The sequence below is a fragment of the Vicia villosa genome, linkage group LG4 (assembly GCF_029867415.1).
Source record: "Vicia villosa cultivar HV-30 ecotype Madison, WI linkage group LG4, Vvil1.0, whole genome shotgun sequence".
Classification (NCBI taxonomy): domain Eukaryota; kingdom Viridiplantae; phylum Streptophyta; class Magnoliopsida; order Fabales; family Fabaceae; genus Vicia; species Vicia villosa.
Window position 1 is genome coordinate 7,790,227 of NC_081183.1, and position 144,179 is coordinate 7,934,405.

The following is a 144,179-nucleotide window of genomic DNA, read 5'->3' on the forward strand; positions in this document are numbered from 1 at the left end:
GAATCTCTGCTATTTTGTTTATTCATTTTTAAAGATGAAGTTCCGACTATTAAATTATTAGAAAAAAAATATTAAATTCTGTTAGGTGCTAACAATTAATTTTTGTTAGGGCAGTCTATATAAAATTTTACTCTGATTTTAAATGAGACCTCTGCAAATAAACGATGAGATTGATTCTCTTAGATTAGTTAGTCGCAAGACCGTCTATCCATATCAATGCTAATTTAATATCAAATTTAGTGGTGCTAATTGGATTTTACTTTTGTAAAGTGTGTAATCTTTCTTCTAATCTCTCAAATGGGTGGATGAGTCATGACATGAGTCATTCTTTGTGTTGTGGCCCCCTACACTTTGTTGCCATCTTTTTTTTTTTTTTTATCTCTCTAGTGTCTTTACTTTATGTTCTAAATTCTAATTTATTTACCTTATATTAATCTAATCTTCTATTCCTTCTATTTTTGTGCCATACTTAGAAAGATCTTTTTCTTTTTTCTCAATATGGGGTGTTCAATGATTCCTTGTTCCTTTTTTGTTCTTCTTTGTAAAGTTTGTTGTAACATGTGAAGTTTTGTAGTTGTTGAGTGTACACATGTTTGTTTGTTTGTTATATGTTATTGTCTTCTATATAATGAAATGAAACTTCATCATTTTTAATCCCACCATTTGGATCCCCTTGATTGGTTAAAGATTCTCAAGGGATTTTCATCTAGAATATATAAATAGAATCTTGCAAGTGATTGTTGTATTCATGATTTGATTGAATATTTTGGTATCTAGGTTTAAGAGCTTTTTTTTGTCAATATAGAAAAAGAGAACTTTTTGAATGGTTTTCTAGATACCCTTTTTTGAGAGAGTTTTGGATCAATATAGATATGTTTCCTATTCTCTAGCATTTAGTGTTATTGGTTATAGTGGAAAAGATATGAAGAATATTCTTAAGAAGTTTCAGATAATGTCTAAGAAATCAGAAAATGAACAAGGGTTTTCTTCATTAGAGGGAAACAAGTCCAATCATGGTTCAATTTCATCTTCTAGGAAGCTTAGTAGGAAGAGTCATAGTTCTGCATCTTTGAGCCAAGGAAAGGTTGAGAGGATGGAACCATCTGAGGCAGTGAGAAATGTTGATTTGAGTGTTGTTTCGGATTCGGGTAGGCGCGATTCTGGTTGTCGAGAAAAGGCTTCCACGGATCCGGAAGTAGAGGAAGAGTATCAATTGAAGCTGGCTTTAGAGATGAGTGCTAAGGAGGATCCTGAGGCTGTGCAGATTGAAGCTGTTAAGCAGATTAGTTTGGGGTCTTGTGATCCGGATAATACACCGGCGGAAATTGTGGCATACAGATATTGGGTGAGTCTCTTTGTTCATTTTAAGCATATTGACACCAAACACGATAGTAACACGTCAACACTCGTAGTAATTTAAGTAGATAGTGTAATAATTGAATGTAAACTATAGGTATTGGTCGTGCCAATGTTAGACTCTGACATGTGTCAGACATCAGACACAACTTCATCTTAGATCAGTGCTATAATTATGGTTTTCTATAGATTGAAGTGATTAGGACTTAGGATTCATTGGATTGCTGTGATTTATGATTTGGATCGTTTTAGGTGACCATTATAGCGGATGGTTTTGAAACAAAGTGAACCTATTCTCATAGTTTCTCGGTTTACTTGACTCTAATTTGTCCTACATATATAAAACTGTCTAACTTATCTCATATCGTAGATTTATCCGTTCTTCACAGAATTACAATGCTCTTGGTTATGACGACAAAGTCATGGATGGATTCTACGATCTGTATGGGATATTAACCGAGTCAAACGCAGCAAGAATGCCTTCCCTTATAGATCTTCAAGGAAGACCGATCTCAGGTAATGTCACATGGGAAGCTGTCTTAGTCAATAGGGCTGCTGATTCTAATTTGTTGAAACTTGAGCAGAAAGCACTCGAGCTGACCGTCGAATCGAGATGTGGTTCTGAAGTAGTTATAGATACGAATTTGGCTCACAAGCTTGCAGTATTTGTGGCTGATTATATGGGTGGACCAGTCGGAAATCCTGAAAGCATGTCAAAAGCATGGAGAAGTCTTAGTTATAGTCTGAAAACAACTCTTGGTAGCATGGTTTTGCCACTTGGTTCTTTGACTATTGGTTTAGCTCGGCATCGCGCGTTGTTATTTAAGGTAATTAGTCCGCAATTGTTAAATCATATCAAAAGAAAGACTGGAACAACTATTACCGGTAGTAATGCAATGAAATTTACCACGTTATCATAAATGCAGGTTCTAGCTGATAGATTGAGTATCTCGTCGCGGTTGGTGAAAGGACAGCAATATACAGGTTCTGATGATGTGGCAATAAACTTCGTCAAGATTGATGGAAGGTAAACTGATCTTGAAGTTTTGATCGTGGTAAATAGCGGTTTGTTCAAGTTCAGCTACCCAACAACAGTACTATAGTGCCGCTATTTGATAACATTTTGTACTAAATAGCATATCGCGGAGCTATAGTGCTTTGTTTAAATTCCGCTACGTTATAGCGCTATAAGACACGTTTTAATATAAATTTCAGGGAGTATATTGTTGATCTAATGGCAGACCCTGGAACTCTTATTCCATCTGACGCTACTGGATCGCATATTGAGTATGATGCATCCTTTTTTGAGGCAAGCCCTTCATCAAGAGACCTCGATTCGTCTCGTGTAGCATCATCTAGCAGTGGAGTTGGAAGTTCATCTGAAGAAACTTCGGATGTTGGAATGTCGGGCAGAGGAAACAGATCAAAACATCACCATGTTAAGAAGGTTAATTCATATGTGCATTCAAGATCATCTTCTTGGAGTGAAGGGATCGGTTCCTCTGCCGTAAACCGAATGAAAGCCAGAAACGTTTCGCAATTTATGATCGATACTACCAAGGAAAATCCTCACTTGGCTAAAAAACTTCACGATGTTTTACTCGAAAGTGGTATTGTTCCTCCTCCAAATTTATTTTCTGACATTTATCACGAAGAATCTGTTTTCTCAACGAAAGTAAAAGAACATAAACAAGAAAGTGAACATCGAGAAATGGAATTCGATGATAGTCTCGGTCCTGCTAGATTTAAGCTTGTAGAAGGTTTAGGAACCAATCTTCCTCTTCATACAAAAGAAGATGTTGGAAAATTTATACCAAGTCAGGTAAAATACGGGAAAAAGATGCCAGCTGCTGCAGCGGCAGCCGCAGCAGCCGCAGTTGTTGCATCTTCTATGGTAGTTGCTGTGGCAAGGTCAAACACCGACTCCAACATCGAGCTTTCAGTCTCAGCAGCTGCTACTGCTGCAGCTGTAGTAGCAGCTACTGCTGCAGTTAACAAGTATGAGCCGAGCAATCGAAGTGACGCGGATACCGAAAGTTCTGGAACGAATTTGGGAAGATCTGGAAGCTCAGTTGTTAGTAATGACAGTACGAAATCTGATTGTTCTTTAGACGAAGTTGCTGAGTATGAAATTCCGTGGGAGGAAATCACACTCGGTGAACGTATTGGACTTGGTATTAACTTTACTTTTTTCTATAAGATTTTTTTAACATTCTTTTCTTTGACGGTGCTATTTGTTTGGTTTTACACTTGAAGACTTGATTGCGTTTGGGTGGCACACATTTGTCATGCAGGATCTTATGGAGAGGTGTATCGCGGAGAATGGCGAGGAACTGTAAGTTTCTTATATTTTTGAACATCGTCAATTGTATTACAAATGCTTATACAAGTATATAAGCTCAAATAAGCTCATTCCAAACATGTTATAAAGAGGTTTCTATAATGTAGATTATTACATTCAATTCATAATTTGATCTTTGATTTGTAGGAAGTTGCTGTAAAGAGGTTTCTAAATCAAGATATATCTGGTGAAGCACTTGAAGAATTCATTAGTGAGGTACTAGTCACATTTTCTTCCTAATAGAGGCCTAAATTTAGTTTCAATGTATTAGATTAGAGCAATTATTTGTGGTTTTCGGTAAGTTCATCTTTACGGTTCATTCTACTAACAATAAATTTAACCTATACTAAGCTCTTATTTAACCTATGATATTATTTATATGCCAGAAAACTTATGGTATTAAATTGCAAATAGGTCAGAATAATGAAAAGATTGAGGCATCCAAATGTGGTTCTCTTCATGGGAGCTGTAATCCGACCTCCCAATCTTTCGATTGTTACTGAATTTCTACCTAGGTAACTTGAAATTCTTCGTTTCCAGAAATTTCATACATGGATTTGTTTTGTTTTTCACTTTTTATTCTTGAATTGATGAGATGTGCATCATGTTATGCAGAGGAAGCTTGTATAGATTAATTCATCGGCCAAACAATCAATTAGATGAACGAAAGCGTTTGAGAATGGCCCTTGATACCGTAAGATTCTATTGTCTTTCAATGTAATGTTTTAAGAAAATTATTGCTATAACTGCTGAATATTCAGGCTCGAGGAATGAACTATTTGCACAACTGCAGTCCAGTGATAGTACATCGCGATTTGAAGTCTCCGAATCTTCTTGTTGATAAAAATTGGGTTGTAAAGGTAAATTAATCGTATAAACATGTTCTTTATTAGTATGAGAAATGCTATGTATTGACATGAATCATGATGATGGCTTTTATTTTATCTGTTGAGTAGGTGTGTGATTTTGGCTTATCACGTATGAAGCATAGTACATTCCTTTCTTCCAGATCAACTGCAGGCACGGTAAGTTATCGTAAATCTCTGTCCATTTTGACTCGTTTATTCTTCCATCGTCTTGGTTTCTCGGTTCTTCATGCTATTCTTTATATCATCTAAATCATTCTATATATGCACCGTGCATCGGTGAACAAAAGCTTACTTCATTTGGTATATTATGTTTTAGGCCGAGTGGATGGCTCCCGAAATGTTGAGAAATGAACCGTCAAATGAAAAGTAAGACCCGTTGGTGCTCGTTGACTTTGCCGCTTTTTAAAATTTTCTTGGTTTTGTGATGCTAACGAGCGATGATGCATTATCCAGGTGTGATGTCTATAGCTTTGGGGTCATATTATGGGAGCTATCTACTTTGCAGCAACCTTGGAGAGGTATGAATTCCATGCAAGTTGTTGGTGCCGTGGGTTTCCAATACCGCCGTCTTGACATTCCAGACGACATGGATCCTGCCATTGCCGATATTATCAGAAAATGCTGGCAGACGTGAGTATACTTTGCAATCATAACGTTCCATATGAATGTCTTCATTGAGATCAGCATGGACGAAAACGTTCTTAATATCAATGTTTTAAAAACCGATACAAGTCATAGTTCAATTGCTTTAAAACTGTTTGAACCGGGACAAAATCACGTTTGAACAGCTCAAATAACCGAACTGTAAATAGTGCCACTTCATGGTTCGATCGGCTTTTCTGTCTGATTCGGTAAAACAGTTGCTAACATGGTATTTTATGTATTGTTGATTAGATTCTATTCTTTTGTACTGCAGAGATCCTAAAGAAAGACCTACATTTGCTGAGATATTGGCAGCTCTAAAGCCGTTACAGAAGCCAAACGTCGGTTCTCAAGTGCCTCGACCGACTGTGTCCGGCAGGCACAGAAAAGATCAATCATCTGCTGCAGAAAGATAGGAAACAACCATACAATGATACAACTAACTAAATCTTTGTTAATTTTGCTAATAAAAAAATGGAGAACTTTGCTGTACAGTACTTTATAAAATGAAAAAATGTGAGTGCTTTTCTTTGTTTTTTTCAGTCCACTTTTTGTTGCTTTTCTTTTCCTTTTTCTTTCTTTATTTACTATGTTTTGTTGTAATCAATTCTAAATTTTGATGTCTATAATTTACTTGTGAAATTTTGTAGATGTAACTTGAACAATTATAGTATAAAAACCAACATTTACATTTTAACTTCAATTCATCCCTTACAAAATTGCCATAAGCTTCATGTATTATAGAAAAGCCAAAAGTAAATTTTAGAATGTAGATCGAGCTTCACTCCACTCTACAAAACCGGTTTGTAAGGTGACGATTATCTCTGGACATGAATATAAATGGTGAGTGATCTGATAGTAGAAATCTAATATCAGGTGGTCCAATGGATTTTAAACGAGACTCTGATATCATCTTAGAATGTGAATCGAGACTAACTCAATTCTACAAATGTGGATTGAGCCTAACTCAATTCTATAAAATCGACTTGTAAGGTGAAGATTGTCCCTGCTTATAAACATATATTTAGAAAATACAATAGTAACCATCAATATATAACAATCTAAGTAATATATTTACAGAATATAGAAAAATAATGATCCAAATTCTCATCTTGAACAACAATTGACTTGTTTAGTAGCAGAAACTTCATCAGCTATATGAATTTCCTTCCCATTATGAAGATTCAACTTTGGCACATTCATTTTATCTTCCAAACTTTTTTGGCTTATGATATCATGTATTATAGTAATCATTTGTAAAAATGCTTCCTCAACATTCAAATTTTGTAAAGCAGAGGTTTCCATGAAACATAAACCTTCTTTTTCTGCAAGCATTTTTCCTTCTTCTTCCTCAACTTCCCTTGAATGACTCAAATCGGATTTATTCGCTACTAGAATTATCACCATGTCTTCATTTCCGAATTCTCTTAGCTCATGTAACCATTTTTTTATGTTGACAAATGTTGATAATCTTGTTATGTCATAAACTAGCATTGCTCCCAATGCTCCTCTATAGTATGAGCTTGTGATAGCTCTAAACCTACGATAAAGTATAGGATCAATATTAAATAGTTGTGAATCGTCTGCCTGTTATTTCTGTATAATTTTATTAATCGTCTAAAAAAAGGTGGCAGCGTAACTTATAACTTGTTAATCGTCTGTCTGCTATTTTTGTATAATCTTGTTATATAAAACTATTTCAATATTAAATAACATGGGAAGTAGAAATACTATAGATACCTAACATGAAGATTATTGTTGAGAGATATTGATATTATAGTAAGGTTTGGTGAGTTTGGAGAGATGGAAAGAAGATAGAGTTATTGATTGTGGGGTTGGTGACCAAAACCATGTTAATGTCACATGGTTTTCTTCGACCTATTCATTGTCAACATGTTTTTTTTGTTGTTACTACTATGCTATGCACATTCATTTTCATTTTTGTTTTCTTGTGCATGCCCAATCCTTGTCCTAGACCCACCTCACCCAACCTTATAAATCTATAACTTCCCAATCTCACCCATTACACCATCCTTATATCCTTAGTAAAATTTTAAGGTTTTATTGTTATAATTTTTTTAATATTAAAAATATATTAATCATAAACATCTATTTATCATGTTATATAAAAACATTCTTTCAATTTTTTTTTTTATGTATTATTAATTCTAATCAAAACAATGAACATTTGTTTCAAAAGAATTAGTCTTTTAAGTAGGTGAAGTAATTCAGTTGACACTTGTTAATTGTGTTAAAAGAACGGTTAGTCCAAAGTTTAAATCCTGACAGTCGTATTTATTTGAAATCAATAGATCTTAAGATAGAACAGAGTTTAAAAAGATCACACCAAACATTAAAGAAATAGTGAACATTTGTTCTAGTCAAAACTATAAACAAATATAACCTTATAATTCTATTCATGATAATGATAAAGCTATAATCATCAAGGTCCCACTTAAAATTATTATAGTTTATGCTTTCACTTTCACCCCACACATACACATAAACTATACTTTTGAAGATGTATAATAAAAGTTGTTGTACATTGTCTAAAATTTGTTAAATCGGAATCAAATAAAATCTAATAAAATATTAAAAATTTTGTTTTTATTAAACTATTGTTAAATTTACCTCATTATTTTATTATGATTTACCAAAGTTTGCCTACACATGCCTTCAAAGGCTATGTGGATTGCCCTGATTTTTACTTACCTTTTGCATTTTAAGTTTTTAACTTTATAAATTTTCCAATTCAAGATATCATTATCAATGTCACGCTCATGCATGAGTTGTAGTAAGTTGGAAAAAACGTTATAATATTTTTTTTTTAAATAAAAACATTTTTGTCCGTTCTTTGTTCTTGTTTGATTTATTATTTACAAAAGCAAACAACAACAAAAGTTAGTTAAAAAAAAAGGTGGGACCAATATTTGTAAATTGTGTGGAACTAGATAAGGGATGAAAAAATTAACAATAATAAAGTCAATTAAAGCATAGTTGATTTAATTTCTTCTTAACTAAGCAAACCAAATATGAACACAAACTTTGAATATTAAATATTGAATATTGAATATTGAAAATATGATATTGGAGAATTTGAACTTAGATTATGGAAAATTTGGTTAATTAACCATTGAACCTTAGCCAACAAGATCATGAAGACAAAAAAGAACAAAACAATTGAAAGAAACATGTTACCTCTCTTGACCAGCAGTGTCCCATATTTGTGCTTTGATGAGTTTATCTCTAACCTTGATGTTCTTGTAACCAAATTCAACACCTATGGTTGGCTTTGAATCAATTCTAAATTCATCTTTTGTAAACCTTGAAATTAGATTCGATTTCCCAACTCCAGAATCTCCTATTACTACTGCTTTGAAAAGATAATCACACTCTTCATCAAACACATCAATACCCATAATATATAATCAAGAGATGAGAAAGAAAAACACTTGAAATCAAATGATGTTTTTGTTTGTTTGTTTGTTTATAAAGTGAGGGAGGGATATATAGGGAGAAAGTAAAGAGAAGGTGCATGGTTATTGGTTATCATCATATTTATATTTATATTTAGATATATATATATATATATATATATATATATATATATATATATATATATATATATATATATATATATATATATATATATATATATAAGTGAGATATTAGATAATTGATTAAGCAAGAGGGCACTATCAAAGTTATTGAATGTGGCACTACTAGTACTAGCTTTACACCCATACTGTTCTGAATAATAAATAGAATGGCCTAAAAGGTTGGTTCCTCTTATAATTGATATTAATTATTCACGTACAAATGTTATTTCTATAATATAATATAATTGATATTATAAAATCAAATTAATTTATACTTAATTTTCTTTTTTGAATAACAACATAATATATTGAGTAGGATTAAGGTCTAAGTCGGCAAGATATATATATATATATATATATATATATATATATATATATATATATATATATATATATATATATATATATATATATAACTTTAGGATTAGATTATATATACTTAGAATTTTTCCATCACATATGTTGATTAAAGCCTTCTAATTTCTTTTCTTTTTCTTTTAAACTTATCCTTTTCAAATCCTAAAATTCAGATTTTTGAATTTTATGACATGGACTTGTAATTTTTAAAAAAAATAAACATTTAGACATTGAGAATTTTTTTAGATTAACGAGTTGAATATAAACATAGTCTTAAATAGAACATTACGGCAAAATTGGATACATATAACTGATTCTAAGAGATGGCATAAAGCTAAGTTGTTTGCATCAACTCTTATTCAGAAACTAAAACCAGTCATATAACTGCCTGTACTGAATTCCTTGGCTGTTTTCACAATCAATTAGATCAATAAACAAAAGTTCACATCATCATCTCGAATGCACTTACCAAAGCCTACCCGATTTCGAGCAGAAGCAAGCGATGTGTCTATATTGCGTTTAAACTGTGAAGGGGCAGGTGGCTTCTTCCGGGGCAGGGCACCAGATCAACCCTACCTGAACTGATAGCCCGCGGCTGCTGCATAATCGGAGCAGAATTCCATTTTGTAGGAGGCTGGAATGCACACCTAATTATTTTATTTTGCATTTCTGTTTGGTCTTCCTAGATGCGCAAATTTTTATTCTTCCATATGCTTGATATCATAACTGCAAACAAAGAAGCTCGGTCCGAACCAAAACCGTGCAACACAAAAAATTACTTTATACAATTCAATGTCATACATATTCAACAAGACTGCCAATTTGTCCTACAGACCACATTCACACCAGCACTCAATGCTCCTTACACGGCAAATTATAACTAACAACATCTTGTTCCACACATTGTTTTATCATAACAGCTAAAACACTTATAGCCCCTTTCACATCTCCTTCCTTAAATAAACCATCAATCAGCGGATTAAAACTTAAAAGTCCGAACATTCGGGCTGTTATTCTTCAACAACATTTCATCTAACAAACCAACTGCTTCTTTCAATCGACCAACAAAGCAAAGGCCGTATATCAAAGTACTAAAAGTGACAAACATCAGGAGAAATTCTCTAGACAATCATTTCAGAATATAAATCTAAGGCTTCCTTCACAAGCATAACTTTCATCAGACTATTAATGATTGTGTTGTACATTACCACATTCGGCTTAACCAAGAACCCTTCTTCGATCTTTTTCAAAACCTGCAAAGCAGCTTTTGTTTCTCCTATTCTACATAACCCGTTAATCAACGTAGCGTAACTAACGTGATCTAGTCGAAACCCCTTCGCTATAATGTCGCTGTGAAAGTGAAGTGGTTTGTTAACCTTACCATTAAGACAGAGTCCTTTGATGAGTGTAGTCATTGGGAGTGAGTGTGAGAGTGTAATCGAAGAAGGAACGAGTTGGGAGATGGGACAGGGAAGGCGTTCCTTAATCTCAATACTGACATTGTTGTTTTTGGTTTTGTGGCAAAGGAAGTTTCGATTTTGATTCTTGAACTGGAAAGATAGAGGTAACAATAGAGAAGACAATAGGCATTTGGGTGTTTTTCTAAACAAAATGGATATAGGAGTATATATGAACAAGAGGAAAATATTAAATTTATACTAAATTACATACCAAAATGCATGAGCTTTCATACGAGGCTGTAGCATTGATATCATATTGACAAAATAAAATTATCACTGATAACATAAAATCGGTAATACATAAGAAATTTTAACTTAGATCAAACATTATATTTTAATATTCGGATGGACATTGCTTTTTGGTAATATCATCGACTGATCTCAAAACAGCCACATTCAGCTCGATCAAAACTTTTGATTCTGAACGGAATTTTTTTTTCTACATAGCCCTTAAATCAACGTCCGTCTTCAGCTCATATTGCCGAACTCAATCTTTCATTCTTTGTCAACGGATGGCAAGCGGTACTCGACCTTCACAATTTTGCGATTTTTGCCATATGGTAGGAGCTCTTGCGGTGTGTATTTCAGATCTTCAAGAGGGGGTGTACTCAGTGATCTTAAATTCTCTTGGGGAGTCACATCGTTAAGGTGAACATTTACAACATGTCAAATGATATTCATTCTAGTGAAATGTGTTTTGGTATGAAATAGTAAGACAAGTGTCATATATTTATAATAGTTGTGGACTAATATATACCTCGGAAATTTTATCTTGTACCAGGAGACGTTTCAGAAATGCATCTCCGGTAACACCCTTTATTTTGAAGATGTATCTCTGAAACCTTCCATGACAGAACAGAAACAGAACATGTAATCAATGCTGGATTTTTTTTTTACAAACATCAAAATGTATATATTAAACATCATAACACATTAATACAATGTTACTTACAACAAATTTAGAAATACACACTAAAATAAATTAAAAGACTTTTGTTTATTGGTGGTACTCCCTTTTGACTTTTGTTTATTTGTTTATCTCAATCTTGTTCAATTTGGTGAACTCTTGTATCCTTTCAACAAAATGATTCAGTAAAGTCTCAGTTTTGGTTGTTGAATGAGCTGTCCACTCCGCTGATGTAAGTGGTATATGGTATCCCGATTTCAAATAAACTTGAACAAAATTCCATGAATTTGAAACCCAACCAACACATATATAATATGATCATTTGGATTTGGAGGTGATGTAGTGCATATTGGGAAAAAGGTTTCTGAGAAATGGTATCTTACAAGATCAATATACGATATATCATACGCACTTGCTATGAGATGTTCCGTTTCATGGAAGCTCATCCATTTATCCTTCGGTGCAAGTCAATTGATGTAAGGAACATGAGAGTGATCATTTTTTCAAAATTTTATTTATTCTCGTATAGTTATGTGTATGATTCTTTATTGCCCCTCAACTCTTGGATAAGTTGATGACGAACAAGTGCGTGATCCTCTTCTCCTGTACCGAGCAATAGAAATAACTCAAAAAACCGTAGTTACCGTCACCCTTGACATTGATGATTTGTTCAAAGTATTTGTGCATACAAACCGACATCTCCTAAATAAATGAGATTTTTTATGGAGGCGATGAAGGAGGTGGTTAGCTTATGCGAGCTCTTTTGAAAATATTTCTTTGAGATATCGGAGTTGGTGAATTGGAAAAAGTTTGTCAACATGTTCAAAATGTGAAGGAGACTGCATCGTTGAATTCTCACTCGGTGTATGTTTGACATTCTTAGGTGCTCCTTTTGTTTTTATCGATTGAGAGGGTGGTTTCAAGTCTGTGGTATTCGGATATGCAATCTTCCTCAATTGCTTTTTGATGTGGAGTTTCATATTGTCATCGGATTTCAAAAATCTATCTTGAATCACTTCCAATTCGGTCAAGATGAAGATATTCGATTGATCCTATTTCATGACACCATCATCATAAAAAATGAACCTTTTCCAATGAGTATAAACTTCATCCATTTGTATCGGGCTATCAAGTTTCACGTTTTGGATATAACACAGGAAAATGGGAGATCCTAGGTTTTCACAAGTGTGCAACCATACTTTGAGCAATTGGAACCTACATTTTCAGCTTTTTTGCCTTTGTAAAAAATATGATTCATAGTTGCTCGAGATATGTTGCCTACCAACAAAATACAAAGTGTTGTCTTTGAACCTGTGTTTCAACAATGTGATGGTACGACCAAATGATGTTTGTATCTCATTATGCTGGTATTGGATCATTTGGTTCACAGAATCCCAATCTGTACACAAATCATCATTACTATTTCCCAACCAATTCTTCAAAGTAGTAAAGGCAAAGTCAACTCGGTTTGTTGTTGTATTTCTAAGGTGTCTAACTTGGTCGGTCCAAACACATACAATGTTCTCCTTAACTGGTCCAAAATTGTACTTTCAACATATTTCAATAAATCTGAATATTTCTCACACACCTTTTTGAATTGTATAACAACATCGTTATATAACTCAGTTGTAGAATAATCTGACATATAAAGGTGACAGATTCTCAAATTCTCGCTTCAATTGTTCGGAGATATATATCCTAATAACTCACTGGAACGCGTAAAAAATTTTATCGCATACTCCGTGACATAGATATATCTCCGAAATAAAAAATTTCTTTTGCTATAGGGTGACAGTGTCTTTGTGCGTGCTGTGTAACATAGTTGGTGCATTCGGAAATTTATTTCTAGAAACTGAGAGGCATGTTATTTTTCATCACATAGAATTCACTAAGAAATTCTCTTATTAATTGGGTCTCATCTCTAATTTAGATTGGGTTTTTATACAAGGAGGGGTTTCCTTCATTCAGATTTGATTATAGGCTTCAGTTAATGTTTACCCAAAAAAATGGTAAACAAGCGCTAGTTTCCTTTTTAAAGGTTACTTTTGCGGAATCAACTAGAATACTCCAGGACTAATTGCTTTATTTTGTTATATTATGTGTATCTGGTTTGTATTAAATGCAACAGTAACTTTAAAATAAAAGTAAACACTGAAATTAAAGGCTTTAAAGTAAATCAAAGCAATAAAAAAGCAGTAAATGTGCACTGAAAGATGAGATATAACGTAAAATGATTGCATTAATTAAACTGGTACGCATACGTACATTCCAAAGTTGCACTCTTTACTCATTTTTACACAGAGATTTGAGTTTACTTGTGTTTATGTAGAAAATGCGGACCCTTAACTATTCCTATGTAACTTGCTTAAATAGTAAAAATAAAATAACTACTACTAACGGTCGACTGGTTATCAGTCAACACGTGTCTTCGACATGCAAGATCTTCAATTGTGAGACCTCTACGCGTCCTGTAAGAACTGCCAGAAAACTGCCTCTTAACTTCTAATACTTCTCGACTTCCACTTCAGTTTCTGCAGCCATATTCTTAAGTCTTCGCATACTTCTGATCGAACGCTGAAGCCTCTGATAATCTTTCTAGTCGAACAGCTTCGACTACTAAGCATTACTTAGTCGAACCACTTCGACCCAAATGGCAATGTAGATATTTAATTGAGGCCCAATTACCAATTTAGGGCCTTTTTACCAAATTGAGGCCCAATTACCAGTTTTGAACCCCAGTTGCCCATTTATTGGTAAGTCGAAATCCTAGGGTAACAAATTGCCCCCCAAGCGACTTCTTTCGACTGACTTCAGGAAAGAGAAAAGATGGCGTTTCAGTTCTTTCTTGGGTTTCGACTTTTGTTAATTCCCATTACGCCATGATTACATTTCATTTTCCCAGGCACTAATTATTACCTAAACACTAGGTTAGTGGGCTATAACTGCTCCCACTTTCTGAATCCAGTTTTCAAAGCGTTTCTTTGACATGACTTTTGATTTTACAACTTCTTTTTTTTTCACGATTTCTAGTGACGTCACCACCAGCTTATATATATGTACAGCTTCTTTCTCCTTTTTCTTTCTTTCTCCTCGTTCTACTTCTCTTCTCAAACGTTTCAGAAAGAACCATCTCTTTTCCTCTAATCTTTACCCATTTTCTTCTTCTCCTTTTATACACAACAATGGCAGCTACGACCACCAATACCACTGTGTACGATACGGGTGCGAACCCTTTAGGGTTCATTATGTCTCGTGAGGAAGAAGAACAAGGCTTAGATTTCATTCCTCAACCCAACCTTACTGAGGCCAAAGCCATCATTTGGCAAAACCAGATGTTAATCCCTTTTCAGATTACTGATAAATTAATGGCTTTTTCAGGGCCATTACCAGACCACCGTTACCACCCAGAGCAAACCATTGGTTTCTTTCCTTGCTTCCAAACCACCATGCCTGTAGCTTTCGACAAACCACGTGTCCTCGATTTGAAGTTTATGGATCCTTCGCTTAGGGTTTTCCGTTCGACTCCAGCTCTTGGCAACAAGGAATACTTGGCTTGGCTTAACAAAGTTCAAGCGAAGAAACAACAAAGATGGGAGGAATTGGGCATCTTCGACGTCATACAATTATCCCGGACTGGTCATAGAGTTTGTCCTCCCATGCTACTTGCTTCGATCTTCTTCTGGGAAGGTTCGACTAACACCTTCCACCTTCCTTGTGGAATGATGACTCCCACTCTCTTCGACGTGGCTGCCATCACAGGGCTTTCGCCATTGGGTGAAATCTTCGACCCAACTCTTCCCACAAAAATGAATTTCAATTTCACCAACGCTACCATCACCAAGTATATGCAAGATCATTATGACAAGTCGACAGAAGAAGTCTCTGACGAAGAGCATGTTGCCTTCCTCACCTACTGGCTCTCATATTATCTGTTTTGTCCAGGATCAGTTCAGATTGCTAAAGCTTACATACCTTTGGCTATTCAGTTTCATGAAGGTCGAAAGGTCTCTTTAGGTAAGCTGCTCCTAGCTTATCTCTATCATACCTTAGGTATAGCATCTTTAAGGATCAAACGCCTGCATGAGACTCCAAAACAACTCTCTCTGTCGGGACCTTATTGGCTCTTACAACACTGGTTGAATGCCACCTTCGAGTCACATATAGGTTATACTGTTTCCAGATCCATTTTAGAGGTCATGTATGACCGGAGGGTCGAAGGCATCAAGCTTGCCTTTCAAACTCCTCAAGATGAGTCTAACAAACCCAACCTCCTTAAATATGTGAGGTTGTTTTCTGAATGTAAAACATTTATTGCTTCCATGGCCCCTTTCTCCAATTGATGCTTTGGGCCAACTTGGTTCAAAGCTATTTTTCCTGGGAATACTCCTACTCTTCGAGCTCAATTAAATGCTATTTGGGCTGCCTTTCTAACCCCAACACTACTTTCTCATCGTATTGAGTCGACTGGTAAGTGCTATGGGTTTGTGGGTTATCAACCAAACTTGGTCTCACGACAATTTGGTTTGAGCCAGATGCTGCCCAAAAGCTTATATTCCCATGATGGTGATATTTGTTACTCTGGTCGACCGTTCACAGCCCGTCAACACCTCGACTGCTTGAAGTTTCATAACAAACAATCCTTGGAACATCCCACTTTCACTTTCCAAAACTCCTATTTTACAACCAAAGAATTCAATGAATGGTGGTCTGAATATTATCAACTATTTGATGGGGACTCTTTCGTTAAGAAGCTGAACACTGCATTCGACGTACTGGAGAATCAACTTACTATAAGTAAGTTTTTTATGTTTACTTTCGTTTTCTTTACTACCAATGGCACTATTCTAATCTCAATTTTAGACCTTTCAGGACCTGATCCTACCAATCAAAACGAAGCTTCTACTCCTAAGCCAAGTCGAAAGCGCCCCATCACGTCGAGCAACACCACCATCAAGAAAAACAAAACTGTTAGAAAGGTACTTAACTTGATCTTTAATCTTGTCAAATCTACCTTAACATTCATTAATTGTTATTCCTCCTTTTCAGTTGGTAGTTCCTACTGAATCAGAAGAAACCACATCTCCACCAAATCAGGAAAGTGAGATCTTTTCACGACCCCCGCCTCTGACTCCACCAAAAAGACGAAAAGTTGTAAAGGACATTCCCAAAGTGGTTGTCAAACCTCAAACAGCTCCAACAATTTCTTCATCTCAAATTCTTACTGAGGTAGCTTAGCATTTTTCTCCCACATATCTCTTTCAATATCTCTGTTTTCTAACATGTTTCTTGAATAGAGTGCACCAACTGTCGACCACACTCAGGAGAAAGTTGTCGAAGTTGCTGAGAAAACTGCTGAAGCCACTCCTGACTCCAATCCTTTTAGCCCTCAAAGGACTGACGCTTTTGGAAGCAACACTGATTCGGCTAACACTCCAGGTCGAAGTCGAACAGATCCTCAGGACAAACCCATCGTCGAACAATCATCTGCCATAAAAAATACTGAAGATGTTCCTCGACCAGAACCCAATGCAGCTTCTCAGTCAAGACCACATTCTATTGCTGATGATACTAATTCCAACAGTTCTCTTAGTCAGGAAGAAATTCTGGACTTGAAGAAGACTAATCCTGTGGAGGCTCTCTTTCGACTTCAAAGAATTTGGTCGAGCGTTTGATGCCAATTTCTTGGCTTTTTCCCCACATGCTTCTTTATCAAATTTATAATCACTTTATTAGCAACCTCGACCTGACCATTAGCCTGAGCATAATACGGAGTGGATGTTAGCAATTTAAATCCTGTCTCTGCTGCAAAAGCTTGCATCTTTCGACCAACAAAAATTGATCCTTGATCAGTAGTAATAGTTTCTGGAATCCCATATCTGTAGATAATGTGTTTTTGTATGAAACTGATCACTGCTTCTTGATCAGCATTAACTAGTGGGATTGCCTCTATCCATTTAGTAAAATAATCTATTCCTACTAAAATGAATCTTTGTTGCTTAGAAGATGCAGGTTTGATTTCTCCTATTAAATCCAAAGCCCATCCTCTAAAAGGCCAAGGTTTGACAATGGCATGCAATTCACTGGCTGGAACATGTTGAATGCCTGAAAATTTCTGGCATTCTTGGCATCCTCTTGCATATTCAATACAATCTTTTATCATTGTTGGCCAATATAAACCTTGTCTAAACAACAACCACTTCATCTTATGGCCTGATTGATGAGCTCCACAAACACCACTATGAACTTCTGACACAGCCAAATATGCTTCAGCTTCACTTAGGCATTTCAACAATACACCCTCGGCTGTTTTCTTGTATAAATCATTTCCTAATATCACATAGTTTAGAGCTCTATATTTAATCTTTCGATCAGTTCCTCCGACTGGATTATTTAGGTATTGGACCAATGGGTTTCTCCAATCAGCATCAGTCATATTGTCGATGGCAAAAATTTCCAAGGCATACAAATCTTTACTTTCAACTTTACTTTCAACATTATCACCTACCCCCTCAAATTTTGACGTCGACAATTGACCTAACTTGTCTAATACTTCATGGGTTTATTTATTCTTGATCTCGACCATATCTTCTAACTTGTCTTTAGAAACTCTATACCCAGAAGCAATTTGTGCCAATTCATTGGCAATGCAATTGTTAGATCTTGGTACATGCAAGATCTCAACATGTTCGAATTTTTCTAATAAGCGTATCACAATTGCATAATACATTATTAGATTTTCTTTGATGCATTTATACTCTTTTTTGATTTGTCGAATTATTAGCTCAGAATCACCTCGAATCTCAACTCGTTTTGCCCCTAAATCTATTAGGGCCTTCAAACCAGTTATCAAGGCTTCATATTCGACCTCATTGTTAGAGCATACTTCTTTCATTTTATAATGGAACTTTGTTGGAAGTCCTTTGGGAGAAATAATCAAGACTCCAATGCCTGATCCATTTTTGTGACTAGAACCGTCAAAAAACAGTTTCCAGTTAGTTCGTTCGACTTGATTTATAGACAATTCGACTAATCCATGGTCGACTATAAAATCAGCCACAACTTGTCCTTTCATAGCTTTTAAAGGGACATATGTCAAGGAAAATTCAGTTAGCGCTAAGGCCCACTTACCAATTCGACTATGCAAAATTGGTTTAGACAACATATGTTTAATAATATCAAAATGAGAAGACACATACACATCAACAGGCTTTATATATTGCTTAAGTTTATTACATGAGAAGTACAAGCATAAGCATAATTTTTCAATATCATTATACCTAGTTTCAGCATCTACTAGGGTTCGACTTAGATAATATATGGCTCTTTCGACGCCATTATCATCTTCTTGGGCCAACATACTCCCAATTGTCGAGCCTGGTGCGGCTATGTATAACTTCATACTTTTTGTCCTATTGGGGGGTAACAAAATAGGAGGCTTAATTAAATAAGCTTTTATTTGGTCGAATGCCTGTTGATGTTCTTGTTCCCATTTGAATTGATCTTGGTTCTTGAGTTTCACAAGTGGCGAAAATATCTTCGTTTTGCCACTTAGATTTGAGATGAATCTCCTCAAGAAATTAATCTTCCCCAACAATGACTGGAGTTGTTTCTTTGTTTATGGCGCCTTTAGCTCCAAGATTGCTTTCGTCTTATTTTGGTTTATCTCAATGCCTTTTTTGTGAACCACGAAGCCTAGGAAATCCCCTCGCAGTTCAAATAAACTTGCTTTTCAGCAATCTCTCAATTTCTATTTTGATTTTTTCCATAACCTCTGGCGCAAATCTTCTAGGAAGCTTCTTGATAGGTTTCTTCCCTGGGTTTAGTGGTAGTCGATGTTCCACCACATGTCGACTTAAACCAGGCATTTCATTGTAATCCCATGCAAAACAATCTTTGTATTCTTTCAAAAGTCGAATCAACTTGGTCTTTAGGTCACTTGTAAGCCTTGTACTTACATAAGTAGGCCTTTTAATGACTCCATCACCTAAGTCAATTTCCTCAAGAGGATCTTGAGCTTGCATCCTTTTTACCGATCCTGATGGATCCATTTCGAAACCTAAAGGTTCTTCATCGTATATCCCGTCAAGTCGTTCGACTTGGTGATCGACTTCTTGATCGTTTTCATTTTTTACTATCATGGCCTCAATCGTCATATTTTTCTCTAGTTCGGCTTCTAAAGCCGCTTTTTCTTTGTTTTCGGCCAAATAGGCCGTTATTTGAGCCAGGTATTCTGACTCAGTGGTCATCGTCTTTGATTGTTGTCCTCTGCTCTGGAGGACTTTCATGGTTCAATGGTTCATTAGGATCTTCTTTATTCCAAATGAAACCATAATTTGGGTCTAAGTTCAGATACTTAGACACACTTTCATCAGAAGGATATACATCTTCTGCTTTGTAGCAAGGAGCTACATTTGCCAAATGTTGGTCGAAGTGTCTGCGACCACTTTCAGTTTTGTAATAACTTTGGTCAGCTTCAATAATCTCCACTATACCATCTGACCTCCAAATGGCCACACGCTGATGTAAGGTGGAAGGAACTGCCCCAATACCATGGATCCATTCTCGACCCAACAGCAGTTTAAAATTTTCCTGCGATGCAATCACCATGAAGACGATTGACCTGACAGACGAACCAACAACTAGTTTTACTTGAATTACTCCAAGTATTCCACTTGTCTTGCCCTCATAATTCGACAGTACCATATTATGGGGTCTTAAGTCTTTATCAGACTTTCCCACTTTCTGAAGTGAAGAATAGGGCATTAAGTTTACAGCAGCCCCACCATCGACAAACACTTTGTTTATTGGAACACCATCCACTTTCGCCCTTATGAATAAAGGCTTCAAATGATACATCATTCCTCAACCTGGCCTCTCAAACACAGCCTTTTGCTCTTCTACTACCCCTTTTCCCATTACATAGTAACAGACAGGTGTTTCTTCCACATTCTCGTCAGGAAGAAAATCGTCTTCGTTCTCAGATACCTCAGATACTCTGTCGAACTCTGCTGGAAGTACAGAGACAATTCCACAGTCGATTAGCAACTCATCTGACTCTATGTCAAAGTTGTCGTCAACCTCTTCGTCCGACAGTGGAGAATATTCAGGCTCTTTCCCTGTATTGAGAGCCGGGGCATCATCATCAACTAGTTCTTTGATGAGTTTCTTTCCTAGGATCATCCCAGCAGCTAATCTTTCATTTGCTATTTTAGCCTATTCTTCAGTCAACTTCCTGTGAAAAGGTTTTGACTGATAGTGAGAAAATCCTGCCTGCACCATTTTCGAACCTTCTTGTCCATTCTAGTGGCTTCTTTGGTAACGTCTCCACTGCGTTCGAGTCATGGGGTTCTTTCCTTTGTAGTTTGGAGATATGTAATCTTTTCTTTTAGATCCACTATCAGTCCAAGAACGTTCAGCATTGGTTCCATCGCCTTGAATTTGCCATTTTGGGTGTTTACCTCTGAAGTTAATGGGTTTCACCCATTTGTCTTCAGGGACATCCGTCTTAGGACGGAAAGTCCTTGGTTTTTCAAACATCTTCTTGTATTCTCCATCCCTTCGACCACTGTTTTCTCCTGTATACATGAATTGACGATTCTTGCCTCGACGAGGGTCGAACCTCACTTTGTTTGCAGCATCGACGTTGAAAACAGCATCACACCTTGGGCATAATCCAACTTGAGAGTTGTTATTGTGGCATCTCTCAAGGAATTTCAAAAGACTCTCTTTTGGTTCAGGATAAACCATGTTCAAAACTTTGCCATCAGTAGCGCCGTTTTGCTTTCTAACGAAACCATCAGTAGTCTCGACCATCATCACATCAGCAAGCTCAGTATAGTGAGCCTCTTCGACTTGCAAAGGATCAGTATCAACTTGCATTGATGACTTTGGCTTTTCTCCAAACTGTAACCTTCCTTCTTTCAAAGCTTTTTGCACTAAATCCCTGAAAAGGACACATTGAGAAGTTTTATGACCCAAGAAATTATGAAATTTACAAAATCCTCTTTTTTTCTTTTGTTCAAGAGGAGGATTTTTAAGTCCCGGGGGTACTATGATTTGCCCATCAGAAACCAACAAATCAAATATTTCATCACATTTTGTTATATCAAATGAATACGTTTTACTAGAAAATTTTTCATTCTTACTTTCAACCAGATTTTTATCTTTTGAAGGTTTAAGCAATTTACAGATATATGGTGGTCCTGGCTTTAATTCAGCCACGTTGACCTCTCCCTCTTCGTATTCACTGTCGCTATTAGAGTCGAACTCACTTGTAGTAACATAAGCTATTTTTTCTTTCTTATGATATTTACTAGCTCTGGCTTTTTCAGCTTTTAGCCTTTCGACCTGGCGTACTCTATCTGCCAGTTGTGCCATGTCTCTCAAATGTTGGGTGTCTAATTTCTTCCTTATGGAATAATCTAACCCACCTGCAGCCATTTCGACTAACTCATGTTCAGGAATTTGTGTAAAACATCTAGCTTTCAGTAACCTAAAACGGTTTAGATAGTCATCGACTGGTTCTGTACCCTTTCGCCTAACTCCAGCCAATTCTTTCAAGCTGATCTTCGACTGTCCCATATAAAATTGTTCATGAAACAATCGTTCTAATTGGTTCCATGAGAACAAAGATTGGGGAGATAAGGTCGTGAACCAAGTAAATGCGTTTTTCGTTAAAGAACTTGGAAAATACTTCATCTTTAGATTTTCATTATTTGCTATTTCTCCAGCCTCTGTCTGGAACCTAGCAATATGTTCGACCGTCGACTCGCCAGTCTCACCAGCAAATTTGGTGAATTTTGGGACTTTCCACCCCCTAGGCAATTCTGTCTGCCTTACATATTCTGACAGCGGGGAAACGAAATTTGGTCTATGCAAACCAACATTTATTCCATTCTGAACTAAAATTTGTTCAACTACATTAGAGATATTATTGTGTCCAATATTGACATCTTGCTGGATGTTCCTAAGAACCTGGTCAGCATCTTGATGCCTTTGTACTATTCTAGGGATCTCTTGCTCAATTTGATCTCCTTGTCCTATAGGTTCGACCCCTCTCACATTCGACCCTTGAGTAGTCGAAAGGTTTGGTTGTGGGGACGCTCCAAAGAAATCTGCAATTCTAGCCATTTGTCCCGCCAATATTTCATAGCTTTGATTCGTGTTATTTATCATGGGAGTAAAAACAGTTCCCATTTGTTGAGTAAGGGCATTCACCATTTCATGATTACTTTCGTCCATTTGTTGTCGAATTGACAACATTGACGTAGTACTTAAAGATGGTAAAACCTGGTGATTATATCCTATGCCTATAGGTCGACCCCCTGGATTTGATGTGCTTGTAGCCATTATGCTGTCAGAATATAATGAAGGATTTGTGTGCAAACCTTGCATCATAGACGTGGGCATTCCAAACTGAGGGTTAAAACCTGGTGGAGGTATCATTCCATGAAACGGCGGTCGTAATGGATTCAACAGTGACCGTACATTCGTTGGTGATGATACCATTATTGCTGCCGTCGATCCACCAGTATTTGTTGTTCCCACTGGGGATGAATCTGCGGCATTTTGTGGTGTTGCTCCGGTTAGAACACCTCCTTGATTTCCAGAAAGATCAGAATTATTTGTATTAACTTCAGCCATGTTAGTTAATTTCCGACCACTTCTTAATATCATACATAACTATTATACTAACAAATATAAAACAAACAGCAATTGACGGGTCCCACCATGTGTGCCAATTTGTTTACCCAAAAAAATGATAAACAAGCGCTAGTTTCCTTTTTAAAGGTTACTTTTGCGGAATCAACTAGAATACTCCAGGACTAATTGCTTTATTTTGTTATATTATGTGTATCTGGTTTGTATTAAATGCAACAGTAACTTTAAAATAAAAGTAAACACTGAAATTAAAGGCTTTAAAGTAAATCAAAGCAATAAAAAAGCAGTAAATGTGCACTGAAAGATGAGATATAACGTAAAATGATTGCATTAATTAAACTGGTACGCATACGCACATTCCAAAGTTGCACTCGTTACTCATTTTTGCACAGAGATTTGAGTTTACTTGTGTTTATGTAGAAAATGCGGACCCTTAACTATTCCTATGGAACTTGCTTAAATAGTAAAAATAAAATAACTACTACTAACGGTCGACTGGTTATCAGTCAACACGTGTCTTCGACATGCAAGATCTTCAATTGTGAGACCTCCACGCGTCCTGTAAGAACTGCCAGAAAACTGCCTCTTAACTTCTAATACTTCTCGACTTCCACTTCAGTTTCTGCAGCCATATTCTTAAGTCTTCGCATACTTCTGATCGAACGCTGAAGCCTCTGATAATCTTTCTAGTCGAACAGCTTCGACTACTAAGCATTACTTAGTCGAACCACTTCGACCCAAATGGCAATGTAGATATTTAATTGAGGCCCAATTACCAATTTAGGGCCTTTTTACCAAATTGAGGCCCAATTACCAATTTTGAGCCCCAGTTGCCCATTTATTGGTAAGTCGAAATCCTAGGGTAACAGTTACATGTCTAGCAAGAGAATGGATCAGTACATTGTTCTCTCTTTTGGTAAATCTAAAACAAATGTTTCTCAACCGGTTCTTTCTATAATTTATAAGCTTTCCTTGGATTCAATGCTTTCCATTAAAATGTGACCTTTTTAGTTTTAGAAAATGATTATGAAATCCACTAGCCTTTCTTCGCTAAGCTTGCATCAATATTACATCTTATCCAATTGATAGTCTCTGAGCTTCTTATTGCTTCTATATTATCAACTAGGTTAGGGTTTTTGGATGTGTTTTTTATCAATTTAGCTTGCATGTTACCTATTTTCAGTTTTGTGTGCTTAATTGTTGATCTACTGTGAATAAGGAGTTATTTTGTCTTGTGGTTGGCTTTTCTCTGTTTTTCTTTAGTGACAAAAGGATGCATGTTGTGGTTATTGGTACTCCCGTCATTGGGATGCAAGTTGGATCTTTAGTGTAGACATTCTCTCCATTTTCGAATATATTTTTGTATTGATATCTCTAATCATTATTCTCGCTATTTTTGATGACTTCTTCTACAGGTAGTCAACAAATGTGGTTGAAGATGCGCTAAGAGAATGAAATACAACAATGAAATAATAAGAGAACGTCAAAAATATTTTAAAGAAAGAAACGAGTGTGTGGATATATCAAAGGCTTGTTGCCTAAGATTATACAACATTCTCGTGAAAGATGTTTACAAACTTAGAATAATTCATCAATGTTCACTTGAAGCATGCAATGCAATAATAATTAGAGGTGTTTCAGGCCGATTTGGCGCAGTTTTGATAAAATTCGTTGCCCAACTCGATTAAAAATTTACGAATTTGTTTGAATTGATCGAGTATATTAAAAAAAGTGTAGAAGTATTTGAATAAAATTACCTATGATAAATAATTTTCCATAATACAATAAAAAAATTATAATATTATTAGTGTTCAATTATAAACACTAGCCTAACAATTTTTCTATAATAAACTTAAAATATTTTACACAAAAAAAACATCTAACATTAAATATTTAATATGCAATTAATGCTTGAGATAGTATAGTAATATAGGTGATTTTGAGCCTTATGTTAAGTTACCATAGTAAATTAACAATTTTTAAATAACAAATTAAAATCAAATTAAATTAGCATATAACATGTCTACAAATGACGCTTAGTTGTTTTCTTTTAGAAATTGAATGATTGATATTAGTTTCTAATGATAATGATTATATAAGTCATGAGATTAATTATTATTTGGTCTGTGATTAATTTATTAGCCTACTTAAAAAGCCTATACCACATGAACATATGTAAATTAAGAATTCAATTAATGTTTAAATAGACTAGAGAATCAAAAGTACAATGAGATTAAATGTTTGATGTCATTAACTTATTTGAGCTTACCTAATAACATTAATTTTATGAGATAATTTGTTTGAAAGAACTTATGAAAACACCTTATAACATTATTCTTAGGATTTCTTTCAACTTATTTCCGTGAGTTCTTCAAGATAACTAAGTTTCACTTTTGTATTTTGATATAAAGTATAAAATATAACATAAAAAATAAATCCATCTATGTTTATTAAGATAGGCCGGCTTGATAGACTTATAAAAAAACTTTGGTCTTTTTCTATTTAAGAAAAAAACTTTGGCCTGTGTAAACTAGGCCATAGGCCCATGTTAGCTAGTCTGGCCTATTCTCACCCCAATGGAAGGCGAATTGATTTTGAAAAATATCCGAACAAAAAAAGTCAATTTTCAAATTAAAGTGGACTAGAAGTACTTTTAGAACTTGTAGAAGTCAATCCAAACATGCACTTAATCATCTTAAAATTTAATATTCTGTAGTTGATTATTTGTGTAATTTATGAATGAATAAAAAAAAATTAATGAAATTTACTCAAAATTATTTTACTTAATAGTGTTAAATAATTTTAAGAGTAAAATAGTAAATATACTTTAAATTAAAAGGGTGTTTAACTTAAAAGAAAAAGGGTGATGTAAAATATTCTTACACTATTGAGACATGCACCTAATTAAAACATAATTTAATTTAGCCCCTAATTAAAAATTTAAAACATAATTTAATATTTGAAATACTGTTATGACATGAAATTATAAAAACTATAAAGTTTCAGAGCAATTCGCTCATTATTTATTTATGTTAAAAAAAAAAAGTACAGTGGAAGCTTTTACCGAATACACCGAAACTTCTAACCATGACGAAGACTTCGAAACTTTTAACGTCTAATTAACAGAGTCGTTAACGGCGCGGCTCTTCGCCGTCATCATCTGCTTGAACTCATCGAAGTCAACACTTCCGTCACCGTCAGAATCAACGGACTTGATCATCTCCCTGCACTCCTCCACTGAACACTTCATCCCGAGGCGGTCCAGCGCCAGATGAAGCTCCTCAGTCGAGATAAGTCCGTTTTTGTCGCGATCGTACAGATCGAAAGCATCGCGAAGCGCTGAACCGCCGCCGCCGTCAGAAGTGTCGGAGCGGCAGACCGCGGAGAATTCCGATAGGTTGATGGAACCGTGGTGATCGGTGCTTATATCTTCCATCACGCGGCGGAGTTCTTCCTCCTGTGGCACGTCGGATCTGAGTGTTCGGAGAACGGTTTCGAGTTCGTTGGCGGAGATCTTGCCGTCGCGGTTGGCGTCGAAACCGTTGAAGACTTTTTTGAGTTCGTCGGTGTCTTCGGGGATTGGAGAGGGGGTCGGAGTTTGGTTCTGGTTTGGGTTTAGGTTCGGGTTTGGCTCGGATTCTACTGGAACGTGTTCATTCGTTGCCATTGTTTGAAGTTTATTCGGTTTGGAGAAGAATGGGTAAATTGAGTTTGTTAGTTTGGTTTGGATTGGTTTTGTTTTTGAAATTGGGTAATATGAATTATTGAGTTTAAAAAGAAAAAGAAAAAAAGAAAAAGAATTAAAGGATTATTCTAGTCCTTACAAAATGCATGACATTGAATATTGATTAAGCGTGTTGGTTACAAAATGCAAGGGGCACTTTTTCTTTTTGAAAATGCAAAGAGAATATGGTGCTTCTTGTTGTATTGTATGTGTGAAGGTCCACTTAGATATTTAATTATATTTGGTTACTGTTGGTTTATTTATATTGTATTTTTGGATTTTTAATTTGTTTTGGCTAGTTGTATTGATTGTGTTTTGGACTTTCTTCTATTTATTTTGATGGCAATGTGTTTTGAATTTTCAAATTGTAGTTGTCGGTACAATTATTTTTTTTTGAGTTTGTTAGTATTATTGGGTATTTTGGATAAATTGATGTAACAAATAATGATGATGATGTTAGATGGAGTATGACACATATTATAGGTAAGTCGGTCAGATATTTAATTAGTCTTTTATTTAATCAGGAAACTTATATTTTATTAATAAAAATGTGTTCAACACAGTGTAATAATTTTATTATTAACTAAAAATTAGTTAGAGATGTGAAATCTTATATAAATTATGAACAATTTTATTTGTTTATCTTTGAATAATATTTATTAAATGTTATTAAGAAATTATTTGTTTGTTTATTGATTTAATGAATCTAATGTTTTTTATTTTATACAATTCTAAACATATATAAAAATTGATAGTTTATTTAAAATGTTATTATTTATAGTATACTAAATTGTACTTATTGAAGAGTAATTCATATTCAGAAGATGAGCATCAGAAGTTTTGATGCGGGTTGATCTTCTGAAGGTTACTCAGAAGATAGTATTGACCAGAAATTCTACCTTCTGGGTCCTGTTAGCTTAGCTATTTAGTTAGTAAGGGTACTTTAGTATTTCTTAGTACTGTACGGTTTGTACCTTAAACTTGTTCACTAAGTTTAGTCTATTAGGGTTTATGTGGCAAGATTTTCTTTTGTATAAATAGTCTTGTAGTAGCTATCATTTAACAACACACAAGTAATAGAATACATCAGTAACATTTATTTTCTCATTCTTTTGCGCTGTAATTCCTTTTGTTTATTCTTTTTGCTATCATCTTTCATTCTTGTGCACCAACAATTGGTATCTAGAGCTCCGGTTCCAAACACAGGGAAACACGAGTGAACGTGAGTTTGTGTGACTATGTGATTGATTTTGTTTCTGGGAAATAAAGTTGTGTTGAATCACATTTTTCTTGGTTGTTTGTGGGTTTGGGAAAGACTGTGTGAGTGTGAGTGAAATTTATTTTTCTGCACAAGTTTGAAGATGAGTGGAAGCAACTTGATTACCAAACTTCCAGTTCTTGATCGTAAAAACTGGAATAGATGGATGATTCCAATGCGTGTATTATTTGGTGCTCAAGATGTTCTAGATCTTGTCACTGAAGGATATGTTCCGGTTGCAGCGGATGCAACGGAAGAACAAAGAGAAACACATAGAGAAACGAGGAAGAGAGATAAAAAGGCGTTGTTCTTCATCCATCAGTGTGTGGATGTGAATGTGTTTGAGAAGATTGTTGATTCTATGACGTCAAAGGAGGCGTGGGATATACTGGTCAGATGTTGCGGTGGTGACGTATCAGTGAAGAAGGTGAAGCTTCAATCCTTGAGAAAGCAATATGAGAATTTCAACATGAAGAACAATGAGAAAGTTTCTGAGTATATCTCTAGAGTGATTTTGATCACTAATGAGATGAAGGCTTGTGGAGAAACCCTTTCTGAACAAGTAATCATAGAGAAGATATTGAGGTCACTTACTCCTCAATTTGATTATATTATTGTATCTATTGAACATTCTAAAGATATGGAAACCATGAGAATAGAAGAGTTGCAAAGTAGTCTAGAAGCACAAGAGTTGCGTCTAACTGAGAGAACTTTTGAGAGAGAAGTTGAACAAGCTCTGAAGGCTTCTTTTGTCAAGAAGGACCAGAAGCATAGACGTGGTGATAGATTCCAGAAGGAAGCCTCAACTTCTGATGAGAAGAAATATCAGAAGGGAAAGGAGAAGAAGAAAGTTCAATGTTACTGTTGCAAACAGTTTGGCCATTTTGCTAGAGACTGTTTGGAAAACAAAGAAAGGAAATCAGAAGAAGCAAATATAGCTAGAGGTGATTCAGATGATGAACCTATGCTATTGATGGCTTTAGAGTCTGATGAAAGATATTTGTCAGAGTGGTGGTATATGGACACTGGGTGTTCAAATTACTTGACTGGAAACAAACAATGGCTGATAGACTTTGACTCTGAAAGGAGGACAAAGATCAGATGTGCTGATGACAAGTACCTTTATGCAGAAGGTATGAGAAATGTCAAAGTCAAGGTGAATAATGGAAAGACTGTTCTGATCAAGGATGTTTGGTATGTTCCTGGAATCAGAAGCAATCTGATGAGTGTAGGTTAACTCATTGAGAAAGGTTTCTCAGTTGTTATGAAGAACAATCTCCTGAAGTTGTATGATTCCAATCAGAAGTTGATTATGCAATCTGAACAAGGAAGCAACAGAACATTCAAGGTGAATGTAGAAACAGCTGAAACAGAGTGTCTGAGTGCTGAAGGCTAAGAAGGTGATAGTAAGCTGTGGCGCAAGAGGTTGGGGCACTTGAACTATAGAAGCCTGGGGCATCTAAGTTCTAAGAAGCTTGTACATGGCATTCCAAAGATTGTGAAGCCTGAGAAGTCATGTGAGGTATGCATGAAAGGCAAACAACCCAATTGCCATTTGTATCAGAAGTTGCTCCAAGAGCAAAGCATGCTCTGGGAGTAGTGCACTCTGATGTGTGTGGACCATTTCCAGAACCTTCACTTGGAGGTCACATGTCAAGAGAAAAACAACGAAACATTTCAATGATGAAACTATATTTAATGCTCATGTTCTTCATTACGCTTTGGCAAAACCAAAGCAATGCATGCCCACCGATGCATGGCAGTCATTCTGAAGGCTGACCACGACTAATCAAAGACTCCATTAACATTCAGAGTGGCCAATGAGTCTTGAGGGAAACTATTTTGAGTCGGCCAAAGACCCAATAAAATAAGGCCCATTCATCTCATCTATTTGATTGAACCTAAAGTATAAATATAGTTACATGGAGTTTTTAAATCCACAATCTCTTATCTCCACTTTCACTATGATTATTTTGAACCCTAAACTGACTTGAACGTTGAAGTGTTAGCCATACAGACACCCCCTCTTTGGTCCACCATACCGGAGATTAGCAACGCCGGTTCAAAATTAATGTCCGAGATTCAAAAATCATCAAAATTACAACCTTTTATCTAAAATGTCACATCACTGAATTGCTTAGAAAGTTCCACTCCCTCATAGTTTTCATAATTTTCTCTTTTTCTTATTCCATCATGATATAAGAAAAAATATCTTGTTGAATAAGTCGACCTCTTAAATTGATTAATGACATAAATAACATAGTATCTGTAACGACCGTTTTTCTTTAATTATTTATTTATGTGAATTAATTGTGAATTATGTGTTAATTATATGTTTAATTGATTTTATGTTGTTTTATTTGGGAATTGTTAGTAAATAATATAAGATAGTAAGTGTTGTTGATTATTGGGCCTAAATTGGTATTAGTAAGTGAGGGGTGTTAGTTAGAGCCCATTAGTAATTTAAGATAGTATGGGTTTAACTAAAACAAGGGTTTTAGAGGAAATAGAAATTAGAAGTTCATTTTGGGGTTTTTGGTGAAAGAAGAGAAGAGTAGAGTGAAGAGAAAGAGGGGAATCTCAATATTGAAGCTAGAGTTGTCTTCAATCCAAACCTAAGGTAAGGGTGGAATTCTTTCATGCTAAAGGGATGTATGATGATGTTTTGGGTGAGATTTAATTGTATGTTGCATCCATAGAAGTTGTGTGTAGAGATGTTAGGGTCTATGAACAAATGCTTGATTTGATGATTTAAAATGTGCTTAATTGATGTTTGATGATGTTATGATGTTATAAGACCCATAATATGTGTTGTATTTATGTTTATACCATGTATTTTGTGGTTGTTTGTGATGTTTGATGTTTTCCAACTTGATTGGGTTGAGTTTAGGGGTTTTGGGATGGGTTTCGTATGCTGTTTTCTGTGTTTGGGGTTTTCTGAAAATCGCCAGTTCGCGCCGCGAACCCTTGTGCGCGCCGCGAACCCCTTGGCAGAAACTTTGGAAGTTCTGGTTCACTCAATTCGCGCCGCGAACCCTTGTTGGCGCCGCGAACTGCTTGGCAGAAACTTGGGAACTTTTGATTCACTCAGTTCGCGCCGCGAGCCCTGTTGGCGCCGCGAACCCTGTTTTGCAGAACTTTTTCTAAACTTTGAAATGTTGTTTCTTTTGAACCGTAACTCCTTTTTAAGTGCCGTTTGAACCTACGTGAAGCCCTAATTGATGTCTTGCCGTATAATATGCTTTGTATAACTTTGGAAACTCTTGGAATCTCCTTGAATTGGATTTTGTTGACATTGGATATCCAGAATTGATTATGTCGTTTAAGTTGATTATGTCGTATACGTAGATTATGCTGTTTGAGTCGATTATGTCGTTAAGTGTGATTGCGAATGTGCATCATTGAGTCACATTCATTGCATTGTTTGAGACGTCCCTAGTGGCAAATGTTTGAGACGGCCCTTATGGCAAATGTTTGAGACGGCCCAATGGCAATTGTTTGAGACGGGAGTTTTACTCCAATGGTACCACATGCATTTGCATTGTTCGAGTTGCATAAGTAAAGTCGTATGATGAGTCGTATTTGAATATTTGCGTGTGCATAACATGAGTGTTATCTTGTGTCAATTTGATGGTTGTTTCGTTGAGCCTATGTGACAAATGACTATGTATGCCTTAATTGAGATTGATATCATTGTTATCGGTAAGATGTTGAATGATGTGAATAGTAGTAAGTGATATATGTTGAGAAGTGGTGACCGATGATTATTTCTCCGCTTTGAATATTATCATACGCTTCTTTATAATGATTGATATCTCACCCTTTCTGTTTGAATGTTGCCCTCCGTTGGTAACGTGCAGGTAATGACGCGGAGTAATCGTGTACCTATAGCTCGAGTCGGTGTGTGTCAATGCTTTGATACGTAGCACTCGGTGAACGTTGGAATACTTGTTTATGTTTTGGCTTCTTGTGTTTATCCTTGTTGAAATTTGTCCTTATGTTATGCTAAGACTTGATAGATGTATTGCGCCGTGTTTGGCCATGATATTATGAGTTGTATTGTTGTTGACATATGATTTTCCGCTGCGATGCAAGTACTTGATTGGCTGAAAATGATTAATGATTTCGATATTGTTCTCCTACATGTGTGTTATGTATCTAAGTAATCGAGTATGATATACATATGTGATTTTGTTGTTTAAAATGTGACGCTCCGAATCGTTATGTTCTAATTGCTTGAAATTTTGTACTCTGATATTCCTCTTTATTGCGGGGTAGATTTGGGGTGTTACATTAGTGGTATCAGAGCAGGTCGATCTTGTCCGGCCTTGTGTCGTGTCGTAGTGTAGTCTAACAAGCTTATATTGTTGTTTGTGCTGATTGCTTTTGTGTTGTGGTGAAGACTTGTGATGGCTGGGAGGAATGATGCTGCAATAGCTGCTGCTTTGGAAGCAATGGCTCAAGCTTTGGAGAACCAACCGAATGGTGGAGAGAGTGCTGCTTCTCGGAGTTTGGCTACCTTCCAAAGAGAGAACCCTCCTGTGTTTAAGGGAACTTATGATCCTGATGGCGCATTGACATGGCTTAAGGAGATTGAGAGGACTTTTCCGTGTCATGGATTGCACTCCTGAACAGAAGGTTCAATATGGGACTCATATGCTAGCAGTTGAGGAGGATGATTGGTGGCTAGAGACCAGTAGGAGATTGGAAGCGAGTGGTGAAGAGATCTCTTGGATTGTGTTTCGCATGGAGTTCTTAAGGAAGTACTTTCCTGAAGATGTCCGTGGCAAGAAGGAAATTGAATTCCTTGAGCTAAGTCAAGGGAAAAAAAATCTGTTGTGGAGTATGCTGCTAAGTTTGGTGAGTTGGCAAAGTTTTTCCAACACTATGATGGGCCGAATGGTGAGTTTTCCAAGTGCATTAAGTTTTAGAATGGGTTGCGTCCGGAGATTAAGAAAGCAATTAGTTACCAGAAGATTCGTATCTTTGCTGATTTGGTTGATTGTTGTCGGATCTATGAAGAGGATAACAATGCTCATTATCGTGTGATAAGTGAGAAGATGGGAAAGGGTTATCAAGTTCGTGGTAAGCCTTATGAAGCTTCGAGTGGAAAGGGCAAGCAGAAAGCGGTTGAGGGTAAGAGAACTAGTGGAGGAGATGCTCCTGCTGGTATTGTGTGCTTCAAGTGTGGCAAGGTTGGTCACAAGAGCACGTCGTGTAATGTTGATGCTAGAAGATGCTACCGTTGTGGGAAGTTTGGTCATGCATCGTTCGATTGTACGCATAAGGATATGGTGTGTTTTGACTATGGTGAAGAAGGCCATATTGGAAGCAAGTGTCAGAAGCCCAAGAAGGAACAATCTAGTGGGAAGGTGTTCGCCTTGTCGGGAACTCAGACCACTAGTGAGGATTCACTCATCAGAGGTACATGTTTCATTAATAGCATTCCTTTGATTACCATTATTGATATCGGTGCTGCGCATTGCTTTATATCTGCTGATTGTGTTGATAGATTGGGTCTGGTGTTATCTGCTATGAATGGAGAAATGGTTGTCGATACTCCGGCTAAGGAATCGGTGACTACTTCTCTTGTGTGTCTTAAGTGTCCCATGTCAATTTTCGACAGAGACTTTCTTGTTGATTTTGTTTGCTTTCCGTTGAGAGGTTTGGATGTGATTTTGGGGATGAACTAGTTAGGGCATAACCATGTTCACATTAATTGTTTTGATAAGTATGTGAGGTTTTCTTCTCCTGAAGAGGAAGGCTTAGAGTTGTTATCGGCCAGACAGTTTCGTTTGTTGATGAAAGAAGATGTTCAAGTGTTCGCGTTGGTTGCTTCGATGTCTGTTGAGAATCAGGCTGTAATAGAAAGGTTGAAGGTAGTATGTGAATTTCCTGAAGTTTTCCCTGGTGAAATTCCTGATGTACCGCCTGAGAGAGAAGTTGAGTTCTCCATTGATCTTGTACCTGGTACTAGACCTGTGTCTATGGCACCGTACAAGATGTCTGCTTTAGAATTGTCTGGATTGAAGAAGCAGTTGGAAGAATTGCTTGAGAAGAGGTTTGTGAGACCTAGTGTGTCGCCGTGGGGAGCTCCAGTGTTGTTGGTTAAGAAGAAAGATGGAAGTATAAGACTTTGTATTGATTATCGTCAGTTGAATAAGGTGACAATCAAGAACAAGTATCCACTTCCAAGAATTGATGACTTGATGGACCAATTGGTTGGTGCTCGTGTGTTTAGCAAGATTGATCTGAGGTCGGGTTACCATCAGATTAAAGTGAAAGATGAGGACATACTGTCGCTACCGCGAAAATTAACAGAGTCGCCACTAACATATTTATCCTGAAAAGGAAGGGAATGCCAGCAAACCACAAAACAAAACAACGGTCTCACGACCAGAGAAAAAGGGTAAGGGAGTCGGTTACGCGAGGGAAAGGTATTATCACCCCTCGCGCCCATCGTACTCGATGGTATCCACGCCTGTGTCTAAATCTATGGGTGTGTAACAAATCTACGCTAATCTGGACTAAAATGAATGCAAAACGTAGGGAAAAGAAAGGATTAAACTCGCACGGGCCCTACCCCGCTGCCTACGTATCCGTTTTGCGGAATCAGAGGTACCGTAGCTCGGCTAACTAGTTTCTGTTTGTTTTGTATTTTTTAGGTGAACAGGTTACATTCACACTCCGCTGCTCGACCTTTGGAGACTTATGCTGGGAATGGAGCAGAAATAACAAGCTCTTAAGAAAAGAAAATGAAAGAGTGTGGTTTGTGTTTTAAAAGATGCATGAGGAAGACCTAAGCTAAGGGGGAAAGCTTGCTACCTAATGTTATCATACAAAGGGTACAAGTCTAAGCTAAGCTAACAACCTACGAGAAAAAGGGGAAGCACACAATAATATCACACAAACGAGCGTCCACTCGTAAAGCAAACAAAACAACGGTACTGGCCGAGTGGTAGAAAAGCGGTCCCGCCATAGCCAAGGGGAGCAACTCAACCCAAGTCAACCAAGCATTAGACCTCGTGAAAATGATCGGGCCATAGACAAGAGGGTGGACCCCTCTCTGCAACCAAGCCGTCACGGATCGTAAAGGAAAACGGTGCGTGCGTACACCGAGCATCAACGTCGAGCGACGCGAGCTATAGGAAAGGCGGGGGTCCGGCTACATGAACCCTTTTCCTGACATACTCGATAACAAGATCTTGTGCAGGTTCAGAAGCAAGCAACGCGTAGCGTGCGCATACTGAACAGACTCGATGAGACTAGGCGGGGGTTGATTGCTAACCCTTTCCGCATGCCTTCCATAAGGACTTAACGGAGTGCCATATAGGACTTATTACACCGTGACTCCCTGCCGCAAAGCACAAATATAAACACACCAACAAAAACAGAGCCTCTTTCGAGGGCTTGGCCAGATGCATGTCTAGGTCCTACTTCTCATGTTATAGGATGATGCAGAAAGCGGTAAAGTACAGAAAGACGTAAAAGGGAATAGGGAACGTTACCAAACGGATAGCAAATCCGCAATGAGCTAGCACGCGTAAGCAGAGAAGTCCGAAGTACTTCGCGTAAGCCACTATCAAGCACAGCGAGTCAGAAAGCGTCGTCGTGAAAGCCATCATCAAGCAAAGTTACAAGCGACATGTAGCACGCGTCGAGCATAACCACACGAGCAACCTGCAAGAGAACACAAGCCAGACAATACAGGAATATACATCTCAATGAACGAGAGATCAAGTGACTGGCATCGGAAGTAGGTTCGTGTCCCACAAATAAAGTGGAACACGACGCAAATCAATCGCACCGGAAGCGAATTCGTGTCCCACAAATAAAGTGGAACACGAAGCAAATCGAATAGCAATCAAAGGCTCTCTCGAAGTACCTCGCACATCTCAACAACCAAATCAGCAATAACAAGGAGGCACGCACCGACCATAGAAAATAAGAGAAATTAAATTCTAAATGAATTCTAAAAGAAAAGCTAGCAAGATTAAATTGTTTTTTTATGACATTTTCAACTAAAAGTAATAGAACAAAACTATGTAACAAAAGCATTTAAAATCTAACAAAGAAATATTACATATTTTTTATTATCTCTTATCATGTTAAGAAACTAACAAAATATTTTTTTTATGGAAATTTTATCGACAAAAAGCTATCAAAATCGAAATGATTAAATTCTAAAATCTAACGAAAATATACTTTTCATGTGATTTTATGTCTCTAAAAGAAATCTAGAAAGAAAGTACTAAAAAGCAAATTAAATCTAAAAACAAAACATGGACACAGGAGGGTGTATTGCTGGAAAATATGGTGCAGGGAATGTTTGGGGCACAGGGCCCATGTTGCTGGCCCAGAGTTGTTTTTCTGTGAATCAAACAAAGGAGAGGTGTGATTGGGCTCGGTGGAGGTGCTATGAACATCAATTTCGTATGGGCCCAAGGTTGCCTGAATCCAATGGTTTTTCTTTTGTTCTGTTCAAATTCCAATACTCAGATTAACAACTAACTCCTATTATTCACATTAATCAGATTTTATTATGAATTCAAACATCAGGTTTACACTAATTCTCAATTAATCTCTGCTAATTATCAATTAGTTAAAAATGAAATAGAAAGGGATTAGGTTACACTGAAAGTGATTGGAATGCCTTCTTCTCCCTCTCACGAACACGAACGGCGGCGGGGAATCCATCGTCCTCTGAATCATCTCTCCGGTGTGGCGCCGTTACCGCTCCTTGTTCTCACTCTCTCGATCTCATCGGTCGGAGTTCCTCCGACGTGCCTTCAGTGACGACCGTCGAACAAGATACGCAAAGGATCTTCAACGAATTCCAGGTAACAATCAAGCGTCAAGTTCTAAAATCCGGTGAATCTCTTACTCCATTTTTCCTTCTAATCTCTGAATTTTGATGTGATGCTGCTGTTGTTGTTGTTGTTTACAGCGATGGAGATCATTGTTTGACAATTAACGAGGATATGAAGTGAAAATGAAGACGAGAGTTGCGATGCGAAGAATTGGTATTGACGATGATTGGCGAAGAATGAAAGTTGCCGGCGATGTTGATGTGTTGTCTGCGGAGTTTCAGGGATGAGGATTGTTGCGATGTTGAAGGTGATGAAGATGTATGTTCGGTGTTGATGATGATAAAGCCGCGGTAGCGTGATGATGGAGCTGAAGAAGCGATTGTTGCAACAAGGTGATTGAAGAAGATGAAGATGCAAGGATTGTCGTGAAAGTGAAGAATCGATGATGGTGAGTGTAACACCCTGGATTTCCGCTTACCCCGCAGGGATTCCGGCCTACCAAGCAAGTCACCAGCTTAATCAATAATCCCCCCTAGGTCCGCTTATCGGCTGCCCAGGAAATATTGTTTAGGGGGGATTATTGATTAAGCTGGTGACATGCTTGGTAGGCCGGAATCCCTGCGGGGTAAGCGGAAATCCAGGGTGTTACATTAAAAGGCGCCTTTTTAATGTAACACCCTGGATTTCCGCTTACCCCGCAGGGCTTCCGGCCTACCAAGCATGTCACCAGCTTAATCAATAATCCCCCCTAGGTCCGCTTATCGGCTGCCCAGGAAATATTGTTTTTGCCTCCCGCAGGAATCGAACCACGTACCTAGGGGTTAAGTACGTATTCATAGCAATTCCTGCTACCACTTGAGCTACTAGCTCAATTGGTAGCAGGAATTGCTATGAATATGTACTTAAACCCTAGGTACATGGTTCGATTCCTGCGGGAGGCAAAAACAATATTTCCTGGGCAGCCGATAAGCGGACCTAGGGGGGATTATTGATTAAGCTGGTGACATGCTTGGTAGGCCGGAATCCCTGCGGGGTAAGCGGAAATCCAGGGTGTTACAGTGAGGTCAATTGAAGGTCGAAGAATGGAGAGAATTTGAAGATTGTTGTGAAGCTTTTTGTGAATTTTCTGTGAATTGAAGGATGAAGATGGAGGCTCCAAAGTTTGTTACAGTTCAGTTAAAGGTTTGTTATCTTTCTATCTTTTTTCAGTTCTGAGTTTCTTTTTGCGATTTCTCTCTCAAACAATGGAGAATTTTCGTTATGCTCTCTGCAGAATCCATGGAGAAAGAGAGAGAGTTCGAGATTGTATAAAGAAGATGGAGATTTTGGTGGTTGACGAAGAACCGAGAGCGAGAGCCTTTTTTTTCTGTTATGAAGTTGTTCTTTGTTCTCTTCAATTTCTGTTACAGGTTTAGGAGATCATGATTTTGTGAGATAGATGAAGAATATCCCTGAAGAGGTGGAGATTGAATCAGTTGTTATGAGGATCCCCTTTTTTCTTCTGCAGAATTCTGGTTTTATGTTAATTATTGCAGGTTATCATGTTGAGTTTGGATATCGATGCAGGGCGATTCAAATGGTGTGGGCCTTGTAAATGTAATTTGAAGACAAAGTTGACCTTTTTGTAAATTGTAATGGTAATGGATACTTTGAATGGATGTAATCTTTTTGTATGTTTTTTTTTGGTAATGGATATGTAATATGTAATATGGTGTAATGGATATTTGTAATGAATTTGAACCTTGAGACTTGCATATCAAAACATGTGAAAGAACCTTTCATTTTTAACAAGTTTAAACAAACTCTTAGACAAATCATGAGCTTAAGAACTTGAATCCAATCAATTAATCTCGAACATAAATTTGAATCCGGAATTCTTTGAATTTTCACATCCGAATCATCTTATCTTGCACCAATTGTAATCTATGTCTTCAAACTCAAGCAACGAGCATACATGATATCCCCATAGATGTGCGTAAGCATAAGAATAAACAACTTGATTCATAACCCCAAAGGATACCTTGAAACATAGTCCTTAGCTTGTAATTCTAAAGGAGACTCTTTAAAATATTTTCCTTCAATTTTCGAACGACGAAATAAACGTCTTTTATAACTTATAACACAGAGAAAGAGGGCAAATTTTGGGGTGCAACACATGCAGAAGACGGCTTTCAGAACACGTTATGGACATTATGAGTATTCCGTGATGCCCTTTGGTGTTACTAATGCACCTGGAGTATTTATGGAGTACATGAACCGCATTTTCCATGAGTATCTGGATTGTTTCGTGGTGGTGTTCATTGACGACATTTTGATTTACTCTTAATCAGAATCAGATCATGCTGAGCATTTGAAGTTGGAATTGCAAGTCTTGAAAGAGAAGAAATTGTATGCTAAGTTGTCCAAGTGTGAGTTTTGGTTGAAAGAGGTTAGTTTTCTGGGGCATGTCATCTCGAGTGATGGTATTGCCGTGGATCCGTCTAAAGTTGATGCCGTGTTAAGATGGGAAACTCCTAAGTCGGCTATCGAGGTTCGGAGCTTTTTGGGATTAGCCGGTTATTATAGAAGGTTCATTGAAGGTTTCTCTAAGTTAGCCCTTCCGTTGACTAAGTTGACTTGTAAGGGTAAGGCTTTCGTGTGGGATGTTTCGTGTGAAGAGAGCTTTGTTGAGTTGAAAAAAAGGTTGACGTCGACACAGATTTTGATATTGCCTAATCCGGAAGAATCGTTCGTGGTCTATTGTGATGCTTCTAAGATGGGTTTAGGAGGTGTGCTCATGCAAAATGGTAAAGTTGTTGCTTATGCATCGAGACAGTTGAGAGTTCATGAGAAGAACTACCCTACACATGATTTAGAACTTGCTGCTGTAGTGTTAGTGTTGAAGATTTGGAGGCATTATCTTTATGGTTCTAGATTTGAAGTCTTTAGCGACCATAAGAGCTTAAAGTATTTGTTTGATCAGAAGGAATTGAATATGAGACAACGAAGGTGGTTAGAACTGTTGAAAGATTATGATTTCAGTTTGAATTATCATCCAGGAAAGGCTAATGTTGTTGCGGATGCTTTGAGTCGCAAGACTTTGCATATGTCGGTAATGATGGTTAAGGAGTTAGAATTACTTGAGCAATTTCGAAATATGAGTTTGGTATGTGAAGTGACCCCTAAGAGTGTTCGATTGGGTATGTTGAAGATTAACAATGATTTTCTGGATAGTGTCAGAGAAGCCCAGAAGTTGGATGTGAAATTGGTTGATTCGATGATTGGAGTCGATCAAGATGAGAATGGTGATTTCAAGTTAGATGTGCACGGTATGTTGAGGTTCCGTGATCGGATTTGTATTCTTGATGATGTGGATTTGAAAAGATCTATTCTTGAGGAAGGTCATAGGAGTAATCTGAGTATTCATCCCGGAGCTACGAAGATGTACCAAGATTTGAAGAATTTGTTTTGGTGGCCTGGAATGAAGCGTGACATAGCTCAGTTTGTGTATGCATGTTTGACTTGTCAGAAGTCGAAGGTTGAACATCAGAAGCCTGCTGGTTTAATGCAACCGTTAGAAGTTCCTGAATGGAAATGGGATAGTATTTCCATGGATTTTGTGACAAGTTTGCCGAATACCGTGAGAGGACATGATTCGATTTGGGTGATTGTTGATAGGCTTACGAAGTCGGCTCATTTCATACCTATTAACATCACTTATCCGGTTTCGAAGTTGGCGAAAATTTATGTCCGTGTGATTGTGAAGTTGCATGGAGTTCCTTTGTGTATTGTTTCGGATAGAGATCCGAGGTTCACTTCAGATTTTTGGAAGAGTTTGCAAGAGGCGTTGGGTTCTAAGTTGAGGTTGAGTTCGGCGTATCATCCACAGACCGATGGTCAAACGGAGAGAACGATTCAATCTTTGGAGGATTTGTTGAGATCTTGTGTTCTTGAGCAGGGAGGTACGTGGGATACTTATCTTCCATTGATCGAGTTCACATACAACAATAGTTACCATTCGAGTATTGGGATGGCACCTTTTGAGGCGTTGTATGGTCGGAGATGTAGGACTATGTTGTGTTGGCATGAATCGGGTGAGAGTGTAGTACTTGGACCGGAGATTGTTCGAGAAACTACCGAGAAGGTTAAGTTGATCCGTGATAAGATGAAGGCTTCTCAGAGTAGGCAGAAGAGTTACCATGATAAGAGGAGGAAGGATTTGAAATTCCAAGCTGGTGATCATGTATTTTTAAGAGTTACGCCAACGACTGGTGTGGGAAGAGCCTTGAAGTCGAAGAAGCTAACTCCTCGTTTTAGCGGACCATATCAGATTTCCGAGAGAGTTGGTAATGTGGCGTATAGAGTGGCCTTACCGCCTAATCTTTCGAATTTGCATGACGTGTTTCATGTGTCGCAACTTCGAAAGTATGTTTCGGATCCTTCGCATGTGATTCATATGGACGATGTGCAAGTGCGGGATAATCTCACGGTGGAGACTATGCCTATAAGGATTGAGGATCGCGAGACGAAGACGCTTAGAGGCAAAGAGATTGCTTTGGTGAAGGTCGTTTGGTTGGGTGCTACCGGTGAAAGTATGACGTGGGAATTGGAAAGCAAGATGCGTGAGTCGTATCCTGAGTTATTCGATTGAGGTAATTTTCGAGGAAGAAAATATTCTAAATGGGGGAGAGTTGTAACGACCGTTTTTCTTTAATTATTTATTTATGTGAATTAATTGTGAATTATGTGTTAATTATATGTTTAATTGATTTTATGTTGTTTTATTTGAGAATTGTTAGTAAATAATATAAGATAGTAAGTGTTGTTGATTATTGGGCCTAAATTGGTATTAGTAAGTGAGGGTTGTTAGTTAGAGCCCATTAGTAATTTAAGATAGTAAGGGTTTAACTAAAACAAGGGTTTTAGAGGAAATAGAAATTAGAAGTTCATTTTGGGGTTTTTGGTGAAAGAAGAGAAGAGTAGAGTGAAGAGGAAGAGGGGAATCTCAATATTGAAGCTAGAGTTGTCTTCAATCTAAACCTAAGGTAAGGGTGGGATTCTTTCATGCTAAAGGGATGTATGATGATGTTTTGGGTGGGATTTAATTGTATGTTGCATCCATGGAAGTTGTGTGTAGAGATGTTAGGGTCTATGAACAAATGCTTGATTTGATGATTTGAAATGTGTTTAATTGATGTTTGATGATGTTATGATGTTATAAGACCCATAATATGTGTTGTATTTGTGTTTATACCATGTATTCTGTGGTTGTTCGTGATGTTTGATGTTTTCCAACTTGATTGGGTTGAGTTTAGGGGTTTTGGGATGGGTTTCGTATGCTGTTTTCTGTGTTTGGGGTTTTCTGAAAATCGCCAGTTCGCGCCGCGAACCCTTGTGCGCGCCGCGAACCCCTTGGCAGAAACTTTGGAAGTTCTGGTTCACTCAGTTTGCGTCGCGAACCCTTGTTGGCGCCGCGAACTGCTTGGCAGAAACTTGGGAACTTTTGATTCACTCAGTTCGCGCCGCGAGCCCTGTTGGCGCCGCGAACCCTGTTTTGCAGAACTTTTTCTAAACTTTGAAATGCTGTATCTTTTGAACCGTAACTCCTTTTTAAGCGCCGTTTGAACCTACGTGAAGCCCTAATTGATGTCTTGCCGTAGAATATGCTTTGTATAACTTTGGAAACTCTTGGAATCTCCTTGAATTGGATTTTGTTGACATTGGATATCCAGAATTGATTATGTCGTTTAAGTTGATTATGTCGTATACGTAGATTATGTTGTTTTAGTCGATTATGTCGTTAAGTGTGATTGCGAATGTGCATCATTGAGTCACATTCATTGCATTGTTTGAGACGGCCCTAGTGGCAAATGTTTGAGACGACCCTTGTGGCGAATGTTTGAGATGGCCCAATGGCAATTGTTTGAGACAGGAGTTTTACTCCAATGGTACCACATGCATTTGCATTGTTCGAGTTGCATAATTAAAGTCGTATGATGAGTCGTATTTGAATATTTGCGTGTGCATAACATGAGTGTTATCTTGTGTCGATTTGATGGTTGTTTCGTTGAGCCTATGTGACAAATGACTATGTATGCCTTAATTGAGATTGATATCATTGTTGTCGGTAAGATGTTGAATGATGTGAATAGTAGTAAGTGATATATGTTGAGAAGTGGTGACCGATGTATGATTATTTCTCCGCTTTGAATATTATCATACGCTTCTTTATAATGATTGATATCTCACCCTTTCTGTTTGAATGTTGCCCTCCGTTGGTAACGTGCAGGTAATGACGCGGAGTAGTCGTGTACCTATAGCTCGAGTCGGTGTGTGTCAATGCTTTGATACGTAGCACTCGGGGAACGTTGGAATACTTGTTTATGTTTTGGCTTCTTGTGTTTATCCTTGTTGAACTTTGTCCTTATGTTATGCTAAGACTTGATAGATGTATTGTGCCGTGTTTGGCCATGATATTATGAGTTGTATTGTTGTTGACATATGATTTTCCGCTGCGATGCAAGTACTTGATTGGCTGAAAATGATTAATGATTTCGATATTGTTCTCCTACATGTGTGTTATGTATCTAAGTAATCGAGCATGATATACATATGTGATTCTGTTGTTTAAAATGTGACGCTCCGAATCGTTATGTTCTAATTGCTTGAAATTTTGTACTCTGATATTCCTTTTTATTGCGGGTAGATTTGGAGTGTTACAGTATCCACTATTAGTTGCATAAATATTTTGTCTTGGAAAAAAATTACATTTCAAACTATAGAGAAGTAATTTGTGGAACATAATAAAATAAATAAATCATTTTTTAAATTATTAAACTATTTTTGTTTTTTCAAAACTAAACAAGAATATTGAAATAAACATGATTATTAATAAGAAAATTGAATTGCGCACACAGAGGAAAACCCCAAAGTCTCGTTCATTCACTACAAGATTTTGGGTACACTGAAGCTAAACCTTTTTCATTGCGGCAAAAACACAAACACAACAATGTCATTTTCTGTATCCAGGTTAAGGCACACTCTCTCCGTTCCCTCTCTCAATGTTCTCCCAATCTCCACTTTCCTTCTCCGATTATACTCTCAGCCTTTACCTTCCTTCATCTCCAACGTCGACGACGCCATTTCCTCCTTCAATCGCATCCTCTACGCCAACCCTACACCACCCATTTTCGAATTCGGTAAGATTCTATCTTCCCTCGTTAAAATGAACCATATCCATACTGCTATTTCATTTTCACAACAAATGGAACTCAGAGGAATTCAACCCAACATTGTTACTTTAAGCATCTTGATTAACTGTTTCTGCCACCTCCGTCAACTCAATTTTGCGTTTTCTGTATTGGGGAAAATTCTCAAGCTAGGTTATGAACCTAATACTGTAACATTGACTACTCTTATGAAAGGGCTTTGTCTTAATGGGGAGGTGAAGAAAGCTTTGTGCTTTTGTGATGATGTTATAGCTAAGGGGTTTCAGTTGAATGAGTTTAGTTATGGGACTTTGATTGACGGGTTGTGTAAAGCGGGTGAGACGAAAGCTGCGTTGTTGTTGCTTAGAATGCTCGAAGAGCAATTGGTTAGGCCGAGCGTGGTAATGTACACGACACTTATTGATAGTCTGTGTAAAAATATGCTTGTTTTAGATGCATATGGTTTGTATTCTGAAATGGTGGAAAAGGGTGTTTTTCCTAATGTTGTCACTTATAGTACTTTGATATATGGTTTTTGTATTGTGGGTCGATTGAAAGATGCGATTGGTTTGTTCAATGAAATGATATTGAAAAATATTAACCCAGATGTTTATACGTTTAATATATTGATTGATGGTTTGTGTAAGGAAAGAGAGATGAGAAAAGCTAGAAATGTGTTGGGTGTGATGGTAAAGAATGGAGTGAAAGCTAATGTTGTTACGTATAGCTCTTTAATGGATGGGTATTTTCTAGTCAATGAAGTCAACAAGGCCAAAGATGTATTTGACGCCATGACGAGATGGCGAGTGGCTCCTAATCTTCATAGTTATAATATTATGATTGATGGATTATGTAAGCATAAAATGGTGGATGATGCTGCGAAGATGTTTACAGAAATGCATTCCCGAAATATGATTCCTAATACGGTGACGTACAATTCTCTTATTTATGGATTTTGCAAATCTGGGAGAATCTCAGATGTTTTGGATCTTATTGATGAGATGCGCGATAGAGGTCAACCAGCTAATGTGATTACATACACCTCTTTAATAGATGCTTTGTGCAAAAATCATAATCTTGACAAGGCAATTGAATTATTTACGGTATTTAAGGATCGGGGTATCGAGGCTGATGTGTATACATATACAGTGCTAATTGACGGATTGTGCAAAGGGGGAAGACTTAAAAATGCACTAGAGGTTTTTAGGATACTTCTAATTAAAGGTTATCATCTAGATGTCTTGACATATACTGTTATGCTCAGCGGCCTTTGTAAAGAGGGCATGTTTGATGAAGTATTGGCTTTGCTTTCAAAAATGGAAGAAAATGGTTGCATTCCTGATGCCGTAACTTATGAAATAGTTATTCGTGCTCTATTCGAAAAAGGAAAGATAGATATGGCAGAGAAACTTCTTACCGAAATGGTTGCTAGAGGTCTATTATAAGAGTAAAACAAGGTGAGATACTATCTAGTTACAAATCAAGTTATTTGAATTATCATTAGTACCATAATATCTTTATTTCCTTTTACTGCCACACATAAAAACGAAGATGGACTACACAGTAGGCTAACTTTCAATTTAATTTTTATAACTGTTAGATATTGTCAGGTTCATATTGTTATTGAAAGAATAGCAGTGGTAAATTTTTCTTCTGTTTTTTCTAGTCTTGACGTATTGCAACTACGGTCTGTTGATATCAGCTCCTGTTGGGATTTTGTAAGTCTGCTAATATTCAGTTAGTTAGACTGTTACTGTCATAGGCAGCTATAAGTAATAACACCATAATAGAATAATAATAATAATAATAACATTTCTCAACAGATGTTAAGCTGATACCTCATCCATACCCCTTAGAATATAATCAAATATGGACATCGATTCATTCTCCGTTTGCAGGATCATTCATGCTTTAATTTGATCATTTGTTATTATTGTTGGGGTCCTGGTCATAATATTCTTTTCAGTTTTCACGCAGTTTGGATACTCGCCTCTTTTGATGTTACCGTCTAGTGCGGGGTGTTACTTGAGATCCTCAGGTCAAATTAACTAAGAGCTGCAAAAAGTTACCATGGACTGTTTTTTAAAGTTTTTTTGCTTTATCTAGTGGTGAGCATCATCCCATCTTCATGATTTTTCTTTTTTATTGCAGATTTTGCTATTCTGATGTCTTGAGATCACAACAATTTTGTTCACATGTTCTTGAGTCTGGTCCTCTCCAATTGTAAAGTTTAATAAACTTCCAGATTTATTAACTTGTAGCCTCAATATGATTGTCCTCCTACCACTTGTATATAAAACTAATGCTGTTCATCAGCTGTTCATCATAGTTCTCCATAGTTGTTGGCCTCACCCTTTGTGTTGAGGTGCTGATTACTTTATAACATGAAACAATTGTTTCCGTAGTTGGGATGTCTGAAGCAAGTTTGTCTGTAGATACGCAAATGTGTAATTAATATGAATTTTTTTCTTATGAAGTTCATTTGCACGAGTTCTATTTAACGGCTTTCTTCTATTGTATTATTTGATTGCAAAAGCAGCCAAGGAATTCAGTCAGACAGCTATATAGCTTTTGTAAAACCCCAAATGATGTTTTAAGTAAAAGCCAATTTCTTATACTTTATGTGTGGGATTTCAAAACTAGACCAAACTTTTTGTCTAACTGATCAAGTTGTCTAATCTAATTTTTTTCCGACAGATGTCCAAGAGCATTGGCATTAAGATAATTGTTTCTCATTGGTTGTTTGTATTATATTCCTTGGCCTGTTTCTGAATTAAACGGTCAGTGGTAGTGCTATTGTATCAGCCAGTCATAATCAAAATCCTGTTCTCTTTACTCTTCCATCCCTTTTTCTTTGCATTTTAGTTGCAGCTCTCAGTTTCTCTGGCTGCAATATTTAAGTACCTACCATGACTGAGTCCTTGGTAATGGAAGTAAAATTAAACTAGAAGTACGCAGGAACTGTCTATGAATAACAGTTGAACTGTTATGTTAACTTATATAAATTAATGAGGTTAGTCAATCGTAAGCACATTTTTAAAATATGTTCTAATGTTTTTATCAATAAGTTATTAAATATGAGTAGAGACTCCTACTTTAGGTTACGACTTGAAGTTGGACTCCTTACGAACAATCATAACTACCAATAATACAATTTCTTCAAATACTGAAAGCTTTGAACTATAGTTGTTCGAGCCTATTAATTTATAACACGAGCACAGAATTTTGTACAATGCTTTTCTCATTTACTTATGCTTCCAAATTTGGAGATTCTACTTCACATTGTAAATTTGATGACAGATTTGCTACTTGAAATATTGACACGGACAAAGCAAATTGTAGCCATGTTGATCATTGAGAAATGAAAGCATTGGCAGCTCCAATGGGAAGGAAAGCAGCAGTTCAGATTAAGATAGCAGGTCCCGGAGTGCAGTTTATGCCTGTCCATCTCAACATTTCATCAAGGTTAGTTGTTCCTCTATCATCTGAGTACTTGCTTCTTGCTCCATAAGATTTTACTTCCTGTTGAGTTTCTTGAAATCACGTGGCAATGTGCAAGCCTTTTAAACGACTTAGTCACATAATACCTCATTGAGAGTTACAAAAGTGTTTGCAATCACTTAAGTTTTGCAAAAATAATTATACTTTTTTTCTCTGAAAGTACGCTACAAAAAGTAAATGATCTGTTTTAAATAAATCGATTCAAATTCTGTCAATATTTTTTTTTTTTTAAATTTAAACTCATTTTTAGTGTATAATGATAATCCATTTTATGTACTAAATCAGCCTTACTTTATTTTTGGTTGAAGCTGATGAAAGTTCTTATTTTCGTACTTAATTATCTAGCTATAATTTTTAAGCGTTGTATTAAATTAGAAAGATCTGATTTACCACTCTTGAATCTGTCATCTTTTTCACTAATTCCCCATTCTAAGGTATTGTCGTGATTTTTTTGTGGTGTCTACTTATGCTAACCACCGTCACATATTGTTCTAATCTCTACTACAGCTAGAGTAATGATCCAGGACTGCTTTTATTGAGAGAAAACTAGAGAAGAAAAACATGATGGGAAGAAATTAGTTCTAGACTCCTTATTTTATAGATTCTGGTAGTATATTAATACTCTTGATCACATATATATTTGTTAAGTCCTTCTATTAATTTCTCCTTTTATAAATAATGTTACAAAAATTGGAAAAAGTGAGATGCTCTGTAACATGAGTTGTCAACTTCATGTCTTCTTCTACTTGTGGCAAGGTGTGAAACCTAATGCTCTTGATCATATATTTCTTTCTCTTCCATATTGTTGTCGGTTGACAATATAAAAGATAGCTCAAGTGTATGTCTTTTTCTTCCATATTTTGTCGGTTGCAACTCCTGATTTTCATTGTGGTTCATCACTTCATAGGTAGAAAACCTTACGGTGTATTGTCGTCAGGAAGACATTGAATACCTTGATGTCGTGTTAGACTGTGGCCACATACTTTTTTCTAAAATTATAGTGCTATATTTTACTTATGTATTGTATCCGATGAGAAAAATAAATATATTTTAATGTACTATGAGGTGATGTTTTCCAGTATTAATTGCTTTTTTCACTTTCTGACAGATGCTTACACCTTGGGTGGTTGGTTCCTCTTTCAGTTGTTAAGATCTGCTCTGTGATCTGTTCCATCTAGAGTTGTGGAGAAGGGATGCAGCATGGTTTGGAAATAAAAATTTGGTCATGTGAATTCTATTAAGCTTTAATGGAATATTCAATAGGGCCGGATTTTGGAGTACAATGGCTTCCAATGTGACAAACCCGATGTTGTCAAATATTGGCCATGGCAACTGAAGTTGTTATTTTCTTTTGAAGCATATTCACACACAAATCTAGAGCTTCCTTTCTGAGCTGGCACTTCCCTGTCCTGCTTCACTATCAAGTGGTGTGATCCATAACTTCCCCCAGTTGAGCCCGAACCAATATCATTGAAGGATTCACTGTCCATGACTACAACTCCCTGCTATACAATCTAAAGATCGAAGAAGTTAGAGAATAGATGATTTTACAGATTCAGTGATTAAATTGATGTATTTAACAATTAACTTCTCATTGATGAGAAAATAAATAATTTAAAATTTTGAAATTCAGTCAATATAGTGATGTATTTTGACACTGGTGAGTTTGTTTGGATGAGAAAATTTAATATTGAGAAAATTTTAAGATAGAATGTTTTTCATCTTATTCTATCACTTTCTTTTAATTGTTTGTACTCTCCGAATTAGAAATACCTATTCTATTTTTTGAATTCTATTCTATCATAAAATGCTCAAATAATATAATGATTTTTTTTATTTTGCTCCTCTTTTCCATTCTATTCCGCTCGTTTAATCATATCCAATCATAGATTAAGAAATATTAAAACTAATTATTTGACACATTATTATACTATTACTTTGAGTGGAGTGGAGAAAGGATCTTCCCCAAAACTTATTCATGAATGAATCCATAAGTGATTTACGACAAAATTGTTACATTAAAACACAATAAAGTCAATTTTGAGGATAAAGTACACTCTCTCCCTCTTTCAACTTGTTTCTTCTTTGATTGTGATTTAATTCTACCCGCAAGCTCACAACATTGTTGATTATTTTGTTTCCTTATTCAATCGTATGCTCAATATGAATCCTACTCCTCCCATCTTCAAATTTGGGATCATAATGGTTTCAAAGACTTTAGTTTCTTGTTTTTAGCATTTGACCTTCTTTCTTACCACAACCTTCTAATTTCATTATTTGATTTACTTCAATTTTTTTCTTTTTTTTTATGACGTTGATGATAATTTTACTTTATTCTTTATATCATTATGAAAACCACAGTCAAATTAGTTATCTGCACAATATATATATATATATATATATATATATATATATATCATAATTCTTGATGAACAACTTGTCATCCACTAAATAGACATATGTCACAATAAGAAGTCTTAGTTTGTCTTTCGAGTTGTTTTAAATGGTCGCATTTCTACTCTTTCATAATCTCCATAAGTTAGTTGTGAATATGCATTGTGTCTAATATTTTACACACCTATCAATTGAGGTGAATTAACATGAGATTTCACATAAATTGTTATTAATAATCATTTATCTCTTACTTAATTCCTATGTTTCACAATGAGTGTCGTTTTAGCAAATAAAATTTATTTTAAAATTATTGTCAGTCTCATTTTTAATATAATAACGATTGCTATATTTTCAATCATATTATTTAATTATCACTATGTAAACTACTTTCAATACATTTATAAAATTAATTTAATAAAACTTCAATATTTTATTACAATATTATTACATTTCTTCAATTATGTGAAAAAACCTTAAACCACCTATTAGAAACAGATGCATGCATGCAGTATTTAAACAAAAACCAGTGCCATTAAAATTTCGCCATAATTATCTCTCTTCCAATTTGAAGAAGCAATGTCTTTGTTGAGATCAAGGTACGCTCTCTCTCTTCCTTCTGCCAACTTGTTTCTTGTTCGATTCTTCTCTCACAATCACAATCTTGTTTCTGTTGACGATGCTGTTTCCTCATTCAATCGCATGCTTAACATGAACCCTAACCCACCCGTATTTGAATTTAACAAGATATTAGGTTCCCTTGTTAAGATCCAACATTACAAAACTGCGATTTCCCTTTATCAACAAATGCAACTTAGAGGAATTCCAACAGACATTGTTAATTTGAACATCTTGATTAACTGTTTCTGCCACCTTCATCAACTCAATTTTGCATTTTCTGTATTCGCCAACATCCTCAAGCTAGGTTTTCACCCTGATACAATAACTATTAATACACTTATCAGAGGTCTCTGTAACAGCGGCAAGATTAACAAAGCACTTCATTTTCACGATGACGTTAGAGCGAACGGGTTTCAACTTGATCATTTTAGCTATGGGACGTTGATCGGTGGTTTATGTAAAATAGGAGAAACAAAAGTTGCTTTGCAGGTTCTTAAAAAGATTGAAGGGTCCTTAGTTAAGCCTGACGTGGTAATGTACAACACAATCATTGATAGTTTGGGAAAGGATAAACTTGTCAAAGATGCTTTTGATTTATATTCTGAAATGATTGTCAAAGGAATTTCTCCTGATATTATCACTTATAGTACTTTAGTGAATAGCCTTTGCATTGTCGGTCAATTGAAAGAAGCAGTTGGTTTGTTAAATGAAATGTCGTTGAAAAATATCAGCCCCAATGTTCGTACTTTCAATACATTGATTGATGGTTTTTGTAAGGAAGGGGAGGTGGAAAAAGCTAGAAGTGTGTCGGCTGTTATGATAAAACAAGGCGTGAAACCTAATGTTATTACTTATACTACTTTGATGGATGGATACTTCTTGGTTAAAAAAGTGAACAAGGCTAAACACATATTCAACTCTTTTGTTCGAAGAGGAGTGAAACCTAATACTCATAGTTACACAGTCATGATAAATGGATTATGTAAGAGTAGAATGGTGGATGAAGCTGTGAATCTCTTCAAAGAAATGCATTTGAAAAACATGGCTCCTGATACTATAACATACAGTTCCCTTATTGATGGAATTTGTAAATCGGGGAGAATCTCAGATGTTTGGGATCTCATAGATGAGATGCATGACAGAGGCCAACCTGCTAATGTGATCACTTATAATTCTTTATTGGATGCTTTGTGCAAAAACCATAAGGTTGACGAGGCAATTGCATTATTAACGAAGATCAAAGACCAAGGGATTCATCCGGACAAGTATACATACACTGTACTTGTTGATGGACTATGCAAAAATGGAAGACTTAAGGATGCAGAGAAGGTTTTTCACGAGCTTCTGATTAAGGGTTATCATTTAGATGCTAAAATGTACAATGTGATGGTTAATGGACACTGTAAAGAGCGCTTGTTTGATGAAGCATTTTCCTTAATGTCGCTAATGGAAGACAACAATTGCACACCTAATTTTGTAACTTACGAAATTCTTGTTCGTGCTTTGTTTGAAAATGGAAAGAATGATAAAGCGGTGAAAGTTCTTCATGAAATGATTGCTAAAGGTCTACTACAACATTAAAACTAGGGGAGATGTTTTTGTTATTTTGAATTTTAAAACAGCCATCAAATTCTCCAGATCACCGGAACCTCTAATCAAAGGCGTGTCCAGTGTCTGACACCAACACACGTGGTTACATTCAAATTATTTATATTAGTCTATTAATATTCAGTAAGTCAGACAATTAGTGTTATACCATTCTTGCCAATTATGATCACAGTTGCTTGTTGGATGTATGAATGAATCCTTGGCCTGTTTCTGAAACTATTGGTATGCCTGTATTTGGTTTAACAGTATCATTATTTAAGGTTTACTAGTGATAGGTTTTGCTTTGAAATTTTATGAGTATAGGTAGATTTGCTTTGAAATAAACAAGCTTCATGTATACATGGTATGGATGCAGTAATACTGAATTCCATTCTATCTATATCTCAAACTCAAATTAGTTTTATGACTTCTGGTAGTGCTGTTCTACAATGGTTTCTAAATAATTTATCGCCTAAGAAAAATACTTGGTACAACTTTAGTTCTTGTTCTAATTTTGGAACTTATTCTATTATTCTGTTTACGAGTCTTGTACTTATTAAAGTGACTCCTAGAAGCTAATGATTTGTCTGTGCATGCTTGTTATAAAAAAAATGTGATTTCTTCAAAACTGTTGCATGATTGGCATTTCAGGTTGTAGTTTTGTGTTATCTTATTAAGCTGTGCGGTTGATGTTGATCAGTGAATTGGTACAAGCAACAATTTAGACTTTTTGAGGAGCATTTATGACAAAGGTTGTTGCTAGAATTCATAATATGTAGATACTCCTCAAGTGTAACAACTTCCTGGATTGATGTATTATACAACTTTTTAGAAGAGTGCTTATTCAATGTATCATTGCAACAATTATAAATACAAGTTGTGTGATCTAATTAACCATATATGGATGCAATCTTATGACACTTTTTTAGCATATATATATATATATATGAGCGTGTAATCTGAATGAATAAACAAATTATCCCTTCACAAACTCTCACAAACAAACACACACCGCAACGGTTAAGTGATATTTTCAAAGGTGAAGAAGCTATTAGCTTAGCATTAAAGAAAAGTATGAGAAAGAAAATTGGACACAAGATGCATCTGTAACAAATAATTTTACAATCAAAAAACACAATCATGACCTCAACAAAATTAAGCCTGGTGGTATTTTTTAATCAGTTTCGTCTCCTCCAAATATGCTCTTCATCCTCATTGTTTGGTTGTTCTTTATGCTGTTTAATATTGCACTTCAAGCATTACATGTTTCTCGCATAATTGTAGAAATCGCTCCTACAAAAAGCAATACATAAGAACAGTAATTAACAGTTTTAGCAACAAAATAATTAAAGAGTCACAAAGGATCTATAAACTATTGCGATAGCATAGTGATAGAAATGATAACATTAGCAAGTAGAATTCTGATATATACAATGATAATGATGATAACCTACATGAAATGAAGTAAAAATAAAGGGAAAATAGGTTATTAAAGGGAATGAGATCATAATCAAAATCATAACATATATGATCGCCACAAAACCAACCCCCCAAGAACCAAAATTGCATCCCTACAACAAAAGATGGCAATAGAATTGCACACACCAGTTGGATATGGAGCCTGAACCATGTCTATAAACCGATCATTAAGATTGTTTAGAAGAGTGTATTACAATCATTTCCCTATAGTAAAATATTTACATTATATTAGATTATCTAATTCAATTGTTAATATAGTCACACAATCATATGGATGAGTTGGGGTATTATATGAGTCTGTCCATAGATAGCCCTTTCCGAGCCCCCATAGCTATTGCTGATAACTATTTAAGTATTCGGGGCATTATATGACTTTACTCAGTCACTCCGCCATGCAATACTAGCCGGAGAAAAAAATAAATGCAAAAAGAGAAAAACAATTCAGAATCATAAGAGAACTTACTTGATTAGGGAAGAAATGAAGGATCAAAGGTGAGTTCACGACAACAACAATAAACAGGAAGCAAGAAGAGACTTAGCACTCTAAGGCAAAACGGAGTGAAGGGGAAAGCAAAATAAGCAATTGCCTTCCCCCTTGTCTTATTTATAGGTCAAAATTCCTGCGCGGGAAAACGTGACACCGCTTGGGGTCGTTATGACAATTACTCATACGCCTAGGTCTAATTATGACACATTTAATAGTCTTGAAGGGACGAATCATTGTCTCTTCAAGTCCCATCAATTCTCCATCTTCCTAAATGTCGGGTACCCATAGTCGATCACAAACGACAAACTTTCGTATTTTCTCACGAGCACATCCTCGGAGAATTGTTTGAGGCGAATGCACGAGCAGAGATATAACTCGCGAGCAGACCTAGATGCTCAGCCTGAGCACAAGCAGAATTGTCACCTGCAAAATTCGTCTCCTAGATGTGGTATACAATACCTCCAACAATGAGCTTGTGCGTATTCAGACCCTTGTGAAACGGTCTACCAGAAGACACTAGAAACTTTTTCTAGTTCTATTCTCAAATCCTGTTTCTACCTCTTCACTCGTTCTTACTTGAGCTTAAGAGTGTCTGAAGATACACCCCTCCCCCGTTGATTGTCCCGGTCCACGACGTGTTACCGGCTACTGCTAAGATCAATTCCTTATATCATTATCAAAACCACAAACAAATTAGTTACCTGCACAATACATAAAACCACATTATTTATTATTGATGTTGTCTCATATCAGACTGCCCCAAATCTTAATGAGCAACTCACCATTTACTAAGTAGACATATATCACGATAAGAAGCCTTAGTTTCTCTTTTGTCTACATTTTAAATTGTTCCATTTTTGCTCCTCCATAATCTTTAAAAGTGTGTTGTGGATATACATTGTCTCTAATATTTTACACACCTGTCAATTAAGTTGAACTAACGAGGCATTCTACCTAAATAAGTTATGTCAATTAAGTTATGCCAATCCACATAGTACTTCATAATTTGGCTATTTTTGTCTCTAGAAATAGGAGTAACTTGGTGTCGCATTTTAAGGCACGAAATTTAGTCCCCTCTTTGCCTCTCTCCCAAGTTGAAGAAGCAATGTCATTGTTGAGGTCAAGGTACGCTCTCTCTCTTCCTTCTGCCAATTTGTTTCTTGTTCGATTCTTCTCTCACAATCACAATCTTGTTTCTGTTGACGATGCTGTTTCCTCATTCAATCGCATCCTCTATATGAACCCTAACCCACCCATCTTTGAATTCAACAAGATATTGGGTTCCCTTGTTAAAATCAAACATTACTCAACTGCTATTTCCCTTTTTCAACAATTGCAACTTCGACGAATTCCAACCGACATTGTTAATTTGAGCATCTTGATTAACTGTTACTGCCACCTTCATCAACTCAATTTTGCATTTTCTGTATTCGCCAACATCCTCAAGCTAGGTTATCACCCTGATACAATAACTATTAATACACTTATCAGAGGTCTCTGTAACAGCGGCAAGATTAATGAAGCACTTCACTTTCACGACAACATTATAGCGAAGGGGTTTCGACTTGATCAAGTTAGTTACGGGACGTTGATTAAAGGGTTATGTCAAATAGGAGAAACAAAAGCTGCTCTGCAGATTCTTAAGAAGATTGAAGGGTCGTCTGTTAAACATAATGTGATAATGTACAACACAATCATTGATAGTTTCGGAAAGGATAAACTTGTGAATGATGCTTTTGATTTATATTTTGAAATGATTGTCAAAGGAATTTCTCCTAATGTTATCACTTATAATACTTTAGTGAATACCCTTTGCATTGTCGGTCAATTGAAAGAAGCAGTTGGTTTGTTAAATGAAATGTCCTTGAAAAATATTAGCCCTAATGTTTGTACTTTTAATACACTTATTGATGGTTTTTGTAAGGAAGGAGAGGTGGAAAAAAACAGAAGTGTGGTGGCTGTTATGATTAAACAAGGCGTAAAACCTAATGTTATTACTTATAATTCTTTGATGGATGGATATTTCTTGGTTAAAGAAGTGAACACGGCTAGACACATATTCAACTCTTTTGTTCGAAGAGGAGTGGAACCTAATACTCAAAGTTACACTGTCATGATAGATGGATTATGTAAGAGTAGAATGGTGGATGAAGCTGTGAATCTCTTCAAAGAAATGCATTTGAAAAACATGGCTCCGGATACTATAACATACAATTCCCTTATTGATGGACTTTGTAAATCAGGGAGAATCTCTGATGTTTGGGATCTCATAGATGAGATGCATGACAGAGGCCAACCTGCTAATGTGATCACTTATAATTCTTTACTGGATGCTTTGTGCAAAGACCATAAGGTTGACGAGGCAATTGCATTATTAAAGAAGATCAAAGACCAAGGGATTCTTCCGAGCATGTATACATACACTATACTTGTTGATGGACTATGCAAAAATGGAAGACTTAAGGATGCACAGAAGGTTTTTCACGAGCTTCTGATTAAGGGCTATCATTTAGAGGCTAAAATGTATACTGTGATGGTTAATGGACTATGTAAAGAGCGCTTGTTTGATGAAGCATTTTCCTTAATGTCGCTAATGGAAGACAACAATTGCACACCTGATGTTGTAACTTACGAAATTCTCGTTCGTGCTTTGTTTGAAAATGGAAAGAATGATAAGGCGGTGAAACTTCTTCGTGAAATGATTGCTAAAGGTCTACTACAACAGTAAAACTAGGGGAGATGCTTTTGTTATTTTGAATTTTAAAACAGCCATCAAGTTATCCGGATCACTGGAACCTCTAATCAAAGGTGTGTCTAGTGTCTGACACCAACACACATGGTTACGTTCAAATTATTTATATTAGTCTTTTAATATTCAGTAAGTCATACAATTACTGTTATACCATTCTTGCCAATTATGATCACAGTTGGATGTATGGATGAATCCCTGGCCTGTTTCTGAAACTAATGGTATGCCTGGATTTGGTTTAATAGTGTCATTATTTAAGGTTTACTAGTGATTGGTTTTGCTTTGAAATTTTATGAATATAGATAGATATATTGCTCAGCGTATAATACTAAAATTATCAATGTATGTGTTTGTCATATCTGAAAGATAACTTAGCACTTGTACAGTTAAGTAGGATTCATATTCCTTACTTTCAATAGGTATGATCAAACATTTCAATAAGTTGCTGCAATTTATTGTCTTCTCCTGTGCTGCTTGCTAATAATTTCTTATTTCAGAGTATCATCAGCAGATGCTACAAGAATATCCCCGTAGTGGAAATTAAACAAACTTCTTGTATACAGATGGCTGTCGTAATACTGAGAATTCTATTCTATCTGTTTCTCAAACTCATCATTAGTTTTACGATTTCTGGTAGGTGCTGTTCTACAATGGTTTTTAAATAATTTTCTCCTAAGCATAATACTTGGTACAATTTTTGTTCTTGTTCTAATTTTGGAACTTCTGTTATTCTCTTTGAATCTAGTACTAATTAAAGTGACTCCTTGAAGCAAAACTGACTGTTAATTTGTCTGCTCATGCTTGTCATAAAAAAACTGTCGCGTGATGTTAGATCAGTGAATTGGTACAAGCAATAATTTAGACTTTTTGAGGAGCTTTTATGACTAAGGTTGTTGCTAGAATTAAGAATATGTAGATAGTCCTTAAGTGTAACAACTTCCTGGATTGATGTATTATACAACTTCTTAGAAGAGTGCCTATTCAATCTATCATTGCAGCACTTATAAATACAAGTTGTGTGATCTAATTAACCTTTTGATTTGCCTTTGAATTTGTTTCTGTTGCAACTACACTCTTATTTTTTGCATATATGAGCATCTAATCTGAAGGAATAAACAAATTATCCCTACACAAACTCTCGTCAAACAAACGCACCGCGATGGTGAAGTGATATTTTCAAAGGTGAAGAAGCTATTAGCTCAACATTAATGAAAAGTATGCGTAAAAAAAATTGGACATATAATTTTACAACCAAAAAACACAATCATGACCTCAACAAAATTAACCCTGGTGGTTTTTTAACTCAAAATCATAAATTAAAACATAAAAGCTCAGGAACAATTGCAAATAGAGTTAGATTCATGGCTAATTCTGTCTATAATATTTGCAATGAAAAAACAATAACCGAGAGTTACCAGAAAAAAATTAAAGAGCTATAAGCGGTTATTTTTCTAAATTGGAGAGGTGAATTTATATAATTTTGGAAAAAGGTTATGAAGAGGTGCTTTTATACCATTTGGGAAGAGGTTGTGAAAACTAAGTAGATTGAAAAAATGAGAATGATAATGGATTAATTGAAGTTATGTGGGATTACTTGAAGTAATGGGTTTATATAAATTTATTATTAATTAATTAAAAATTATTTAATTAATTATAGAAATGGTGGGTTTAATACTAATTTATTAATTATTAATAATTTTATTTAATTAATTGGTAAAAAATGGAGAAGTTACCGATCGTTAGTTGGTACAGTGGTGATTGACGCTGACCACGGTTTCGATCCCCCGCAACTGCGATCGGGAGGGGGATGAAACCACTTGATACCAGAACTCTCCCCGAACCGGACTAAACCGGTGGTTTAAAGCCAAAAAAAATGGAGAAGTTAAGTGGGATTACTTGAAGTGGTCGATTTATATGAACCTATTATTAATTAATTAATTGAAGAAATAGTGGATTTAATAGTAATTAATTAGTGAAATTACTTGAAGTGGTGGATTTATATGAACTTATTATTAATTAATTAAAAATTATTTTATTAATTAAAGAAATATGGGTTTAATAATAATTAATTTAATTTATTGAGGAAATGAATAAAAAAATTGAGTAGAAAGAAGTTATAGGTGTACAATTTAGGATCATTTTTAGTGGGATGAAGTTATATGATTATGTTTGGAATTGAATAATATTTTCAAGTATCTTAAAATTATAAGCACTAATCTCTTTATATAAGACTATTCTAATCTATTGGGTCTGACTAATGGACTAAAAGCCCGAATATAAATTACTACTAATAATAATAAAAATAACTTATTTACAACATTCCCCCTCAAGTTGGTGAATGAATATCTATCATTCTCATCTTGAAAACAATCTTTTCAAAGTTATTGATGTTCAGCTCCTTAGTTAGAAGATCTGCAATGTTATCCTAAGAAGAAACATATGGAGTGCAAATAAGACCACTATCTAACTTTTCTTTGATGAAGTGTTTGCCAACTTCAATATGTTTGGTTCTATCATGTTGTACTAGATTATGGGCTATGTGTTTACCAGTGATTTCTGATAAACAATTGCTAGTCTTCTAAATTGTTTAACTTGGTAACTTACAGGATCGACTAGATTGATCCTAGGACATGTGTCTCAAAATTTTAGTATTCTCTATGTTTATTTCATAAGTGGTCATGTTTCTCATTCATGTAAGAACAAAAGCCTTCTATAAAAGAAACTAAGTATTATCTAAGAATTGAGAAGATATGTAAAGTTGAATCTAAAAAGGTTTATAAATATTGTAAAGTGCAAAAAAGTAAAGGATTCAACAACAAGGTAAAGGAAAGTGACTGAAAGTAAAGGAAAATAAATGGCGAAAGACTGAAATAGATGAAATTATAAATGACTTTAGAGTAAAGAAAACAATGGTGTTTTCATAAAGTAAGGTCAGGAAGTAGAGAAGGCTCCTCTTCCTTACTTATATTCTCCCCCTGAAGATGAGTTTGAAGGACGTAACTTTCTTGTTCATGGAAGGGACATCTCGAGAGACAAAGAATTTATGAGATGGTGGATGATAATATTTGTAACCCTTTTGGGTAGAACTGTATCTTATAAAGACACATTTTAACGCTCTGGGATCAAGTTTCCCTATACCATCACTATGAATAAGGAAAAACGACATACACCCAAATATTCTAGGGGTCAAATTACTTGAAGTAGACACATTATGATAGAATGAGGATTAGAGAGTAAATGATGAATGAGATCGATGCAGTTAAGACAGCTTCAGGCCAATATTTCTTAGGGACTTTATTTTGGAATATCATAGCACGTGTTTGGTATAAAAAGTGCCCATTCCTTCTCTCAGCAATCCTATTTTGTTGAGAGTTTTAACACAAGAAGACTCATGAATAAGACCTTCTTTTTTACAGAAAGAATTAAGACTGTGGTTAAAGTGGCATTATCAGACCTAATTCTCTTAATACTCACACCAAAATGATTCTTGACCATAGAGAAAGAAAAGTAAAGAAACACATAACAAACTTTAGATTTTGTTTTAACAAGTAGACCCAAGTAACCCGACTTCAATCATCAATAAATGTTACAAATCAATGAGCACCTAATATATGTGGAACATTCAACGAACCCCAAACATCAATATGAATTAAGTAAAATGGAAAAGTACTCATTTTATTACTGACCGGAAAAAAGACACGCTTGTGTTTAGCAAATTGACACACCTCACAACAAAGACTCTCCACAGCTATACTTTTAAATAAATAAGAAAATAATTGTTTTATGACCTTAAATGATGGATGACAAAGGTGACAATGATACAGATATACCTTCTTTCTGTTGAATTTAATTGATTCTGAATAAAAGGATTTGTTGTTGCTGAATAGATTTGGAATTGAATAATATATTTCAAAATTCCAAAAATGCCCTGTGTTTACGGAAGTGCATTTCCAAAGTCACCTTTTAATAAAAAAAAGGTGGTTTCAGATGTGCACTTCCGAAAATAACTTAATTTTTTGAAAAAAAATGTGATTTTGGAGATGCACTTCCGAAAACACCATTTTTTTGAGAAATGGATGTCTTTGGAGATGCATATCTGAAATATTCCAGTTTTTGGTCTTGGAATTTTTCGGATATGCAATCTGAAAAAACTCAATAATTATTAAAAAATTAAAATCAAGGTGAATCAATACAATTAATAATATAATTAATTGTATTAATTAAAAAAATCTGAAAAAAATACTTTATTGATTCCAAAAAAACAAGGATTACAAAGCGATCTTAACTGATCCAGCTAACAAAACAGACAAAGAAACCAAAAGGGCCAAGAATTAAGCAGTCATGAAACTAGCAATAAGGCTTCTAAGGTCTCTTCATCCCCAACTTCTATAAACTATTCTATCAATGATGCTATCAATAATCTTGTCTCTATCAACCTTCTTATCAAAACAAATTCCATTTCGATAAGCCCATACCCCATTTAAGGTTTCAGCAAGCGCAATTCTGAAAATTTTGGCTCTCCAACCTTTCCCTTTTCCCTTGCTATAGATCCAGTTTAAATCCTCATTCCAACTCCATGGAGTATGCTGAATTTAAATCCAATTTAAGACATAAATCCACATACTCTTCAACTCCTCACATTCAAAGAAAAGATGTTGAATAGTTTCTTCCTTGTTGTAGAAAACGCATTTACTATCATGAATCATACCAAATCTGAACAACCTATTCTTGGTTGCAAGCTTCAAATGGCAGAGCAGCCATAAGATAAAAGTAGCTCTTGGAGTAGCAGGGTTAGAAAGAATTAATTGACTCCAAGGAACAGTAGGGGAGATAAGAATAGCTTTATACACATCACTGCAGAGGAACTTCTTCCTCATAGACATGTCATTCCACAAAGCTTGGTTATCTTGACTGAATCCCCTTTGTTTCAATATTGCCCTCATGATCCAAGTGCAACTAGGAGTGATTTGCATATCCCAAATGTTCTTCCTATTAAGATAGTAAGCATTAATCCATCTAACCCAAAGGCTGTCAGTTTTATTACAAATGTTCCACAACAGCTTGATCATGGTACACTTGTTCCAAATAAGAAGATTAATGATTCCAAGCCCACCTTGCTTTAGAGGTTTACACACATCAGTCCAAGCAACTAGACTTTTCCTGCTGCTGTAGTCCTTACTGGTCCAAAGAAATTATCTACAAATAAAGTCAATCTTCCTAATAACAGTTTTGGGAAAAGGGAAACATAATATCCAGTAATTAGCCACTGAAAAGGAAATACTTTTAATAAGAAGGAGCCTACCTGTATAACTTAATAGCTTAGAGGACCAATGACTGATTCTTGACACAATCTTATCAATTAAGACCAAATAATGACTAACAACCAGTTTTTTAGAAGTTAGGGGAACTCCAAGGTATCTAAAAGGAAGAGTACCCTCTTTGAAGGAACTCCAAAATATCATTCTTAATATCAGGAGCTACAAAACCAAAGTAAATCTTACTCTTTGAATTGTTAATCTTCACACCAGTGGAGCTCAAAAAGTTGTGGAAAGTCTTGAGGATGAGCTTAACTGAACTGTGGTCCCCTCTAGAGAAAAAAGAACATCATCAACATACATAAGATTGGTCAATTGGATTTTCTCACATTTTGAATGGTGCCTAAATCCAGGATTAGTCTGCATTTGGTGAAGCTTCCTATGAAGATATTCCATGAGCATGGCGATGAGGTAGGGAGATATGGGATTCCCTTGCCTTCTGCCTCTTTTGGCTAAGAGCAGCTGGGATAGAGAATCATTGATACTAAACCTGTATGAAACAGAAGTTGGTGTCACTAGAATCCAATTAATGAATTTAGAAGGAAGCCCCATCTCTTGCATAATAGTTTATAGAGCCATCCAATCTATCATGTCATAAGCTTTTTGCATATCAACTTGGATCATACATATAGGAGGGCCTCCATTTCCAGAATAACCTTTGATTAATTCATAGGCCAAGAGGATGTGACTGAGAATCTGCTGTCCAGGAATAAAGGCAGCTTGACTAGGGATGACAATGCTAGCAATGACATTACTTAGTCTGGCTGTAAGGATACGAGAGATAATTTTATAGACAGTAGTGCAAGCAAATATGGGCCTGAAATCTTTAATACATTTAGCAGACTGAGTTTTAGGAACAATAGTCACCATAGTACAGTTGAATGCCTTGTACAATTTATCTTTTTCAAAAAATTCGTGGATGGTAGCTATCCGATCATATTTAAAGATATCCCAGCCGCTCTAGAAAAATTTAGCTGTGTAGCCATCTAACCCCGGGGCAGAAGTGTCATATATCCCTTTGAGAGCATTAAACACTTCATCATTAGTAACAGGCTTTGTCAAATTAATACTCTGCTCCCGTAACAGGCTTTGCACTACCCAGTTGATACACAAGCAAAAGAACAAGATGAAAAATAGATAGCAATGAGAAGTAGAAAGATACTTTAGTAGAAGAAAGCCCCAAAAAGTCAGGGCAAGGCAAAGTAGTTGCAAGCAATCTAACACTTTAAACGTACTTCACAAGTCTTCCACTTTTGGCTGACTGAATTAGGCTTTAATAATAACCTAACCAAGAAAGGCCCCTCTGCTTGTCAGGTATTCTAATTCTATTTTCTAATCCTATTTCTACCACATTACTCGTTTTTACTTAACTTCGGAGTGTACACCACCTCCTTCGTTGATTGTCTCGGTCCACGACGTGTTGTTGGCCGAAACATTCTGATACTGGTAAGATCAATTCTTAATATCATTATCAAAAGCACAAACAAATTAGTTATCTGCATAATACATAAAAACATATTTATTATTGATGTTGTCTCATATCAGGCTGCCCCAATTTTTAGTAAGCAACTCACCATGTACTAAGTAGACATATATAACGATAAAAAGTCTTAATTTCTCTTTTTGTCTATGTTATTTCCAATTGTTCCATGTATTCTCCTCCATAATCTCTGTAAGTTTGTTGTGAATATACATTATGTCCAATATTTTACACACCTATCGATTAAGTTGAATTATCATGACATTTGGCCTAAATTGTTATTAATAATATCTGTTATTTATTTAAAGAAAATAAAAAGCTAGTGCCAATCCACAAAGTTCTTCATAATTTTGCTATTTTTGTCTCTAGGAATAGGATTAAATACTTTTATTATTAGATAACTTTAGAAAACTAAATAATTAAAAAATACTTATGAAAAGTTACAAAGGCATGAAATTTAAAAGGTAGCTAATCCCTTTACTTCTCATTCTCCCAATTTGAAGAAGAATGTCATTGTTGAGATCAAGGTACGTTCTCACTCTTCCTTCTTCCAACTTGTTTCTTGTTCGATTCTTCTCTCACAATCACAATCTTGTTACTGTTGATGATGCTGTTTCCTCATTCAACCGCATGCTCAAAACAAACCCTACCCCTCCCATCTTCAAATTCGGTAAGATTTTAGGTTCTCTTGTTAAGATCAAACATTACAAAACTGCTATTTCCCTTTTTCAACAAATGGAACTTTATCGAATTCCAACCGACATTGTTAATTTGAGCATCTTGATTAACTGTTACTGCCACCTTCATCAACTCAATTTTGCATTTTCTGTATTCGCCAACATTCTCAAGCTAGGTTATCATCCAAATACTATAACAATTAATACACTTATCAGAGGTCTCTGTAACATTGGAAAAATTAAAGAAGCACTTCACTTTCACGATGACGTTAGAGCGAACGGGTTTCAACTTGATCATTTTAGCTATGGGACGTTGATCGGTGGTTTATGTAAAATAGGAGAAACAAAAGTTGCTTTGCAGGTTCTTAAAAAGATTGAAGGGTCCTTAGTTAAGCCTGACGTGGTAATGTACAACACAATCATTGATAGTTTCGGAAAGGATAAACTTGTCAAAGATGCTTTTGATTTATATTCTGAAATGATTGTCAAAGGAATTTCTCCTGATATTATCACTTATAGTACTTTAGTGAATAGCCTTTGTATTGTCGGTCAATTGAAAGAAGCAGTTGCTTTGTTAAATGAAATGTCGTTGAAAAATATTAGCCCAGATGTTAGGACTTTCAATACATTGATTGATGGTTTTTGTAAGGAAGGAGAGGTGGAAAAAGCTAGAAGTGTGTTGGCTGTTATGATAAAACAAGGCGTGAAACCTGATGTTATTACTTATAATTCTTTGATGGATGGATATTTCTTGGTTAAAGAAGTGAACAAGGCTAAACACGCATTCAACTCTTTTGTTCGAAGAGGAGTGAAACCTAATATTCAAAGCTACAATGTTATGATAGATGGTTTATGTAAGAGTAGAATGGTGAATGAAGCTGTGAATCTCTTCAAAGAAATGCATTTGAAAAACATGGCTCCTAACACTATAACATACAATTCCCTTATTGACGGACTTTGTAAATCGGGGAGAATCTCTGATGTTTGGGATCTCATAGATGAGATGCATGACAGAGGCCAACCTGCTAATGTGATCACTTATAATTCTTTATTGGATGCTTTGTGCAAAAACCATAAGGTTGAAGAGGCAATTGCATTATTAAAGAAGATCAAAGACCAAGGGATTCTTCCAAGCATGTATACATACACTATACTTGTTGATGGACTATGCAAAAATGGAAGACTTAAGGATGCACATAAGGTTTTTCGCAATCTTTTGATTAAGGGCTATCATTTAGATACTAAAATGTATACTGTGATGGTTAATGGACTCTGTAAAGAGCGCTTGTTTGATGAAGCATTTTCCTTAATGTCGCTAATGGAAGACAACAATTGCACACCTAATTTTGTAACTTACGAAATTCTTGTTCGTGCTTTGTTTGAAAATGGAAAGAATGATAAGGCGGTGAAAGTTCTTCATGAAATGATTGCTAAAGGTCTACTACAACATTAAAACTAGGGGAGATGTTTTTGTTATTTTGAATTTTAAAACAGCCATCAAATTCTCCAGATCACCGGAACCTCTAATCAAAGGCGTGTCTAGTGTCTAACACCAACACACGTGGTTACATTCAAATTATTTATATTAGTCTTTTAATATTCAGTACATTAGACAATTACTGTTATACCATTCTTGCCAATTATGATCACAGTTGCTTGTTGGATGTATGAATGAATCCTTGGGCTGTTTCTGAATCTAATGGTATGCCTGTATTTGGTTTAACAGTATCCTTATTTAAGGTTTACTAGTGATAGGTTTTGCTTTGAAATTTTATAAGTATAGAAAGATATCAGTCTACTTTCTCAGTCTCTAATATTAAAATTATGTATGTGTCTTGACAATTATTTAAGGGCCTAACATATGGTGTATAAATCTTTATCTAATGACTAATGATATAAACTAATTGATAATAGGCTTCTTGTTTTCCTATTTCAAAGGTCTAACTGTCTTGTGTTTTTAGATCTGCATGATGATTTGTTATAATAAATTATTTTTATTTCAGGCTTGTCTTGCTTCACTCTTTCTCCTTTGTCCTTTTGTAAATATTTATTAATCCTAATCATATAGATTCAATGAAAGGATTAGAAAGTACTTGGTAGTAATGCTTTATGTATAGTACATGGTATTAATGTAGTAATACCGAGAATTCAATTCTATCCATTTCTCAAACTCAAATTAGTTTTATGATTTCTGGTAGTGCTGTTCTACAATGGTTTTAAAATAACTTATCTCCTAAGCCAAATACTCGGTACAGTTTTAGTTCTTGTTCTAATTTTGGAACTTCTTCTGTTATTCTAATTCTATTTCGATTTTTAAACACTTAATAGTGTGTTCCAACTTTATCTCCTAGCATTTGCGTAATGCTTTGATATTTACAACTATAACTTCTGTCATTAGAAAATTTACTTTTGGTATAAGTGCATGTCTTGGCATTCTTTCGTAAATCATTTGTTATGTTGCGGTGATTTAGAAAATGGCATACTGACCTTGTGGCCACTCTAGGATATTTTCTGTGCAAATTCATGTACAGATTACAGAACTAGTGCCTCTATTAGCCATACTTCAATGAGTGTTGAATCTTATCTTTCATACTATTAAAATTTCAACTTTTTTCTCAATTTTTGTTTATGGGCCTTGTACTAATTAAAGTGATTCCTAGAAGCAACTGATTGTTAATCTCTCTCTGCATGCTTGTTAAAAAAATGTGAGTTCTTCAAAACTGCTGCATGATTGGCATTTCAGGTTGTAGTTTTGTGTTATCTTACTATGTGGTGTGGTTGATGTTGATCAGTGAATTGGTACAAGCAATAATTTAGACTTTTTGAGGAGCTTTTATGACAAAGGTTGTTGCTAGAATTAAGAATATGTAGATACTCCTCAAGTGTAACAACTTCTTGGATTGATGTATTATACAACTTTTTAGATTAGTGCTTATTCAATGTATCATTGCAACAATTATAAATACAAGTTGTGTGATCTAATTAACCATAATTTGCATTTCAATGTCTCAGTGGACTTCAAGCATTTCGTGTTCACACCTACAAAAAGCAATACATAAAATGGAAAGAAACTTTTTTTTATTGCAATGAGCGTGGGTAGAGGAAGAAAATCACCGGGCTTACTTTGGACAACTCCAATCTCCAGGATCCGGATTCTCTAACGTTCGCGCGAGAACGTTAGAGTAACTTTTGCTTGTTTTGGACCGTAGGATGAATTATTTAGGTTTGATGATGCCATGTATCTTGTTTTTCACTAGAGAAAATTAAAACAGATAAAGGACAAAATAACCAGCCTTCTAAGTTCTAACCCTTTTGTTGTGAATTTTTCTTCCCCGACTGTTGCCACCTTTCCGTCTTCGGCAACCACTTCTTTTCTACCCCGACCTTCCTTTCCTTGTTCATGTCGTCAACCATTGTATTTCTACTCTTGCAATTCCTGCCTTTCTACTGCGGTCTTCCTCTCCTTATCGTTTAAAGCCAAAAGTTAGGCATTTAGAACTACAAGTAACCTTGTTACATACAGGCTTTAAAATCATGCAATGAAGTATATTGATTTAATGTTTTGAGAGTAAGATTGACCACAAACACATATTGATTTAAAATCAGGCTTATAATTGTTTTGCTTCTCAATAGACCACAAACACATATTTGATCTCGTCGGAACTTTCTGTTTCTATTGCTGGCTGCAATCTTATTTTTCAGTTTGATAGGTCGTCTCGGCTGATTCGGTGGTGTTGAGGTAGCAGCTTGGAATTGTCGTTACACTCGGACTTGTCATGGCTACAGATTCCTGTGTCGATTCATCTCACCGAATTGTATGGTTCTAGTAATCCAACAATGTGTTTATAGAAATTTGTTGAGCTTTGGTTGTTTGCAGTTCTGTTTCGGTGTCAAGATTGCTGGTTTTGGCGGCTTTTATCTCTTCGGCAGCGCCACGAAACTATTCAACAGTGGTGATCTGTATTTCTGTTAGTGGACTACTAGTACTACATTGTAGCCAAGTTGAAGTGTCTGTATAGTTGCTGGTCTAGGTGGTCATGGTTTTGTTAGCCAGATAGATGCTGGTTTATGTAGGTTTATTTTGTCTGTTTTGTTGATAGTTAGGGTGTTCTTTTGTTTTTTTTTTCCATTTTATATCAAGAGGAACAATTATGTTATGTATTACTTTTTAGACATTCATGATACCGTTTTATATAACTCTCTTTTTGCTCTTTCAAAAAAATAAGATACAGTACATACTTAGGAATAAACAAATTGACCATGTGAACAATCTAAGCTTGTGTTGAATCTCTCAATACTCACATACCTCTAACTCATAAGACACTTAAAAACTATCAAACTTGACCAAAAAAACTCTACTTTTAAAACCAAGTATTATTAAGTTGTTAAAAGTTTCAACAAAATTTTAACAACTACCTTGAATTAAGTGTTAATTTTTATCATGGTGCTATCTTACACTATTTTAGTTTTGACAGCCAAATTTCATTTGGAAAAACCAAACCAATAGCTCATACCGTAAAATTATCAGTTTTAACATTAAAGAGTCACAAATGATCTATAAACTAACGCGATAACATAGTGGTAGAAGTGATAACATTAGCAAGTAGAATCCTGATATATACGATGATAATGATGATAACCACAGAACCAACCCCCAAGAGCCAAAATTGCATCACCCTACACCAAAAGATGGCAATAGAATTGTACACAATAGTTGGATATGAAGCCTGAACCATGTCTATAAACCGATAGTTAAGATTGTTTTAAAAAGTGTATTACAAGCATTTCCCTATAGTAGAATATTTACACTAGATTAGATTATCATATATGTATTTCCATCAATTGTCAATATATAATCATATATTCATATGAATGAATTTGACGAGGAGTTTAATAACTGGTGAAACTGTAAGGAACCCCATAGCTATTGCAATAATGAAAGAATTCTAGACTTATCAGAGTCGTAGTGCAAAATTCGCACTACCCAGTTGATATGCAAGCAAAAGAACAAGATGAAAAACAGATAGCAATGAGAAGTAGAAAGATACTTCAGTAGAAGAAAGCCCCAAAAAGTCAAGGCAAGGCAAAGTAGTTGCAAGCAATCTAACACTTTAAATTATACTTCACAAGTCTTTCACTTTTGGCTGACTGAATTAGGCTTTAATAATAGCCCAACCAAGAAAGGCCCATCAGCTTGTCAGAGTGTACACCACCTCCTTCATTGATTGTCCCCGTCCACGACGTATTGTCGGCCGGAACATTCTGATACTGGTAAGATCAATTCTTAATATTATTATCAAAAGCACAAACAAATTAGTTATGGGCACAATACATAAAACCACATTTATTATTGATGTTGTCTCATATCAGACTACCTCAATTTTTAATAAGCAATTGACCATGTACTAAGTAGATATATATAACGATAAAAATTCTTAGTTTCTCTTTTTGTCTACGTTATTTCCAATTGCTCCATGTATGCTCCTCCATAATCTCTATAAATTTATTGTGAATATACATTATGTCCAATATTGTACACACCTATCAATTAAGTTGAATAAAGAAGACCATTGGCATAAATTGTTATTAATAATATCTTGGCTTAATTGCAATTTTGGCCCCCCCTATTATCATTTTTTTTAAAATTTTGGTCCCCCTATTTTAAAATACGAAATTTTAGTCCCTTTATTTTTTAGTTTTTCTAGGATTTTGGTCCCCCAACAAATTCGAAGTCAATTTTTAATAAAATGGAACTCACATTGATGGCTTGTTCAACATAAATCTTAAATAATTGGAACTCACATTGATGGCTTGTTCAACATAAATCTTAAATAAAAATTAAAATTTTTAAACAGTTCACTGCTGAACTAGCACTGACACATCATCAATGTGAGCGTCATTTCATTTAAAATTGCCTTCGAATTTGCTGGGGGACCAAAATCCTCAAAAAACAAAAATATAGGGACTAAAATTCCGGATTTTAAAATAGGGGGACTAAAACTAAAAAAAAAAAATAGAGGGACCAAAATTGCAATTAAGCCTAATATCTTTTATTTATTTAAAGAAAAAAAAAAGCTAGTGCCAATCCACAAAGTTCTTCATAATTTTGCTATTTTTGTCTCTAGGAATAGGATTAAATACTTTTATTATTAGATAACTTTAGAAAAGTAAATAATTAAAAAATACTTATGAAAAGTTAAGGGAAATATACTTAAAAAGTTACAAGGCATGAAATTTAAAAGGTAGCTAATCCCTTTCCTTCTCATTCTCCCAATTTGAAGAAGCAATGTCATTTTTGAGATCAAAGTACGCTCTCTCTCTTTCGTTTTCCAACTTGTTTCTTATTCGATTCTTCTCTCACAATCACAATCTTGTTGCTGTTGATGATGCTGTTTCCTCATTCAATCGCATGCTCAACATTAACCCTAACCCACCCGTATTTGAATTTAACAAGATATTAGGTTCCCTTGTTAAGATCCAACATTATTCAACTGCTATTTACCTTTTTCAACAAATGCAACTTCGACGAATTCCAATTGACATTGTTAATTTGAGTATCTTGATTAACTGTTACTGCCACCTTCATCAACTCAATTTTGCATTTTCTGTATTCGCCAACATCCTCAAGCTAGGTTATCACCCTGATACAATAACTATTAATACACTTATCAGAGGTCTCTGTAACAGTGGCAAGATTAACCAAGCACTTCACTTTCACGACGATGTTATAGCCAACGGGTTTCAACTTGATCATGTTAGTTATGGGACGTTGATCGACGGTTTATGTAAAATAGGAGAAACAAAAGCTGCTTTGCAAGTTCTTAAAAAGATTGAAGGGTCGTCGGTTAAGCCTAACGTGATAATGTACAACACAATCATTGATAGTTTCGGAAAGGATAAACTTGTGAATGATGCTTTTGATTTATATTCTGAAATGATTGTCAAAGGAATCTCTCCTGATGTTATCACTTATAGTACTTTAATGAATAGCCTTTGCATTGTCGGTCAATTGAAAGAAGCAATTGGTTTGTTAAATGAAATGTCGTTGAAAAATATCAGCCCCAATGTTCGTACTTTCAGTACATTGATCAATGGTTTTTGTAAGGAAGGGGAGGTGGAAAAAGCTAGAAGTGTGTTGGCTGTTATGATAAAACAAGGCGTGAAACCTAATGTTATTACTTGTACTACTTTGATGGATGGATACTTCTTGGTTAAAAAGGTGAACAAGGCTAAACACATATTCAACTCTTTTGTTCGAAGAGGAGTGGAACCAAATACTCATAGTTACACTGTCATGATAGATGGATTATGTAAGAGTAGAATGGTGGATGAAGCTGTGAATCTCTTCAAAGAAATGCATTTGAAAAACATGGCTCCTAACACTGTAACATACAGTTCCCTTATTGATGGAATTTGTAAATCGAGGAGAATCTCTGATGTTTGGGATCTCATAGATGAGATGCATGACAGAGGCCAACCTGCTAATGTGATCACTTATAATTCTTTACTGGATGCTTTGTGCAAAAACCATAAGGTTGACGAGGCAATTGCATTATTAACAAAGATCAAAAACCAAGGGATTCATCTGGACAAGTATACATACACTGTACTTGTTGATGGACTATGCAAAAATGGAAGACTTAAGGATGCAGGGAAGGTTTTTCACGAGCTTCTGATTAAGGGCTATCATTTAGATGCTAAAATGTATACTGTGATGGTTAATGGACTCTGTAAAGAGCGCTTGTTTGATGAAGCATTTTCCTTAATGTCGCTAATGGAAGACAACAATTGCACACCTGATTTTGTAACTTACGAAATTCTTGTTCGTGCTTTGTTTGAAAATGGAAATAATGATAAGGCGGTGAAACTTCTTCATGAAATGATTGCTAAAGGTCTACTACAACATTAAAACTAGGGGAGATGTTTTTGTTATTTTGAATTTTAAAACAGCCATCAAATTCTCCAAATCACCGGAACCTCTAATCAAAGGCGTGTCCAGTGTCTGACACCAACACACGTGGTTACATTCAAATTATTTATATTAGTCTATTAATATTCAGTAAGTCAGACAATTAGTGTTATACCATTCTTGCCAATTATGATCACAGTTGCTTGTTGGATGTATGAATGAATCCTTGGCCTGTTTCTGAAACTATTGGTATGCCTGTATTTGGTTTAACAGTATCATTATTTAAGGTTTACTAGTGATAGGTTTTGCTTTGAAATTTTATGAGTATAGGTAGATTTGCTTTGAAATAAACAAGCTTCATGTATACATGGTATGGATGCAGTAATACTGAATTCCATTCTATCTATATCTCAAACTCAAATTAGTTTTATGACTTCTGGTAGTGCTGTTCTACAATGGTTTTTAAATAATTTATCGCCTAAGAAAAATACTTGGTACAACTTTAGTTCTTGTTCTAATTTTGGAACTTATTCTATTATTCTGTTTACGAGTCTTGTACTTATTAAAGTGACTCCTAGAAGCTAATGATTTGTCTGTGCATGCTTGTTATAAAAAAAATGTGATTTCTTCAAAACTGTTGCATGATTGGCATTTCAGGTTGTAGTTTTGTGTTATCTTATTAAGCTGTGCGGTTGATGTTGATCAGTGAATTGGTACAAGCAACAATTTAGACTTTTTGAGGAGCATTTATGACAAAGGTTGTTGCTAGAATTCATAATATGTAGATACTCCTCAAGTGTAACAACTTCCTGGATTGATGTATTATACAACTTTTTAGAAGAGTGCTTATTCAATGTATCATTGCAACAATTATAAATACAAGTTGTGTGATCTAATTAACCATATATGGATGCAATCTTATGACACTTTTTTAGCATATATATATATATATATATATATATATATATATATATATATATATATATATATATATATATATATATATATATATATATATATATATATATATATATATATATATATATATATATATATATATATATATATATGAGCGTGTAATCTGAATGAATAAACAAATTATCCCTTCACAAACTCTCACAAACAAACACACACCGCAACGGTTAAGTGATATTTTCAAAGGTGAAGAAGCTATTAGCTTAGCATTAAAGAAAAGTATGAGAAAGAAAATTGGACACAAGATGCATCTGTAACAAATAATTTTACAATCAAAAAACACAATCATGACCTCAACAAAATTAAGCCTGGTGGTATTTTTTAATCAGTTTCGTCTCCTCCAAATATGCTCTTCATCCTCATTGTTTGGTTGTTCTTTATGCTGTTTAATATTGCACTTCAAGCATTACATGTTTCTCGCATAATTGTAGAAATCGCTCCTACAAAAAGCAATACATAAGAACAGTAATTAACAGTTTTAGCAACAAAATAATTAAAGAGTCACAAAGGATCTATAAACTATTGCGATAGCATAGTGATAGAAATGATAACATTAGCAAGTAGAATTCTGATATATACAATGATAATGATGATAACCTACATGAAATGAAGTAAAAATAAAGGGAAAATAGGTTATTAAAGGGAATGAGATCATAATCAAAATCATAACAAATATGATCGCCGCAAAACCAACCCCCCAAGAACCAAAATTGCATCCCTACAACAAAAGATGGCAATAGAATTGCACACACCAGTTGGATATGGAGCCTGAACCATGTCTATAAACCGATCATTAAGATTGTTTAGAAGAGTGTATTACAATCATTTCCCTATAGTAAAATATTTACATTATATTAGATTATCTAATTCAATTGTTAATATAGTCATACAATCATATGGATGAGTTGGGGTATTATATGAGTCTGTCCATAGATAGCCCTTTCCGAGCCCCCATAGCTATTGCTGATAACTATCTAAGTATTCGGGGCATTATATGACTTTACTCAGTCACTCCGCCATGCAATACTAGCCGGAGAAAAAAATAAATGCAAAAAGAGAAAAACAATTCAGAATCATAAGAGAACTTACTTGATTAGGGAAGAAATGAAGGATCAAAGGTGAGTTCACGACAACAACAATAAACAGGAAGCAAGAAGAGACTTAGCACTCTAAGGCAAAACGGAGTGAAGGGGAAAGCAAAATGAGCAATTGCCTTCCCCCTTGTCTTATTTATAGGTCAAAATTCCTGCGCGGGAAAACGTGACACCGCTTGGGGTAGCGTGTCGTCGTTATGACTCATAATTACTCATACGCCTAGGTCTAATTATGACGCATTTAATAGCTGTGACATTGTCTTGAAGGGACGAATCATTGTCTCTTCAAGTCCTATCAATTCTCCATCTTCCTAAATGTCGGGTACCCATAGTCGATCACAAACGACAAACTTTCGTATTTTCTCACGAGCACATCCTCGGAGAATTGTTTGAGGCGAATGCACGAGCAGAGATATAACTCGCGAGCAGACCTAGATGCTCAGCCTGAGCACAAGCAGAATTGTCACCTGCAAAATTCGTCTCCTAGATGTGGTATACAATACCTCCAACAATGAGCTTGTGCGTATTCAGACCCTTGTGAAACGGTCTACCAGGAGACACTAGAAACTTTTTCTAGTTCTATTCTCAAATCCTGTTTCTACCTCTTCACTCGTTCTTACTTGAGCTTAAGAGTGTCTGAAGATACACCCCTCTCCCGTTGATTGTCCCGGTCCACGACGTGTTACCGGCTACTGCTAAGATCAATTCCTTATATCATTATCAAAACCACAAACAAATTAGTTACCTGCACAATACATAAAACCACATTATTTATTATTGATGTTGTCTCATATCAGACTGCCCCAAATCTTAATGAGCAACTCACCATTTACTAAGTAGACATATATCACGATAAGAAGCCTTAGTTTCTCTTTTGTCTACATTTTAAATTGTTCCATTTTTGCTCCTCCATAATCTTTAAAAGTGTGTTGTGGATATACATTGTCTCTAATATTTTACACACCTGTCAATTAAGTTGAACTAACGAGGCATTCTACCTAAATAAGTTATGTCAATTAAGTTATGCCAATCCACATAGTACTTCATAATTTGGCTATTTTTGTCTCTAGAAATAGGAGTAACTTGGTGTCGCATTTTAAGGCACGAAATTTAGTCCCCTCTTTGCCTCTCTCCCAAGTTGAAGAAGCAATGTCATTGTTGAGGTCAAGGTACGCTCTCTCTCTTCCTTCTGCCAATTTGTTTCTTGTTCGATTCTTCTCTCACAATCACAATCTTGTTTCTGTTGACGATGCTGTTTCCTCATTCAATCGCATCCTCTATATGAACCCTAACCCACCCATCTTTGAATTCAACAAGATATTGGGTTCCCTTGTTAAAATCAAACATTACTCAACTGCTATTTCCCTTTTTCAACAATTGCAACTTCGACGAATTCCAACCGACATTGTTAATTTGAGCATCTTGATTAACTGTTACTGCCACCTTCATCAACTCAATTTTGCATTTTCTGTATTCGCCAACATCCTCAAGCTAGGTTATCACCCTGATACAATAACTATTAATACACTTATCAGAGGTCTCTGTAACAGCGGCAAGATTAATGAAGCACTTCACTTTCACGACAACATTATAGCGAAGGGGTTTCGACTTGATCAAGTTAGTTACGGGACGTTGATTAAAGGGTTATGTCAAATAGGAGAAACAAAAGCTGCTCTGCAGATTCTTAAGAAGATTGAAGGGTCGTCTGTTAAACATAATGTGATAATGTACAACACAATCATTGATAGTTTCGGAAAGGATAAACTTGTGAATGATGCTTTTGATTTATATTTTGAAATGATTGTCAAAGGAATTTCTCCTAATGTTATCACTTATAATACTTTAGTGAATACCCTTTGCATTGTCGGTCAATTGAAAGAAGCAGTTGGTTTGTTAAATGAAATGTCCTTGAAAAATATTAGCCCTAATGTTTGTACTTTTAATACACTTATTGATGGTTTTTGTAAGGAAGGAGAGGTGGAAAAAAACAGAAGTGTGGTGGCTGTTATGATTAAACAAGGCGTAAAACCTAATGTTATTACTTATAATTCTTTGATGGATGGATATTTCTTGGTTAAAGAAGTGAACACGGCTAGACACATATTCAACTCTTTTGTTCGAAGAGGAGTGGAACCTAATACTCAAAGTTACACTGTCATGATAGATGGATTATGTAAGAGTAGAATGGTGGATGAAGCTGTGAATCTCTTCAAAGAAATGCATTTGAAAAACATGGCTCCGGATACTATAACATACAATTCCCTTATTGATGGACTTTGTAAATCAGGGAGAATCTCTGATGTTTGGGATCTCATAGATGAGATGCATGACAGAGGCCAACCTGCTAATGTGATCACTTATAATTCTTTACTGGATGCTTTGTGCAAAGACCATAAGGTTGACGAGGCAATTGCATTATTAAAGAAGATCAAAGACCAAGGGATTCTTCCGAGCATGTATACATACACTATACTTGTTGATGGACTATGCAAAAATGGAAGACTTAAGGATGCACAGAAGGTTTTTCACGAGCTTCTGATTAAGGGCTATCATTTAGAGGCTAAAATGTATACTGTGATGGTTAATGGACTATGTAAAGAGCGCTTGTTTGATGAAGCATTTTCCTTAATGTCGCTAATGGAAGACAACAATTGCACACCTGATGTTGTAACTTACGAAATTCTCGTTCGTGCTTTGTTTGAAAATGGAAAGAATGATAAGGCGGTGAAACTTCTTCGTGAAATGATTGCTAAAGGTCTACTACAACAGTAAAACTAGGGGAGATGCTTTTGTTATTTTGAATTTTAAAACAGCCATCAAGTTATCCGGATCACTGGAACCTCTAATCAAAGGTGTGTCTAGTGTCTGACACCAACACACATGGTTACGTTCAAATTATTTATATTAGTCTTTTAATATTCAGTAAGTCATACAATTACTGTTATACCATTCTTGCCAATTATGATCACAGTTGGATGTATGGATGAATCCCTGGCCTGTTTCTGAAACTAATGGTATGCCTGGATTTGGTTTAATAGTGTCATTATTTAAGGTTTACTAGTGATTGGTTTTGCTTTGAAATTTTATGAATATAGATAGATATATTGCTCAGCGTATAATACTAAAATTATCAATGTATGTGTTTGTCATATCTGAAAGATAACTTAGCACTTGTACAGTTAAGTAGGATTCATATTCCTTACTTTCAATAGGTATGATCAAACATTTCAATAAGTTGCTGCAATTTATTGTCTTCTCCTGTGCTGCTTGCTAATAATTTCTTATTTCAGAGTATCATCAGCAGATGCTACAAGAATATCCCCGTAGTGGAAATTAAACAAACTTCTTGTATACAGATGGCTGTCGTAATACTGAGAATTCTATTCTATCTGTTTCTCAAACTCATCATTAGTTTTACGATTTCTGGTAGGTGCTGTTCTACAATGGTTTTTAAATAATTTTCTCCTAAGCATAATACTTGGTACAATTTTTGTTCTTGTTCTAATTTTGGAACTTCTGTTATTCTCTTTGAATCTAGTACTAATTAAAGTGACTCCTTGAAGCAAAACTGACTGTTAATTTGTCTGCTCATGCTTGTCATAAAAAAACTGTCGCGTGATGTTAGATCAGTGAATTGGTACAAGCAATAATTTAGACTTTTTGAGGAGCTTTTATGACTAAGGTTGTTGCTAGAATTAAGAATATGTAGATAGTCCTTAAGTGTAACAACTTCCTGGATTGATGTATTATACAACTTCTTAGAAGAGTGCCTATTCAATCTATCATTGCAGCACTTATAAATACAAGTTGTGTGATCTAATTAACCTTTTGATTTGCCTTTGAATTTGTTTCTGTTGCAACTACACTCTTATTTTTTGCATATATGAGCATCTAATCTGAAGGAATAAACAAATTATCCCTACACAAACTCTCGTCAAACAAACGCACCGCGATGGTGAAGTGATATTTTCAAAGGTGAAGAAGCTATTAGCTCAACATTAATGAAAAGTATGCGTAAAAAAAATTGGACATATAATTTTACAACCAAAAAACACAATCATGACCTCAACAAAATTAACCCTGGTGGTTTTTTAACTCAAAATCATAAATTAAAACATAAAAGCTCAGGAACAATTGCAAATAGAGTTAGATTCATGGCTAATTCTGTCTATAATATTTGCAATGAAAAAACAATAACCGAGAGTTACCAGAAAAAAATTAAAGAGCTATAAGCGGTTATTTTTCTAAATTGGAGAGGTGAATTTATATAATTTTGGAAAAAGGTTATGAAGAGGTGCTTTTATACCATTTGGGAAGAGGTTGTGAAAACTAAGTAGATTGAAAAAATGAGAATGATAATGGATTAATTGAAGTTATGTGGGATTACTTGAAGTAATGGGTTTATATAAATTTATTATTAATTAATTAAAAATTATTTAATTAATTATAGAAATGGTGGGTTTAATACTAATTTATTAATTATTAATAATTTTATTTAATTAATTGGTAAAAAATGGAGAAGTTACCGATCGTTAGTTGGTACAGTGGTGATTGACGCTGACCACGGTTTCGATCCCCCGCAACTGCGATCGGGAGGGGGATGAAACCACTTGATACCAGAACTCTCCCCGAACCGGACTAAACCGGTGGTTTAAAGCCAAAAAAAATGGAGAAGTTAAGTGGGATTACTTGAAGTGGTCGATTTATATGAACCTATTATTAATTAATTAATTGAAGAAATAGTGGATTTAATAGTAATTAATTAGTGAAATTACTTGAAGTGGTGGATTTATATGAACTTATTATTAATTAATTAAAAATTATTTTATTAATTAAAGAAATATGGGTTTAATAATAATTAATTTAATTTATTGAGGAAATGAATAAAAAAATTGAGTAGAAAGAAGTTATAGGTGTACAATTTAGGATCATTTTTAGTGGGATGAAGTTATATGATTATGTTTGGAATTGAATAATATTTTCAAGTATCTTAAAATTATAAGCACTAATCTCTTTATATAAGACTATTCTAATCTATTGGGTCTGACTAATGGACTAAAAGCCCGAATATAAATTACTACTAATAATAATAAAAATAACTTATTTACAACATTCCCCCTCAAGTTGGTGAATGAATATCTATCATTCTCATCTTGAAAACAATCTTTTCAAAGTTATTGATGTTCAGCTCCTTAGTTAGAAGATCTGCAATGTTATCCTAAGAAGAAACATATGGAGTGCAAATAAGACCACTATCTAACTTTTCTTTGATGAAGTGTTTGCCAACTTCAATATGTTTGGTTCTATCATGTTGTACTAGATTATGGGCTATGTGTTTACCAGTGATTTCTGATAAACAATTGCTAGTCTTCTAAATTGTTTAACTTGGTAACTTACAGGATCGACTAGATTGATCCTAGGACATGTGTCTCAAAATTTTAGTATTCTCTATGTTTATTTCATAAGTGGTCATGTTTCTCATTCATGTAAGAACAAAAGCCTTCTATAAAAGAAACTAAGTATTATCTAAGAATTGAGAAGATATGTAAAGTTGAATCTAAAAAGGTTTATAAATATTGTAAAGTGCAAAAAAGTAAAGGATTCAACAACAAGGTAAAGGAAAGTGACTGAAAGTAAAGGAAAATAAATGGCGAAAGACTGAAATAGATGAAATTATAAATGACTTTAGAGTAAAGAAAACAATGGTGTTTTCATAAAGTAAGGTCAGGAAGTAGAGAAGGCTCCTCTTCCTTACTTATATTCTCCCCCTGAAGATGAGTTTGAAGGACGTAACTTTCTTGTTCATGGAAGGGACATCTCGAGAGACAAAGAATTTATGAGATGGTGGATGATAATATTTGTAACCCTTTTGGGTAGAACTGTATCTTATAAAGACACATTTTAACGCTCTGGGATCAAGTTTCCCTATACCATCACTATGAATAAGGAAAAACGACATACACCCAAATATTCTAGGGGTCAAATTACTTGAAGTAGACACATTATGATAGAATGAGGATTAGAGAGTAAATGATGAATGAGATCGATGCAGTTAAGACAGCTTCAGGCCAATATTTCTTAGGGACTTTATTTTGGAATATCATAGCACGTGTTTGGTATAAAAAGTGCCCATTCCTTCTCTCAGCAATCCTATTTTGTTGAGAGTTTTAACACAAGAAGACTCATGAATAAGACCTTCTTTTTTACAGAAAGAATTAAGACTGTGGTTAAAGTGGCATTATCAGACCTAATTCTCTTAATACTCATACCAAAATGATTTTTGACCATAGAGAAAGAAAAGTAAAGAAACACATAACAAACTTTAGATTTTGTTTTAACAAGTAGACCCAAGTAACCCGACTTCAATCATCAATAAATGTTACAAATCAATGACCACCTAATATATGTGGAACATTCAACGAACCCCAAACATCAATATGAATTAAGTAAAATGGAAAAGTACTCATTTTATTACTGACCGGAAAAAAGACACGCTTGTGTTTAGCAAATTGACACACCTCACAACAAAGACTCTCCACAGCTATACTTTTAAATAAATAAGAAAATAATTGTTTTATGACCTTAAATGATGGATGACAAAGGTGACAATGATACAGATATACCTTCTTTCTGTTGAATTTAATTGATTCTGAATAAAAGGATTTGTTGTTGCTGAATAGATTTGGAATTGAATAATATATTTCAAAATTCCAAAAATGCCCTGTGTTTACGGAAGTGCATTTCCAAAGTCACCTTTTAATAAAAAAAAGGTGGTTTCAGATGTGCACTTCCGAAAATAACTTAATTTTTTGAAAAAAAATGTGATTTTGGAGATGCACTTCCGAAAACACCATTTTTTTGAGAAATGGATGTCTTTGGAGATGCATATCTGAAATATTCCAGTTTTTGGTCTTGGAATTTTTCGGATATGCAATCTGAAAAAACTCAATAATTATTAAAAAATTAAAATCAAGGTGAATCAATACAATTAATAATATAATTAATTGTATTAATTAAAAAAATCTGAAAAAAATACTTTATTGATTCCAAAAAAACAAGGATTACAAAGCGATCTTAACTGATCCAGCTAACAAAACAGACAAAGAAACCAAAAGGGCCAAGAATTAAGCAGTCATGAAACTAGCAATAAGGCTTCTAAGGTCTCTTCATCCCCAACTTCTATAAACTATTCTATCAATGATGCTATCAATAATCTTGTCTCTATCAACCTTCTTATCAAAACAAATTCCATTTCGATAAGCCCATACCCCATTTAAGGTTTCAGCAAGCGCAATTCTGAAAATTTTGGCTCTCCAACCTTTCCCTTTTCCCTTGCTATAGATCCAGTTTAAATCCTCATTCCAACTCCATGGAGTATGCTGAATTTAAATCCAATTTAAGACATAAATCCACATACTCTTCAACTCCTCACATTCAAAGAAAAGATGTTGAATAGTTTCTTCCTTGTTGTAGAAAACGCATTTACTATCATGAATCATACCAAATCTGAACAACCTATTCTTGGTTGCAAGCTTCAAATGGCAGAGCAGCCATAAGATAAAAGTAGCTCTTGGAGTAGCAGGGTTAGAAAGAATTAATTGACTCCAAGGAACAGTAGGGGAGATAAGAATAGCTTTATACACATCACTGCAGAGGAACTTCTTCCTCATAGACATGTCATTCCACAAAGCTTGGTTATCTTGACTGAATCCCCTTTGTTTCAATATTGCCCTCATGATCCAAGTGCAACTAGGAGTGATTTGCATATCCCAAATGTTCTTCCTATTAAGATAGTAAGCATTAATCCATCTAACCCAAAGGCTGTCAGTTTTATTACAAATGTTCCACAACAGCTTGATCATGGTACACTTGTTCCAAATAAGAAGATTAATGATTCCAAGCCCACCTTGCTTTAGAGGTTTACACACATCAGTCCAAGCAACTAGACTTTTCCTGCTGCTGTAGTCCTTACTGGTCCAAAGAAATTATCTACAAATAAAGTCAATCTTCCTAATAACAGTTTTGGGAAAAGGGAAACATAATATCCAGTAATTAGCCACTGAAAAGGAAATACTTTTAATAAGAAGGAGCCTACCTGTATAACTTAATAGCTTAGAGGACCAATGACTGATTCTTGACACAATCTTATCAATTAAGACCAAATAATGACTAACAACCAGTTTTTTAGAAGTTAGGGGAACTCCAAGGTATCTAAAAGGAAGAGTACCCTCTTTGAAGGAACTCCAAAATATCATTCTTAATATCAGGAGCTACAAAACCAAAGTAAATCTTACTCTTTGAATTGTTAATCTTCACACCAGTGGAGCTCAAAAAGTTGTGGAAAGTCTTGAGGATGAGCTTAACTGAACTGTGGTCCCCTCTAGAGAAAAAAGAACATCATCAACATACATAAGATTGGTCAATTGGATTTTCTCACATTTTGAATGGTGCCTAAATCCAGGATTAGTCTGCATTTGGTGAAGCTTCCTATGAAGATATTCCATGAGCATGGCGATGAGGTAGGGAGATATGGGATTCCCTTGCCTTCTGCCTCTTTTGGCTAAGAGCAGCTGGGATAGAGAATCATTGATACTAAACCTGTATGAAACAGAAGTTGGTGTCACTAGAATCCAATTAATGAATTTAGAAGGAAGCCCCATCTCTTGCATAATAGTTTATAGAGCCATCCAATCTATCATGTCATAAGCTTTTTGCATATCAACTTGGATCATACATATAGGAGGGCCTCCATTTCCAGAATAACCTTTGATTAATTCATAGGCCAAGAGGATGTGACTGAGAATCTGCTGTCCAGGAATAAAGGCAGCTTGACTAGGGATGACAATGCTAGCAATGACATTACTTAGTCTGGCTGTAAGGATACGAGAGATAATTTTATAGACAGTAGTGCAAGCAAATATGGGCCTGAAATCTTTAATACATTTAGCAGACTGAGTTTTAGGAACAATAGTCACCATAGTACAGTTGAATGCCTTGTACAATTTATCTTTTTCAAAAAATTCGTGGATGGTAGCTATCCGATCATATTTAAAGATATCACAGCCGCTCTAGAAAAATTTAGCTGTGTAGCCATCTAACCCCGGGGCAGAAGTGTCATATATCCCTTTGAGAGCATTAAACACTTCATCATTAGTAACAGGCTTTGTCAAATTAATACTCTGCTCCCGTAACAGGCTTTGCACTACCCAGTTGATACACAAGCAAAAGAACAAGATGAAAAATAGATAGCAATGAGAAGTAGAAAGATACTTTAGTAGAAGAAAGCCCCAAAAAGTCAGGGCAAGGCAAAGTAGTTGCAAGCAATCTAACACTTTAAACGTACTTCACAAGTCTTCCACTTTTGGCTGACTGAATTAGGCTTTAATAATAACCTAACCAAGAAAGGCCCCTCTGCTTGTCAGGTATTCTAATTCTATTTTCTAATCCTATTTCTACCACATTACTCGTTTTTACTTAACTTCGGAGTGTACACCACCTCCTTCGTTGATTGTCTCGGTCCACGACGTGTTGTTGGCCGAAACATTCTGATACTGGTAAGATCAATTCTTAATATCATTATCAAAAGCACAAACAAATTAGTTATCTGCATAATACATAAAAACATATTTATTATTGATGTTGTCTCATATCAGGCTGCCCCAATTTTTAGTAAGCAACTCACCATGTACTAAGTAGACATATATAACGATAAAAAGTCTTAATTTCTCTTTTTGTCTATGTTATTTCCAATTGTTCCATGTATTCTCCTCCATAATCTCTGTAAGTTTGTTGTGAATATACATTATGTCCAATATTTTACACACCTATCGATTAAGTTGAATTATCATGACATTTGGCCTAAATTGTTATTAATAATATCTGTTATTTATTTAAAGAAAATAAAAAGCTAGTGCCAATCCACAAAGTTCTTCATAATTTTGCTATTTTTGTCTCTAGGAATAGGATTAAATACTTTTATTATTAGATAACTTTAGAAAACTAAATAATTAAAAAATACTTATGAAAAGTTACAAAGGCATGAAATTTAAAAGGTAGCTAATCCCTTTACTTCTCATTCTCCCAATTTGAAGAAGAATGTCATTGTTGAGATCAAGGTACGTTCTCACTCTTCCTTCTTCCAACTTGTTTCTTGTTCGATTCTTCTCTCACAATCACAATCTTGTTACTGTTGATGATGCTGTTTCCTCATTCAACCGCATGCTCAAAACAAACCCTACCCCTCCCATCTTCAAATTCGGTAAGATTTTAGGTTCTCTTGTTAAGATCAAACATTACAAAACTGCTATTTCCCTTTTTCAACAAATGGAACTTTATCGAATTCCAACCGACATTGTTAATTTGAGCATCTTGATTAACTGTTACTGCCACCTTCATCAACTCAATTTTGCATTTTCTGTATTCGCCAACATTCTCAAGCTAGGTTATCATCCAAATACTATAACAATTAATACACTTATCAGAGGTCTCTGTAACATTGGAAAAATTAAAGAAGCACTTCACTTTCACGATGACGTTAGAGCGAACGGGTTTCAACTTGATCATTTTAGCTATGGGACGTTGATCGGTGGTTTATGTAAAATAGGAGAAACAAAAGTTGCTTTGCAGGTTCTTAAAAAGATTGAAGGGTCCTTAGTTAAGCCTGACGTGGTAATGTACAACACAATCATTGATAGTTTCGGAAAGGATAAACTTGTCAAAGATGCTTTTGATTTATATTCTGAAATGATTGTCAAAGGAATTTCTCCTGATATTATCACTTATAGTACTTTAGTGAATAGCCTTTGTATTGTCGGTCAATTGAAAGAAGCAGTTGCTTTGTTAAATGAAATGTCGTTGAAAAATATTAGCCCAGATGTTAGGACTTTCAATACATTGATTGATGGTTTTTGTAAGGAAGGAGAGGTGGAAAAAGCTAGAAGTGTGTTGGCTGTTATGATAAAACAAGGCGTGAAACCTGATGTTATTACTTATAATTCTTTGATGGATGGATATTTCTTGGTTAAAGAAGTGAACAAGGCTAAACACGCATTCAACTCTTTTGTTCGAAGAGGAGTGAAACCTAATATTCAAAGCTACAATGTTATGATAGATGGTTTATGTAAGAGTAGAATGGTGAATGAAGCTGTGAATCTCTTCAAAGAAATGCATTTGAAAAACATGGCTCCTAACACTATAACATACAATTCCCTTATTGACGGACTTTGTAAATCGGGGAGAATCTCTGATGTTTGGGATCTCATAGATGAGATGCATGACAGAGGCCAACCTGCTAATGTGATCACTTATAATTCTTTATTGGATGCTTTGTGCAAAAACCATAAGGTTGAAGAGGCAATTGCATTATTAAAGAAGATCAAAGACCAAGGGATTCTTCCGAGCATGTATACATACACTATACTTGTTGATGGACTATGCAAAAATGGAAGACTTAAGGATGCACATAAGGTTTTTCGCAATCTTTTGATTAAGGGCTATCATTTAGATACTAAAATGTATACTGTGATGGTTAATGGACTCTGTAAAGAGCGCTTGTTTGATGAAGCATTTTCCTTAATGTCGCTAATGGAAGACAACAATTGCACACCTAATTTTGTAACTTACGAAATTCTTGTTCGTGCTTTGTTTGAAAATGGAAAGAATGATAAGGCGGTGAAAGTTCTTCATGAAATGATTGCTAAAGGTCTACTACAACATTAAAACTAGGGGAGATGTTTTTGTTATTTTGAATTTTAAAACAGCCATCAAATTCTCCAGATCACCGGAACCTCTAATCAAAGGCGTGTCTAGTGTCTAACACCAACACACGTGGTTACATTCAAATTATTTATATTAGTCTTTTAATATTCAGTACATTAGACAATTACTGTTATACCATTCTTGCCAATTATGATCACAGTTGCTTGTTGGATGTATGAATGAATCCTTGGGCTGTTTCTGAATCTAATGGTATGCCTGTATTTGGTTTAACAGTATCCTTATTTAAGGTTTACTAGTGATAGGTTTTGCTTTGAAATTTTATAAGTATAGAAAGATATCAGTCTACTTTCTCAGTCTCTAATATTAAAATTATGTATGTGTCTTGACAATTATTTAAGGGCCTAACATATGGTGTATAAATCTTTATCTAATGACTAATGATATAAACTAATTGATAATAGGCTTCTTGTTTTCCTATTTCAAAGGTCTAACTGTCTTGTGTTTTTAGATCTGCATGATGATTTGTTATAATAAATTATTTTTATTTCAGGCTTGTCTTGCTTCACTCTTTCTCCTTTGTCCTTTTGTAAATATTTATTAATCCTAATCATATAGATTCAATGAAAGGACTAGAAAGTACTTGGTAGTAATGCTTTATGTATAGTATACATGGTATTAATGTAGTAATACCGAGAATTCAATTCTATCCATTTCTCAAACTCAAATTAGTTTTATGATTTCTGGTAGTGCTGTTCTACAATGGTTTTAAAATAACTTATCTCCTAAGCCAAATACTCGGTACAGTTTTAGTTCTTGTTCTAATTTTGGAACTTCTTCTGTTATTCTAATTCTATTTCGATTTTTAAACACTTAATAGTGTGTTCCAACTTTATCTCCTAGCATTTGCGTAATGCTTTGATATTTACAACTATAACTTCTGTCATTAGAAAATTTACTTTTGGTATAAGTGCATGTCTTGGCATTCTTTCGTAAATCATTTGTTATGTTGCGGTGATTTAGAAAATGGCATACTGACCTTGTGGCCACTCTAGGATATTTTCTGTGCAAATTCATGTACAGATTACAGAACTAGTGCCTCTATTAGCCATACTTCAATGAGTGTTGAATCTTATCTTTCATACTATTAAAATTTCAACTTTTTTCTCAATTTTTGTTTATGGGCCTTGTACTAATTAAAGTGATTCCTAGAAGCAACTGATTGTTAATCTCTCTCTGCATGCTTGTTAAAAAAATGTGAGTTCTTCAAAACTGCTGCATGATTGGCATTTCAGGTTGTAGTTTTGTGTTATCTTACTATGTGGTGTGGTTGATGTTGATCAGTGAATTGGTACAAGCAATAATTTAGACTTTTTGAGGAGCTTTTATGACAAAGGTTGTTGCTAGAATTAAGAATATGTAGATACTCCTCAAGTGTAACAACTTCTTGGATTGATGTATTATACAACTTTTTAGATTAGTGCTTATTCAATGTATCATTGCAACAATTATAAATACAAGTTGTGTGATCTAATTAACCATAATTTGCATTTCAATGTCTCAGTGGACTTCAAGCATTTCGTGTTCACACCTACAAAAAGCAATACATAAAATGGAAAGAAACTTTTTTTTATTGCAATGAGCGTGGGTAGAGGAAGAAAATCACCGGGCTTACTTTGGACAACTCCAATCTCCAGGATCCGGATTCTCTAACGTTCGCGCGGGAACGTTAGAGTAACTTTTGCTTGTTTTGGACCGTAGGATGAATTATTTAGGTTTGATGATGCCATGTATCTTGTTTTTCACTAGAGAAAATTAAAACAGATAAAGGACAAAATAACCAGCCTTCTAAGTTCTAACCCTTTTGTTGTGAATTTTTCTTCCCCGACTGTTGCCACCTTTCCGTCTTCGGCAACCACTTCTTTTCTACCCCGACCTTCCTTTCCTTGTTCATGTCGTCAACCATTGTATTTCTACTCTTGCAATTCCTGCCTTTCTACTGCGGTCTTCCTCTCCTTATCGTTTAAAGCCAAAAGTTAGGCATTTAGAACTACAAGTAACCTTGTTACATACAGGCTTTAAAATCATGCAATGAAGTATATTGATTTAAAGTTTTGAGAGTAAGATTGACCACAAACACATATTGATTGTCCCCGTCCACGACGTATTGTCGGCCGGAACATTCTGATACTGGTAAGATCAATTCTTAATATTATTATCAAAAGCACAAACAAATTAGTTATGGGCACAATACATAAAACCACATTTATTATTGATGTTGTCTCATATCAGACTACCTCAATTTTTAATAAGCAATTGACCATGTACTAAGTAGATATATATAACGATAAAAATTCTTAGTTTCTCTTTTTGTCTACGTTATTTCCAATTGCTCCATGTATGCTCCTCCATAATCTCTATAAATTTATTGTGAATATACATTATGTCCAATATTGTACACACCTATCAATTAAGTTGAATAAAGAAGACCATTGGCATAAATTGTTATTAATAATATCTTGGCTTAATTGCAATTTTGGCCCCCCTATTATCATTTTTTTTAAAATTTTGGTCCCCCTATTTTAAAATACGAAATTTTAGTCCCTTTATTTTTTAGTTTTTCTAGGATTTTGGTCCCCCAACAAATTCGAAGTCAATTTTTAATAAAATGGAACTCACATTGATGGCTTGTTCAACATAAATCTTAAATAATTGGAACTCACATTGATGGCTTGTTCAACATAAATCTTAAATAAAAATTAAAATTTTTAAACAGTTCACTGCTGAACTAGCACTGACACATCATCAATGTGAGCGTCATTTCATTTAAAATTGCCTTCGAATTTGCTGGGGGACCAAAATCCTCAAAAAACAAAAATATAGGGACTAAAATTCCGGATTTTAAAATAGGGGGACTAAAACTAAAAAAAAAAAAATAGAGGGACCAAAATTGCAATTAAGCCTAATATCTTTTATTTATTTAAAGAAAAAAAAAAAGCTAGTGCCAATCCACAAAGTTCTTCATAATTTTGCTATTTTTGTCTCTAGGAATAGGATTAAATACTTTTATTATTAGATAACTTTAGAAAAGTAAATAATTAAAAAATACTTATGAAAAGTTAAGGGAAATATAGTTAAAAAGTTACAAGGCATGAAATTTAAAAGGTAGCTAATCCCTTTCCTTCTCATTCTCCCAATTTGAAGAAGCAATGTCATTTTTGAGATCAAGGTACGCTCTCTCTCTTTCGTTTTCCAACTTGTTTCTTATTCGATTCTTCTCTCACAATCACAATCACAATCACAATCTTGTTGCTGTTGATGATGCTGTTTCCTCATTCAATCGCATGCTCAACATTAACCCTAACCCACCCGTATTTGAATTTAACAAGATATTAGGTTCCCTTGTTAAGATCCAACATTATTCAACTGCTATTTACCTTTTTCAACAAATGCAACTTCGACGAATTCCAATTGACATTGTTAATTTGAGTATCTTGATTAACTGTTACTGCCACCTTCATCAACTCAATTTTGCATTTTCTGTATTCGCCAACATCCTCAAGCTAGGTTTTCACCCTGATACAATAACAATTAATACACTTATCAGAGGTCTCTGTAACAGTGGCAAGATTAACCAAGCACTTCACTTTCACGACGATGTTATAGCCAACGGGTTTCAACTTGATCATGTTAGTTATGGGACGTTGATCGACGGTTTATGTAAAATAGGAGAAACAAAAGCTGCTTTGCAAGTTCTTAAAAAGATTGAAGGGTCGTCGGTTAAGCCTAACGTGATAATGTACAACACAATCATTGATAGTTTCGGAAAGGATAAACTTGTGAATGATGCTTTTGATTTATATTCTGAAATGATTGTCAAAGGAATCTCTCCTGATGTTATCACTTATAGTACTTTAATGAATAGCCTTTGCATTGTCGGTCAATTGAAAGAAGCAATTGGTTTGTTAAATGAAATGTCGTTGAAAAATATCAGCCCCAATGTTCGTACTTTCAGTACATTGATCAATGGTTTTTGTAAGGAAGGGGAGGTGGAAAAAGCTAGAAGTGTGTTGGCTGTTATGATAAAACAAGGCGTGAAACCTAATGTTATTACTTGTACTACTTTGATGGATGGATACTTCTTGGTTAAAAAGGTGAACAAGGCTAAACACATATTCAACTCTTTTGTTCGAAGAGGAGTGGAACCAAATACTCATAGTTTCACTGTCATGATAGATGGATTATGTAAGAGTAGAATGGTGGATGAAGCTGTGAATCTCTTCAAAGAAATGCATTTGAAAAACATGGCTCCTAACACTGTAACATACAGTTCCCTTATTGATGGAATTTGTAAATCGGGGAGAATCTCTGATGTTTGGGATCTCATAGATGAGATGCACGACAGAGGCCAACCTGCTAATGCGATCACTTATAATTCTTTATTGGATGTTTTGTGCAAAAACCATAAGGTTGACGAGGCAATTGCATTATTAACGAAGATCAAAGACCAAGGGATTCATCCGGACAAGTATACATACACTATACTTGTTGATGGACTATGCAAAAATGGAAGACTTAAGGATGCAGAGAAGGTTTTTCACGAGCTTCTGATTAAGGGTTATCATTTAGATGCTAAAATGTACAATGTGATGGTTAATGGACTCTGTAAAGAGCGCTTGTTTGATGAAGCATTTTCCTTAATGTCGCTAATGGAAGACAACAATTGCACACCTAATTTTGTAACTTACGAAATTCTTGTTCGTGCTTTGTTTGAAAATGGAAAGAATGATAAGGCGGTGAAAGTTCTTCATGAAATGATTGCTAAAGGTCTACTACAACATTAAAACTAGGGGAGATGTTTTTGTTATTTTGAATTTTAAAACAGCCATCAAATTCTGCAGATCACCGGAACCTCTAATCAAAGGCGTGTCCAGTGTCTAACACCAACACACGTGGTTACATTCAAATTATTTATATTAGTCTTTTAATATTCAGTACATCAGACAATTACTGTTATACCATTCTTGCCAATTATGATCACAGTTGCTTGTTGGATGTATGAATGAATCCCTGGCCTGTTTCTGAAACTATTGGTATGCCTGTATTTGGTTTAACAGTATCATTATTTATGGTTTACTAGTGATAGGTTTTGCTTTGAAATTTTATGAGTATAAATGGATATCAATCTACTTTCTCAGTCTCTAATACTAAATTTCTGTATGTGTCTGTCAATTATTTAAGGTCCTAACATATGGTGTATAAATCTTTATCTCATGACTAATGATAGGCTTCTAGTTTTCCTATTTCAAAGGTCTAACTGTCTTGTGTTTTTAGATCTGCATGATGATTTGTTATAATAAATGATTTTTATTTCAGTCTTGTCTTGCTTCACTCTTTCTCCTTTGTCCTTTTGTAAATATTTATTAATCCTAATCATATAGATTCATTGAAAGGACTAGAATGTACTTGGTAGTAATACTTTATGTATACAGGGTATGGATGTAGTAATACTAATCATTCCATTCTATAGATTTCTCAAACTCAAATTAGTTTTATGATTTCTGGTAGTGCTGTTCTACAATAGTTTTAAAATAACTTATCTCCTAAGCCAAATACTCGGTACAGTTTTAGTTCTTGTTCTAATTTTGAAACTTCTTCTGTTATTCTAATTCTATTTCGATTTTTAAACCCTTAATAGTGTGTTCCAACTTTATCTCCTAGCATTTGCGTAATGCTTTGATATTTACAACTATAACTGGTCATTTAGAAAATGGCATACTGACCTTGTGGCCACTCTAGGATGTTTTCTGTGCAACTTCATGTACAAATTACAGAACTAGTGCCTCTATTAGCCAAACTTCAATGAGTGTTGAATCTTATCTTTCATACTATTAAAATTTCAACTTTTTTCTCAATTTTTGTTTATGGGCCTTGTACTAATTAAAGTGACTCCTAGAAGCAACTGATTGTTAATTTGTCTCTGCATGCTTGTTAAAAAAATGTGAGTTCTTCAAAACTGTTGCATGATTGGCATTTCAGGTTGTAGTTTTGTGTTATCTTACTATGTGGTGTGGTTGATGTTGATCAGTGAATTGGCACAAGCAATAATTTAGACTTTTTGAGGAGCTTTTATGACTAAGGTTGTTGCTAGAATTAAGAATATGTAGATAGTCCTTAAGTGTAACAACTTCCTGGATTGATGTATTATACAACTTCTTAGAAGAGTGCTTATTCAATGTATCATTGCAACACTTATAAACACAACTTGTGTGATCTAATTAACCTTATGATTTGCCTTTGAATTTTTTTTTTTTGCATATATGAGCATCTAATCTGAAGGAATAAACAAATTATCCCTACACAAATTATCCCAAAAAAAATTAAAGAGCTATTAGCTGTTATTTTTCTAAATTGGAGAGGTGAATTTATACAATTTTTGAAAAGATTATGAAGAGGTGTTTGGAAGAGATTATGAAGAGGTGTTTTTATACCATTTGAGAAAAGGTTGTGAAAACTAAGTAGATTGAAAAGTGAGAATGATAATGTATTAATTGAAGAAGTTATGTGAGATTACTTGAAGTACTGGGTTTTATATAAACTTATTATTTATTAATTAAAAATTATTTAATTAATTACAGAAATGGTGGGTTTAATACTACTTTATTAATTATTAATAATTTTATTTAATTAATTGGTAAAAAGATGGTGAAGTTAAGTGGGATTACCTGAAGTGGTCAATTTATGTGAACATATTATTAATTAATTAAAAATTATTTAATTAATTGAAGAAATAGTGGATATAATAGTAATTAATTAGTGAGATTACTTGAAGTGGTGGATTTATATGAATTTATTATTAATTAATTAAAAAATATTTAATTAATTAAAGAAATATGGGTTTAATAATAATTAATTTAATTTATTGAAGAAATAACGAAAAAATTTAGTAGAAAGAAATTATAGGTCTATAATTTAGTATTATTTTTAGTGGGAAGAAGTTATATGATTATGTTTGGAATTGAATAATATTTTCAAGAGCAATGCTATATATACACTATTTTTCTACACCTTGGAGCTTACACCGTAGATATATACACTTATTTTGTGCTACACACATACCAAAGTGGACAAAAAATTAATAAAAAAATTGATGAGTATATATTTTTAGTATAAATTATGATGTAGGTGTACAAATGAGTGTACACATAACATTTCTCTCTATTTTCAAGTATCTTAAAACTACAAGAACTTTTATCTCTTTATATAAGACTATTATAATCTATTGGGTCTGACTAATGGGCTAAAAGCTCGAATATAAATTACTACTAATAATAATAAAAATAACTTATTTACAACATTCTCCCTCAAGCTAGTGAATGAATATCTATCATTCCCAGCTTGAAAACAATTTTTTCAAAGCTATTGATGTTCGGCCCCTTAGTTAGAAGATCTACAATGTTGTTCTAAGAAAAAACATATGGAGTACAAATAAGACCACTATCTAACTTTTCTTTGATGAAGTGTTTGTCAACTTCAATATGTTTGGTTCTATCATGCTGCACTAGATTATGGGCTATGTGTTTACCAGTGATTTCAAACACACAACCGCTAGTCTTCCAAACTGTTTAACTTGGTAACTTACAGGATCGGCTAGATTGATCCTAGGACATGTGTCTCAAAATTTTAGTATTCTCTAAGTTTATTTCATAAGTGGTCATGTTTCTCATATATGTAAGAACAAGAGTCTTCTATAAAAGAAACTAAGTATTATCTAAGAATTGAGAAGAAACTGTAAAGTGTTGGGAAAAGAATGTAAAGTTGAATCTAAAAAGGTTTGTAAATATTGTAAAGTGCAAAAAAGTAAACGATTCGACAACAAGGTAAAGGAAAGTGACTGAAAGTAAAGGAAAATAAATGGCGAAAGACTGAAATAGATGAAATTATAAATGACTTTATAGTAAAGAAAACAATGGTGTTTTCATACGTACATAATCAACAGACTCTTTTCTCTCGCTCCGATACTTCGAGTTTTTGAGTGATTTTTAGTATACAATGCAAAACACCCAAATCTTAAAACCTAAGATTCCTATTTATAATAATTCGACCCTAACGGTCTCTACATAAATGAGTTCCACGTTCAAAATTTCAAACAAAAGGATCTTCTGATGATACCACGTGTCCTTCTGGCGAATAGACGCAAGTTCAAATTTCAAACTCTTCCCGCTCGAAGCCCTTTTTGAAATCATCCAACGTAGCTGTCGAAGCATACTTCCCCATATTCAATGATTTTCCCACTTTACACACTTGAAGTTGTATTTACTTCGACGTATCAAGTCTTCATAAGATAAAAAATCTAAAAAAGAAATAGCTTCTATAAAGCCATATTTCAAGCTATCTTAGAATATGATATTCTTAAACCTTGGTCAAAATTCTCAGCTAACACTATGTTAATAGCAGATTTAATATCACAATAAAGTCTCGTTGGTTCATCACTTTTTATCTTCAAGTCTTCTAATATCATTTTCAGCCAAAGTAGTTCACGTATCCCTTATGCTATTGCTTTGAATTTTGCTTCAGCACTAAATATAGATATAGCACTTTGTTTTTTTACACTTTCAGGTCACAAGACTCCCGCCTGAAAAAGTACAATATCCTGTAGTTGATCTTCTATCCATAACTGACCCTACATAGTCAACATTACTATATGCTTCAAGACTCACACTTCCATTTCGTTCGAGCAAAATTCCTCGTCCTGGAGTTCCTTTTAAATATTGCACAATTCAAATCGCAGCTTGTAAATGAATCTTCTTTGGTTGGTGCATGAACTGGCTGACTAAACTTACAGTAAAAGAAACATCTGGTCTAGTATGTGATAGGTATATAATTTTTCTGACTAATCTTTGATACATTCCCTTATCAACCGGAATATTTTCTTCTATGTTCCCGAACTTTACACTTGGATCAATTGGTGTACTTGCAGGCTTGCATGCTGTCTTAACTGTCTCTTGTTGAGATTTGAAGATTTCTTTCTTAGAGTGGGCAACTTCAATTCCTAGAAAGTACTTCAATCTTCCCAAGGTCTTAATCTCAAACTCTTTGGCTAAGTGTTCGCTTAACAATTATTGTTCCTTCTCATCATCACCTGTTACTATAATGTCATCCACATACACTAATAAAACTGTTACTCCCCATGTCTCAGAATGTTTGATAAATAGAGTATGATATCCTTGACTTTGTTTAAATCCCAAACCTATCATAACTTTGATGAATCTTCCAAACCATGCTCGTGGTGACTACTTTAGCCCATATAAAGCCTTTTTTAATTTGCACACAATCTTGGTGGTAGTAAGTTCACAGTATCCAGGGGGTGCATCCATATAGATCTCTTCATCAAGTTCTCCATGAAGGAAGACATTTTCACATCAAATTGATGTAAATTCCAATTGTAATTAGCTGATAAATATAATATCACCCTTACGATATTCATTTTAGCAACAAGAGCAAATATATCTGAGTAATCTACTCCATAAGTTCGGGTGAATATTTTGGAAACCAATCTTTCCTTGTACCTCTCAATAGATCCACCATCCTTGTATTTTACACTGTATACCTATCTGCACCCTACATGTCTCTTTCCATTTGGCCGAGAAATCAATTCTCAAGTATTGTTCTTATTCAGTGCTTCCATCTTCAAGTCAATGGCTTATTTCCATTTCCTGTCAGACAATGCCTTAGATAAAGAGTTAGATATTGTTATAATGTTTAAACTTGTGAGGAAGGCTTTATGGGTGGGTGAAAAATGTTCAAAACTTAGGTAGTTGGATATAGGTAAAGTGGCTTTTTAGTATATTTTCTGGTATCTTTTCTAAAGGAAATTGGAAGATATAAATCCTCGTAGTGTGGTGGTAATACTGAATTGAATTTTGTTTCTTGTTCAAGAGAAAATTCAAAAATTGAATCACTAGTGCTTGAAGGGCCGGGAGAAGTCACCTTATGTAATTTCGGATTGGATTCTTGGATATGAGTAGATTCATGAATGTTCTTATTTCTTGTATATAATAAATTCTTTCCAAATCTCATATCAGTTTCAACATTTTCATTTTTTTAGAATCAAGTTTAGTCTCAACATTGTCACCGCTAGTTTCAGTCTCAACTTCTGGTTCGAAAGTAAGGTCAGGAAGAAGAGAATGCTCATCTTCCTTACTTATATTCTCCCCCTAAAGATGAGTTTGAAAGACGCAACTTTCTTGTTCATGGAAGGTGACATCTCGAGAGACAAAGAATTTATGAGATGGTGGATGATAACATTTGTAACCCTTTGGGTATAAGAGTATATTATAAAGACACATTTTAACATTCTAGGATCAAGTTTCCCTATACCATCACTATGAATATGGACAAACGACGTACACCAAAATATTCTAGGGGTCGGATTACTTGAATTAGACACATTAGGATAGAATGAGGATTAGAGAGTAAATGATTAATGAGATACTGATCTAACCTGATCAGAGTGGATCGTCACGGCGGCTGGATCAGACTTGTTGAACAAAGAAGGGGGTACCTGCAAGGTTCTCCGATGCCAAAGTAAGTAGCAAATCAGAGAAAGAGCAAGAGTTTAAGAAGTAGAGAATGAATACCTGACCCTCTAGTGAAAGAGGGTATTTATAGCCCCCAACGCTGGGCCAAGGTTTCCTAATTGGGCCAAATCCAATTGGAGGCCCACATTCTAGGAAACTGCCAAAACACCCTTTGATAGGGCTGAGTCAGCAGGTGGCTCACGTTCTGGGTGAGCGTGGCGTTCGGAGGTGGTTGACTGAATCCTCCGCTGAAGCGTTACCTACGTGGTCTTTGCGCGTGACCAGTTCGTAACGGTAACTGGGAAATGGGCCCAAGCATATTGGGCATGCTCGGCTAGCCAGAGGAGTTGGGCCTGCTCGACCCAGACCATAACAAGATGCAGTTAAGACAACTTCAGGCCAATATTTCTTAGGGGCTTTATTTTGGAATATCATAGCACGTGTTTGGTCTAAAAAGTGCCCATTCTTTTTCTCAGCATTCCTATTCTGTTGAGGGGTTTTAACACAAGAAGACTCATGAATAATACCTTCTTTTTTACAGAAAGAATTAAGACTGTGGTTAAAGTGGCATTATCAGACCTAATTCTCTTAATACTCACACCAAACTGATTTTTAACCATAGAGAAAAGTAAAGAAACACATAACAAACTTCAGATTTTTGTTTTAACAAGTAGACCCAAGTAACCCGACTCCAATCATCAATAAATGTTACAAATCAATGAGCACCTGATATATTTGGAACATTCGACGAACCCCAAACATCTGTATGAATTAAGTAAAATGGAAAAGTACTCATTTTATTATTGACTGGAAAAGAGACACACCTGTGTTTGGCAAATTGACACACCTCACAACAAAGACTCTCGACATATATATATACTTTTAAATATTGAAGGAAATAATTGTCTTATGACCTTAAATGATGGATGACCAAGGTGACAATGATACAGATAGACCTTCTTTCTGTTGAATTTAATTGATTCTGAATAAAACGATTTGTTGTTGATGAATAGATTTGGAGCAATATTTTGGTTATCCAAGTAATAAAGGCCATTCCATTCTCTAGCATTTCTAATTGTCCTCCCTGAATTCTTGTCTTTGAAAACACAAACATTGTTATAAAAAACAACAATACATGATTGATCAGTTGTGAGCTTTTGAAAAAGAACCGCAATTAAGGCGACTAAGGTTTTGAAAAAAGAACCGCAATTAAGGCGATTAGGTTTTTTTTATGCATAAGTGAAACTCTCTCGAACGAGAGCTCGTGTTACCATGTTTGAAACTGAATAATATATTTCAAGTATCTTAAAATTACAAATACTCATCTTTTTATATAAGACTATTCTAATTTAATGGGTCTAACTAATGGACTAAAAATATGAATATAAGTTAATAACTTATTTGCAATAGGTTATAATTTTTTTATGGACAAAACTTAGGTACAATTTTTTAGGTGTGGTTTTTAGTAATTTTTAATGAAAAGCAGGCATGAAATTAAAAAGGTAGCTAACATCCTCAAGCTAGGTTTTCACCCTGATACAATAACAATTAATACACTTATCAGAGGTCTCTGTAACAGTGGCAAGATTAACAAAGCACTTCACTTTCACGACGATGTTATAGCCAACGGGTTTCAACTTGATCATGTTAGTTATGGGACGTTGATCGACGGTTTATGTAAAATAGGAGAAACAAAAGCTGCTTTGCAAGTTCTTAAGAAGATTGAAGGGTCGTCGGTTAAGTCTGACGTGATAATGTACAGCACAATCATTGATAGTTTCGGAAAGGATAAACTTGTGAATGATGCTTTTGATTTATATTCTGAAATGATTGTCAAAGGAATTTCTCCTAATGTTATCACTTATAATACTTTAGTGAATACCCTCTGCATTGTCGGTCAATTGAAAGAAGCAGTTGGTTTGTTAAATGAAATGTCCTTGAAAAGTATTAGCCCGAATGTTCGTACTTTTAATACACTTATTGATGGTTTTTGTAAGGAAGGAGAGGTGGAAAAAAACAGAAGTGTGGTGGCTGTTATGATTAAACAAGGCGTAAAACCTAATGTTATTACTTATAATTCTTTGATGGATGGATATTTCTTGGTTAAAGAAGTGAACACGGCTAAACACATATTCAACTCTTTTGTTCGAAGAGGAGTGGAACCTAATACTCAGAGTTACAATGTCATGATTGATGGATTATGTAAGAGTAGAATGGTGGATGAAGCTGTAAATCTCTTCAAAGAAATGCATTTGAAAAACATGGCTCCTGATACTATAACATACAATTCCCTTATTGATGGACTTTGTAAATCGGGGAGAATCTCTGATGTTTGGGATCTCATAGATGAGATGCATGACAGAGGTCAACCTGCTAATGTGATCACTTATAATTCTTTATTGGATGCTTTGTTTAAAAACCATAAGGTTGAGGAGGCAATTTCATTATTAAAGAAGATCAAAGACCAAGGGATTCTTCCGGACAAGTATACATACACTGTACTTGTTGATGGACTATGCAAAAATGGAAGACTTCAGGATGCACAAAAGGTTTTTCGCGAGCTTCTGATTAAGGGCTATCGTTTAGATGCTAAAATGTATACTGTGATGGTTAATGGACTCTGTAAAGAGCGCTTGTTTGATGAAGCATTTTCCTTATTGTCACTAATGGAAGACAACAATTGCACACCTGATGTTGTAACTTACGAAATTCTTGTTCGTGCTTTGTCTGAAAATGGAAAGAATGATAAGGCGGTGAAACTTCTTCGTGAAATGATTGCTAAAGGTCTACTACAAGAGTAAAGCTAGGGGAGATGCTTTTTCTTATTTAGAATTTTAAAACAACCATCAAATTCTCCGGATCACCGACAGCTCTAATCAAAGGCGTGTCTGGTGTGTGACACCAACACACGTGGTTACGTTCAATTTATTTATATGTCTTTTAATATTCAATAAGTCAGACAATTATTGTTTTATACAATTCTTGCCAATTATGATCACAGGTGGATATATGGATGAATCCTTGGCCTGTTTCTGAAACTAATGGTGTGCCTGTATTTTGTGTAACAGTTTCATTAATTAAGGCTTACTAGTGATTGGTTTTGCTTTGAAATTTTATGAATATAGATAGATATATCAGTTTACTTTCTCAGTGTATAATACTAAAATTATCCATGTATGTGTCTGTCAATTATTTAAGGGCCTAACATATGGTGTATAAATCTAATGACTAATGATATCAACTTATTGATTATAGGCTTCTATTTTCCTATTTCAAAGGTCTAACTGTCTTGTTTTTTTAGATCTACATGATGATTTGTTGTAATAATATGATATTTATTTCAGGCCTGTCTTGCTTCACTCTTTCTCCTCTGCCCTTTTGTAAATATTTATTAATCCTAATCATATAGATTCAATGAAAGGACTAGAAAGTACCTTGGTAGTAATACTTTATGTATAGTAATACTGAGAATTCCATTCTATCCCTTTCTCAAACTCAAATTAGTTTTATGATTTCTGGTAGTGCTGCTCTACAATAGTTTTAAAATAACTTATCTCCTAAACAAAATACTTTGTATAATTTTAGTTTTTGTTCTAATTTTGGAACTTCTATTATTCTAATTCTATTTCGATTTTTAAACACTTAATAGTGTGTTCCAACTTTATCTCCTAGCATTTGCGTAATGCTTTGATATTTACAACCCTAACTTCTTTCATACTATTAAAATTTCAACTTGTTTCTCAATTTTTGTTTACGAGTCTTGTACTAATTAAAGTGACTCCTAGAAGCAACTGATTGTTAATTTGTCTGTGCATGCTTGTCACAAAAAAATGTGAGTTCTTCAAAACTGTCGCATGATTGGCATTCAGGTTGTAGTTTTGTGTTATCTTACTATGCAGTGTGGTTGATGTTGATCAGTGAATTGGTACAAGCAACAATTTAAACTTTTCAAGGAGCATCTATGACAAAGGTTGCTGTTAGAATTAATAATATGTAGATACTCCTCAAGTATAACAACTTTTTAGATTAGTGCTTATTCAATGAATTATTGCAACACTTATAAATACAAGTTGTGTGATCTAATTAACCATATGATTTGCCTTTGAATTTGGCTCAGTTGCAACTACACTTTTCTGCATATGTGAGCATATAATCTGATGGCACTTTTTTGCATATATGAGCATCTAATCTGAAGAAATAAACAAATTATCCCTACACAAACTCTCATCAAACAATCGCACCGCAATGGTGAAGTGATTTTTTCAAAGGTGAAGAAGCTATTAGCTCAACATTAATGAAAAGTATGAGTAAGAAAATTGGACACATAATGCATCTGTAACAAATAATTTTACAACCAAAAATCACAATCATGACCTCAACAAAATTAAGCCTGGTCTTTTTCTATTCAGTTTTGTCTCCTCCAAATACGCTCTTCATCCTCATTGTTTGGTTGTTCTTTAGACTGTTTAGTATTGCACTTCAAGCATTTCGTGTTTCTTGCATAATTGTAGAAATCACATCTACATAAAGCAATACATAAAATGAATTGAATCTTTTTTAATTGCAATAACCTTGGGTAGAGAAAGAAAATCAATGGACTTACTTTGGACAACTCCAATCTCCAGGATACGTCTTGGGATTTGGATTTGACTCTTCACAACGAAAACACTTGGTTTTACTTGCGAAATTCAAGAAATCACACCTGCATACATAGAAAAGATCATAAAAAGAAGAAAAAAAATACTTGAAATAGTCAATATCAGGTTTGATTCAATTCAACAGATCTTGCTTAATGGAAGAAATTGGGTAACTGCAAAGTAGCATAGGAAACAAGTTTTTATGATGTTGGCAAGATAAACACTTACTTAGGACAATTCCATTCCCCGGGATTTTTCTTGGGCCTTGGCTCAGGACACTTCAAGCACTTGACATTACTTGCATAGTTCATGAACCCGCACCTACATACGTAGGAAAACTCATGACACTTTAACTATCTATTAAAAGTCAATGCCCACATTTGGATTCTATAATATATACAGAGAAATGCTAGGCTGCTTTTAATCATCATAATGGAATATAAAGAAGAGTGATTAACAGTTTTAGTAACAAAATAATTAAAGAGTCACAAAGGATATCTCTAAACTATTTTGATAGCATATAGGTAGAAGTGATAACATTAGCAGGTAGAATCCTGATGTATACGATGATAATGATGATAGCCTACATGAAATGCAGTAAAAATAAAGGGAAAAACAAAGCATCCAATAATACTCGACGTAATATAATACCCAAGCACATATCATAGCACCGCTCCGACGGCTGGCATTATATGACTTCACTTGGTCATTCCAGTCAGCCTGTCCATAGATAGAGCCCCTGAGAGCTAGCTCTGATGCCAATTGATAGGTATCTAAGCAAGTGGTGAACCTTCCCTTTAAAGATAGTTATCAAGGGGAAGAACTGAGCCACTTAAATATTCCACCAAGCATCCTATACTATTCAATATGGTAGTTAAGCACTCCATAATAGCCAAGTACCTTATCAGAGTCAGTAGTGCAAAATGCAGCTATCCAGTTGATACACAGGTAAAAGAACAAGATGAAAAACAGATAGCAAGCTTAATGGAGTTTTTTAAGAAATGAATTTTGAATCGAAAAGTTGAAAGATACTTCAGTAGAAGAAAGCCCCAAAAAGTCAGGTCAAGGCAAAGTAGTTGCAAGCAATAAATTGTACTTCACAAGTCTTCCACTTTTGGCTGACTGGATTAGGTTTTCATAAGAGCCCAAATAAGAAAGAAAGGTTACTTTAACAGGTTTACCTTGTTTCCCCTAGAAACCAAAAATTTAGTGAAAAAGAAACATCGCGTGAAAAATAAAGAAATTATTAAAGCAAAGAGATGGTAAGTAACAGAATTTTGAGACCAATTAAAAAACACCTACCAGGTTAACGTGTCAAAGTCATCTATCAGTATTTAAATTTATCAGTAATTGTCGAAAAATTGATTAGTTTGCTATCCACCATCATACAAAAGTAAAAAGATGTCAATGGGAATTTTCCTTGTCAGAGAAAATAGGAAGCTTACTGTGGGCATGTCCAATCTCCCTTTTTCATTTGAACCTCATTCATATTGAGTCTACTGGTCCTCTTGGGCCCCTCTGCTTGACATTTTAGACACTTTATGTTTCTGGAAAAATTTAAGAAATTGCATCTGAAGAAAAAACAAAGAGCAGTCAGCAATTCAACATACCAAAGACACCAAAAACGAGAAAATAGAACACAAGTATTTGAAGATAATGAGAATATGGATAACATAGGGGGGAGAATAAGAAAATAAGTTATTTGCAGTTAAGATACAAGTCAGTTTGACATGCATAATTGCATATAGAAAAGAAAGCCTATCAGACAAAAATACATAGACAAGGTCAAAAGGCACTTCATATGTATAATTATATTGTTATTAACTGGCATCCGCAGACTTTTGAAAGGAAAATGACAATCACATGTAGGAGTTTACAATGTCTTATGAGAAAAAGCTAGTAAGCAAACAGAGCACTTACTCAGAACAGGTCCAATCTCCTTCCTTCATTTCAATAGCTGGAGGGTCAATATTCTTTGGCCTATCTTCCTCGCAATTTAAGCATTTCATATTCCTAGAGAAGTTCATAAAATTGCATCTGCGGAAAAATTATGGGGGTAAAAGAACTGACTCTTAGGATGAAATCATTCAATAGCTAACATCTAATTATATATGTTAAGAGACAGAACACTTTTATTAACACGAGAATAATTGTGGAAAGTATAATGATTGGTATTCATGACAAGGAAGAAGCAAGTGTATCTTTTTGGCTCAAAAAGCCCAGTGATGAAACTCACACGCACACTAGTTGCGGAGGGGTTTTGTGGGTTTGAACCCGCACCTCAGCATTTCAAATGTCGCTGCAGCTTTTTACCATACGAGCTGCACTTTTGGGACAAAGACAGGTGTATTTTTGACAAGATATTTAAAACAAATCCACCCATCCACCAGCCAAATATGAACAACTACATTAATACAGACAAAATGAACTTGACTAAACATAAAAAAAAAAAAGGTAATAATTTTCACACAAATTTAAAAGAGAGAATTTAATATCTAGTTGCTATTAGTAATTGATAGATGATAGACCACTTGCTTAATTTCTATGGACAAATGGCTGATCGATGGAGAAAATTTAGCTCTGCATTTTAACAATGTCTTTAAAATCCTATGTGAAAATGCACATTGAACACGCAGAAAATATTAGGCAAGCTATGAATATATCTGCATAAGCTAATACAACTCACTTTGGACACGTCCAGTCGCCTTTCTTCATCTCAACATGTTTAGACAACATATCAGCCTTAAAACTTAGAGGTTTGCTTTTTGCCGCAGCATCCTTAGAAGTGGACTTTGATTGAGCAGGAACAGGAGGAGGAGCAGGAGCCGCCTCACTCAACTCAATCAACTGAGATAGAAGTTGCCTTGCAGATGATTCAATAACTTCTCGACCCGGTGGTTTCGCTCCTCCAGAAAGAACAAGTGGATCCACCGCATAGAACAAAAGTATCCGCACAATATCCACAGTTCGAGCATCAGCTTCAGATTCCTTTAGAATCACATAAGCTCTATCACAAGAGTCTCGCAGATTGCAAGCACTACAAACCTGCATAAAAGCAAACATGTTTTGTCATTCATTGTCATCTCCTCATATTCAAATTGGAAAGAAAATAAATCTAATAGACTTATTATGAAAACATTTCATTTTTGATTCAAGAAGTGCTAGCAATATACTATTTAACACTCACTTCGCAGCATAATATTTAATATTTGCGTAAAATTCCACGCCAACCACACTAGATAACTCAGTTCCACTCTCCATTAGTATCTTCCGCGTAAGATTTCAGTAGTTCATCAATAATAAAGAGCACTTGTGCTGTTGTGCATGTCAAAGTGTATATTGATGGTAGCATTTATCTTACTAAATATTATTTTCAAATTGTAACTAACCAATACTTCAAGACATAAATGCTTCTAAAAACTAGTTAATAACAACAACAACAACAATAATATACATACATCGCCTTCTTCTAATCGAAGATGAGCTCTGAGCCTTTTAGCCGAATTAACAGCTTTACGGAGAAGATTAGGACATCCTCCTTCAACAACCGCTTGAATATCTTCCGCTGACAGCAATCTGAATAACAAAATAACAAGCAACACAATACAAACCAATGCAAATAAGCATAACACTATGCATTTCAAACAGCAAGTAACCTAAACAATTCAATACGAAATCCATTAACTGAAATCAAAATCAACCGAAAATCGGAAAGAAAACGAACTTGAAAACGTCGTAACGGTCACGAGCGAAGCTAAGAGAAGCATCTTTCAAGAGGTTGATGTTGGAGTAAACACTGGCATCGGTTGATTGGGAGAGATAGCCTTTGGCGGTCAATCGGTCGACGAATGAGATCCATTCAGGCCAGGGATGGTCGACGGAAGATACAGTTACAGCGGAGGCGGAGGTTGCGGCGGCGGAGGAGGAGAAGAAGAAAGAAGTGCGGCGGTGCGGTGGTTTGAAAAAGAGAAAAGGATGGTTGAGTTTGTTGGTTAGAGGTTGAGTTCGAGGGATGCGGAAGAGTGCGAACTTTAAACCTGACATTGAGATTTTGCTTCTTCGAAATGAGTCAGTGAGAGGTTTATCGAATTCGAAATGGAATGCAAACACTTCACAGGGTTTTAGGCTGGTTTGGGGATAACGAATAATAATTATCAAAAAAAAATTTTGGTCCCCGGATAATTTTAATTTTGTAGTTTCTAGTTTTAAAATTCAGTATTTTGTCCTCTATCGCAAATCTTAGAATTTTTTTTGCTCTCTTTCATTTTTCTATATTTAATATTAATGTCAAAATTGGTAATGAGTTGTTGGAATGAGAATAGGTGGAATTGGGGCTATTTAGGAGTGGCTCAGACAGCACCTATTAATGTTATTGTTACTGTTACTGTTTTAGCAGCGGTCACGGTTTTAAAGGGGCGACTGATGGAGTTTTTTTGGGATAGGAGGAAGACTGATTCGGTCGTGTGGTAGTCGGATATTGGGTCGGGTTATTCTTTCAATAGTGGTTATATTATGATATCGAGGGATTATGCAGGCCCGATGTGGGAAAACGGTGCGAAGTCGGTGTTCGATTCTATTTGGAATTCAAATGTTTCATATAGAATTAAAGCTTTCGGGTGGAGATGCATGTGGAATAGACTTCCTACAAAGAATCTTTTAATTCGTAGGGGTGTTCCTTTATCGATCAATGAGCAACTCTGTGTTTTTTATCTGAGGAGAACGAAACTTTAGATCATGTTGGATTGTTCTTTTACCAAGACAGTTTGAAAAGAGGTGTTCTTTTGGTGTGATTTCTATTTGGATTTGGAAGGATTAGTCTGGAATAGCTTGAAAGTTTGGTGTGTCGAAAGTTGGTTGACGTTAAAAAAGGGAGAGATATTCTTTTGTGGATGGCGGTGTTATGGGGTATTTGGTGCCTTAGGAATGATATCGTTTTTAACAGTGCCAAAGTATCTTTACCTGATTTAGTTTGGGATATTAAACTAAAGGTTTGGACGTGGTTTCGAAGTGGTAATATGTTTAATCTCGAGTGTAACTTTTATGAGTTTTGCAAAACTCGGTTGTATTATCTCGATTAAGTTTTAATTGGTAGGAATGTTTTCTTTTGCCGAGCGTTGCTTGTGTATCGTTTGTAAGCGGACTCAGTACCCTTAGTGCTCGTTTTTATATTGAATCCCTTGCTTATAAAAAAAATATTAATGTCAAAATAAAAATGACAAATTGATGATAAGGGAGTTGTTTCAAAATATGATTTTGATTATCCATTAATTATTGCATGTTCGAATTCGAATACATGTAGTTTTTGTTTTTGTGGATGTGGCATGATAAGGTAGGTTTGTTGTGTTTTAAATTTCGGTAGATTTTGATTTAATGAAAGCCCAAGTTTTTTTAATTCATTAATCATCTTTCATTTTCATTCATGTTTCTAATGGTAAGGCTACAATAGTTATGTAGTCATTTTGTTTGCCTTACTAAAGAAGTGAATTTTATACCAAAGGAATTAGTTTCTGCATTACTTCATAAATTAAATGAAGAAATGTAAAAAGTTAACGATGTCAAAGTCAAAGATAATGAAGATAAAGATAACGATAAAGATAAAGATGAAAATGAAGCTAATGAAGATGATGTTAAAGTTTAACTAGTTCGTGATCTTTATAATGTTGTTTACCTTAGTTGCTTCAACACTAATAAAATAGGCGTTGATTAAGAAATTAGTTGTGAATTAAGTATTTAGAAGATGATTAAGTGATTAGGTCTAGATTATTAAATTATGTGTTAACTATGTATTCATCAAGTGTTAACTAATTTGATGTTGATGAAATGTTGTTGTTACGAGTTTGGATTATGAGTGACAAAATTTATGTTTGTCACAAAAATATATGTTTTTGTTAAAATATATGAGCAAAATATGAATTATATATGGGCATAATCTGTCAAAAAAATTCCATAACTTGATAAAATTATGTTCATATAATTTGTCATAACTTGTTTCAAAACGTCAAAATATTCCATATTTTGTTAAATATAAAAGTTCCATACACATGTAAAAGTTGAACATATGTCATATATATCCAATTTGCTTTTATAGTTGAATTTTGACATAAAAATGTATCATTTTTTCATCTGAATATAAAAGTTTAATATATATATATATATATATATATATATATATATATATATATATATATATATATCACCATAATCATATGCATTATATCAAAATATTTCATAATTGATCCATAAAATCAAACTTATACATAATTGATCCATAACATCATATTATTACATAATTGATTCATAACATCAAAGTGTTACATAATTGACTCATAATACCAAAATATTGTAATTTTTAGTAGGTTGAGAATGTTGTGATGCTTCTGATTCTTGCACAATTTCTATTTACTCTTCGTTGTTTGTGTTTTCCTTTCTGTTTCCTTTACTTTTTCTAACCTTTAAAGTCCTAGTCTTAGTAGAATCCTTAACCTTTTTTAGCTTGTTACCACCCTTTGGAATGGATTTGTCAGCTTTCATTTTTCCTTTACAACTCCTCATTTTATGCCTCATTGCTCCATATTCTATACATGTAATTGCTAGTGGTTTACTTAGTAGTACATTTAAATTCCTAGGTTCATCATTGGTCTTGTTTCTCATCATTTTTGGATGACCTATTACTCGTCTAGTGACTGATAGTGTAACTGTCACCTGATAAACTAAAGGTCATAGTTGTGGTGTTAGGAATATAATGTGTGAGTAAGTGTTCTCAAATGTGGATTTCCTATAAACAAAGAACATCTTCGGGTAGTGTATTTCCGTACCAAAAAACGGAAAATTAAATATATATATATATATATATATATATATATATATATATATATATATATATATATATATATATATATATATATATATATATATATATATATATATATATATATATATATATATATATATATATATATATATAATGACAATGTTTTAACACATGCAATTGTTAGACATGTAATCTTAGGTTGTTTTTTATTCTTCCTTACACACATGCTATAGCATGACATCTTGGGATCAAAGTCAAATCTCATTTCCTACGTGAACATGTTTCTTCTCTTAGATTAACATAATATGTGCCATTGCCATTGGTTACACCAAATATTACAATATCATCATCATGTATATGAGTCCATTATTTTGCTTGTTTTTTTGTTCTTATGAATAATCGATTGGATTATATGGCATTTGCTTCTAGTATACCTCTGCAATCATTCCTTTTGACCACTTATCAGTTAATGTTTGACCATTTCAAATAGTGTGATAGTTAGCTTGTCCATATATTCTAATATTTCTCTACTAAAGGTCTCACACATGTTATTTACATGCATATAATATTTGGTATATGTCTTGCGGTGTGATATGCTTCACTGTTGTGCAGTGACTTCATCATGTCCTTCCATGCACCTTAATCTAAGGCCTTTATCCTCAGCATTGTCCTATATCAAGTTGGTATTGTGGTAGCCCTTGCAGCTATCTGTAATACCTCTTTGAATTCCAATACTGTTTACCATTGATTTTGGTAAATAAGCGCTAGTCCTCCGAATTTATACACTTCGGTTCACAAGATCCAGAAGATTGATCCTAAAGACATATGTGTTCAAGTTCTATGAATTTAGGTTTTCTAGGCCTAAATGTGCGTCTAAACTTAAAGAAAATAAACTAAATGACTGTAAAGGTTTATGTTTACATGTAAATGACAAGGGAAATTAAAGGACAAAGTATGTAAATAACGAGTAAAGTAAATTTGGACAAGAAAGTAAAGGTTTTCAACATAAAGGCTAAAGGAAAAAACGGTAAAAAGAAGATGAATGTAAATAACTATTTATAACTGAAAATAAGCGGTGTTTCAAACGTACATTCTCAGAGAAAACTATTTTCTCAATACACTTAGATACTTTGAGTAAATTTGAAGATGTGTACAATGTTGAACACACAGACAATCTAATTAATAAGGTACCTATATATACTATTTCGACTACAACGGTCTTCTACTCTGAAGATGACATGTTTCTTGTCCACACGCGCTTCGCTCTTTGCAAGCTTCCACGTGTCCTTTCTAATGACAGATATGGTCAAACATCCCTCTAATGGCGTATTTCGAATTTGCTTCATCGAACTCCAAGTCCAAATGTCTTAAAATATTTCTAAGTCCTGGATAATATGCTTAGTCAATCTGCATGACTAATTTTCCGTCAAAGTGAACCTTCAATTTTCGTCGAAGTGAAAATGTCTTCGTAGAATTTAACCCTTTATCTCCCAACTATCTTCCTTCTGGTGAGTGTCAAATTTGAATCTAACAAATATATTATACTTTTCTTACAATTACCATATAGATGTTTTGCAGACAATCATTGCTCCATATAATCACAAATCGTTTGAACTGCAAGAATTAGTCCTTGTGACTTATACAAGTATAATTAGATGCAAGAATTAAGATACGTGCTTCAATTTATTCAAACACATAAAAAAATTCAAATGAAATAACACATTTTTGTTGGTATGAAATACCCTCATTGGATTCAGCACACCGTATCACAATAATAACATTATGGGTTAAATATATAAAAACACTCATGTAATGTTAGCGAGATTTGATTTTAGTCCTTGTAAAGTTTTTTTACCCCCCTTGTAATTTCCAGATTCCTTTAAGTACACACCCCTGACTGTCACATTGCAACAAAGATTCTCTCTAGCGGCTTACGTGGCAGTCCACGTGGTAATTTTTTTAATTTTTAAATTCACGTGGATTTTTTTTTTATAAATTTTATTACTGCTTTTTAAATCAAAATTCGCTAACATTAAAGGGGATAAATACATTTTTTTGGTTTTGAATATATTTTAGCACCTGTCTTTTAGCCCTTGTAATGTTAGCGAATTTTGATTTATCCCCCTTAAAAAACACTAATACATTATACATCAATATTGGGCTTAGCCATAGATCGCCCGAAGCAAGGCCACATGCCGCCCAAAATTGGGAAGAAGTTTCCTAATAATATGGTGATAGGCCACCCAATCGAGCTTAGTTTATCTAAGGTGACACATTCACTCTACATACGTGGTTGATAAGGTATCTAGTCACTAAACACTTGTAGGCACAAGTCAAAAGGGAAATTCCCCCTCCACCCTTGATCTAAGGAAGGTCCAGGTCTAACCATATTCCCATACTGATGACCGAAAAAATAGCAAAATCGCCTTTTTTGGCTGTCCAACCCAGGCCAAATAAGCCTTGGCTTCTACGTATAATCCACTCTTATAGTGGGGAAGGGATATCTAATCTTTCTACAAAAAATCCATACATTAAGCTTCACACAACCCTACGTGACCTAGCTCTAAACACAATTGAATACCCTTACACCATATATAGCCATGCAAACATATTTTTACGCTCATTGCATTTTTTTAGCAAATACAATTGGAACCGTAAGGCTCATTAAAATTAACCTATTAGTGAAAAGGTAGGAGAAATCCCGAGTGAGATATTTCCTCTGGTGATAGAGGCTACCATTGTCAATTTTGATGTTTCCCGAATCCTCGTTGATGTCAAAAGCTCTTGCGATATCATGTACTCATACTTCTTTACAAAGTTAGGGATGGAGAACGGAAAGTTTTGATCTTATGAAGGATCCAACCTGTAAGTTTTCAATTAAACATTAAATTTCCTCTAAGGGTATGTCAAACTAATGATCACCCCTGAGCGAAGGAATATAACTTATGACAATCGACTTGCAATTTCTGGTGGTTCTATACAAAGACGTATACAACTTTGTATAGGGTAGAGCTTTCACATCAACTTTATACATTGTGCCTTCCCCAATCCATCTCAAGATGAAGTATCATAACATTTTGGATGATCAGATGACAATATACGTCAAATTATCCAAGGAAAAAGGATAGACAAGGCTTTACAACAAGACCAAAAGAAAAACAAATGGAAGGCGATATAGATCAACATAACCTCCCTCGTTGTGCAATTAAAAAATATCATGTAATAAGATGTTGTGATCATATGAAGGATTAGACCAGCAAGCTTTCAATTGAATGATAACCTACCTTTAGGGGAATGTTGAACCAATGGCCGCCCTGAGCAAAGAAAAAGACACCAGAATGACCGACTTGCAATTTCTGGTGGTTCCAGCAAAAGCGTCTACAACTCTATCTTGGGCATGCCTTTTTCACCAACTTTATAATTAATGGCCTCCCCAATCAATCTCAAGCCAGAGTATCACAACATCCACGATGAGTCGGTGACAATATATGTCGACTTATATGTAGAAAAAAGATATACAACGCTTTGTAACAAGACCAAAATACAAACAAAGAGAAATCTATAAATATCAACGTAGCATCCTTCATTGCACGATTAATGGACATGGAAATTAATGTCCAAATAGGTAAGGCAAATTACTCTAACCGAACAAATCCAGGGAAAAATTATGAATGAAGTTGGAGTCAACTATGAGGGTCCTACTAATTCCCTAGTGGTTAATAAGCAGTGGTTGTGTCGTTTGGTTAAATTTACTTGACTGTATATGTATAATGCACATGCGATTGTGATGCATAATTTTCATCCATCAAAGAATAAATAAATCTTCACTAAACTCTTTTTTTCTTGTGACTATAAAAGGTATCAATGAGTCAGAGGTGCTACTAGAAACGCCACTGGCCTAACACCAAAGCAATCAAATCCCCATCACATTTGATTCAGGGGTGTTGTCACAAACGCCACCAGCGTATGACTAAAGCAATCAAAGTCCCATAATGTCAATGCTCAAATAAAGACAATGAACCACAAGTTTACAATTACAAACTCACCCCCTTTCGATAGCTAGCCACTATAGAGGTAGAGGCGAGTCTTCATTATGTCAACCTCAAACAACATTCTCAATTGAGATCAAGGAATAAGTATTGCCCCTTGGTCAGGCACAACCCTTAGAGACATATAATGAAACATCGAGCACGACCTTAGAGGACATACTACTAATTGCATTAGGGAAGGTGAGCAAAGGATAATCGGTCCAACAATTACCATGTGGTTCGCATCTCACTAGTAGTTGGAACATTGGTTGCATCCACCAAAAGAGGTATGACCCTACGAGTCATTTTCATCTTCTGCATTATTTTATAACATATCTTTTTTTGGAAGCAAGTAATAGACTTGTTTGAAAGAAAAATACTAGAAGATTGTTCAAGACAGATGGGATTCTCTATGTCACTTACCAAAAATGAACATCATGGCCTTCTTTGAGCCATTATCCACCAACATTTGTGTCTCTATGTATCATTTCCATTGCTTCTTCGCCCTTGCATCAAAAGGGACTATGATGTCGACGTAGCCTAAACCTTCAAAGAAGAATGCAAATTTCCTTCTTAAGTAAATCTCCCTTTTAGACAGATAGTCCATTTTGTAAACATATGATTTGTAATATGCTAAGAAATGACTTTGATGCTAGAACTTGGAAAACCTGTCCGGACATGGGTAGAGTGGCCCATGCTCTATGGTACATATGTTGCCATGAGCCATCTCGTTAAGGGGAGTAACCAAGAAGTACCAATCTTTTAAGTGTTGCACATTCTATGAGTAGACCTTAAACATCTTGGTACATTTCTTGAGAGATACCAGACCCTAGCCTATGTCGAGTCAACAGAGCTACACTAGGCTTTAAAGAAATGTAAGAAAAGCGACATGGTTGGCACACCCTTCTTGTATTCACTTCAATATCAGAAAACCTTGACGTAGGCCCAAGTAACTGAATATAGTTGTGAAATGGCAATTAATGAATGATTTAAACCGTAGATCTCAATATCATTGAAGGGAATGCGAAATCCTATTGAAGAGAATAAACATTCATGAAAAGGGACAACATATCTGTCATATTTTCTGCAAATTCTCTTGTTTTCTTCAAGTATAATCACCCCCTAATCTTTTGAGGGACCCGCAACTGTGATGGCATGGTCAATATCTCATCGAGAATTATTCACAGTACTTGGGTATCATAGGATAGAAAAGACATCATTACCATTAGACTTAAAGACACGTGTCTAGATCTCCCAATGAAACATCATTCGTCAAGGGACATACATTTAATGCATATGTTCCTGATAATGATAAACATTTCATTGATACTCTTCACCTACTTTTGTCAAACACTCATTCTAAATATGTACTAGACAAATCCCTCACAAATTGAATAAGACTAAAGGCTCAAGAGCAATTATTTTGGGCTATTCACAAGGTCTATAGCAAAAGGTTTGTGAGTGATCCTCTAGTAGAAGAATAGAGAAACATATTAGACATTTGCTTAGCACGGAGCAGACAATACCACACTTTAGTGCATTAATCACCGTCCAATTCAATCAAACGACTATCCGCACAACGCGTTGCACCACAAGTGAGTAGTTTCAATCGCTCGTAGTATATAAAGGTTATGCGCTATTTTAGGTATTCAAATACACTCTAACTCTCACGCTATTCCTGATTCTCTCACTGACTTGAGCGTTGAAATGCTAATCTTACAGGCCAATCCATCTCCGCCGCATTAGAAACTTGTTCAACCGATTCAAAATTTCATCTCACCGTTTTAATCGAACATTCTAGTTTCTAACCGAACATAAATATTTCAAAGTCAATAAAACAATAAAACAATTCTAGTTTCTTTTGAATATGTTTACTTCTCATTTTACAAACTTCCGTAGGGAGTTTATCGGGAGACAAATCAATAAAACAATTCAAACTCTTACAATTGAGATCATAATTCCCATTTTTAGGATAAAAATCGGATATTATGCCAAATTTATGGCAACTATGATTAATGATACTCTAGAATAAAATAAAAAGTTGGATTTTATAAAAGTGCAATATTTTCCATTTGTACACGTGATTGAACCATCTCTATTCTGCGTGTCTAAAAAGGCACCTAAAACCCTCAAAACGACACAATAAACCCTTCCAAAGTTTTATCGATCACAAAGCGAGAAACTAAATAAAATAAAAACTCAGATCTGTGTGGCTCTGAATCTCACACAACCACTATGAGAAGAGCTTACTCTGTTTTACTTCACAGAAACCTCGCCGCCGCTCGCCACGGCTCCGCCACCTCCATCGCCGTCCCTAACCGTTTTCTCCAGGCCACTCTCTACGGCACCACCGCCGGTTCATCTCCGTCAAGCCGGCGTTGGTTCTCTTCCGTCCTCGCCGCCGTCGCCGGAACGACTCTCGGTGTCGGCGGTCTTATCGCGGCTAACTCTGCCTCTCAGGAAGTGCTTGCTAAGGAACGTCCTCCGTCAGATGCTATTCCTAGCGACGTCGTTCTTTATCAGTATGAGGCTTGTCCTTTCTGCAACAAAGTGAAAGGTGAAAATACTGGTTGATTTCTCTTCCTTGCGTTTAGATTCGTGCGATGATTAGTTATTTTCATTTTCTCGAAATTGCGATCGATTATTTAATCTTAGTATGTTTTTTATTCAGATTTATTGAATTGATTTGATATTTATTTAGTCTTGCTCAATTGCGAAGATATATCATTAGCTTGGCGGAGAATAATAAGCTAAACGTGAAAATGAGTGTTCAGTATGAACTTAATAGATGTGCTAGAATGAGAGAATCTCACAATGGTGAATGATCAAAGGATTGAAGTTGTTAGGTGGTAGCTGGGAGGGAGTGGATTATAATGGAGATGAATCATGAATGATGATGTTAGGATTGAAGTTTTTATATAACCAAGCAGTGAGAACTGACTGAATTGGCATGTATTATTTGTAAGATACATTGAATAACTAATGTATCTGGACAATATATAGACCAAATACATTGTCTATTAAATGAATTTAAAAATAATTTTTTTTCTTATAAATAGGACCATATATAGTAGTTTTGAACCATCATTTGGTTAGTCTACAAGTGCCCTGATTAGCCAAGCTTATGTTGGAAACCTGGGAATTAGGCTGGTCATTGTAGTAGCAGATGGCCCAATTCCAATTCCAGATACAGAACAATGGTTATATTATATCTGCTGTTTATATGTAATACTTGCCAGAGAAAGATTACATGTTCTTAGTTCCATTGGAAGGTTGGTAGGATACATTGGTAGTTAAATTATACTTCAATATGAGTTCATATTTTTCTCCATTGTTTAACCTTATTATGTTTGATGGTGAATGTGTCATCATGGCATGTTGGCAGATGTTCAGCTATACATATTTTGCTTATATATTCGTGTAGTTTTTTCATTGGGCTTTCATTGCATTTTCTATCTTCTGTTGCTGAAAAAATTGTTTACTTTACCAGCATTTTTGGACTACTATGATATACCATACAAGGTTGTGGAGGTCAACCCTCTTAGCAAGAAAGAAATCAAGTGGTCCGAGTATCAGAAGGTGCCAATTATAATGGTAGATGGCGAGCAGCTAAATGATTCGTCAGGTTTTCCACATTTTCCCTTGAAAATTGATTGTGAAGTTTTCTAAATAGTGAATGGACTTATAGCCACTAAGTGAGACCTACTGTAACTTTTCACTAATATTGGTTGGTTTCTTTGGCAGCTATAATTGACAAGCTTGGAGAGAAGATTCTATCTAAGAAAAAGGCAGATTCAACCTCTGAGGATGATGAAGAGACAAAATGGCGGCGGTATGGTTCTATCTCTTGGTCCTGTTTTATTTTTCGATGAAACATGTTTTTAATAAACATAAAAGAGTGATGTGCAGAGACCGTTATAATATAAGCTGTTTTCACACTTTGATTGGAACCATCTACTGTGGAGATGTTGTGTGCTGTGCAGAGAAAGCTTTCTTTCTTCCGACCTTAGCCTTTTGTCTCTCTTTCCTTGAATTGTATGCTTTAGGATTGAAAAACATTATTTGGTATTCAATGATGATTATGCAATAGTTCACTTATCTTTTTAAATGTAGAATATGCATAGAAATACGGTGTACTGGTGTGCTAAAAAGCATATTTATCACCGTGCATTTTGTGTCAAAACAGTATAAAATAAGTTACTGCTATTTTTCTGCCTGATCTTGTTGATTCTCAGCTTTCTTTAAATGATAAGGAAGTTTAATTTCAGATCGGTAATTTTTACTTAGATGCTAAATTTAGCACCGATGTTTATAGTTTAGAATTGAATTTTCAATCAATTAGCTTGGCTTGGATTGCAAGACATATCAATACAAGCAATTTGAGTTGCTGTAACTAAAGTTTAAACTAGTTACAGGAAACTCGGACAGAAACAACCTCGGGGAAATGATTGAGTTCTATTGTAGCTCAACATGTTTATACACCACACTAATTAATTTAACTCTTTTGGTGTAGGTGGGTTGATAATCATTTGGTCCACGTTCTATCGCCTAATATATATAGAAATACCTCTGAAGCTCTAGAATCCTTTGACTATATCACGAGCAATGGTAAGTTGCATTGGTGTTTGCTATAGTTGCTTATAAATATTATTATGGTTTTTGTTTTGCTGAGCATTAGTTTGTCATGTTTCTTTACGCTATGTTTTCTGTTATACAAAGTTGTCTCTGATATCTCAATAAGCATACGCTGCCTTGGAACTATATCCTTAGTTGGTAGATAAAATGGACAACTTTCTTTCTTTCTGGAGTACAATAACCCATTTTCAGGCATTTACAAGAGTCATGAATTTATACTATTTCTCCTGATATTGTAACATTCTCGACTCTTCGGTAACTTTTGGGCATATTATCAAACCTTATGGAAGCTTAACAGTTTCCTATCTGTTTTGTCATTGCATGATCTATATTAGTTCAATTTCACGGGTAAAATTACCACTGCCTAAGTTTTTTTTTTCTGTTTCATTTATTTCCTTATATTCAGTGATATATGCGCACATGTTATTGCATATTGTCTTTTCTGCTTTCAGCCCATGCATGCAAATGCTGAATTTACTTAATTTGATTTTTTTTGGTATTTGAACTTCTTTCTTTGGCTATGCTATATTTCTTCAAACATGGATAATGTGTGATAAATTGATGATGTATTACGCTTTCATTGCAACCTAGGCAATTTTAGCTTCATGGAAAAAATTTCGGTGAAGTACGCTGGTGCTGCAGCTATGTATTTTGTGTCGAAGAAGCTAAAGAAGAAATATAACATTACTGATGAGCGTGCTGCTCTTTATGAGTCAGCAGAAACATGGGTAGATGCTCTGAATGGCCGCGAGTTCCTTGGTATGTACACCACAAAGCTATTATAATTTATAAATATATGCAAGAGCATGCATCCATGTGCTCGCCCAGTCTTCTAACTCTGAAGCCTGAAATATTTGATATTTTTATTTAACTTTGATTTGGTTTTTTCTAGAGCTGGCAACAATGGGCTACCCGACCTGTGATGGGTTTGGGCCTTTTGTGAGCCAAACCAAAAAAGCCCGGAAGATAAACGAGCAATAATTTGGTTTCCTAAGCCTAGCCCTTTATGAGATTCAGTTTTTCGGGCCAGCCTGACTTATATTTAACATTTGTTTTCTTTACGTTAATAATAATATTTTGCCATGAAACTATTTCCATAACGAGCTAAAATTTGGCTTTTAATGACAAATTGTTATTACTATATTTACACATTTGCGGCTTGAACCTTGAACCTCCAACTCCTTTAACCTTTAGTTCAACCTGTTCTATCCAGTTGAGCTATTTTAGCATGAGCTGTCTCACTATTTTTTTTTTAATTTTTAAATGATGATATTTTGGAATGAAACTATTTTATGAGATGTTATTGATTTTTGTAACACATATCAAGACAACAGACTATAATGGTACTGCATAATTGATTTGTGCTAGGCGCACTGCATATGTTAAGTTAGCAATAAAGCATACACGAGTTCCCTAACACCTGGAGCATCAATAATGCTGAATGTTCTTACTCTCCAAAACAAATAATCACAATTTAGGGATTTCAGATAATCCACAGGTTTAGAGTTTAGTGACATTCACAGAGGTAAAACACACACACACACAAGGATGGGCACAGGAGCATAGACAAAGAGGGTTGGAGACTTACAATTATGAGTTATTTAATATTGGGATTAAAAAAGTGGACAGTCCAAGTGTTTTTTAGAATTTTGTCTCTTTATTTTAAGTGTGCTACCCACAATCTGTCGGGCTAGCCCGGTTTAGGCTTCAACGGGCTGGGTTAAAGAACACTGGTAATAGACAAGCCCTCATTTTCTTGTCCAAGTCCTATGCTTTTGCAGGCTTTTCGACCCGGCCGATTTTGCTCACTCTAATTTTTCCAAGCAAAATAGGAGCATAAATTATGGACTCATGTATCCTTTATAGGTCAAAATATTAATCATGACGTTTCCATTTGTATTACCTAATTTGTTTGGTTTTGTCTAGATGAGAACTTATAATAGTACCTTAAAATAATATTCATAATTAAGAACATGCACCTAACCATTAAAATTTAAAAGTAAGAAATACCTTACAGATAGTGTGATCAGTATCACCTGGAGAAAAGTTTCAGATGGTTGCTTAAGTTTACTTCAATTATCTTAGTGATTGTAATGAATATCACTCTGTGCTCTCTGGAAATGATATACTAACTTTGCTGTCTTTTCAGGAGGGTCTAAGCCTAACTTTGCCGATTTGGCTGTCTTTGGGGTTCTAAGGCCCATACGCTATTTGAGGTCTGGTAAGGATATGGTGGAGCACACACGTATTGGTGAGTGGTACACAAGAATGGAGATCGTTGTGGGAGAGCCTTCCAGGATTAAAGCCTAAAACCAAGTTATTCTTGAGTCCAAACTCCAGCCATTTTTTTGCTTCGATCTTATTACTTACACTCTTTGAGTTTTGCCTTCAATTGATAGAAGGAATTACATTTGGGTTTCTAAGTTAGCAACATATTTGATTATTTAGAAAGATACTACCAATGTGGTAATGGTGGGAGTTAAATATAGGCAAAGTTTATCTGATCAATTGATTCTTTACAAAAAGGTTTTAATATATGTTGCAGCTGCTCCTATTGTAAAGATTAAAGAATATCTTTGAGCTGTATCCAAGAATAAGGCAATATCTGCTGTACCTGTGATGTTTAAAACACTGAGTTTGATCTAATTAATACATATAAGGTGTTGTTTGTGTTGAATATGGCTTCTGAGGTTGATCTGTGAGCAATTGAGGTTAAGCAAATCCGGAGGAAGATTATAAATCGGTAAATATGCATTAAATCATTCTTGTACACATGAAAATTAAAGAAAAATTCTACTATACATAACATGTTTTTAAATTGAAGTACTCCCACACTTGTAGCTTAAATGTCATTCAATCCGATCTTATGAGTGAGTCATTAATCGGAGCGAGCTCCATTATATCTGTATTGACTCCTACTCGTTTTAGAATCTGGCCCAAAAGATTGAACATGTACATCATGAAATTGGATAATTTGCATAATAATCTAGTTAGTTTGTTATAACTATTTCTTGATGTATCTAATAGATTGTTAGGATAGTTCCTTTCTATAAGTATATCTAATACTTTTTAATCTATTCATTATTTCTCAAATGAATTTAAAATACTAGATTGTTAGGATATTTCCTTTCTATATCTAATACTTTCTAATTTATTCATTATTTCTCAAATGAATTTAAAGAATATTCAATTTATTTTTTCTCTCGATTAGGTAAGTAATAAAGAGTTTTATAATAAGAGATCTGCTATTTATACCCTGGGTTTTTTTACACTATATTTTACACCGTAAAGCTTAACAAAGGAAAATGTTTTCGCACAAAAATCAAGACAAAAAAAATTATTAAAAAAATAAAACTTATGCATACTATGTATATAAATACGGTGTTAATGTAAAAAATGGTGTAAGTTTATCATTTCTGTTATAATAAAGTAACTAATTCCAAAGTTCTTTGATGAGTTGTGCCATAGACAAAACATATAAAAATTATATTCTTACACTTTCAATTAGACCCACACTGCATATTTATACGGTTTAGTTTAGTATATTATGTTTAATATTTTTTTTCCTTTTTTCTAATACAAATACACACATGCCCATGCTATATATTGGATGGTGTAAGTATATGGTGTATACTTTTGGTGTCAAAATAGTAAAAGTAGAGAGGAAGAAAAGTATTGAAGTATGAAATCATGTGAATTATGTATACATGCCTTTTGGGATAGTTTTGGTTGTTATCATTTAACTACTTGGTTTGTAAGGTGACACCATCATTGGTGCAAAACATTATAGTATTTTGAAGTAAAATATTTTTTGTATAACCTAAATAATATAAGAAAATTAGTTTTTGAAAAACTTCCTCTTGCCCTCTACTTACATTGCCACCATTTGATCATTTTGGAACTAAGTTGTCCTATTTTGTTCCAAAATATTTACTTTGGTTTTATGTAACATGGATTAAGTTGTCATGTTTTGTCTCTAAATATTTACTTTCCCAATCAAACTAAAGGAAAAATACAAATGGAATCATGTACAAATTTTGTCCTAGTAACTTTTCTATAAGACTATCCCTGCATTAATTGGTCACAGTATGAATATCAAAACTGACTCAAATCAAAACATAAATATGCCTTGGGTACGCAACAGTGTTAAATCTCTTGAGGGAGAGCTTTACCGCCTATATGGTCCTACCCGGCTCGAGGGATAAGTCTCTGTAGTTGCGCGCAGAGGATACCCCGGTTTATAAAAAAAAAACATAAATTTTTTAGATTTTTTCTATGCACAGTTCCATTGAAAACATAAATCAGACTCTAATCAAAACATAAAATTTTCATATTTCTTTCTATGTATAGTTCTACTGAAACCATTATAAATTTGAGATTGATCCACCCTAATTTATGAAACCATTATAAATTTGAGATTGGTCCACCCTAATTTATTGTCTCATTCTATTCTAATCTAATGGTGAAGAAAGAAAGAAATAAAATAATATGATATAAAAAATGAGAATTTTGTTAGGTTATATCATGGAGAGCATCTATATTGGGTCAAGAACAACACACAAGCGAAAGAGACACCATATATTCACCAAAAATCTTAAGGTGATAAACGTATAAGTCATCTCACTTGTAAAGTTCTCAACCTCCACATTTTCAAACAATGTGGGACTAACAACTGACACTTGCACACAACAATCTCCCCCTCAAGTGTGAGTCCATCCACTATGCTCCCCTTCCAGCGAAAGCTCTCTCATCCGCATACACTTGTACCGCCGTTGCGGGTACTACACGGGACACGCCGCCTAACCACCACATTGTCAGGAAGGATTTTGATACTAGGAGTCGGTCCCTTAATTGAACCATCGACTATGATACCACGTTGGGTCATTAAGAGGAGCATCCATATTGGGTGAATATGTGATGTCTCTTTCACTTGTGTGTTGCTCTTGACTCAATGTGGATGCACCCCATGATGATCCAACAGTGGTATCAGAGCCTACCGATCACCCAAAAAGAATGTTGGACGTGAGGGGGCGTATTAGAAAGATCCTAAAATCTCACATTGGTTGGAGATAGAGCATTGAACAAATTTTTATAAAGTGACACTTCTTACCTTACCAACCGGTTTTGTAAAGACGAGTTAGATCAAACTCTAATAAAATTAAACCCTAAAATTAAATCCAATCATAAAAAAATGACGCTCGAGGAGTCGCAGAATGAAGAGGATCTGAATCCCAAATAGTTTTACAATGTTAACTAATGATGACCATGTATTATATCAAATCAGACTGAAATTTTAAATAATTTATATGATATGACAAAATGATATATTTTTACACCGTCGATGCATCTCCATTAAAGCTTATTATTATTATTATTATTATTATTATTATTATTATTATTATTATTATTATTATTATTATTATTATTATTACTATTATTATATACTCTATTATTTATTATTATTATTAATTTTAAAAATTTAATTTCTTAATATTATTAATAAAAAGATTTAATTGCAATTTTGGTCCCTCTATTATCTGTTTTTTTGGGTTTTGGCCCCTATTTTAAAATTCGGAATTTTAATCCCTTTATTTTAGTTTTTTGAGGATTTTGGTCCTCTTACAAATCCGAAGGCAATTTTCAATGAAAATGGAATTCACATTGATGACATGTTCAACATAAATCTTAATTAAAATTAGTTTTTTTAACATTTCAATGCTGAACTGACACTGACACATCATCAATTTGAGCGTCATTTCATTTAAAATTGCTTTCGAATTTGCAGGGGACCAAAATCCTCAAAAAACTAAAGTATAGGGATTAAAATTCCGGATTTTAAAATAGAGAGACCAAAACTCAAAAAAATAAATAATAAGGGGACTAAAATTGCAATTAAGCCTAATAAAAAAATATCTTATAAGAAATTAATTACGTTATTTGATTTAGAGGAGCACATTGTTTGGTGACTCTCCCATCTCTCACATATCCCACAATTCCAACCGTCTATAGATAACAACTGGTCATAGACAGACACAACCTAACCCAACATCAATAACTCCAAAAACACACATTTATTTTGTTCTCTTCTTTTTTCATCTCCTCACATACGAACAAACAAGAACAAACACAGATTCCATTTTTTCATAGTAACAGACAACAATCCCTTTGTCGGTGGGACCCACCACCACAACCATTTTGTCAACCATTTTCAGATAAGGAAAATTTTACTCATCCATTTAACATATAGTAATACCATAATTAAGAGTAATAAAAGTCTCATTCAAATTATAATAATTAATTAAGATTAAGATTTAGAATAAAAGGAAAAAAGACAATGGAAAAAATGGAGGAATCAACAGCAGCATCAGCAGCAGCAGCATCTGTTCCAAAATCTCTCATGGAGAATCTCTTAGGTCTTTTGAGGGTTCGTGTCAAACGTGGTGTCAATCTTGCTGTTCGTGATGTTCGTAGCAGCGACCCTTATCTTGTCATCAAGATGTATAATCAGGTTATTAACTTTCATCATCATCATCATCATTAAAAATTCAATCTTTTTTCTTAGATTTATTGACCCATCTTTGTTAATGTTGAAATTAACCAACCCCTTTTCATTTCATACTTTTATATATACTCAATTTTGTTTCTATTGTAAAAAAAATCTTAATTTTGAACAAAGTCTCAATTTTTCTTGCTTCCCCCTTTTTAATTTTATTTAACCTAATTTTTCAATAGTGAAGAAATTCTACTCAATTTTCTTGATATTGAATGATTTGAATCAAGGGTCCTCTTTATTTTTATTTTTTTGTATAAAATTTTGTTAATTTCTAATTCTATGCATGATTGAATTGATGATATTGAATATAGAACATTGGTTTTATAGTTATTGAAGGGTTTTAAATGCTATGTTGAATATAGCACTATCATAATTTTGTTGTTTTGTTAATTTTGATTTTCAGAAACTTAAGACTCGTGTGATTAAAAGGGATGTTAATCCTGAGTGGAATGAAGATCTTACTCTTTCTGTCATAGATCCTAATCACATCGTTTCAATTGTAAGTAAGTTAATTGCGGCGGCGCTGTATCATTGATTACTCTTTCTGTTATGATCGAATTGACTTTGAACATCAATGCTTTCCCGCTATAGGCACAAAATATTGTCAAATAGCGGCGTGTTACGGTGTTAGTACTCTAGCGTAGTGGAATTTGAATTTTTTTTTGTTACTTTCTAAATTGCAGACTGTGTATGATCACGACACATTTAGCAAAGATGACAAAATGGGAGACGCGGAGTTTGACGTCTCGGCCTATATAGAAGCCTTGAGGATGAACACAGCCGGCCTTTCAAACGGGACCATACTCAAAAGAATTCAACCAAGTAAGCACAACTGCCTTACCGAGGAGAGCCGTATCTATTATAACAGCGGAAAGATTATTCAAGATATGATTCTTAGATTGCAAAATGTGGAATGTGGTGAAGTTGAAATCAGTTTGCACTGGATTGATCTTCCTGGTTCTAAAGGCTTATGAATCTTATATATCAATGTTTGTTTTTGAGCAAAACTTTATATATATGGATTTATATACACATATAAAAGGTGAATTTATGCCTTCAACTATATGGTTTTGTGAAGTACTATAGTATGATTTTATGTAAGTGTTTAGTAACAAAATGAACTTGAATTTATTCAAGTACTATATTTGTTTGTATCCAGTTTGTAATGTATTTAGTACAGTTTAGAAATTTCTTTTTTCATGTTTAGATATCCATATTGTTTGATTTTTCCTTCAGAGATTGTTCTCTGAATTTTTTTTCCAGATTGGATAAGACTTAGGTTTGTGCTATAGGAACTGTTCCTACTGTTTTCAACTAAATTTTTTGTCTCTAAGTATGTAAGATGTCATTATAATTCATAATGTTTTCAAAGAAGTAAAACTTTCTGTTAGATAAGCTATGGTGGCCTCATAGTCTTTTTTTTTTTTTTTTTGTCATTCTTTAAATCGGTGTCTGACACCACTATCACATTTATACGACACAGTTCGAACAACTTAAACAAATGTCTAAGAAAATTGTTTGTTTTCTTCACATATTAGACGTTATTTGGACAAATTTCAAACTCATTTAAAGATGTGTTCAAGCAATGCTAATCATCAATAGGAGTTAAAAATGTCCCTAATTAAATTTCAATGCTAATCATCAATAGGAGTTAAAAATGTCCCTAATTAAATTTCAATGCTAATCATCAATAGGAGTTAAAAATGTCCCTAATTAAATTTAAAGGTCAAATATTATGATATAGGCAGTTAGGGGTGGTAAACGGGCATATTTGTCTCGTTTAAAATTGTTTTACAAATGTTCGTAAAAAAGGGGACGAAGCGGGATGGACATTTCACATTTTTAGGCTAAAAATTACAAAAAGTAATGTTAATGCTCGCGTCACCAAAAGTCTGGAAAAAAACAGGACAGAACGCACATATTAGCGTGTATGAGCTTAAAACCTTAGCTCGCCTTACGAAAAAGTGCATGCAAAATAGGTATGCCAACAGATCTGACCCATTTTGCCACCCCTATATTTGACAGTATTAGTGTATGATATTATTTAAATTAGCAATGCCAGAGTCCTTTATTATTTAGATTAACGATGTGTCTGTGTTCATGTCCGTTTTAATAGAAATTGAGAATTTTAATAGAAATTGAGAGAGTTCATATTTAAGAGAGAATGAGTAGAACCCTGTTAGTTGATTAAAATAGAAAATAAAATTTAATAAAATTGAATAACACAATCGGTATTTATAGACTGACAGAGAAGTACTGAGTCTAACTGCCTCAGTGACAACTCAACAAGGGTCTACCAAACTGTTATCTAAGTAATACAATTTTATATTCTTTTAATTTTGTTCTATTCAGGAACAATAAATGAATACAGTTGAAGAACTGATGATCTTGAACAATGGATGCTGACTATTCTATTCAGTAACTAGAAATGAATACAGTTGAAAAACTGATGATCTTGAACGGTGGTGCTCATCTACTTTACAGTGGAACAAGGTGGACCTTCATGGTTAACACTCCAACGCCAAAGTTAGTTCAAAATTTAAGATGAGTGTAATGAAAATTGGAGATCAGCGAATGTACATTGTTCTCTGTGTGTAAATTGATTTTATTCCTTATGTCAAGTGAAGTGGATTTGAGAGGAATTAGTCCTTATTCATTTTGGGCCAATGGCCAGTCCAGAATAGTTTCTCCAAGGCTTTTCGGACACAAAAGGAGTCGGGGGAAGCCTTGAGTGATATTGATCGGCCTTCAAGATATTGTCCGATGTGAAATAGAAACTGAAACGTCTGGGATCAGTTGAAAAAGTAGTGGAAAACAAGTGCATTAAATGCAGTCCCATCTTTGAAACATTTCATAACTTTCTTCAGACATGTGTGGTGACGTGACTAGCTAGGGCATGAAGAGGTTTATAGTGCATTTGAGTGCACTCGAGTTGGAGTGTATTCACAAAGAGGAATCTAGCCATTGATCTTTAAATTTCTTCCTCTATTTGAGCTTAACTCTTCAACTAGATTTGCTTATAAATAGAGGGAGTTGATCTTTTTAGAAACCTTTTGCAATTTTGTCATTCGAACTTACAATCTCTTTATCACAAAACGTCTTCACTTCCAATCTTTTTGAGAACCTCAATCAAAGCGATTAAACTTAGATACTTAGGTATCTTCCTCAACTCATATTTTTCTTTTAGCATTTCCCGATTTTCTAGTTAGAATGAATGATAGTGTTGTTGACATAGCGAGTGATTCTAAGGGCGATACTTCTTCTGTTTCGAGAATGGAAATATCTCCTAATTCTTATCACCTCCTTCATGGTCACAATCACCTGGAATGATAAATCATAAAATTTAATTTAACAAACAAGAAGAGAGAGAGATAACAAACAAGAAATTCCAAAAACAATAAATTCCAAAAAAAGAAAGCAAGAAAAGAACAGAGACTGAAATTCAGTTTATTAAGTCATATGCAATAACATGTAACCAAAAGAAAAAAATAAAAAGTTTAATAGTAGAAATAGTAACTTAATTACGTAGCACAATGTAGAATTTTTTGCATATGACAATTATGAGAGATAAAAAGATGATTAATTTTGAGATAAATAAAAAAAACCGATAAAACACTTTTGTGAGAGAGGAAGTGCGTGATTTAATAAATAGTTACAACTAAAATCAAATATTTTAAATGATCTAACAATTATAATTATTTGATAGTAAAAAATAACAAATACTAGTAATATATAAAGTTAAATCCAATAAAATAAAATTTGATAATTGTGTAAAAGTTATTTATATTTTCAGTTTATAGTTATTATTACTATTTTTCATGTTGCAATGGTATACCCTCCGTCTCATATACGTGTCATATTTTCAATTTTTATTTGTCTCAAATTATTTGTCATTTTAGAATACCAATATGATATTTATTATTTATTTTCACTAACTCTCTTATTTATTGTATTTTAATTTATATAACAACTCCACTATCTATTATTAATAAGATTATTTTAATAAATAATATTTATTTTATCATTAAAATCAACACAATTAATTATTATTTTAAGAAGTCTGAAAATTAAAAAAAAAAAAGATACCTATTGTGAGATGGAGAGAGTAATATGTATACACAATGTCAAACCTATTTAATCCTGCAAAAATTGCAGTTGTCATGGACTGAGTGAATGCTCTTTTATCTTCTTACTTACACCAATTTTTTTTACTAAGTATACGCCACCCCTTGTTTTATTCTACACATTCTTGGCCTATAAGAGCCCAACACAATAGTGGACTTGGTTCTTCTATGGTGAAAGCCCAAGGGTAGATTTTAAAATATAATGGCTAAAGAATGATATTTTATTAAAAAATTTGAGAGATTTAGATCATTTCATAAACACATACATGTAAAGCTTAATTATAGTTATATTTTTTTGATAAACATATACATGTCGATTTTTTTACCAATTAAAATTGTTTGGGCTTGGATCCTTTCTTTGTAAACTTTTTAAGAAACAAAATATTAGAAGATGCATTTGGCATTAAATTTTTTTTTATTGATAGGGTTAAAAATGCGTCGAGTCGAAGACGTCTCAATTCATTAAGAAATTGTTCAGCTCAAATATCGGGTTTGAATTTGTTATGAAATTTTTTTTAAGTTCAAACTCGACTCATTAAAAGTTAACGAACAACTCGGTTCAATTTGTTATATTCATCTTATTAGGTTCAACTGATTTGCTTCATGGACTTAAAAATTATTTTTTTAAGTCAATTTTTTTTATATATGTGATATTTTAAATAAAAATAATTTCTTTAAATAAAAAATAAAATAAAATTATAAGATTGAAATTTATACAAAGTTGATTTTATTTGCATAATTATTTTTAAAAATATTTTGCTCACTTGAAAATATAAATTATTAATCAAAACCATTAGATTAAAACAAAATATAAGACTAAAATTTGGAGCAAATTTTTAAATTTACTCTTAAAAACAATATAATTCATCTCATATATAATCGAGTTAACTAATTAATGAAATAACGAGTCCAATTATATATAGTTCAAGTTCAGCTCATTTAATTAACAAACTTAACTTTTAACTTATATTTAATTTATTTAGTTTATAAATTTAATTCAACGATTTAATAATCGAACTAAATTTTAAACTATTTTTAAATTGGTTCGGTTCATTTTCGATGGGAATCATCTATGATTCAAATAAGTTACCACATGATAGAGAATCCAAATTCTCACATAATCCAAAGCATGATAAATATATAACATTGGAATGTCCTTAGTATTGATTTATTCAAAGTTCAAAAATAGTATTTTCTATTATACACATTCATGTATATGGGGTGTACTAGTGTTAACCACCCATTCTTGGTAGCCAAAATTAAAATACTAAATGGCACGAATTTTTTTTGGAATTATTTTATGATTATTTTTTTCTTTCAGTACTATATTAAAAAATAAAAGGGTTGAGCATGCATGAGGCTAATATACAAGACAAACAAGTTTATAGATTAGAGAAACACTGAAATAAATAAACAAATCAAATACGTGCGCTTAATTTAATCTCTTAGGGAACACAAAAAACTGTTGCATTGCGTTCACCTAAGCTAAGCATGGTATTTGGTGTTTTAATTTATTATATAATTTTCAGTATTTCGATTCATGTCACTTAGATTTTTTATTTTATTTCTCATTCTTTGTTCATTCTATTAGCCTCCATCATTGACTTCAACACATGCTTGTGCTATCATTTTTAGGAGTGGGAGTATTTTAACGATGTGTGGGGAGAATACAGTATCTGGGAAAATAGTTCTTAATATTAGATAGAAATGAGGTGATTTGAGTATTTATAAATGAGAGAATCCACTCATCTATCATCTTAAAGTTTTAAGTGGACAATTGATATGTCTCCTACAAAGGTGTATTGTTTTAAAGAAAAAAGTCCCTAAGTCCCAAAAATAAAAATGCCTCTCGCTCAACTCTCTTTCTCGATTGTTGCACTAACAAAGTGATACTTATAAGCAAAACATAATCATTGAAGACCAAGGCATTAGATAAGGTTAAAAGTATCAATATCATATGCCTAAGAAATAAAATCTTAAGGGAAGTTGCTAAAGAGAATAATGTGATTATATAGTATGAGTTAAACTTGAATAATTGTTTATGATTAAGTCCATGCCTCACAAATTATGTTAGAAACAACAACTCTACTCATTTTAAATCGTAGAGAACAAATTTATTGTGGAGCAACTGACGAAATTCAACAAAATCATTTATGATTTGCAAAATATTGAGGTGAACTTTGATGATGAGGACAAAATTCTATTCTTGTTGAACTCATTACCTAGATCCTTTGAGTATTTAAAAAATGTCATTCTTTATGGTAAGAGAGACATTGTCACTATAGAAGAGGTCCAATCGACTATAATATTCAAAAAGCTATCAAAGATGAAATGTCTGAAGATTTATGATAATGGTGAAGACTAGAGTGTTTCAAGATCAATGAGATAGAGAGATGGAAATCCAGGTCAAAGGATTTTTACAAGTCAAAATTAAAATGCGTCAGTTGTCATAAAATTGATCACTTCAAGAACGATTGTACTATTACGAGGCAAAAATGGTTCTATTCAGACTGCAATTACCTCATATGAAGATGATAATGAGATTGTTACTGCACTATTGGTAACGAGTTTGAAGGTAAAGAAGAGTTTGGTTATTGACTAAGTATGCTCTTGTTACATGTGCCTAAGGAAAGAATACTTTGAGACTTTAGAACTAAAATAAGGTGGAGTCATCTGAATCGGTAATAATAAAGCTTGCAAAGTTTATGGTATTGGTTAAGTTACTTTAAATGTTCGATGACCTTGAGTTCCTTCTATGTAATGTGAGGTATGTTTTTGAGATAAAGTGAAATTTGTTGTCCATAAGTATTGTTTATACTAGGCTATTGCATTAGAGTTAAACATCGGGTGTTGAAAATTTTGTATGGTGCATGAATAATGGATAAAGGGTCTAAAATATGTGTGTTATATATTAGAAAATTTCATTATTATTAGTCATGCATAATTAGCTAGTAAAACAATTTCACGAAAAAACCAAAATATGGTATTTGAGATCACAACATGTTTGTGAAATAAATGAGAATAACAAGAAGTTTGTTTCAAAGCATTTAATCATTTTTGTAGGAAACAAGGTTTAAAGAGACTTATAAGAGTTGTTGACACACCTAAACAAAATGGCCTAAACAAACACATGAATGTGAATATTTTGGAGATGGTAACGTTCATGTTGGTGAGAGTTAGATTACATGAATATGAAGTTTGTTTCCGCAAAATGAAATTTATATTTGTATATTAGTAAGGGTCCCATAGTCCCATATGGGGCGATGTGGGAGGCAAGTGATGCATTACCCATAAAGCCCTCATGATCTCCCCTTTCCTAGATATATCACCTATTTACTATATGTAATGCTCCTTCATTAAATATATCACCCACTTCCGGGAAACTCTCTAGATGCTGGAAAATAGGGTAGTCATGTGTACCTACTCCATAATGATGTGGAAGAAGTCACGAGGAAGTTAACCATGATCTCCTGAATAACGGAGGACAAACTACCCACTCGTGTATTCTCTTGAAAGATGTTTGCTTTACTATCGAAATGACAGTTGCTTTACTATCGCAGAAACGTGTGTCATTAGGGTGTACGACGACAGTTGCTAAAACCGCCACTCCAACTGTTATTATCAATCGCGATGGGTTGAAAACTATCATAAATTGCAAGAAGCGACACTTACAAACCGTCGTGAATTTCAATTTGATTTTTGTTTTTAAATTTTGGTTCGGATGGTTTCAAACCGTCTTAAATTTCATTTGGTGTTTAGTCTTCAATGTTGCTTGCGACGGTTTAAGACTACACAAAGATTTATAACCACTGCAAAATTTTTATTTTTTAAGTTATTCAAACATGCTTATAAGTTACAATATAGTAGTAATCTCTAATGTGTAAGCATTAGTTGTAATTATTTTATTTTATAAAAATTGTATTTCTATTTTGAGTGAGCTACCAACGGAGGAGCGACAAAAGAGAAAAAAACAAGAAGATTAGTTCTATTTTAGAATAAAGTAGCCATTTTCATGAGATTATTTCTTTTTGTATGTGTTTATATTTCAATGATGTTCTATCATTTGCTTGATTTGAACAATAACATTAACAGTAAATGGCGTGATCTTAACAAATTCTCCAGCTACTAAAACCAGTCTATACCAATCATGTTATCAAATCAAATAAACACTTGCATAAACTTTGTAGTATCTTTTAATAATTTAATGAAACATGCAATTATTATAGATTACACTGTGATCCCAGGGAGCTTCTGCTTAAGTCAAACACATTATTTGACTTAAGCTCTAGTATGTTAAACTCCATCATTATAATGTTAGTTTGATAGCTTTATGTAAAAATATTCGGTGATAGTATGGTAAGATTTTAACCATGATGATGCTATAGGGAAAAAAAGGTGTAAAGCATAATGATGGTAACTAAGCATATGCTGCCTGCTTCAATATTCCCTCAAAACACTTTTCCACACTCAGACATTATCGTGTCTCACTTGTTTCATATCCATATAGACAAACTTGGTACTATAGAATACACAAGTGATAAATATTCATGTATTTAATCATTTCATCAAACGATAGCATGAAAGTTGTTCATCCAAAAAAATAAAATAAAATCATTTGATATACACTTGGGACATACACTACTAGAAAATTCGCTTTTAGTGACCGATTTAGTGACCAAAAAATTTTGGTCACTGTAGTGACCGAATTAGCCACCGAAATATGATATTCATGAGCCAATTTTAATAGGTCACTAAATCGGTCACTAAAATACATTAGCCACCGATTTAGAGACCAAAATTTAGTGACCGAAATTTCAGTCACTGTAGTGACCGAATTAGCCACCAAAATTTGATATTCATGAGCAAATTTAAAGAGGTCACTAAATCGGTCACAAAAATTTTTTTTTATGCAATTTAATTTATATATATAAATTAGAGACCGAAATTTCAGTCACTAATAATTTTTGTTTTGTTTTTTTATTTTTAATCCTCTTTATTATATTATTATTTCCTTTCCATTTTTTTAAAGATTTTAATTCTCTTTCAATTTTTAATTTTTAATAAAATTTTCATATTTTTTATTGTTTTAACATATAATATATTTGGAAAAAACTATATTTATATATGTTTAAATATAAAATATAACAATAGATGTAAAGTGGTGTAGTGGTAAGTTCTTCTTAAAATATGCGGAGGTCACAAGTTCGATTCCTAGGTATCACAACTTTTGATTTTATTTTATGAAAAAGACTATTAAAATAGGTCTCTAAATCGGTCACTGAATTCGGTCACAAATTCGGTCTCTAAATTTCGGTCACTAAATTCGTCGCAGATGCTTAGCGACTAGCACTTTTTCAACCGAAATATAATGGTCACTAAATCGGTCGCTAAACATTTTAGTGACCGATTTTTAAGCATTTTCGGTCTCTAATTCGGTCACTAAAAGCGAATTTTCTAGTAGTGATAGGTAAAAAAATAGTGGTATGATTTGGTATTCTATAATAATAATAATAATAATAGAAATAATAATAATACTAGAAATGGTTAGCATTATTAATATGAATACGAGAAAGAGTTTAATGAGAAGTAGACATGGCAACGGAGCGGGTCGGAGACGGTTTTTACCTCTCTCAAATCTAAGTCCGAATCACCCAATAATCTTCGTTTTCACCCCTAATTCAAACGGGATAGAAAATTAAAATCCAAACCCGTCCCAAACGAATTTGGGTTGGGTTCGGATATCCCATGCACCATCTATTTAGTAAAATCAATTTTTTAATAAAAATATTTATTTTTTCCAAAATTAAATTACATTGTAAATAATAAAATAAAATAATCTCAAAATATTCATACATACATTTCAAATGTTTTAAATATTAAAAACAAATCAAATTAATAAAATATTGGTCTCATATTTAATATTTTAAATTATCAAAAATAAATAATAATGTACATAATAAAATAAATGGGAGGGGATCGGGGCTGAGTTCGGGTGAGTACTAGTATCCCAATTACCCGACCCGTCCCCATGTATTTTAACCAGAAAAAACTCAAACCCGAATCTAAACTCAATTAAAACAAATTTTCTCCATCAACCTTAAAACGTGTACAAATTTTATTATCATGTCTAATTAGAAGAGTGGCTTAAAGGTTATAATTATTAGTAGTCTATAGATAGTAAGAATATTTTTGTCTAAGTACTATGACTATTCCTAATAACATTATTATTGAGGTTGGTAGGGAAAGTAAGTAAATAAAGGTCATTTTCTAGCTTAGTTGTATCAATCGTCTTTAGAATATGATTCTCCTGTATAAAATAATTAGTAATTGTTGTGAAAAACGATACCAATAACAAAGTATAATAGGGAATTATAGGGGAGAAGAAGAACACAAGAATTGGTTATAACTGCTATTCTTTCACTTTCTCTTAAAACAAGATTACAAGTTTACAAGAATAACAAATAACCCCTCTCACCCTAAATTAGGATTTGCAGCTTAGCAATGATGAGAGACTAGTATGCTATTTATAATAAAACCTAACATACTAACTAATGGGCTTTTTCCACAAGGCCCATTACACAAGCCAACTTAATAAACAAGCTAACTTAACAAATTAGGGTTTAAACACTAAAACCTAATTTAACATGCTAACAACCCTAGCATCTTCGACACAAGCATGTGTACAACCTTCGACTTCATGCTTAACCCTGTCGAACCAAGAAGCTACCCTTCGGCCATACTAGAGTTCGATCCAATATCTCACAAATCTCCACCTTGGACCTAACTCTACAACGTCAAGGAACAAACTAGCTTTCTTCATGCAGCTTTATCAACTGCATACAGTGGAAAAACTTGCAACTCGGCAATGTCTTGGTGATCATATCAGCAGCATTGTCTTCAGTCGAAACCTTCAGCACTTGGACTTCTCCACGCTCGATTACTCCTCTGACGAAATGCAGCCTCACATCAATGTGCTTAGTTCGCTCATGATAGGCTGAATTCTTCGACAGGTGTATTGCACTTTGACTATCACATTTAACAGTGATACCTCGACCTTGAAGTTTCAGCTCCTTCGCAAAACCTTCAAGCCACAATGCTTCTTTCACAGCTTCAGTTAGGGCAATATACTCCGCTTCAGTGGTTGATAGAGCAACAACCTTCTGAAGAGTTGCTTTCCAACTAATTGCTGTGCTAAACATAGTGAAAACATATCCAGAAATAGATTTCCTGGAATCCATACAACCTGCATAATCAGAGTCGACATATCCTTCGATTACTGCTTTACCATCTTCACCCAAGGCTCCACCATAAATTAGGACTCTATTCAGAGACCCATTTATGTACCTTAAAATCCACTTCAATGCTTGCCAGTGAGCCTTTCCAGGATTCGCCATGTACCTGCTTACAAGACTTACTGCGTATGCTATGTCGGGTCTAGTACAAACCATAGCATACATCAAAGAACCAACTATATTAGCATATGGGATGCTATTCATATAGGCTCTTTCCACATCAGTACTGGGACACTGATCAATACTCAGCTTGAATTGAGGGTTTGTTGGAGTCACAACTGGCTTCGAATTCGACATACCAAACTTTTCAAGAATCTTCCGTAGATATGCCTCTTGAGATAGGCATAACTTCGACTTCTTTCTATCTCTTCGAATGTCAATTCCAAGAATCCTGGAAGCAGCTCCCAAATCCTTCATATCGAACTCCTTATTGAGTTCAGCCTTCACCCTCATCACATCTTCGACACTGTTGCTTGCTATGAGAATATCATCCACATAAAGCAACAAAATAACAAATGAATTACCAGGTTGAAATCTGAAGTAAACACAGTGGTCGAACTGACTTCTAATGAAACTTATGCGTGCCATGAACTTGTCGAATCTCCTATTCCACTGTCGAGGAGATTGTTTCAGCCCATACAAGGATCTCTTTAACTTGCACACATAATCTTCCTTCCCCTTTTCGACATACCCTTCAGGTTGCCTCATCAGGAGCGTTTCATCTAGATCACCATACAAGAACGCAGTCTTCACATCCATCTGTTCCAGTTCAAGATCGAACTGTGCCACCATGGCAAGCAACATTCGAATGGACCTATGCTTCACAACAGGAGAAAACACATCATTGAAGTCGACACCTTCTTTCTGAGTGAAACCCCTTGCAACTAACCTTGCCTTATATCTTTTCGACGTCACTCCTTCAATTCCTTCCTTAACTTTGAAAATCCATTTACAGCTGACTAACCTTGCCCCAGCAGGTTTCTTGATCAGTTCCCAAGTGTGATTATCATGAAGAGATTTCATCTCATCATCCATGGCCTTCAGCCATTCAGTCTTATTTCGACTCCTCATAACTTCCTTATAGTCTCTAGGTTCTTCGTCTAGAACCTCACTTGCAGAGATTAAGGCATAAGCTATAAGATCTGCATATCCAAGTCTTTGAGGTGGCTTGATGACTCTTCTCGACCTATCTCTCGACAATAGGTAGTCATCGTCAGTTTCCTCAACTTCAGCATCTTCTGCTTCTTCTTCGACTTCATCTGGGATATGCAATTCAGCATCAACATGCTCCACCTCAACAGGAATTTCTACCTGTTCCAGCTCTTCGTCAGATGTTTCTGTACTTCGACCAACATCATCAGTTTTCTTAAAAGCCATTTCGGCTTCATTGAAGACTACATCTCGACTGGTGATACACCTCCTGTGACCTGGCTCTAGGCACCATAGCCTATAAGCTTTGACTCCTTCAGGGTATCCCATGAACATGCATTTCAGAGCTCTAGGTTCGACCTTGTCTTGCCTAATGTGAGCATAGGCTACACAGCCAAATACTCTCAGTTTGTCGAGATCTGGTGGATGTCCCGACCAAACTTCTTCAGGTGTCTTCATATCTAACGCTGTCGAAGGACATCTGTTTATCAGATATGTTGCTGTCGAAACAGCCTCAGCCCAGAACACCTTCTTTAACCCCGCACTAGTCAACATACATCTAACTCTCTCCAAAATAGTTCGATTAAACCTTTCAGCCAAACCATTTTGTTGTGGAGTACCTGCAGTAGTTCTATGCCTTGCAATACCAGAGGTAGCACAAAAACTGTCGAATGCCTCATTGCAAAATTCAAGGCCATTGTCGGTTCTCAACCTCTTGACCTTTCTGCCAGTCTGATTTTCAACCAGAGTCTTCCAACTTTTGAAATTCTCAAACGTTTCATCCTTAGTCTTCTGGATGAATACCCATAATTTTCTGGAATAATCATCTACTATGGATAGGAAATACCTTGCCCCAGAATGTGATGCACACCTTGCAGGCCCCCAAAGATCAGCATGGATGTAATCAAGGGATCCATGTGTTCTTGATTTGCCTTTGTTGAACTTCACTCTGCAAGATTTTCCAAGTACACAGGGTTCACAAAACTTCAGCTTTTCGACTTTGTCTCCACCAAGCAGATTTTGTTTCCCTAATTCGACCAGACCCCTTTCACTGACATGGCCCAATCTCATGTGCCAGATTTCAGTTTTCGACAAAGGTTTCGTGGATGCAACATTTGTCGAACCACTTACAACTTCAGCCTCAAGGGTATACAAGCCTTGTTTCTTCACGCCTCTCAAGACTTCCTTCGAACCCTTCATGACTCTTAGGATACTTTTCTCTCCTTGGAAAACATATCCTTTCTTGTCGAATTCACCAAGAGAAAGCAGATTTCTCTTCAAATCAGGAACATACCTGACTTCAGTCAACAACCTTATTGACTCATCATGGAGCTTGAATCTAACAGATCCAATACCTGCAATCTTGCAAGCCTTGTTGTTTCCCAGCAATACTGATCCACCATCTTGATCACATAATTCCTCGAACAAGTCTTTGTTTGGAGTCATGTGCCAAGTGCAACCTGAATCCATAATCCACTCTCTCTTAGAGTCACTGCTTGAAACCACAAGAACATCAGATGATTCAAAATCATCTTGAACAATGGCAGCGTTGCCATTATCCTTACCTCCATGATATTTCAGGCGTTCAGGGCACACCTTTCTTGTGTGACCCTCCTTTTTACAATGGTAGCATCGAATGCCAGATGCTTCGCCACTGTAAGACTTCGACTGGCTTTTGCCTTTCTTCTTGTCGAACTTACCATCCTTTCGTAAGAGTTTTCCTTTAACGGCCAAACCTTCGCCAACAGTCGAAGGTTTATGCTCCTTTCGTTCATTCAAGTCCTTAGAGTACAAGGCTGATTGAACTTCTTCAAACGTCAGGGACTCCCTTCCATACAAGAGAGTTTCTTTGAAGTGAGCATGTGATCTAGGCAAAGAACACAATAGTAACAGCGCTTGATCTTCATCATCGATCTTCACATCAATATTTTCAAGATCAAGAATCAGCTTGTTGAACATATCCAACTGCTCAGCCAATACTTTGTCTTCAATCATCTTGAATGAATACAAAGCTTGCTTCAGGTAGAGTCGATTTACCAGCGATTTGGTCATATACAAACTTTCAAGTTTCACCCATAACCCTGATGCCGTCGTCTCCTTTGATACCTGTCGGAGAACCTTATCACCAAGGCTCAACAAAATTGCGCTGTGTGCTTTCTCGATCATAGTTGTCTTCTCCGCTGCCGTTAATGCAGCATTCATGGCTGCCTCTCCCTTCAACGCTTCCAAACAACCCTGCTGAACCAGTAGGGCTTTCATCTTCAAGCGCCACAGACCGAAATCATTCACTCCGGTGAATTTTTCAATCTCATACTTTGTTGACGGCATCTTCTCCACGCTCACCGCACCAATTTGTTGTGAAAAACGATACCAATAACAAAGTATAATAGGGAATTATAGGGGAGAAGAAGAACACAAGAATTGGTTATAACTGCTATTCTTTCACTTTCTCTTAAAACAAGATTACAAGTTTACAAGAATAACAAATAACCCCTCTCACCCTAAATTAGGATTTGCAGCTTAGCAATGATGAGAGACTAGTATGCTATTTATAATAAAACCTAACATACTAACTAATGGGCTTTTTCCATAAGGCCCATTACACAAGCCAACTTAATAAACAAGCTAACTTAACAAATTAGGGTTTAAACACTAAAACCTAATTTAACATGCTAACAACCCTAGCATCTTCGACACAAGCATGTGTACAACCTTCGACTTCATGCTTAACCCTGTCGAACCAAGAAGCTACCCTTCGGCCATACTAGAGTTCGATCCAATATCTCACAGTAATAAAATAAATGGTAGAATTTATGGAAGAATGCACTAAATATAAGTAATTAAAATTCCGACTCAAAATTTTATAAATTGACCAAAGCTTAAAACATACATAGTGTAAAATATAAAATTACAAGTTTCACTTCGACATAATAATGATATGTTATATTTGACTCTGCCGAATACAATTAATTTCTACAACCTCGCCATAGTCAAATACTATCTTTCGACAGAACATCGAATTACAACTTCTAATATAAAAAACCCTTTTTTTAATATAATATTTTGAATCCCCTCTCCACCTAAATCTTTCAAATATTTCTATTCTATCATTCTCTTTTTTTCAATTTTTTATCCTTTATTCCACTTCAATAATAATATTTAAACAATTCTAAATATCCAAAATTATTTTGCTTTATGCTTGCTATTTCTAATACTACTTGTTTATTCACTTTATCTAAATCTATAAAATAAGGGTATATCAATATGTACCCCAACTAGGCCCTCCTCTAAAAAACAACTAATGTTGTCCATCATCCATTGGGTAATAAACATAAAAAACATATGAAATGAATGACGATGATGACACACTTTGCTCGATTGTTTCAAGTTTGTGCAGTTTGCAGAGATGATGCTTCATATAAGTACCAATTGTTTAACACACCACGCAATGCAATGCATAACAATTTGCAGATTTTGTTGTGTGTTAGTTATAAATTATTCACATCTTTATTGATTCCAGTAATCTTTTCTCAATCTGTCTCTCAACTTACATACCCTTTTGTCGATTCAAGTAAACTATTCTTAAACTTTTATTTCAAATAAACACATTCTACTACGGTCTAATTTATAAGCAAAAATTTTCTTTTTAAGTTCATTGAATAATGAACATATCTAGTCTATATAATAGACAAGATATATTCATTATTCAATGAACCTAAAAAGAGAATCTTTACTTATAAATAAGGCCAGAGTGAGTATTTGATTCTATCATAAAAAAATTGAATTTAACTGTTGTAAAAGTGATTTTAATTAAACATAAATTGAATATAAAAGTAATTTATGAGTAATTATATATATATATATATATATATATATATATATATATATATATATATATATATATATATATATATATATATATATATATATATATATATATATATATATATATATATATATATATCAACATTATGAAAAAGAATAAGAGTAATTAATAAAATAATAGAGAATAAAAAAATGTCTCATCATATTCTGGTACGCGAAATGTTGATTTTCATTATAGCCGAAAAAGTTTAATCCCTTTTTGAGATGAAAATCAAATTACAACTTTAAAGGGCAATTCGGAGATTAAATATTTTTCTATTTTTAAAAATGATTTTTATAAATATATATTTTTAAAATATTAGATTTTTCTTAATTTATTATTTTATAATTAAAAAATTAATTCTAAAATCAAGTAACAGAAATATATATTATTCAAAACTAAAACATAGTCAAAATCTCACATATTTTTAAATGATATATTAAAAAAAAAACGAATAACTATTCATATTAGATTTAAAATTAAGTGATTTTGTTTTGAAAATTCGATATTAAAAAATGGTAAATTATTTAAAATAACATTAAAAAAATTATTTCAATTAGTTTTAGTTAAAACATTTTTTTAAAAATTCTTTGTATATTTTTTTAAGCAAACACATATAATATTAAAGAAACATATAATATATTTTAAAAAAAGAAAGAGGACCTTAGCCTTATATCCTAAATAATATGTTTAATCAACCAAATCACATTCAAACAACAATATAGATAAACATTGACACATGCATTGCCTCCATCTATATGTTTTCTTTCCCAAACCATGATATTCTTTTCTCAAAAATAATTTAAAGTTAGTTATTTTTAGAATTTTGTTAACTTATGTCCTAAAGAATAAAGTTAAAATGAAGATTGAATAGATTTGACTATTAAAAAAATTAAATATTTTAGTTAGAAAAATTAAAAATACAATTATATATATATATATATATATATATATATATATATAAGAATCCTCCTAAATAAACATAACATTGTGGAGTGACCTATAATCCCACCTAACATTGAACCCCAAGCTATTGGAAGTGGTAACCCTACAAGATATTATTAGGAAAATGACAATTTACGAGCACGTGAAGATTTTGATCCTCTTTACCTCATTCATTTGTCCTCTCTTCTAATTGCCCTCAAATTTATGGAACTCTTATATGGACTTATCTTCTTAGTGTTTGAGATTTGTGTCCCTCGTCTCAATTCATTCAACATTTTCCCAAAGTTTTATATGGATTCATTTCATTAGTTTAATCATAACATCTAATACAAATAGAATATTCAATCTAACAAAGTTGTTTGATCACAGTTAAACTATAAGAAAGTTGATAAAATTGTAGATAAGAAGTTGATTCATATTTCGAAAGATCATGAATTTAACTTTTATTTTGATGTTAGAATCGCTTGGATAAATAATTTGTAAATAACATTATAAATAGTTTTTGAACTCCGATGCTTATTTTAATATTAATGGATTCTTGAATCTAACTCATTTAAACTTTTTCAAAATCACAAAATAATGTTGAAATTTACATAAACTAGTTTGATCAAATTGATAAATCTAATGGATGAATCAGTAGACATCATAGAAATATTCATAAATAATGATAAAAATTGTTTGATTCAATTTTCTGATGTATAATATACATTAAAATCATCATTGGAATAGATCCTCGACTAATAGAGAAGTTTCTAGGACAAGCCTTCTATGATATAAAAAAATGGGATAAATAACATTCACCCCCTGCCATATGGGCGAGTTTTGAGTTTGCCCCCTATTAAATTTTTTTGTTAGATTCCCCTCTTATAAAACACAGATTCCATTTCTGGAACCCCCTATTCCCTTGTTTGGCTGACTGGGCATAGAGAATCCGGTGACTTGGCATCCATCTGGCTGGCGACTTGGCAAGTTTGGAAAAATTAGAAAATGCAGATTTCTAAAATTTGGCCAACATAGGGCTCGAACCCAGTCCCCCCAAGTCAAATAACACCAACTTACCACAACCACTAGGCCACTATGTCAATTGTGTTATTTTATGAAACTTAAAGATATATACTGTATATTTAGTATTATATTAAGATATATATTATAGCTAATATATATAAAACGTTAATATATATTATAGCTAATATATATAATTTTAATATATATTATAAATTTAAAACGTTAATATTTATATAAAAAATATAAAACGTTAATATTTGTTAGGAATTTATAAATTAATATTACTCAATAATTTTAAAATTAACATTTTTCTTATTAATTGTATTGTTAAAGTTTTAATCTTATTAATTATAATTATTAACGGTTTTTTAATATTTAATTATATTAATTTTATAAAATGTTATATATATTAACAGTATATTAAAAAAATAAAATGTTATATATATAAAATGTTAGTTATTAAAAGTAAAAAAAATAAAATAATATATATATATATATATATATATATATATATATATATATATATATATATATATATATATATTAACAGTATATGAAAAAAATAAAATGTTATATATATAATTAAATACAGTTAATTAAATAGTATATAACAAATATTAGTTTATATAATATATACAGTTAATTAAATATTATCCTAATTGTATACTAATGTTTTTAAAAACTAACAAACATTTTATTTATAAACTAACATTTTTTATAAACTAATAAACATTTATTAAAAAACAATATAAATGTTTAAAAAATACAATATAAAAAAAATGTTATATAAAAAAACGTTATATACTGAGTAAAATAAAACTTTATAAAAAAAACATTATAAAAAAATATTACAAAAAATGTTATAAAAAAACGTTATAAAAAATTGTTATAAAAAAACATTATAAAAAACGTTATAAAAAAACGTTAATAAGCAACATTTTTTCTAACATTAATATATATATTATATTAACGTTTTAAAACAAAAAAAACAATTTAAAAAAACAAAAAAACAAAAAAAAAACGTTAATATATATAAAACAAAAAAATGTTATAATTACATATAAAACAAATGAAATGTGTTGGTGTAGCGGTTGGGTATTTGTTGCTTGTACTAAGGGTCTTGGGTTCAATTCCTATGGAGACCATTTTTTAGAATTAATATTCTATAAAGATATCCAGCCAAACAAACAAGAGATTCCCAGCCAAACAAGAGATTCGGCCAAACAAACAAGAGATTCTCACGCCTAGTCAGCCGCCCAGTCAGCCAAACAAGGGAATAGGGGGTTCCAGAAATGGAATCTGTGTTTTATAAGGGGGGAATCTAACAAAAAAAATTTAATAGGGGGCAAACTCAAAACTCGCCCATATGGCAGGGGGGTGAATGTTATTTATCCCTAAAAAAATTGGCTTCAATGGAACTACACGTCAAACAAAGTATCCAAGAAAAAAAGGGGGAAATTTTGCTAGCTAAAGAAGAGACTTACACCTAGTCTCTATGTTTTACATGGAAGAACTTGATGAGAATATGTTATCTAATTCCATGGCATGTACAATGACATTTACAATCCAAAAAGGGAAGATATACTTATGTCTTGCCTTGAGGTCTTCCAATGAAAATGACATCAATTCATATTCATTAGAGTACACAATCGGACATGCTTTTGAAATCCCTAAAGATCACAAAATAATTGATTATATGCTTAAAGATAAGAAGATCTAACTACTAGATGGTCATTAAGTTCCTACAAGAAAGAATATCAAAGGCAAAATATATTGCAACTGGCACAAATCTTGTAATTTCTCCAAGTTAAACTGCATGGTTTTCTAGAAAGTCATTCATAATTCAATCATTGAAAAATATTGGTTAGCCATTAAAAATATTGGTGAAATGACATATGATGAACTATGTGTATGCAGGTTTAATCAGAAAATGATCAAAGCTAAGCAAGACATGCATATTGTCAACATCATGATTTTGATGATGATAACTCATGAAGATACAACATGAATTTGATTACAAATCATGAAGATACATCATGGCCATGATGACAATAACACATAAACACAAGCAAGTGCTAAAACTTTGTTTCAGCGGTCAAAAATGCAAAAGACAATTAATCAAGATATCTGAAGATTATGGTTTAATGAAAAGTACTGTAATACCATATGATGATGACATTAGAATTGAAGATATATCAATCCTCATACCCAAGAAGATTCAAGTGAAGTGCTTATGAGATTGGTTTATCCAGCAAGAGACTTGAAGAGAATATTCTGTGGGAGTATGAAAACTCGCATGTTTGTGTCTGACTGATTAGTGTTTTATAAAAAGACAATTCATTTTTGTAAAGTAATATGGCTAAATCACTAAAACTCTTTTTGAAACTTCTATTTCTCAAAGAAA

The 144,179-nt window shown here is 34.3% G+C and overlaps 13 protein-coding genes and 1 long non-coding RNA gene across 17 annotated transcripts; 11 read left to right on the top strand and 3 right to left on the bottom strand.

The window, feature by feature from the left end:
• The first annotated feature begins 189 nt into the window (after positions 1-189).
• LOC131594415 (probable serine/threonine-protein kinase SIS8) lies at positions 190-5,750 on the top strand. Of its 3 annotated transcripts, none has more exons than XM_058866536.1 (13): positions 190-1,345; positions 1,746-2,183; positions 2,283-2,383; positions 2,572-3,530; positions 3,651-3,691; positions 3,845-3,913; positions 4,112-4,212; positions 4,313-4,391; positions 4,459-4,557; positions 4,654-4,722; positions 4,883-4,932; positions 5,020-5,196; positions 5,483-5,750. In XM_058866536.1, exons 1-13 carry the CDS (start codon positions 923-925, stop codon positions 5,622-5,624), a joined length of 2,748 nt encoding a protein of 915 aa, XP_058722519.1. In that variant the 5' UTR covers positions 190-922; the 3' UTR covers positions 5,625-5,750. The 3 variants fall into 3 exon arrangements, with proteins under 3 accessions (XP_058722519.1, XP_058722520.1, XP_058722521.1); XM_058866537.1 differs by having other exon boundaries at positions 1,208-1,345; positions 1,727-2,183; XM_058866538.1 differs by lacking the exon at positions 190-1,345 and having other exon boundaries at positions 1,738-1,872; positions 1,941-2,183.
• Positions 5,751-6,096: 346 nt separating this feature from the next.
• On the bottom strand, positions 6,097-8,748 carry LOC131594416 (ras-related protein RABA6a-like). The gene is made up of 2 exons (XM_058866539.1): positions 8,407-8,748; positions 6,097-6,748 (listed from the first exon to the last, which is right to left on the bottom strand). The coding sequence occupies exons 1-2, from the start codon at positions 8,625-8,627 to the stop codon at positions 6,316-6,318; spliced, it is 654 nt and encodes a 217-aa protein (XP_058722522.1). The 5' UTR covers positions 8,628-8,748; the 3' UTR covers positions 6,097-6,315.
• Positions 8,749-26,124: 17,376 nt separating this feature from the next.
• LOC131598759 (probable calcium-binding protein CML27) lies at positions 26,125-26,986 on the bottom strand. The gene has a single exon (XM_058871331.1). It carries the CDS (start codon positions 26,857-26,859, stop codon positions 26,308-26,310), a length of 552 nt encoding a protein of 183 aa, XP_058727314.1. The 5' UTR covers positions 26,860-26,986; the 3' UTR covers positions 26,125-26,307.
• A 16,901-nt stretch (positions 26,987-43,887) lies between these two features.
• Positions 43,888-52,511, top strand: LOC131596746 (protein Rf1, mitochondrial-like). The gene is made up of 3 exons (XM_058869488.1): positions 43,888-45,610; positions 45,782-45,889; positions 50,631-52,511. The coding sequence occupies exons 1-3, from the start codon at positions 43,973-43,975 to the stop codon at positions 52,263-52,265; spliced, it is 3,381 nt and encodes a 1,126-aa protein (XP_058725471.1). The 5' UTR covers positions 43,888-43,972; the 3' UTR covers positions 52,266-52,511.
• Positions 47,194-49,270, top strand: LOC131594417 (uncharacterized). The gene is made up of 2 exons (XR_009281372.1): positions 47,194-47,636; positions 48,781-49,270. It is a non-coding gene; the product is annotated as an uncharacterized LOC131594417 (long non-coding RNA).
• A 2,690-nt stretch (positions 52,512-55,201) lies between the features above and the next one.
• Positions 55,202-58,603, top strand: LOC131594418 (pentatricopeptide repeat-containing protein At1g62930, chloroplastic-like). Of its 2 annotated transcripts, XR_009281373.1 has the most exons (2): positions 55,202-57,045; positions 57,484-58,603. XR_009281373.1 is itself a non-coding variant. In XM_058866540.1 (1 exon), the coding sequence occupies exon 1, from the start codon at positions 55,217-55,219 to the stop codon at positions 56,963-56,965; it is 1,749 nt and encodes a 582-aa protein (XP_058722523.1). In that variant the 5' UTR covers positions 55,202-55,216; the 3' UTR covers positions 56,966-57,228. The 2 variants fall into 2 exon arrangements, 1 of the variants encoding a protein (XP_058722523.1); XM_058866540.1 differs by lacking the exon at positions 57,484-58,603 and having other exon boundaries at positions 55,202-57,228.
• Positions 58,604-64,213: 5,610 nt separating this feature from the next.
• Positions 64,214-66,208, top strand: LOC131594420 (pentatricopeptide repeat-containing protein At1g62930, chloroplastic-like). The gene has a single exon (XM_058866541.1). It carries the CDS (start codon positions 64,289-64,291, stop codon positions 65,909-65,911), a length of 1,623 nt encoding a protein of 540 aa, XP_058722524.1. The 5' UTR covers positions 64,214-64,288; the 3' UTR covers positions 65,912-66,208.
• Positions 66,209-70,713: 4,505 nt separating this feature from the next.
• On the top strand, positions 70,714-77,471 carry LOC131596747 (pentatricopeptide repeat-containing protein At1g63130, mitochondrial-like). Its single transcript, XM_058869489.1, has 2 exons — positions 70,714-72,359; positions 75,458-77,471. The coding sequence occupies exons 1-2, from the start codon at positions 70,745-70,747 to the stop codon at positions 77,206-77,208; spliced, it is 3,366 nt and encodes a 1,121-aa protein (XP_058725472.1). The 5' UTR covers positions 70,714-70,744; the 3' UTR covers positions 77,209-77,471.
• Positions 77,472-84,457: 6,986 nt separating this feature from the next.
• LOC131594421 (pentatricopeptide repeat-containing protein At1g62930, chloroplastic-like) lies at positions 84,458-86,451 on the top strand. The gene has a single exon (XM_058866542.1). It carries the CDS (start codon positions 84,532-84,534, stop codon positions 86,152-86,154), a length of 1,623 nt encoding a protein of 540 aa, XP_058722525.1. The 5' UTR covers positions 84,458-84,531; the 3' UTR covers positions 86,155-86,451.
• Positions 86,452-89,297: 2,846 nt separating this feature from the next.
• On the top strand, positions 89,298-91,526 carry LOC131594422 (pentatricopeptide repeat-containing protein At1g62910-like). Its single transcript, XM_058866543.1, has 2 exons — positions 89,298-89,380; positions 89,774-91,526. Exons 1-2 carry the CDS (start codon positions 89,361-89,363, stop codon positions 90,993-90,995), a joined length of 1,242 nt encoding a protein of 413 aa, XP_058722526.1. The 5' UTR covers positions 89,298-89,360; the 3' UTR covers positions 90,996-91,526.
• A 6,680-nt stretch (positions 91,527-98,206) lies between these two features.
• LOC131596748 (pentatricopeptide repeat-containing protein At1g62930, chloroplastic-like) lies at positions 98,207-99,860 on the top strand. The gene has a single exon (XM_058869491.1). The coding sequence runs from the start codon at positions 98,207-98,209 to the stop codon at positions 99,530-99,532; it is 1,326 nt and encodes a 441-aa protein (XP_058725474.1). The 3' UTR covers positions 99,533-99,860.
• Positions 99,861-100,921: 1,061 nt separating this feature from the next.
• On the bottom strand, positions 100,922-105,532 carry LOC131594423 (zinc finger protein VAR3, chloroplastic). The gene is made up of 8 exons (XM_058866545.1): positions 105,093-105,532; positions 104,827-104,944; positions 104,055-104,413; positions 103,289-103,405; positions 102,814-102,939; positions 101,597-101,689; positions 101,335-101,433; positions 100,922-101,251 (listed from the first exon to the last, which is right to left on the bottom strand). The coding sequence occupies exons 1-8, from the start codon at positions 105,410-105,412 to the stop codon at positions 101,137-101,139; spliced, it is 1,347 nt and encodes a 448-aa protein (XP_058722528.1). The 5' UTR covers positions 105,413-105,532; the 3' UTR covers positions 100,922-101,136.
• Positions 105,533-114,292: 8,760 nt separating this feature from the next.
• LOC131594424 (uncharacterized) lies at positions 114,293-119,519 on the top strand. Its single transcript, XM_058866546.1, has 6 exons — positions 114,293-114,764; positions 115,698-115,832; positions 115,952-116,039; positions 116,721-116,815; positions 117,434-117,601; positions 118,992-119,519. Exons 1-6 carry the CDS (start codon positions 114,443-114,445, stop codon positions 119,150-119,152), a joined length of 969 nt encoding a protein of 322 aa, XP_058722529.1. The 5' UTR covers positions 114,293-114,442; the 3' UTR covers positions 119,153-119,519.
• Positions 119,520-123,125: 3,606 nt separating this feature from the next.
• LOC131598760 (protein C2-DOMAIN ABA-RELATED 4-like) lies at positions 123,126-124,583 on the top strand. The gene is made up of 3 exons (XM_058871333.1): positions 123,126-123,350; positions 123,799-123,894; positions 124,079-124,583. The coding sequence occupies exons 1-3, from the start codon at positions 123,177-123,179 to the stop codon at positions 124,367-124,369; spliced, it is 561 nt and encodes a 186-aa protein (XP_058727316.1). The 5' UTR covers positions 123,126-123,176; the 3' UTR covers positions 124,370-124,583.
• The last annotated feature ends 19,596 nt before the right edge of the window (positions 124,584-144,179 follow it).

Coding starts and splice junctions, on each gene's coding strand:
- LOC131594423 (XM_058866545.1), bottom strand. CDS start 105,412: ATGTCAGGTTTAAAGTTCGCACTCTTCCGCATCCCTCGAACTCAACCT. Junction 104,414..104,826: donor TTCGATTAGAAGAAGGCGAT/GTATGTATATTA, acceptor GCTTTTATGCAG/GTTTGTAGTGCTTGCAATCT. Junction 101,434..101,596: donor GGGGAATGGAATTGTCCTAA/GTAAGTGTTTAT, acceptor CTATGTATGCAG/GTGTGATTTCTTGAATTTCG.
- LOC131594420 (XM_058866541.1), top strand. CDS start 64,289: ATGTCATTGTTGAGATCAAGGTACGTTCTCACTCTTCCTTCTTCCAAC.
- LOC131594416 (XM_058866539.1), bottom strand. CDS start 8,627: ATGGGTATTGATGTGTTTGATGAAGAGTGTGATTATCTTTTCAAAGCA. Junction 6,749..8,406: donor GACACTGCTGGTCAAGAGAG/GTAACATGTTTC, acceptor ACTTTATCGTAG/GTTTAGAGCTATCACAAGCT.
- LOC131598760 (XM_058871333.1), top strand. CDS start 123,177: ATGGAAAAAATGGAGGAATCAACAGCAGCATCAGCAGCAGCAGCATCT. Junction 123,351..123,798: donor TCATCAAGATGTATAATCAG/GTTATTAACTTT, acceptor TTTGATTTTCAG/AAACTTAAGACTCGTGTGAT. Junction 123,895..124,078: donor CTAATCACATCGTTTCAATT/GTAAGTAAGTTA, acceptor TCTAAATTGCAG/ACTGTGTATGATCACGACAC.
- LOC131594422 (XM_058866543.1), top strand. CDS start 89,361: ATGTCATTTTTGAGATCAAG. Junction 89,381..89,773: donor ATGTCATTTTTGAGATCAAG/GTACGCTCTCTC, acceptor TCTCTGTAACAG/TGGCAAGATTAACCAAGCAC.
- LOC131594418 (XM_058866540.1), top strand. CDS start 55,217: ATGCCAATCCACATAGTACTTCATAATTTGGCTATTTTTGTCTCTAGA.
- LOC131594421 (XM_058866542.1), top strand. CDS start 84,532: ATGTCATTGTTGAGATCAAGGTACGTTCTCACTCTTCCTTCTTCCAAC.
- LOC131598759 (XM_058871331.1), bottom strand. CDS start 26,859: ATGGCAACGAATGAACACGTTCCAGTAGAATCCGAGCCAAACCCGAAC.
- LOC131594424 (XM_058866546.1), top strand. CDS start 114,443: ATGAGAAGAGCTTACTCTGTTTTACTTCACAGAAACCTCGCCGCCGCT. Junction 114,765..115,697: donor TTTCTGCAACAAAGTGAAAG/GTGAAAATACTG, acceptor TTACTTTACCAG/CATTTTTGGACTACTATGAT. Junction 115,833..115,951: donor GCAGCTAAATGATTCGTCAG/GTTTTCCACATT, acceptor TTTCTTTGGCAG/CTATAATTGACAAGCTTGGA.
- LOC131596747 (XM_058869489.1), top strand. CDS start 70,745: ATGTCATTTTTGAGATCAAAGTACGCTCTCTCTCTTTCGTTTTCCAAC. Junction 72,360..75,457: donor GATTGCTAAAGGTCTACTAC/AACATTAAAACT, acceptor ATGTCAATTAAG/TTATGCCAATCCACATAGTA.
- LOC131594415 (XM_058866536.1), top strand. CDS start 923: ATGAAGAATATTCTTAAGAAGTTTCAGATAATGTCTAAGAAATCAGAA. Junction 2,384..2,571: donor TTCGTCAAGATTGATGGAAG/GTAAACTGATCT, acceptor TATAAATTTCAG/GGAGTATATTGTTGATCTAA. Junction 4,213..4,312: donor GTTACTGAATTTCTACCTAG/GTAACTTGAAAT, acceptor CATGTTATGCAG/AGGAAGCTTGTATAGATTAA.
- LOC131596748 (XM_058869491.1), top strand. CDS start 98,207: ATGAAAAGCAGGCATGAAATTAAAAAGGTAGCTAACATCCTCAAGCTA.
- LOC131596746 (XM_058869488.1), top strand. CDS start 43,973: ATGTCATTTTCTGTATCCAGGTTAAGGCACACTCTCTCCGTTCCCTCT. Junction 45,611..45,781: donor AAATGGTTGCTAGAGGTCTA/TTATAAGAGTAA, acceptor AGATATTGTCAG/GTTCATATTGTTATTGAAAG. Junction 45,890..50,630: donor TCAGCTCCTGTTGGGATTTT/GTAAGTCTGCTA, acceptor TCTCTCTTCCAA/TTTGAAGAAGCAATGTCTTT.